Here is a 144,179-nt window from a genome sequence, read left to right on the forward strand (position 1 = left end):
TAATTTGAAAAGAAGATATTTACCCTTTTTGTTGTTATTTGTTACTATTTGTAAACTTCAAGTTATGTAAAAGTTTCCAAACATATTATTTGCCAATAGTTGTAATAATTGAGCAGGGATAATGAGCTCAATGGTAAAATGTTTAGTAGCTCATGTATGAGATTGCATTAACATTTCTTGCAAACGAGTGTGCTAAAGGTGTACTGTTGATTGATCGGCACCTGGTGGCCAAGCCAGTTGGACTCCCTTGATATCTAGGAAGCTAATTACCTGTCATTCAAACAAGAGGGATGGGACAACAATGGCAAGCTGTGAAAATAAAAAGTATTTTGGCTTTTGTGCAGGAATATGGATGTTAACAATGCAAACGGCAGTTATGAAAATGGGATTTACAACGGTTCAATGAGATAAGCAATGTATTCAGCTTTTAGATGAAGTGACAATACACACATTGTCTACTTGGGTTCAAATTAGACTGTAAACAAATGTAGTCATACCTCAAGGAAAGCTCTTTATTGTGTCTCTAACTGCTGTCATTTGTTAGCAGGTTATTCGTTCTAAGATAAGCTCTTTCTTTGTTCCAAGTTTGAATTCTGTCACGTGTCAACTTCTTTCTGCTGTGATACCATCCAGGTCAAACATGATAAAGCCTGATTTCATGTTACAGTAACCCCTTTTCACCTTTTTATCTCTCACCTCTTTTACTTTTCTTCGGAGTTGTTTATGACTCCTTTGCTCTTACTATCTTTCCTTCTCATCGTCGCTGCTTAACATCCAAATGATATAGCAGATGCATGATGCGTTGAGTTCAGGTCATCCCTTCATCATGTGTCCCGTCTTACTCACTCCTGTCTTTCCTATTAATACCAGGATGACTGAGGATACGTACGATACGCTGCGGTTATGGGCCATCATACTGATGTGTATACTCCGGCTCGCTATGATGAGACATCATTTGCAGGCCTACCTCAACCTGGCCCAGAAGGGTGTGGACCAGATGAAGAAGGAAGCGGGGCGGATAAGTACCGTTGACCTGCAGAAGATGGTGAATAAGATGATTATTTTTTTTATATATATATATTACCCTTCTTTAATTCTGCATCAATTTAGAAATACGAAATGATAAATGTATCCCATTTAACCCTTGGCATACTGTTGGAAGGGATTAAGAGGCAGAGCAGTGTTATGATTCAAAGTAAATGCTTAGATGGAGTCACTTTGCAGGTTTTCGCAGAGGTGGAGAAATTTAGCAGTAAGCCAATTTCCCTTTTTAAAAGCAAATATAGACACATTTAGGACCCTGTCTTTGTGAATTAAGGAACAGAGCACAAAACTCAGTCATCCATCTACAGGAAATGCATTATGCAGGAGGCATGCAGCCCACCTGTGGTGCACTTGGAAATTGGATACATTATCAGTGAGCGTGTTTGGGACTGGCATCAGTTGTGGCCAAACACATCAGTTCCTCCTATCATTCTCTTTTTAAATTTCCGACATGTACTGACCGTACACCGGCCAGTGCAGACGAGCATACCCTGTCTTACAACTCGTATTCGTGTTCACAATGTGCAAAGAGACAAATATTATTATACATTAAAGTCCAAATTAGAATATATGGCGCTGCAAATACAGGTGTGCTGTCAAGAGTGTCTGTTTAGTTAAATTTCATTTCTTGACTTAGTGAAAGAGTGGTGGTCTACAACAGACTGTGAGAGAAAATGTCTGGCAAAGTTTCTGTCATTTAAAAACGCCATTTTCCAATAAGATATAACATTATTAAAACTGATATTGGCCAGTAGGCCGAGATCCGTGTAATGCTGCATCCCTACATTTGATGACGTTTGAGGAGAAACAAAAAGCAGCTATGTGTTTGGTGTTAAACCTCCAGGTCTTGCACCGTACTTTGTTAAACAATATGTGTAAAACCCTATAGTAATGCTATTCTTCCTCTCTTATTTCACTCAGGTTGCACGTGTTTTTTACTACTTGTGTGTAATCGCCCTACAGTATGTGGCACCACTGGTGATGCTGCTGCACACAACTTTGCTGCTAAAAACCTTAGGTGAGTCATGCACTGCTTGATGATTTTCCGGTTTACAATATCTCTTTGCCTTTCCATAAATCCAAGCGGTTTTCCTCCATTGTCTTATTTATTACAGGTGGACACTCCTGGTGGGTCTCTCCTGAAGAAGACCTGCCTTGCGTCTATGAAATGAACTCTGACTCTGTGATGGGGGCGGCACCATTAGCAGCCCCAACACCCGCTTCAGTGGTAGAAACAGGAGCCCGGGCGTCAGTAGCCCAGCTGTCAGTGGCCCTGGGAGGCCTGCGGACTGTCTTCAGCCCCTTGCTTTTCCGGGGCCTCTTCTCCTTCTTTACTTGGTGGATTGCTGCATGCCTCTTCTCCACCTCACTCTTTGGCCTCTTTTACCATCAGTATCTCATGGCAGCATAGCATCACCAACCCCACAGTGGCAGCCAGACTCCCACAGGGCTGCTGCGTGTTCGGTCTGATCAGAAAGGACTGACTGGGGGCAACGGAGGCATATTGATGACTCTGCTCCACGACTCCTCCTTCCCTCCCTCTCTCCCTCCCTCCCTTCCTTAGACCAACTCGACAACGACTGACCATATCATCAGAGCTCCTGGTTCGACTTCCAGTGCTTCCTCCACAGATGAGTCTGTGAACTCTTGTCATTGTTTTTACTACAACGATCACTACCTTTTTTTTAATTTTAAAAAGCAGGATTTATAAAGCTTAATAACAGACTAAAGAAGAATATTATTCAGTGTCTGTGGTGTATTGGCAGAGTAATGCTAAATTGGTCTAGTTTGCTGTGTGAAATTTGGCTGATATGAGTTAAAATAATGTACCTCAGATGCTGATTGCAATTCATTTTACGTGTTGAAATGTGGTGTGGCAGTTCCACCAGTGTTAAGGGAAAGTTTAATTAATGTTGTTGTTCATATTTGTTTTTCACAACTGATCTCTTGTAACGAGTTTGATCCATCAACATCTTCAGAACCATGATGTCTTTTAACTTTGGAAAGTCCTAAATGCAGCCTCCTATAGCTTCGTGCATGTACTGAAGTGTGCAGAGTCGATTTCAGTCCGTTATCCTCCTATTTAAATCCTTTTATTTTCAGTGGTCACTGATGTTTCTTTAAGCTAGTATTGGCAAAGAATAACATCGCAGAGTTATCCAGGAACCACTACGGGAGGTATACTGCGTGACTTGGTGCAGTTTGGTTGGTACTAAGGCCTTGACGTTAGGAGTCATGCAACCATCTATATTCCAGTCTGTATCACAGTCCATGATGGGGCTAATTTTCCACAGTGATACATTGTAAAGAAGCTACATTTAGGTGAAAAAACATAATTGAATCTGGAGATGTCCTTGGAGGCTAATATGTGATTAGCCCAAAATCACCTTTTATGTTTTCCTCGTGTTTTCGTACATTTTGGGGAAACAAATAACTGACATATTTGTGTCCCATGTGCGTCTTTTGATCATTTGTTTTTAAGCAAAATTGCTTTGTTTGTTTACTCACATGTCTATAATCCATTGCCACGGACCACAGAAGTGTCTAAAATAGTCTTAAAAAGTCTCTGTCTGTAGGAGGAGGAAGAGGAGGAGGAGGAGGAGGGGGGAGGGGCAGCCTATTTCCAGAATGGCTGTCAGCTAAACGGGGTCTGAGGGTGGACAACTGAAGAAAAGCTGTACCTGAAGAGGAGATGTTAAACTCATGGGGAGACATCTCATTGACTTGAAGTTGATGTATGTAAATGTTTATTTGGCGTCGTGACCTCCCTGGTTTTAACTGAGCCATTTTAGAAGCTATGAGAGAATTTGAAGCTCTTTTTTTCTGAGCAGCAGAGATGATTTAAAGGGAGGACAGCACTGAGGGCTCAGTCAAGATATGTGCTTGTGTCTGTGTGTCTGTCTGCATGTATAGGATCTCTGCTGTAGGTCAGCTGTAATCCGAAAGGGCATTGTGATCAAGAGGAGATGATGTCACCTACTGTTGATAAGCTACTGCCTTTTATGTTCTGCTTTCTTTCTTTTTTACTTTTACCCATCCATTGCTTTTTAACTCATCTGAGAACAAACATTTTGTTATAGTTTTTTCTAATGGATCAAATTGTGAATTTGTAAAAGTTTAAATTTTTAAAATGGTGCCAATTGAGTCTGTTTCCCTGTCCCAATGGCTATAGATTTGGTGTCTGCTAGTGTTTGGAACTATAACTGGACTACATCTCTGTGGCCTTCTTTTTTCTGTAATTCCATCTTCATAAGGAGGGAGTCCCAAGCCCTGGTTCACAACAAGACTTAAAGGAATGAACTGTCTTTGCATACTGTTATACTGCATACTCTTTGGTGGGTAAATGTATGCACAGTCATTGTGCTATACACCGGGCCAATATGATTGTCCAGTCCATTCAGGAATGTAGGGTACGTGGTGCCAGGTAGATTACAGAATACACAATCTTGTGTTTCTCTGGCGTTTTTATTTCATTATTATATTATAGAGCTGTACTTGGGGTACTACAAAATCAAACCGCATCATATCACATTTTTTAGCTCCTGATGTCGAAAGTCTTAGCTTCGGTTTTGTCTGTTTTTAAATGATGGGGAATATGCACATAATGAATGTATCTATCCTGCCTAATTTCTAAATTGTTTTCATGAGAATGATTTGTATGGTGAGTTAATTTAACACCCCCTGCCCTTCCTGAACCCTTTACTTGTCTACTACCATCTGTAAAATGTACCTTTCAAACTAAATCTAATTTGTCCTAATGACTGTTTGTATTGATCAATTTATCTTTGTTTTTGTATTTATAACACATGTCGAGGCCTGTAAGCATTTCTAATTTTAACAGCAAACACTTTATTTTGTTATTGGAAAGTGTGATGGCTTAAATCAGTTTTGAAGACGTGTTTGACAAATCATTTACAGATTAACCTTTTTTAATGGTCTGGTCCGTTAAGAAGTAGCTGGGATACTTTCAGAATTCAGTGACCTGATGAGGCAATGTTTCTTCTTTGTTACCACTGAAAGTGTTTATTATTCATTGTTGAGTTCACAAAGTAAATCACATTGTTCTTTCATGTATTTATTTCTGCTTTAGATTTTGTCTTAAATAAATTATGTTCTTTACTATGTCCTTTTTTTGTTTTATCTTTTGCCCTCACTTCATATATGGCCTTAGCAGTATCACAACAGGGAGATGGTAAATTCAAAGCAAATATCTAAGCAGTTGTTTTAAGTGTTAAAGGAACCGCTTATAATTGGGTCAGCTTATAGTGTAAAGAGGTCTCGGATGGATTTATTGTCAAAGTCTGTAAATACGGCAGAGAAACCGGAGTTTGGATATTTAATATATCCATATTCACTTGAATTTGTCAATAAAGTCAATAAATTGAAAAAAAAATGACAGCAAGTCAGTTTTCCCATTGAAGTTTGATGATATACTCTGGCCCATACAATAAATGACTAACATCTTCAGGAGGATGCCTCACCAAAGACTGGTAAATGTCCTCTTGTTGACTCTCATTCTCTCCTTTCCTCCAAATCATGCCAACAGGATGAAAAGTCCTTGAAATGTGGTTTAAAACAAAGAGCTAATTATTCGGCATGTTGTGTGTTGCAAAGTTGTTCACTTTTCTTTTTCTTTTCTTTTTTAGCTCGTTCTGTGCTTTAAAAAAAGATCTAACAGGAAAATAACAGTTTTTTTTTCTTTACAGGAATAATAAAAATATGACTGATTCTTTACAGAGTCAGAATGCAGAAAACTGTTCAATAGCTTGAATAAAGTGAAGTTTTATATGTAAATCTTTTTGGGTGTTCAAGGTCTCGGGCAAGATTTAAAATGGTGTCTTTTTTACTGGACTTAATGGTCTTTGAATGACTGAGTGCTCAATAATACTGTAATTGTGTTTCAGCATCAGTCTACTTATGAAACATGTCCTTGTGCCACTTGGCATTGATTTAGGCAGTCAGCAGCCATCGATTTGCTTTAGTTTGGCTTCTCTATTCTAGTGGGAAGGTTAGTGGAATAGATAGAGGAATGAAACGACAAACGCTCCCAAACTACTCTTAATATTTACAATCGGCATTCTCTGGGAATAACATTGAGCCATTTAATACAGGCCTTGAGTGCCATTGTCCATATGAGCGGGAAAACTAGGCCAATGCATTCATTCAAAGGTAGACAGATCAATAAGACAGCTTCCAAAACAAACCAGTGGAGAGGCTCCTTTATTCCTCCTGAGTGGGGCCTATTCACCAAGGTCCCTTCTCCGTAGAGTGGCGTGGAGCTCTGCTTCAGGAAGGGGAGCAAAGACCCCCACCCTTCCATCCCCAACACAGCCGAAGAACTGAGAAGCTTCTGGAGGGGTGACGCTATAATAGTGGGCTTTCCGTGTGACACGGAGGTGATTCCCCCCCCCCATGTTGAGTGTGAGAAGCAGCGGCTATACTTCATGATTGACCAGACCGTGAATCGTGAATGGCCTAAAAGAGAACACTTTACATTGCTTGAACTCCTCTGACCTGTTTTTACTTTTGTTGAAACTTTCTTTACAATAATACCTCCAAATTATGACAAATGAAAAAACAGACAAGGTCACCTGCTGAATTGAGTGCCAACTGCAGATTGGTTGACTGAGATTAGCATTTAGCATTCACCGTAAACGTAATGCATGCAATTATCATTGTCTTTTCAACAGCTGAGAAGGTAGCGCAAAACATTTAAGCATCTTTAGCTACGGCAAGCAAATGGGATTTAGAAAAACTTGACATTTTAGAAAAAAGGAGAAATAGTCATAGCGTTTATTTAGCAGAAATTGTCTAAGCAATTCCACAAAGCAGCACACAACACAAAAAAGAGAGAGATGTAATGACACAATTAAAGATTGAAACAATTTAATGGAAAGTGCAGTTTATTGACAGGTAGTAAATACACTAACAATTCACAACTCAGCTGCGTTTGAGTAATGCTCTGAGAAATCAAGACACATTAAAAATGTATTGAGTTATGGTACTGAGAAGGCCATGTTCAATGATGAACAGTAAAGAATTATACACAGAAAATACAAGTTGGGATTTGGTTTGAATCATGTCAGATAAATACACAGGGTCAAGTGTATCATCCAGTGATATATAATATGAATCTGGGTTTCTTTGTATCAGTTGACAAGGAGCATACCATTCATACACAACAACATAATAGAAAGCCTAGATACACAGGCGACATTGCATTGTGCATTGTGGAGGACCAATCTTATTTTTTACTTTTGTCCATGTTATCCCACTGACACACACACTGATCTAACCCATTCATAATTCACATCCACACATATGGGAAATATTGTTCATCTATAAAGCTGTCTGTGTATCATGACCTAATTAAGTTCAACGTGCACCAGTTATCAGAGCAAAGCAGGGGAAAAGAAACCGAGACTCTCACCAAGCAACGCACATTTAAATCTTGTCATGGTTAAAATTTGAGGTCCACTTCCTCGTGCTAGAAATTTGAAATGGCTGACTGCCCTCGCGGTAATCACCACTGCTCTTACATTAATTCATCTCCAGATGAACATTGTTCCTTTGGGGTTTCCATGCTTCATCAGCAGCCCTCTAATAGACACTATACCACAGACACATTGCTACAGTATAGCTACTTCAACAGTGTGTGTGTGTGTGTGTGTGTGTGTGTGTGTGTGTCAAGGTATTAAGCACTTAAATGAATTGCTTCTCTTTGACGCTTAATGCAAACCAACAGTGACATTTCCTCCGTTTCTTTTAAATTCAATATAAATTATATTTAGTTTTATTATTCCTAATACATCTTGGGCCTTTTTTTTTTATAATATTGTGAATTAAAGTGAAATGTATTGGTATGAGAGTGCAGCTTATCATTCTCTAAAGCATCACACAGTAAACATAAGTGCATTCAGAAACACTGGCCACTTACAGTTTTAGATCAGCCTTTTCTTACAGGGAGCCAGTATCACTTATCTTATATATTGTATCATTAAGAAGCATTTACCTTTACACTGCTCTAGAGAGGAATATAGTCACCCACCAAGACGAGACAAGTGAATTTCGTGTTCTCTGTCTTTAATATATCATCCGTGATTTACTAGAAAAACTGTGCTTAACTGTTCAACAAATTGATGGCACATTCAAAATTAATTAGCCAAAGCAGCAATAAGGCTTTAGGTCTCTCATGGCGAAAAAGCAGCACATTAAGCTCACAGAAACCTAATACATTTTTCAAGGAATCAACATGAATTAATTAATGACTTATTTATTTTTATATATAACTCTTGCCGTGTCCTATTTCTCTTGATGAAAATCCTACTGTAGATGCCTCCTTCACAATAACAACTAACAGAAGGGACTGCCCCCTAGTGCCACCAACTGAGTGTGACAGTGTATGGAGGGGGATGGGGGGAGAGCATGCTTGCTTTGAGCATTAGCAAAAAGCCAGCTTTTCAGTGCCTTCCGATCAGAGAGCACCTTGGTAACGCGTTCACACATCCAGTGGAACTAAGTGGCGAATGCAAATGCTCCATGATCAAGGTTTCTCCTTGGCAATGGTGCAGCACTTGTTTCTCTCCTTTCATGTCCGAATGATGATGGTGATAATAAGAGGGGAGGACAGGCCTCAGATGGAGCCAAAGGGGGAACGAGCATCGATGAGATCTTAGATATGGAATGCTGCATCATTTGATATTAGTGCCATTCATGGAGCAGTTTGATTGACAGTGTTAATTAGAAAAATTGTGAGAAATGCACCATTTGTTATGTTTGAATTGCTGACGCTTTGATACACTTTGGTGAATGTGGTGCTTAAACTAGGACAAAGGAGCAGCAGCCTACATCACATTTTCTCTCCTTTCTATTCCAAAGAAAGAATTAAAACAGTAACCAACACATTTCTATAATTGCTGCCTTTGTGGTTCTGTGCTTTAGCAAATTCACCTAAACACACACAGACACACACACACACACACAAATATCCACATGAGTACACACACACTCACAACTGAAACCTAGATAATTTTGCTTCAGGGATCCTGTTGTTCTGCGTGCCTCAAGTCCCGCAGACTTAATTTTCAGCGTTATATTTGATTAGACTGATGATGCACATTGCATTCACAGAGCACTTCAACCTCCAGGTCCTCCCATACATTGCTGTAAAGCCAGTCCATGTTCCTAATTAATACAATGTGACTCTGTGCTGTTTTCAGGAAATGTAACACTGATTGGAATGAAGGCGACAAATTCTGAACATTACTCTGGATAAAGGGAGACATTTATGTCAATTAGCTTGTACCTTAAATACCATGAATTGTGTCTGCATGATTGTGAATAGTTTCTTTATGCAGTGTTTAGTGACCATTCCAACAATAATATCGTATCTGACCATATCTGGGGTTTGTTTGTTCACATTAATTGTTTACACTGTGATCCCCATTACACTGGATTTGTCTTTGTGACGAGAAAAAGGCATTCATTAAAACGGTATTTTCTGCAGTGCAGCAGTGTTTCTCCCACTGTATGCCTTTAAAACAAAATTCAGAAGTGTGCATTGTATATTTTCTGAGATATAAGATAAAAAAAAAATCAAAATAAGCAACTGTTGTCATATTGTAATAGAAAGACAAATTTAGAAATTGAATAACTATGAATAATTGTACTTGAGGTAATTTCCATAAAATCAGTAGTTTTGTCAATCCTTCAACCCAAATTTAAAACGTGCCCTCGTTCAGAGAGTTCATCTACCGTTTGATCCTGTTTGTCTTGGAGAAGGTCACATATTGACACCACGCTGGTTCAAGCGACCCCCTGACCTCTCGCTGTGATGCCAGCCACCGAGGAGGGCAACAGGTCACTGGAGTCATTTAAAGGAGTCCCGAGGGGAAACTGGCCCCTGGACACTCGGGCCCCCAGCTTCTCTTGGTGAAGAAACACACACGTACTGTAGCTTCAGTCTCTTCACTGTCTGCTGGGGAGACATAGAAGTGAAGGTTAAAAGAGAAATAGCTATTTGAGACTGAGACATGGAATTCATATTTATGCTGCATATGCATCAAAAGTGGATGTTTTTGCAAAATCATTTGTGTTTGTCTGCATGTTTTAAAAAAAAAGCCAGCTCACTCAGGAGACTATGAAGGACAAAAACTGAAAAAGCTAACTTTTATTTCACAGTGCAATATTTCACTCAAGAACATGAAAAAGGAGCAGCTATAGAAACACTTCCATCATTCTTTTTCATCATTAGCAATTTGTTTCTAATGAAAGACTGAGCATTATATATCCCTTTTAGCACATTAGGGGGGAGAATATAACATAAAAATGCTCAATTCCTTTTCAAGGTATTTCTTTTATTCTTCCTACAAAAAGACTTTTATCTGGTAGGGGTGAATGCATATTAAGCAAGAAAAGCAACTATCATTCATCTTCTACAATGCATAGCTGTAAATTATGGCATTATCTCTGCTGGCATAGAGGGAAGCAGTGGAGGTGGAAAGAAGGGCTGAGGTGGAGATGAGGGAGAGTTGTGAAAATAAAGAAAACACACACACACATTTCAGCCTGTGAGAAAGATTATGCTTGGCCTTATCCAGTAGGGCCTGTCAGATTTATTTCCAACATCAAGGGACTCTCCAACTGTCTCCAACCCCATCCATCAGTGCCCTGTCTGGGTTTCTGTGTGGTCAGAGTCCTGGATGGAGGCTAGGAGTGGAGAGCTAAAGGAGGCAGGAGGAGGTGTGTGCGTGTGTGTTGGAGAGGGGGGTATCTAAAACTGGAGTGGTTGCCAGGGCACACAGGCCCGTGGCATTCTCCACCGTCTGGCATCCCAGGGTGCAATGGCAGCACTAGTCCTCGATAAGTCACTAGTGGAGGTGAAAAGCACTGTCACAGAGATGAAAGGGGGCTTCCCCCCACCCTCTGATCTGTGAGAGAAAAATGAAAAAGACAGACAAATATGGGGAGAGGGAGAGCGCTAGTGAGATTTTTAGAGAGTGTAAAATCGCTCTCACTGTATTTCATGTCAATATGTCTCACATTTGAAATCCTTATTATAGATTGGGTGTGGAAAAAGGGATGCTCTTTCATTGTTCAGGGACATGTCCCCTCACTCACACACACACACACACACACACACACACACACACACACACACACACAAACACACACGCACACACACACACACACACCATTCCCCTCGCCCGGGTGTCTGTGCCACACCACCCACCCCTGTCGTTCTGCACGATGTAACCTAGCAACTATTTAATTAAAATAGCATCAGCAAGGATAGAGGCTTTTTTCCCTCCCTTGCAAGAATTTCCTCCAATCTCAGTGCTTTTCAGCACACCATGAATCAAAACTGACGTTACACATGCCACTATATTGTACACCTCACATTCCCTTCTTTGTTTCAACATTTGGTTATTTCAACAAAAGTCCTATAGCTTGCATCATTGACACCTGACTGGTAGAATGTACCTGATGTTATATATCTGGTGTGGTGGCCCTATATCTACTGTATGCTTTAACTGGCCAGAGATTTAATGCAGGACATTATTATGCCACAGAGTTGTACAAGCAAGGCCATCACCTCTCTGTCCTTCAGAGTAGTCTATCAGGAATAATAGAATGCCCCCTCTTCGAGCCCTTCTCCTCCTCCTCATCATGCGCTCAGCCCCCCCCCCCGTGCCTCCTTTTCTCTTTGTATGCCAAATCACAGCACCCTCTGTTTCGACCTAAAAAGAGGCGCCTCTTACCATGCTCTACATGTGTGCCAAGCTCGGGCAATGCAGAGCAATTAGAGGAAATGTGAAGCAGCTCCACATGTCAGCGTACATCGGACTCACTGTCACTCAAACCACATCCATGACTCCTCTGCTCTGAGAAACAAACAATGGAGCGATATTCTGGTTCAGGGCTGTCAAAACAGAAGGCCTGATCTCTATTTCATTCTCCCTTTCTCCCTGTCTTTTTTTCTCTTGTGCTCTTCCTGCCACTAATGGATACCCTGATGTGTCACAGAGCAGTGAAGTTATCTGTCCTTTCTTGATTTTCTGTAATGTAACGTTCTGTAAAGTACAGGTGCATCAGAAGGATACACATAACTCTTTTCACTTGCTCTTGATAGGAGGACCTCTGTCATTACTTGAGAAGCAATGCAGTGAAAGCCATAGTAAATGGCTTTAATGATCCTCCCTCCAAATGGTTACATTATAGGGTTGACCTCCACTTCAGGTACATTCATGCTTTCGAACAAAAATTACATATTTCTACCTTTTATCTCCCTCTTTACCTTTTTTCTCACGCACACTATTTCCATTTCTGCAGAACCGCAAAACCACTCCAGACACTGTAATTCAAACACAGACTATTTAGACCACTGAAAGAGGAAAAAGTTAAGAAATGTAAAAGCATAAAATCACATATGCACTTCTACCTAATAGTCGCTGAGAAAATCACTTTTAACCAGATTTAAGGTGGTGCTGGCATTGGACCATTTAGCATGATCTCTTTAACAAAAAGTATCAATGGAGGAAAATCCTCTTAACTTGAAGACTATATTCAGATTTAGCATGTGTCTGACTGACTTGAATTGAACTGGAGGCTAAACAGATGTGGATTTGTTCATTCGCTTCACATTCTAATTTTAGGTTTTGAGATTTTTTTTGTACCTTTGTGTAGAACAACTTTACTTATATTAAACAATTCAAGTGCTTCGTTTTGTACAGAAAACTGGCAAAACGCTGTAAACATAATGTTGAATAAATCAGCCTTTGGACAGAGATGATAAAGGAAGTAATTATGTTGTTAAATGGACTGCACTTATATAGGCTAGCACTTTTCTACCTCAACTGACAAAGCGCTTAACAATTTACTCCTCATTCACACACAGCAATGGCGACGGAGCTGCTAGACGCTGACCTGCCCATCAGGTGCAGTGTCTTCTTGCCCAAGACATGTGGACAGAAGGATTTAGAGATCAAACCATCAACCCTGTGATTAGTGGACGACCCGCTCTACGTCCTGAGCCACAGCTGCCACATACATGTTGCAGTGATAATGTTTTAATCTCCAAGGGCAAATGTAAAATATTCCCTCATTTTCATGAATGTATACATGCAGTATGCATCTCTTGGATTAATTCTGTAATCATGTGAATTCAACACTGCCTATAGCCCACATAGCCTATGTAAATCTTTGAGAGTGTATGTTCACACAGTGATTTGCATAATGGCACATGATTTTGACAGGCAGGACGAGAGAGGGACCCCTTGACATTTTTATAATGGCACTTTACAGGGTGGACAAGGTTGGGGGGTATGATGGGATATGGGCGGCATCCTGGTGGAACAAAACAGAAGGACCTCCAGTCTATGTAGCATTCATGAAGCGAGATAGCGACCTACAGTATTTTCTGTTATTCAGTACACTGTATTGTGCACGGAAGTAACTGCCTTGAAAATGGACAGAACAGAAATGCAAAAAGGAAGTTGCCACTGGTAATTGAAGGATGTTAATATTCTACTATTCAAAATAATGTTTTGACTTGGTTGTAGCCTTTGTGTAAAAGATAAGACCTTAAACTATTAAAACTCAAAGTGGCTGTTGAAAATTGTACATAAATTGATTGATGGGGAAAAGTGGAGCACATTTCATTAGTGTATCACGTCTATACTGGGTCACATCCTCTGAGATATTCATGCTTATGCTCGAGAAAATAATTTCAATTCTTCAAAGATGACAATTTCACATTTATGGCCTTGTAGTAATTCTTTCACAGGCCATAACCTCACAGCATTTAACCTAATTTATCTCAGCCCCCATTGTGGAAATTATTTTTCATACAAACCTCTACTTATGGATTTTCCTCCTGGGTTACATCAGTCAAATTGAATCGAGCAAACATGTCCCTTGTCAATACCGATAAGATTGATAGAGTCCCAAATCACAGAGTGAGGCATGTATGGCCGACACAGAGGTCTGTGGGAGAGGCCAGCGGCAAATTAAAAGGTCACGGACTTCGCTGGCATTCCCTTTGCCCTGACACACGCCCCTACGTATGTCTGAGTGACACGTGCAACAATGGAATTTTTTCATCTACGCAAACAGCTCAGAACAATGCAGTCTATGGCCATCCACAAGTCCCCCATCTATCCGTCCGTGGGAACGGCGGGTAGACAGAAAGGGTTGTCTGGAGTGAGGCCCTTACCAGATCTCCAAGGATAATTTTTTGTCATATAGTCTGGGACATGACAGACACAAGAGCACTGATGAACAGCAGTCAATGTGATGGAGCTAGTCGTGAGAAAGTAAATCAGACAGGATTATTTCCACCCTGCAATGATCAAGATAGTGCAGGTTGCAGCTTAGGAAGTCAAATAGATTCTATGCATTAATAAATAATACTAAAATGGATGTATTACAGTCCTTGATTGGTTTTAATTAATGATAAAATATACAGAATCTGCACACTTATTTGGTTTATAGCCAATGCAGTCGGAAGTAGCCCCTAAAATATGATATTATACATTATTAGAGAGCAGTAAGATGATGTTAGAGGCAGACTCAAGTCAGAGTCTCGACTTCAGGTAATTCCTGACAAATTATGTCTACGCTCCTCCTCAATGCATCTGCTGTATTCTGCACTCTTGAGCCCCAATTTTTAAACCTGGTCGCACATCCGTCTCACTCCATGCCTCAAATCCCTCTCATCCTGACACGCATGCACACACTCACACGTACACAGAGACCTCATTAAAATGCATAGAACCCTCACTTACACGCACACCCCTGCTGCATGCATTAATTAGCACGCTGGTAACAAGCTAGCCTCTCCATTCACACCCTGAGCCTCTTTCATTAGCATGATAGTGGCGAGCAGCGGCCAGGGGCCCATAGGCTGCAAGGTTCTCTCCTCAGGGCCCCTGATTAAAGGGAGAACCCCTAGGACTCAAAGCTCTCCATTCCTTTCATCATTGCACCCATGCGTCTCTCAGATGATCCCCCGACCGTAAACTGTCAAGTATACCTGTTTCTATGGGCCAGACCCCCTTTCCATCTCTTTGACTCTCCTCTCCATCTTTCCACACTCCATCCTAGCTCAACTCAACCTGACCCACTCCAGTCTACTTTCTTCCATCTCAATCTAATTGTCACTGTCTGCTCTCTCCAGACCCTTATGGGCTTCTCATTTTTTCTGACTAATACATGTATGCAAAAGGGGGAGGCCTGGCCTTCTCTTTGCGCATAGATGCAGATCACACAGGCGTACTATTTCAGGTTCACAATGGCAGCCCCAGGTGACCCAGAGAAGGGTGTTCATGTTATAAAGGCTTATCCTTATTTCTCACACATATAGAAACCACCTTTCCCCTTCTCAGCAGTAAGAGATCCGGACAGCCTTACACCTGACGTACAGGGCAGCTATCATCTCCAGGCCTCGCCCATCAGGGTATCCCCCCATCCGGCCTGGATTTCAAGGCAAAATGTCTCATTAGCTGTGGTCCTTGAAAGAGGGGCACTCAATTTCAAATTCAGTTACACATTCCCTTTGAATGGAACTAGGAGGCAAAGGAGAAGAGAGAGGGAGTGGAAGAAGAGAAAGATGGTGGGATGGGAGATGGTCTCAGTCGAAGGCTGAGACCTTGGACCCAGAGGGAGGGAGAGCAGAGAGGGGAATGAGGTCTGCTGAGGCAGCCATAATTTCATGCCATCATTACCTCTATGTGCTGGAGATTTATGCTAATGCCGTTTCAGGGAAGAAGTGCTGGACAAAATGGGTTTAGAGGGTCAAAAGAGAGCTGTGTAGTTGCTTGGCCACGGCACAGGCCTGATTTTTTCTCCAGCACTGAACATGCATGTCAGTATCTGGTTTTCAATTTGTTCAATTTGTATTGTAGATTATTTGGATTTCCACACTAACTCACAGTTGATTTAGGATGTTTGTATTTTTGCTGTCCTTTGGTATATTAAATGATAACCTGGTGTATTATGCAAGGTTGTTTTGTGGGGGCACTGGGTGCTCCTATCTCTCATGTCTTAAAAATAGAGAATGGCTGCATTCCGTGAGACACAGTTACCTGAGCTGGTCCCTGACATCCATTTTGTAACCCCCATATCACTGCATTTCTCAAGCCAGTCAAAACTCCATCATAGCTTCACACCAGTCTAGACTGAGGTGAAAATCACATTTGGCTCAAGCGGGTGATCCTGTTCTCTTCCTCTGCAGAGCTGAGAGCCCACATGGATGTCTTGCTAAGCTTTATGGTGGACAAGGACTGCTGTGGGCTGAGCGGTGTAAGATTCGTGATCTGGACCCTGTACCGCTCCCGGATAGCCTCCTGGAGCTCAAGAATGCTGGTCCGAGAACCCTGCGGCGTGGCAGCCACATACAGCACTGTCACTCAGTAATCATGGTTGTATGGCAGCGGCTACATGCAGCAGCGGGCGGGCTGACTTTCTCCTAACGAGGAACTGTCTCACAGAGAGACAGGTCAGGGGTGTGAGCGCCAGGCAGATATCATAACATAACACATCACACACAGATGAAGAAAATGTCGTCGCCTGCCCCTCCAGCTAGAGCGGAACTAATAATTAGGATTAGTTGATGTTACAAAAAGCAGGCAGGGGTGCTGGCATCCTGCAGGGTTTCATAGTTAATGATCAACACCTAACAGCACAGAGGTTGCAGTACAATAACGAGGGAATCGATCGGCGCTGACCTTTCAGTAAGCCCTTGTTCTGACCTATCGATTATGACACCTATTGATCTACCTTTCTGCTGCAACTCTGGACATCAGAGATGAGATCTGTGGTTGAAGCTTGCACCGTGGTGAGATGGAAGAGTGTGGATGGATAGTAATCATCAAGACCACCTGTCACTCCTCCAGCCTTCCTCGACAACCTCATCAGAACTCTCAATATACACCGCAGGAGGTCAGGCCATGGTAATAATAAACCAGTTGAAAGGATAAGGACACAGACAGAAAGGAAATGGGCTATGACAGGTTTCACAGCAAATGGTAAAAGCCCCAGTGACAATATCGGGTGAATTCAATTCCACCATCTTATTAATTCAGAGAATCAGCAACGCCTTGACAGCACTGCGTGATTATATAATATCGATCATGTAAAAGGGTAAAGGCATTTCTGCCATAAACTCAATCCTGGGGAAACACAATGATGAGTAATACAGTTGCTGAGCAAATGTCAGTTCCAAACTTTCTGCTTCAAATAGTAGAAAGCATTTCTGGGTATTAATCACATTACAGCAAACACTGGCGTTTAGCAGCCTGACCATGTAATTTCCTTTTTTTAATTTCATTTGATTCAAACAAGATAAGCGATGCAAGGAAGTCCAGAGTTTCTCAGAATAGGGTGCTCATAAACATATAAGTGTCAGTTAGGGAGGATGGGATTATTCCACTGATGCAGCCCCTTGGGATTTAGGCCAAAGTAATGGGCACATTTTCACATAACAATCTTGCTTGTGTAGCTTTAGTTTTTTTATCAGAAAATTTGCTTCAACTATTTTAAGGACAGAGATAAAGCTTGGATAACTTCCCTTGATGTTTATTTCAAGAGATGTGATTTATATGCACCTACTGTATAAAGCTATTCATGTCAGACTGTTTCCTTGAATTCATTTGTCAAATGAAATTTGATTGCCTGTCATGGAGCCTGAATTGAGCACTATTCACTCCATTTCTCAATCAATGCATGGCATTTGGATTCACTATAAGCATGTTTTACTTACTATATTTCGTAGCTTCCATAGTGAAGTGCCAATCAAGATGAGTCTATACATTAAGATGATGATTTTCAGGCAATGGAGTGCTCTTCACCTCCAGACACTGATACAAATTTGTGAAAGTGTGCATACTTTCATATAATGGCTGTCAAAAGTCAATTTCTCCCTCCTTAAGCCATCTCTCATTGCTGCAAATTGAACTGTGCCACACAGAGTGTAGAAAGAGTCGCACACAAATGGTGAAAGCTTGGAGGAAACTGTGCTGAAGCAGCACCAGGCAGCTGCTGTCTGTTAGCAGTACAGGAGGGTGAGCACTTGTGCCCTACGGCACACTGCAGGGGCTAAAACGTTCCTCCACATCTACGCAGGCAGCTAAGAGACTGGAGGCATACATGGGATTAATCCTGTGCTATTGCCCTAGGCAGTCACCAGGAGAGGCCCTCACACATAACAGTAAAACCACACACAGCCACATGCATGCTCACAAATACACACCAAATGTTAATGTTGTGTGCTTACTGTATATTCCATTTCTCTGAAACACACACACACACACACACACACACACACACACACACACACACACACACACACACAACTAAGATGCAACATGAGGAAATATCCAAATTCTGGTTTCTTTTGGTCGTTTATGAAAAACGTAATATTGCTCTCTTTTCCTGAGGCAGCCAGCAGGTTACTCTCAGAGGAAGCAATCAGTTTTAAAGAGGTTTATCTTTATCTGAGGAACAGTTGATGCAAAGTGCAAACTGTCATTTAAATATGGTTAAAACTAAATGATCAAGTGTCAAATTAGGAAGAGTTACTGTTTCTGCAATGCAAAAAAAAAAAATGTTTCCTCTCTGTGTTGCAGAGCCCGAGGTGACATCTCTCCCTCGTTTACCATTCAGACAAACACTGAAGACACACATAAACACACACACACACACACACACACACACAGCAGGATCTCTGTGGTGAGCAGATGAAAGTCTTCCCTGCACTCTTCTTGGCATTGTGCAGTAGGACCCAGGGGGTGTTCTCAACAGTCTGGTACATATACAACACTCCACAGACAAACACACACACACACACACACAACCCACACACACACACACAGTAATGTGTGTTGCATATTCAAGTGCAGGAAAACTCACTCGGTAAGTACTGAAAGGTCACATAAGGGCAAGAATGCACTCCAGTTACTAGCTCAGTCTAGAGAGGAAATTCAAATTCCAAATGTATTTTAAACATACCCGTTTTGTAAGTAACTGTTCCCAGCGGACCATAAGATTAAAATCTAGTGTAAAGTTGAAATTTTGTGGCTGCGATTTGAAATCAATCCCCATTCAGGTTTAGGTTACTTTATGCTTCACCTCACGCCTTTTGATGTGTTCTTATCCAAAGCTCAAAGAGAGATATAAAGAGAAATGTCAGAAACATTTCTCTTACTCTTTCAACTCTTGTGCCCATTAACAGTTAGTGGTTGGAGTAATTGTGATTTGTATGTAACCCCAAATCTGTTTAATGAGAGCAATGATCCATAGAGGGAGCACAGGTAAAGTGCTTTTAACGAGAGGGTCCTTATTTTACCAGCCGGAGAGGAGCAGAGAGGAGCGGAGCTGCTATTTCACATTCGGCTTCAAAGCAGCGCTTCAAATTGTGCAGACGAGACTTCATTTCCTCTTATCTGCCAGTGTATAGGTCCTCCAGAGTGAGAGTGCAAAGAGTGAAAATGTGAGGGAATGGTGGGTGAAGATGTATAGAGCACACAGCACCACAGACAGACAGGAAGACTCAAATTAGCTGACAGGAGGAGGAGAAATGGAGGAAGTTGTTAGACATTACAGCTACGCGCTCTGGAGTGTTGGCTCTGTAGTGTTGGCTCTGTAGTTATGTCCTCCTCAAGACAGACCTCGAAACATACTTTACAGGGAGCGATAGTCCACAATATGAATTTCACAAGGACTCTGCTTGCACTAGTACTGCATAGACTCAATATGATAACTGCCTTGGATCAGGGCTCTATACTTTGAGTTTTTCAGGTGTTCTTAGGGTCCCATGTTTATTGGATATTTTGAAGCCAAAGGTCAAGGAGGGGTGCTATCATCGAGCTGAAGTACATGTGAAGTCAAATACAAAGCAAAAGGGAAAAAGGCATTTATATAATTGCCAGTCTAAAAGTCAAAAGCATTACAATTTATAGTTTTATTAAAAATGTACAACATTGTGCTTATAAAATGCCTTTACTAAAGCAAACACACTGTATTAAAGTTTAGCTAAGCTCTTATCTGCTCATACTGGTGTCATGTAGGTATTGTTGACATTTGCTAAACTTCATTTATGCTCAACCCATTCCTCAATTTACTGACAAATATGTCTGATCTTGTGGGTGACATTATAGTAAATGGTTAAAAAAAAGGTAAAAAGGTGATTTAGTGGCATCAAAGTCACACATTGGGAGATTAGTTTTTACTTTACAGGCTGATTTTCCTTACTGCAAAAGCTAGTTTGACCCCAGTTCTAACAAAGTATTGACATACACTGCTAAGAAAACACTCCTGTTAAGCTTTGATTATACAATGTGATGTGTAACTGTAGCTGCTGAAACTAAAATCCCATCTTACAGTAACATGTCATTTTTAAATACATTTTGAGCAGCTTTACAATAAATGGCAGATATGTTCTTCAGTATGCTCTCTGTGTCTATTGTTTGCATTGTATGCAGGAATGAGACGTGTGTTTAGTGTTTTGCAAATCACTGTATTGTTTTGCACAATGTGTGAGGCTGACATTGTGCTTATAGAGGTGCACATCTGGGCCAATGTTTTACTCCTTGATTGTAAGGTTTTGATAATTGTGTAATACTTTTGATTGCAGTGTGTAAGCAATCGGCAAACACTGTAATATGATCTGTGCACTGCATACTTCAGGTGATTATTACAAACAACTAATGTGATTTAGTAATGAATGTGGTTTTTAACACAACATGAAAGAATAAGTAGTGACCACTGAAAAGTTTAAATATATATAATATATAATATTATCCAACAACCGATTACAATGTTAGATCTGTAATGGTATAACATCTCCGTCGGTGAAGATCCTCGGATTGTGTGCGTGTGTTTGTGTGTATGTGTATGTGTGTGTGTGTGTGTGTGTGTGTGTGTGTGTGTGTGTGTTTAAGAGAAAGCATGTTCATGTGCAAATGTGCTTCACTGTACAATGTACCTTTGTGTTTCTGACTTTTGCAAAAGGAACTAGCAATCTAGATGCTTTATAAGCAAGGCACATACAAATAATTGATATTTTGTCAGTAACATCCTTGCCTAAATCTCATGGTGTTCTATTACATTCCATTGGTGATAAAAAGGTGATTTAGTGGCATTAAAGTCACACATTGGGAGATTAGTTTTCACTTTACCAGCTGATTTTCCTTACTGCAAAAGCTAGTTTGACTGCTAAGAAAACACTCCTGTTAAGCTTTGATTATACAATGTGATGTGTAACTGGTGATTAAAGCGACTGTAGCTGCTGAAACTAAAATCCCATCTTAACATGTCGCTCTGTGTCTATTGTTCGCATTGTATGCAGGAATGACTTCATGACACACAAGGTAATTTACTATTGCTGCCATGTCAAATGTACCATAAATACAACCCACATTGGAAATTCGATTGAAGTTAGCCTCTTGGTCATAACTACAGTACAATTAGGCCTGGTGAATTTTGTGGCCATCATGCAGTATCGTCAAAAATCTTCAGTTAAAGACACACTAAAGAAAATCAACACCAAAAAATAGGCAAAGTCTACTGACAACAAACAAATAGATGTGAATGCTGCATCAACCTAACATATAAAGAGTTGTCTCCCTTTGAATGAAAAGCTTAAAGCTACACCAGCAGAAAAACACATCAACCAACAGCTGTGCCCTCTTCTATAAACAGGATAATAGAGAGAAGGAAAACTGACAACCTTAGACATTAGAAGACCCAGCCTGAGTTTCCCTTTTTTCTGCTGCTGGTGTTATGTTTATATGGTTCATAATCAATGCACAATGGTACAGTTTAACATTGTCATGTTCTGACAGCTATAGCCTGCATACTGTAGCCTTGACCACCTAATTAGCAAAGCCTAATTATTGAGCACAATCGACAGTCATCTTCTCAAATAACCAAATAACAAATTCCGGATTCCTACCTCACAATCAAACGTGTTACCTTTGTCTGCGAACACAAACACAATATGCCTGTTTTATCTTTCCCCATCACTGAATTCTGGTTTCTACAGTGGCTTCAGATCAGTTTTAATGCCGTAATCCCAGTACAGTGTTATCCCAAATTAGTTGACTTTGCTAGAAATTTGCGTGGAAACCATTAAATTTGTACACAAGGTGAAACTTAACAGTTCAAGTTGTATTAACAGAGCAGTAAGTTGATGCAGTAGACAAATAAAGTTTACATTAGCAGTCATTACTAAAAATCATTAGTAAACATAAATAATTTTTTTTTTAAGTCATGTTGTCTAAAGTAAGCATGTTAAGTCAAAGCTATAGTGTGTAACTTTTTGATATTAATGAACGCCTGTTACATTTATTGTACATTGACATTCAATTGCCAAATGATTTGCTACAAAGCTAATTAAGACTATCAGCTCCACACAACTCTCTCAGTATGGCTGTGTTCAGAAACTGGTGTCGTCCAGCGACTTTCGCATGCAAAAAATGGAGTGAAGATAATGTCCTCTTCTGAAGAGTCTATCATGTTTTTCTTAATCCTCCATTTCCTCCTTGGCTACTAGCAACTGCGTGGAGGAGGGGTGGGGGTGGTGCGCGATCACCGAAGGCTTGTATCATGTGGACGCACCGACAGTGTTAGAATTCCTCATGGGGGAGACAGAAACTACGCACTATAGCTTTAAACATGCAACGAAATATAAGAAATAAAAAACATTAGGCTTCGTATCACTATTACAGAAATATCATATAAATGTTTATTTTCCTTTTTCACAGTAAGACTTTAAAAAAAAGTATTAATTACATGTGTTCCAATAAAGCAGGGAGACTAAAAATACACATAAAACATTGTACATTTTCAATGTATTGTTCTGCATGGTGAGTTTCATTTAAGAAACAGAGTTCCTTGTTTCCAATCTGTGTGTGTAATTAAACAATTTCTTGCTGCCCAGAAGTCATCAGTCCCCACCCGGGTCTCGGTCATGGTGCAAAAATAAATGTAAATGAACATGAACACTAAATCAACCATAAAAAACTAGAACCCAGATAACACAAATGCACACCCAAAACATTAACAGAACATTATTAAAACACACTTTAACTAGGACATAAACCGTTCAGAACATACTTTGTTTTCCCATGAGCCTTTGCATCGCTTCAGCGCAGAACAGTTCAAATTACCCTGCCCCTCCCATACCGAAACTTAACATCCTTGGTTATCTCTGCTTAATATGATATTTGCACTGCATTCTTAAGGTGATTATTACAAACAACTAATGTGTTTTAGTAATGGATATGTTTTTTAACAAAACATGAAAGAATAAGTAGTGACCACTAAAAAGTTTAATTACAACTAAATCTGGGTTTACAGTGTAAATGATGACAAATATAATAATACGTTCCAGTCACATGGCTTGGCATGATATAATATTATCCAACAACCCATTTCAATGTTAGAGTTGTAATGGTATAATATCTCAATCAGTGAAGATCCTCAGATGGAGGCATAAAACATGCAATGTGAACTATTATATGGGCTAGCATAATTCAGTTAAAGTGAGTACATAATTCAACTGTCAATATTGAGCTTTGTGTGTGTGTGTGTGTGTGTGTGTGTGTGTGTGTGTGTGTGTGTGTGTGTGTGTGTGTGTGTGTGTGTGCTTGTTTAACTATATTGGTGGGGTCCAAAAACCGGGAGTCCAGTATACTTGTGGGGTCCCAACAGCTTTGTGGGGCCAAAATGCTGGACCCCACAAATTTAAAGACTTGTTTTTAGGATTAGGGCTATAATAGGTTACAGTTAGAGTTAGGGTAAGGGTTAAGGTTAGGCATTTAGTTGTGATGGTTAAGGTTAGGGTAAGGGGCTAGGGAATGCATTATGTCAATGATGGGTCCCCACAAAGATAGTGCCACAAACCTATGTGTGTGTGTGTGTGTGTGTGTGTGTGTGTGTGTGTGTGTGTGTGTGTGTGTGTGTGTGTGTGTGTGTGTGTGTGTGTGTGTGTGTGTGTGTGTGTGTGCTTGTTTAACTATATTCGTGGGGTCCAAAAACTAGGAGTCCAGTATACTATACGACAGCTTTGTGGGGCCAAAATGCTGGACCCCACAACTTTAAAGGGCTGTTTGAGGGTTAAGACTTGTTTGTAGGATTATGGATATAATTAGGTTACGGTTAGAGTTAGGGTAAGGGTTAAGGTTAGGCATTTAGTTGTGATGGTTAAGGTTAGGAGAAGGGGCTAGGGAATGCATTATGTCAATGACTGGTCCCCACAAAGATAGTGTGTGTGTGTGTGTGTGTGTGTGTGTGTGTGTGTGTGTGTGTGTGTGTGTGTGTGTGTGTGTGTGTGTGTGTGTGTGTGTGTGTGTGTGTGTGTGTGTGTGTGTGTGTGTTTAAGAGAAAGCATGTTCATGTGCAAATGTGCTTCAATGTACCTTTGCGTTTCTGACTTCGGCAAAAGGAACTACATCGGTGCAATCTAGATGCTTTATAAGCAAGGCACATAAAAAAAAAATGTATTTTGTCAGTAACATCCTTGCCTAAATCTCCTGGTGTTCCATTACCCAGTGATAGAAATCCAAGTGCAGAACTACAGCTAACTTGACTGCCCCCCCCCCCCACCCCCCACATCCATACAACAAAGCATCTTGGACTAGAGAAATACTGCTGGAAACCTTTGAGGTTGGATTGAATGAATGAAAAAAGAGAAAATGTCACCAATTCCATCTTCGAAGATTTCAGATAGAGAGTCTGACAATGAAAGTACATCAAAGGGAAATGCAGACCCCACAGTCTTCAAAAGGCACAGTGAGCTGCACATTCAGGGTTATTAAATAGTTGAATATTGACAGGGTTTTTCCTATTTGAGGTGAACGACACCTCAGCTATCTCCACAGATCCAACAGGACCGGGGAGATGTCGAGCCGAGCGCTCTCCCACCTCCCAGCCATTCAAAGCAGCCTTAATTGACAGGCGAAACCCTATGACGACTATTTTTTTCCTCCTCTCACCTCCTCTCTGCTAACTTTGCCCACTGGACCGAGCTGTTGCTGAGCCAATCAGGGGAGGTTTTGTTTGCTGAACTCCGATACGTCCTTCAGCACTTTGGCCCCATTCATCTCACCAAACAATCCCCCTAAGAATTTAACTGGTGGGCAAACACACAGCACATGGGTAATGATGGGGGCACCTTGGCTGTCTCTGTGAATATTTACCATCAAAGGAGGGGCATGCATATAAATCTATGCCTGCACTCCCAAGTTTAGGTTCAGGCTTTGGGAGTGCAGGAGGCGAAAAGAGAGAAAGACAGCAAGTAAATAGTCCTCAGATGTTACAGCCTATGGTAAGTGATAGCGCCTTAAACCTATGGAATATAGAAAATTAGCTTGCTATGTAACTCGGCAGGCACGCAGAGGTTGTTTAAAATGTCAGATCCATGAATAAATACATTTGAAAATAAAATGGCACCCTCCCATGCGTCAGGGCAATTTGACAAGAGATGTGTGAAAATGCTGTAGTGCATCCAAAGCACCTAGCACTTCTTTCTTTTTTTTTCAGATCCAAAGGTTTTGTGCCCTCTTAACGCAATGAAATTGAAACAAAGTTTGGTTTTGAGTTTTGTAAAAAGTTGTGACCTTTTCCACAATATTCTATTCTCTTGTTTAACACCTGATAAACCACCCCTATTCCGTTGTTCAACACCTGATAAACTCAATTCGTAAGGGCCAGGAAACAATTCTGCTGAAGAGAGAAGAAAGAAAATAGCTGCAATCAGCCACTAGATTGCAATGTTTTGTCTGTGTTTTGGAAGAGTGGAGAGATTCTATCAGGCTAGTTGTTGTGGCTGATATGCTACTGGTAATACGTTCAGCCCAGGTAAACTTCCAATGGGATGAATAGACATTTTATATAAACTTTCATATATAACACTTAAGAGCTGGCATGGTCTATTGCAGACAAACAAACCGTGCTTCTCCATTTTTTTCCAGGTGTAAAAATTCCCATCTCTGCCAATGTGTTTCTTTTTTTCCCCTCTATCCTTGAGCAGATTGTAGCTTTATAATAACTTTGTGTTACGGAGAGAAAAAAAAACTGAATTAAATGCAGTTAATGAATAAGAAATGATTAACAGGAAATCATTTAATAATTTCTTAAAGAAGAGAGAACAAATCAAAGTTCAGGTGTGCAGATTTTATTTTTATTTATTGTATTCCCCAGGGATGACTTCAAAACATTTAAAGATGTGAGAGGGACAGAGTGAATCGTAATGCATAAAACAAAATGGCTGCCATTCGTCACAACACACGCAAGCTGCACCAAGAGAAGGAAAACCGGCACAGATCCTCTCTGTGCACTGTACACCACGGACCATTTCTCCCTCAAGATCCTCTGCTGCTTCTATCTTTACTCTCCACAGGAACAGCGCTGGTCCATGTGTGTGCGTCCGGGTGGAGGAGGTCTTTCTCATCGTCTCTCAAAGCTAGCGAGCCCGCACCCCTCTCAGATCAACAAAGCCTTAGTCACACATTACTGTACACGTCTATTCCACTGCAAAACCAGACTCCTGAAAACCTGTCAGAGACCCGGAAGATACGAGCAGGGGAACATTAAAAAAGGATGACCTTATTATAAGTAGGAACGTCGGTTATATTTTTTATGGCATGTAGACAGAGAAAAGGTGATAATGGCAGGATGATATGTTTTATTTATTCATTTTGCCAATGTCTATTTATTATTCAATAGCTCAGTGCGTTAGCTTCAAATGACATCCTAGGACTACAAGAGGCAAAATGTAAATGAACATCTACTTAGTGAGTAAAGCATAAGGAAGAAGGAATGTGTGTGTTAATATTGCAGGATCATGCTGTGATATGAATACACATATTTACATATTTACTACATGTAACAAAATCAAACAAAGTAGGATTGTAAATGAATTATAATCAGATTATTGCACAAGATTTTAAAAGGGTTTTGTCTCTGCTTTACACGCAATTTGCAGTAGCGATAGAAACACCTGTGATCGCTCCAAAAACCCAACTAGTGATTAAACCAGTTAATAAATCATGTTTTTCATGTCACAAAAGTCACAAAATGCAAATATTGTATCCTGTGACCTCTGAAATTAGTTCTCACACACAGAATGTTAATCCAATTTATTATTCAAGATATTTTACTTCAACTTTTTTTGCGTTCTACTTACATTACGTTGTTATTCATTTGGAAATAATCAGCAATTATGTGACAATCCTGACTACACGTCAACGGCATACCATATTTTGTGATCACACACCTTGGTGTATTTTCTATAACACTGGTTGCTGCTCTTACCCTGCTAAAATTACCATGACATTATTTGACTTCCCTATCCATTATCAAAATTAATTATTAATAAAACCGGAGATAGGAATTTAAAGCCAACATGTAAAATAATAATTTTGATACTCACACAAACCTGCACAGGTGTGTAGTCAGTCACACCCTCTCTCTCACACACACACACACACACACACACACACACACACACACACACACACACACACTGACAGACAAAGCCCTTTGTACTGTCTGCACACCAGCACTCCTCCAGGGGCCAATACTGTGCTCCAAAGCCCTTTAGAGGGGCAGCAAGCCGGAAAATGACCCCATGCTGTCCCCGCTCGCCTCAGCCCCGCCTGGTTACGCCCGTTTCCCAGGGACCCGCTGAGGGTCCAATGCCCCTAGGCCTCCCTCTCACGCCACACTACCTCCCAGGGCCAAACGTTAACGGGGGCTCCTTGCCACGGACAATGGGAGCCTGGAAACGTGGGAAAGAAATGTCACAAGGCTCTCTGACAACCAAGGTTCGACCCCCTGACCCCCAGGGCTGGTCCCACTGGGCCTCTTTATGTAAACACAGGGTGTCCAAACAAAAGTAAACCCTGTGTTAATCAGATTCATAACCCATGTGAGAAGATGTATAGAAGTTAAGGTGTGGAATATTTACGTTTGGACTGCAGCGTATCCATTGGACTGAAGAAATTATTGATATATGTATGTATCTTTTTCTTGCATTTTTATATATTTCTATGGGAATAACTGCTACTGATAAACTTTATCATTTGGATCAATTATTCAAGATTATTAAAAAATATATATAAATTCATACAGTTGACCAATAATGGCTTAAATACTTTGTCTCTCTAATCTGTCCGTCTTTAATGGAGTCATTAACAGGGTGAGGACAAAGACTGGACGTCTGCTGTTTGAACTCCTCATCGCCTTGTAAACAGTCCTGGTCCTTTAACCTCCGACCTCCCGGCAGTGTCTCCTCTCTATCCGTCCAGTGCCTCTCTCCATATGGGAGATGCAGGTCAAATGAGGATAGGATGGGGGGCACTGGATGGACACAGACAGCAATGGTAGGGGGCAATTTGTTGAGGAGTGGGGGGTGAACGAGGGAGTGATAGGCACTAAGCAACACTCGACTTAACCAAGACTTGGCTTTGATAATTTTTTTTCTGGGATTAATGTGTGATTGGTGAGAGGCATGTTTGGGTTCGTACTGTTTTAGCTTCTTTTTTTTTTTTTGAGCTGCTATTTTTCATTGGTTTGAGTAAATTATTACATATTGCTTAAATTGTAGTATCAAATTTATGTTGCGCCTTCAAAAATAGCCAAATATAATTTGCATGCTCTCCTGGTTTTTCTCAACAACGAGGTGTTGAGCAAACTATGTGTTAAAAAATGGTGTTATAGCAGAAATAAATACACACACATCTTACCAAGGGATGCCTTTAAATTACTTGAACAACCACTTGAGCTCCCAATAAACTGGGCCTCGTGTCAGTTTACTTCTTCACGGATCACATAATTATAGTGACGGGCAGTGAGGCAGCTGGTCATCCTGTGTACAAACAATGGGCCTAATCTGTTTGCTCAAGGCCCTTGACAATGTCCCATTGATGACCTCATTGGTACAAGAGCACATGTGTGGGTCAGACCACTGTGGTCACAAGAGGTCAAAGTTTGCGAACCAAACACCACGACCTCATTCCCAGGAGACTCTTGCTGAAGGATTCCTGTGCTAGTTAGTGGACATCATTAAGGACTTAGGGTGGACAAGTGAAGGATTAATGACCCTTGACATGATGAGTTACTAACCTTGTGGTCAGAGTTATGACCAAAAAGCAAGAAAAGTACACATTCAGTTTTAATGCAGAGGAAGAATAAGACCACATTGTAGTCATTGAATTCCCAGTCCAACACCTGTCCTGATAAAGCCCCATGATAGCAAGCATTATAGTTTGAAAGGGGGAAAAAAAATACATTGGAAGTCATTAATAATGCAGAACTGTGAGTGGGAAACGATAATTAACTCTTCGGATGGGGTCTAGAGGGACAGTCTTTGAGGATTGCATTTTCCAGCGTTGATCTCAAGGTTAACTATTCAGCATGGAAATAAGGGGCCAAAGGTGCAGCTTTCCCTGACCATGAGCTTCATCCAGAATTACCATGTTAATATGTGGTTTGTATCCATATGAGCATTTGCATGGTAGTTTTCATATGAATTAGAACTGACTTGGTTGGGCTCTATTATCCATCCAAAAGCATCATAACCCCAACATTGTGCGCAACAACTTACTCGCTGTCCTTCCCCACCTTATCCCAGCCTCCTATTTCTCCATCGCCTCCTCATCATCGCCATCATCACCACCACCATGACTGCATACAAACTCACAGGACTGTGCTATTTACATGAGTATAGATGAGATGCTGCATTGTCCCATGTCTCCTTGTAACCCCCATGATCATAAATCTGCCAGCATGGCCTGTGATCGTTTACTAGCACTTTACATGAAGATCACTCTCACAAACAACGCCCTTCAGCCAGTAATCAAAGCCAAGCGTCAAAGTTGAAGATCAATGTCAGGTTACGAGATTCGTGACAGGGACTGCTTGTATGTATATGACCCCATATGTAAGGAAGATCTCAATGGGATGTGAATGGCGAACAACGGGAGATACAGGATGATCCATTACGACGGGTGACATTTTGCTCAATATGTCACCAAAATAATGAATATTAACTGAACTTTGGGCCTTTAAACAGATCTGCCCATCAAACGGCCAAGAAAAAGCAAAACTATCGTTGAGCATGAAAGTTCATTCTTGACCTCGAAAAGCTTCTTCTTCGTATTATTCTTTGTCCAGATAATTATATTATGTAAAAGATGTCAAGTTTTCAAAATCTACTTATCTATAACAAAATGGGTGTCCAGAACTTGATACTTATAGATCTTTTTTTAAGCCACAGGCCAACTGAAATAAACTGAATCCCCAAATTGGGATATGCTTTCAGCTAGTAGCTGAGGTGAAAGGTTAAATGACTGAGGTCAGAGAGTCTTGAACCTCTGTCTAGGGACCTCTCAGATCAATGAAAGGGTGTTGAACATGTGTACTCATAATGGGGGATTGATTAGAGGAAGGACAAGTGTCAGAGGGGTTGATTGGTCTGTGGTCAGCGTTACCGAGAATTATTCTGTTATATCTGTTATCCAAAACAAAAACGTGAATAAGTATGTAATATTATAAAAGCATACAAAGTGGATATTTTGGTTTTGAATGCTAGAAGACATGTTCGCATAAAAAGGACATTCTTCATTGAGAAGCGGACACTCCGGAAAAACCAGCAAGTTCTCTAAATGAAACGATGAAAAATACATCATACGTTTGTAACTGTGATACATACAAGCGTTTTCTGATCTGACAGGATGTCTTCTAGAACTACAACCTTACAAATCCATTGTATGATATGATAAGACTTTGGTTAAGATTTGGTTAGGTTTAGGCACAAAGACCACTTGGTTAACTTTACGGAAAGATCTCAGTTTGGGTTAAATAAGTTCTTAGTTAAGGTTAGGGAAACATTGTGGTGTGGGTTAAAATTACGTAAGTCTGTAGAGGTGGGGGACCATGGTTACAATAATAACCACTTGGATAAGGTTAGTGAACGATTGTGGTCATGATTTGAAAAAGACAACATTGACTAGCGATTTGAAACGGGAAATTAATCGCAGTCTTCCCTGTTACAGTCAGATTTTTCCATCCACCCAGAACACCTCCCTCCACTGATTCCTCGTTATAACATAACTTGAACGTAAACAAATGTCGTTTAAGGGCCCTTGCCGAAAACGACTGATCTTGATCTCGTTTTCTTGGGAAAAAACCCAACTGAAATAAAAAACAAACCTAACATTTATTACAGCGATACCTGTCGACTTCTTCTGCCTTCTTAAAACCTTGAATGCCTGGTGTTTACCTGATGCTGTGACCAGACTCAGCCCTGGCTGGGCCAAGGCAGGTGCCAGCTCAGATCAGCACCCCACTCTCTGGCCTGGGCCACAGATTAAAACATCTCTCCCTTTTGCCCACTTTCATCTACGGCCAAATGTCTAGCCAAGCATACCTTATGCCTCCTCACCCCTGCCTCCTCTTATCCTCTTCCTCCTGCCTATGCTTTCTGTCTCATGCAGGGGGCCGAGAGTGGCATGCAGGGACAACCCTGAGACCTTAAAAAGAAGAAGAAGAAGAAGAAGAAGAAGAAGAAGAAGAAGAAGAAGAAGAAGAAGAAGAAACAGGAGGGGAAGGACATTGAGGGGTGGGGATGGTGAGGAAGAAAGGAGACGAGGAGAAAAAGAGAAACGCACATTGTACTTTTCAAATGGATGGGAAATGATTCGCTGGGATTTGCTGACAATTATACGGTGGGGTTTAATCAATTCGGACCATTCACAGCGTGGAGAGGGCTGATCCCCCAGTACAAAGGAACAGACCGTGGGAGGGCGGTACCTGAGAAAGCGCCGGCCTGGTGTAAGTAACATGAGGCAACACTCCCCTCCCCACACATTGCACCGCAGCATATGGCCCCTCTCTGAACTTATTAGCTGGCGGATTAAGGCCAATCGCAGAGACCCAATGGCCTGTGGCTGCCTCCGTCGCACCCTCCCTCGTCCCTCTTCACCACCAGGAATGAGGCTGACTGACAAGGGGCATTGTGTTGGGCACCTAGATCGCCACACCCCTCACTTACCCTGTCATGCGGTGCAGTTTGATGAGGTTATTTGGTAGAGAGAGCAGGATCTGACCATTAACCTTACAGCCACACAACCCACTGTACATGCGCTTAGATAATTACTGCGTGTTATATCAGAACAGCTCCCTTCAAACATGTCTACATTCTAATTTTTCATAAGATAATTTTAGCCTTGTCCCTTGACCACTATGTTAATACTACCTGCAAATTAGCAAACTGCTCGGCTATGGAGTGGATTAAAAGCACCTGAATGTGAACACGCAGATTAGCCCTGTAGATATGAGGTCTAATTAGCATCTTATTGCAACTCGACATGCAAGCTCAACATGAGTGCAGACACGCTGAGAGAAAAGGCTCCATTGGCCAGGGGTTGATTATAGGTCCATTATGCACACAGTACTTAGTGATGGGCTGAGAGTAGGAATTAAGAGCTTGACGGCTACTGCGAGGGGACCTAGGCTGAAGTACAGGGGTGTTAGCAGTCAACAGGGTCTCAGGTCTACAGGAGGCCAAGACTGGGGGAGGCTATACAGTTGTCTCTGGCCTTCCTGAGTATTCATGGAGAGAGATTTGACAAGACGAGTAGCCCCCTATTTAAGCCCTCATTTGATCTGGCAAGCGGCAGGTGATCCTCTGCCTCTTTTTGTGTCAGACCACAGGGGTCTGTCGACCCCTCATGACCTGTCTTACCTGGAGCCCTTCAGGACACCTCATTTAGCGAGGAAGAGAGAAGATAATTCAGTAGTGGGTACCACCCATCGTGGAGCTCCACCTGGCCACAGGGTTGCAGGGTCAGCTCCACACTGAGACAGCGGGGGTGCTCGAGGCCCGCTTTGCTAATCCCCTCATATACTGGGAACTCTTGGAGGACCCGAAGGCCAGAGAAGCCATCTTCCTGGTTCTTTTAGACAGGATTAGAAGCCCAGCAGGGGTTGGTCTTCAGGGGCGAGGCCTCACGCTTGGAGATCATGAAGGCATTTCTGAGAAGGGCAGAAGAAGAAGGGCCCAGCTTTGCTCTGCTTCCCTCTTCAGACCATCTGTGACCTATGACCTCATATTGATAGCGCACATCCACAACTTATCCTGACAAGCGCGACGCAGGACATTTTAGTGGAGGTACAGAGTTGGCAATATGCAATATCGTCTATTGTGGAAAGCCTCTTCTCCGTTTTATGGTTCCCACCCTCCAAGTGAGTGCCTGTTTGTTTGTTTGTTTGCTTTCAAGAAGGAGTTCTCGTTAGGCGAGAGCCGAGCAGTTGATCTTTAATGAGAGGGGAAATCCTCTCCCCCTTCTCCCTTCAGGATGGTTCACTATACTTTATCTTGAACCCCCCCCCCTCCTTGCTAGCTTTCATGTATGTCTCGTCATTCTGGGGTGAGTGACTGCTCCTCAGAGAGACTGTGTCTTTGAGAACCAGTGATTAATGCTCTTTGAGGATGGGGGGGTGATACTGCACCTCACCTTCTTTACATACAAAGTAAAGTGCCCTCCTTTTTCCTACACAAACAGTGACGCCACAGAGGAAGAGTTGGTAAGAGAAACACACACACAGGCTGCCTGCACACAGATGTCCTAATAGTCAAATCTTTTTCTCCAACCACCTCTACCCAATCAGCGCTTCGGCACTTTGTAGCTCACCACACTCTCTCACCTCCGAAAACACCCCAGAAGCCTGGCCTCTCTCGTCAAAAGCTTTTCTCACAATAAAATTAGCCACCGTATGGGCAAGATCAACTATTTTTAAGAGTGAATGACAAATACGGAAATAGAGATGAACATGGATGTTCAGTGGAATCAAAAAAGTCAATCAAAAATACAAACCCATGAACAAAAACAAAAAAAAACACGTACACATGATTGCATTTGGATTACATTTGATTTCTTTCATTTACTGAATGCCAATGATCGCCACACTAAATGCTTGTAATGCTCAAGAGCATTAAGCAGAGGCTATTAGATAACCATAGTAATAAAACCAAATAGCATCAGCGCAAGGGCAACTGTTAACATTTCAGATTAGCTCCATGCTGAACCTCGGGGTTCATTTGGCTGCATTTGCTTCCATTATCGACTGAATAAGCAGATCCGGCTGGCAGAGATCCATTTCTCTCCACACACTGTACCACTCCGCCTGAGCCCACTCAAATCACGTTAGCTAGTCAAATCAGGTTAGCTCCTCTTAAGCGTCAAACGTACTTTTAATTCAAAGCATCACTTCATCGACACCAGACTTGTTGGCATGCCAGAGCCTGAGTTGTCAGTGCCTCTGCACTGATCCACATCCACTGGGGTCAGACAGATCAGGATATTGAGCCAGTCTGTGCAAGTGTGTGTGTGTGTGTGTGTGTGTGTGTGTGTGTGTGTGTGTGTGTGTGTGTGTGTGTGTGTGTGTGTGTGTGTGTGTGTGTGTGTGTGACTATGAGGTATTTTAGGGTTGGATGAGAAGAGTTACTGACAATCTGGCAGTCCCTCACACTGACATGTGTGTTTGATGGTACACACAGCCAGTCGTCGGACTCACTGACCCAGTGCTGACACAGAGGGTCGAGTATGAGACAACGTGCTGCGGAGGCCCACAGTTTGTTGAGGGTGGGTTAGTGGGGGCAAGGACGAGGCTGGGGGGTTGGCGCTGAGGACAGGGGTTGTGTCGAGATTTCCAGTCCTCGTGGTTGTAGGTCATGGAAATACACCCACCAAGTTGTTTTTTTGTTCCACCATCTTGATTTCACAGAAATCAGAACAATGCAATCATTTTTCCATGTTTTTAAATAAACACGCATGGGAAACAACACATTTCACGTTTCTCCAAAAATGCCAAATCTAGATATAGCGAATGTCTTTTTGGACAATACAGAATCTTTTTTTTTTTTTTTTATATCAAAACTGACTTATCCATGCACTTTGTGATTCTTGTGGTCATTCATTTCTGACCCACTGCAAATCCTCATGAAAAGCCGAGTTGTAGGCAGCAGTAACACTGTGTCCTATCTATAATAAATCATCAGGTTGAATGCAGAACAGCAGCGCTACACAGAAACAATATTTCACAGCCTTTCACTCCGAGGGCTTGGTGTAGACATTGCTAGAATCCAACTACGAACCTAGCTTTATCACAGACCCCTGCTCTTATCCCACTCACTGCCTGCCAGGTACGGTTAATGTCCATTTCTATAAGCAAAAAGATTCCAAGGAGCAAAGAGATGTAAAAGGTACAAATGAAAGAGAGAATGACTCCCTGTCAAAAGTTGAAATTTCTCTTTTCATGCGCCTGAGGCTACACTTGCATCATGTAAGACTAAATAAGACTCCCTGACCATATATGTAATAAAATCACAGGGGATAGGCTGAGCTGCAAATGCTTTAAGTTACAAGAATAAAACAAAAAACTCTTCTAACTGTATTTACAACACACATTGCACTGTGTGCTTTTCCACCATATTTGAAGTATTTGTTTCATGATTGCTAAAGAATCTCTAATGATTTCACTGTCTTAGATATTTTACTAATATTTCACTAATGTATTTTTATTTTTTTTTACCGTACCAGTTTTTTCATTCTGCAGTGGCAATTTGATGCATACACATGGAACAATTATGCACTTGAAAATAACTGAGACTGCAGGTCGTTCTGACTCATACATATATACAGTATATGCCGCGAGGTGGAGTCAGGTAGCCTGATTGTCTGAGGCTAATAACAGTAGAGTGGGAGGAAGGGGTGCACAGAGGAGAAGTTAAAAAGGCTATGAGGCTTACAGTGGGTGTAGGCGGACGTCTGGGGCTAAACGCGTGTGCTGTATGTGTGTTTGGTGAGGGCACAGTGAAAGTGTAGGCACAGTGTGGTACGCTAACCCTATTCTGATAAATGTGTGGGATGTGAGGATCGTTGTGGAGCCCCAGAGCCAATCTGCCCAAGACCCTCACTGTAGCCTGAGGGCCTCCTCAGTGCCTCCCTCTACCTGCCTGTCTCTATTTTCCACTCTCCTGCTATTCAAACACTCCAGGATGGACTGAATAAAAAGGCTTTCTTGTTGTTTCAAGTGTGCGAATTTGTCAATTTTTTTTGTAGGAAATTTCACAGTTTGCAAATTGTAAAATGTTTCAACCAAATGACTGGTAATTGGCCCTGACTTGAAATATTAAACAATTAATAAAAGATTTGATCTTATGTTGCTTTGACTAACTACAGGCAAAACATCTCCAAATCAAATTCACACCCAACTAACTATTCTTGAAAAGGTAAACCAAGTCCAAACATTTTTAATGAGAGTTTTCCTAGCCATTATTACAATTCTTCTTCCGACAAGTCCATCATCAAGAGCGGCCCACATTAAGGCAAACGCACAATGCCCTCCTCTGTTGAAACTGAGAATTAGCTGCTTCGTTACAGCACAGCGAGAAGCCTCGCGACCATCACTCTGCAGCAACACTGTAATAACTGCGCTGTGCATCAACAAATAGACATTACAAAATGTGAGAAATATAGATGACACAAACACTTTGTAAATGTAATTTTTTTTTGCATTTGAACTGATGAGTGGTGCAATATACAGGGCTGGAATCAAATAAAGATTGTGAGAGAGGAAGAAGAGAGTGATGCAGAATCAGTGCGTGTGATGGAGCTGAGCAGCAGACAGAATAAGGTGGTTTTGATCAGGAGTTTCTCTGGGATAATTGTCAGGATCTGCTGTTTGGGAGATGACTGACAAAAGGAAAAATATGACAGTGGAATTTGTTGAGGAAACATGAAAATGTGTCACACATCCGTCAAAAAAAGAAATGCAATATTTATGGATTCTTGAAGAACCTCTCTCTCTCCACACACACACAAACACACACGTGAACAGACACACACACACACGCAAATTGTTAAAGTCTTCTCAGCGTCTTCTCTACGAATCATTTCGCATGTCGTCATGCGTCTCTCTAACGTAAAAGGATTAACATGCAAAAAAGGCTGTTTACATAACAATGACAAGAGTGTTTAAAAATCCACACTTCAAAACATCATTATGATAAGCATGTAAAAGTTTTAACAGAGCCTCAAGCATATGTGGGAGACCATTTTTATTCTTTTACTACTGGTAATGTTATTGATGATTAAAAAATTACAAGTACAGTACAAACACTTCAAATAATGTGTATTTCAATTCATATACATACAAATCTTTTTTTCCTTGATTAATTGTTCTCTTCTTTTTTATTATCAGAGTATATGTATATATAAAATTTAATTTAACCAATAATTTTATTTAACTGATTTGATATACGCTATTATTTTTATTCTGTTATTATTGTGTTTTTTTAGATATAATCTAATAAGCATATTTGTTTTGAAATTTTAGGTCGAGACTGTTTACACATTACACACAAACAAGCACTTGCACAACTAAACAGACCCACACGCTGTCATTGCTAATTGAAATAGAAAAAAAGAAAAAAAGAAAGAAAGAAAGAAAGAAAGAAAGAAAGAAAGAAAGAAAGAAAAGAATGCTTTTTTTTTCTTTTTTAGAGACCCCGTTGATTAATTAGAACTATCTGTCTGAAGACCTCCTGGTTAGACAACCTGTCCTCCCTCACCTCTCGTTTTCTCTAACACACACACACACACACACACACACACACACACACACACACACACACACACACACACACACACACACACACACACACACACACACACACACACACACACACACACACACACACACACACACACACATTCAGTCACAAAACACTCACACACCTACTAAGAAAACAAAACCCCACTAATCATCTGAAGCCTGTGCTTTGTAGGTGGGGCCCAGTCATTATCAGGCCTCAGCAGTGCAGGTTTTTGTTGGTTTTAGCTCTGCATCCTCAATCAATCGCTAACAGGAAGAACTTTAATCAGGGTTTTAATGCAGCTGTACAAGAGGTGGGCCGGCCCATTGTCTGGGTCTGAAAAGGTTGATCGGAGGGGAGTCCTCTCGCGTTTCTTTGCATTCACCTGCCGGGCCTTATTGGGTCTCTTTCTGAAAGAAAAGGACAAGGGAAATGAATAAAGAACACAGTGTGTCCGCTCAACCAGCCTATGGGTTAATCAAGGAGCTACTTGTCATCTCCACAGAGCCTCACAGTTCTGTCTGTTAAGCTCTCCCCTTCTCTTTCCCATGCCAATTCAGACACACTGAGGAGCTGGGACAAGACGAACAACAGCGGGCCATAACACAAGCATGAGCTAATGATATGCTACTCTGCAATCAATGTACGAAGGAGGAGGGAGTGGGGGGTTGCTGGGAAAGGGGAAAGGGGAAGGAAAGAGAGGAACAACTTTATGAATCACAGAGAAATGCAATTTTAAGAGTCTGAATATACAGTACGTGGAAAAAAGAATTACATGAAACCTAAAATAGATTCAAAAATATTGTACTGGAAAATGCGTTGGTTTTTTTGTTTAATACAAACACTAGCTACATACAAACACGCAGCAGGCCTACTCAAACTGCAGTGGAGGCTCAATTATGAAAACACTAATGCAACACACACACGCACACACACACACACACACACTTGTTTTGTTACTTGGATATTTTTCTTTGCATTTTGGTATTTTGGTAATTATTGCTCACACCTTAGCCATGCACATACACACATCTGAGCAGGAAAACAATTCAAAGACCTCCTTCAGAGATGTAAACCATGCACAACTTGCTAAGGTGACGTAAGTTTAGCCCTCACCAAGACCCTGGATTTCTAGAAAAAACTAAAAGGAATTATATTACAATTTTATCAAGACATTGCTATTTGCAAAGATGCAGTGGGGCAACATTTGCTCAGTTTCAAAGCATTTTAAATGAGGCTCTTTCCCCATCTAGTGAAAAGAGAGGGTAATTCCCATCATCCCCACAAGTGTGTTTGTGTGTGTGTGTGCTGTGCGCGCGTGCGTGCGTGTGTGTTCGGTGTTTCTCTTAAATGAACATCTAAAGACTCCCAAGAAGCAGAATTAAAAGAGGAAATGAAAGTGTTAACATAATTAAAATAAAATAATTGGAGATAAAGTAAAAGGGGAAAAAAAATGATTTGTACTGTTATCATCATATTAATTATATATTTGCTCTGCTTAATTTTCCTCACACAAAGACCACAAGAGGGCATTATTTAATCAGGGCACTGTCTAAATCTATTGCAGATTACACTGAAGTTGAAAAAATACATAAAACTTAAATTCAGATAAAGACAACAGACATACACTGTGTTTCAGTGTTTCTAATGACATGACATAATTTGCCCCATTATTATTATTATTATTATTATTATTAAGTGTATTATGTTTAAATTACCATTAAAAATTGTAACACATTTCAAAGTAACTTGAAATGCTTTTTCACAAAAGCATTTGTGAATATGAATTCAGAATTATAATTACAAAGTCTCCTTTGATGCCAAAAATGATGCCATGCCAGTCAGCCTTTGAAAATAATGGCAATCATTTTCAACAATTAAATCAATCAATTTCAATATTTTCAATCAATGTATTCCAATATTTTCTATTGCTACAGGCCTACATTTGATGAGATGAGATTGAGATGAGCAAAGGCTCAAATCAACATTTTGTATCAACATGTTTTCTGTTAAAAGTTCAACCTGACATTTATGACAATACCAGGATAAAACGCATGCAATTTGTGGTGCACAGAGGGTGCTTTGGAATTATGAGTGTACTTTAAACGTCAGATTTGTCAGACAATGTAGGCTGGTGACTAATGGCTGATCCACCTGACAAGGCTTTTTGTTGAAGTCCACAGGAAGTCTACAGGAGGCCTTCAGTGCTCTGAAAAAGGGATTGATGCACTTATAAGAATGCTCTTTAACAAAAGGGATGACGGCAATTAGGAAAACAGAAGAGAGGAGGGTGCCAGTGATTGTAGTAGGAGCACTTCAACAGCCAAAACCCAGCTTTCACACTGTCAATTAGAGAAGCAATGAAGAGCGTCAGAAAATATACCTTCTGGTGATTCATATTTTTGTTTTTATGAAATCTCTGTGGTTATAGTTACAGAAAATACGAATAGAAATATTAGTCATTTAAAAATGGATTTGTATCATTATTGTGCAAAAATGTATGCTATTTATATTAAAGAACCATGAGAAAGACATACATTGGCATTTCTTTCTCCTTTGGCTGTTGTTATATCTGTCTGTCATTATATTTGGTTTTATTTCCGGGAATAAACGAGGCATGCAAACCGTGAATCTGTCTGAGTAGAAAATTGAAAATGCCCTCGTGTTTAATTCATAATGACTGCGTTTAGACTCACTTGAGCTTGCTTAATTAACACCATTCTAAATGAGAAGAATACGCTGTATGCACATGCCGGTTTAATTTTCTTCCCTTCCGCTTTTAGAAGCTACATTTAAAAGCTTATTTGGGCTGATTTGCAGTGTTTGAGTGCTGATGTTCACAGGCACTCACTGCAGAAGGTCAGCAATTCACCTGTAAGTCGAGAAATTACCCTGCCTAATTTTTACCGTCCTTCAGGTGCAGCCTGACAGCGTCCTTTGCATTTTAATGCAGACAACCTGATTATTAAATCTTAGAGGGCTTTTTTTTTTTTTTGTCTGAAATAAATGGCTTGGGTTGCCGGGCAACCTGACTTGATCAAACATGGTCCCCCTCCCCCATTTTCGGGCTCATAATTCTCCATCTGTATTCAGGCATCTAGTTCTTAATTAGATTAAGATGCAAAACCCCCTGTGAGCAAATTCACATAGATGTATGTATCTCATACACCCGCTTTAGTGATGTACACACACATTTAAAAATGTAGCTATCGGGGAAAGTGCAAATTTTTGGGGAGGTATCTAATTTTTTATGTAATTGATGTATGTTTGTAAAGAAGAATGCATCTATTTTAAATGTAGCATTCAAACCAAAATGTTAAATTTATTGAGACATTAGGGATTACAATTGTGAACGTTTACCCTATCTCAGAAATTAAATATATTAAATTAAGTATATATATATAAATATATATAATAGATAAATAAATGTAATATTTTTTAAAAGGAAAGAAAAATGCCTCACAATTACACAATATACAGCCCACATAGTAGACACATCCATGCTCAAATACACACATACACTCCAGCTCTTTGGGAAGAAAAAGAGAACAGTGCCAACAGACTTATACATTACTCTGCAGCACACTATACATGCATCCATTTCACCCAAATGGCCCGGCTATTTGGAAAGGTGAGGACATTGCACGTTGATATAAAGGGTCATTTGGAGGACTTGCTGGATCTTTGTACGGTGAAGGATTGGACTTTCAAAAGAATGGCTGCACTTTAACATCACTCCATCTGCCCTTCTCTGCATTTCACTCAAAGCTACGGTGCTCAGAATGATTTTTCACTCCCCGGTGATTTAAATCCTGGCAGCCATTCACAAATGAACACTGAAGTTACTTTGTTTTCTAAATAAAACATTTCCATCTAAACTCACTGAGGGACCAAACCTGAAACACTTTTGCAGTGCTTGTCTTCAAGGTAAAGTTAAATGCATCATTAAATTACACTCAATTCTCACTGGTCCTACTGTGGAGGAAGAAGTTGTATGCATATAGCAAACCAAGGCCAGTTGGATTTGCCATAAAGAGCATGCCATTTTTGCTCTCCCTGGAGCCATGGCTTTGATTGAATCCTGAAATGAGTTGAAATGTCACAAATCCCTACCAATATGCTAGAAATGAAAATTGGCCTTGGGGTTTTAAGGTTCCCATTAAGGGCATGCTTAACACAGTCTGTTAAGTGCGGTTGGATTGCATCAAAAATACAACATCATTACGTGTCTCTGCGCACTCAAGCAAAATGTCCCTAAAATTCCTCGATGCTGAGGAAGTCTCTCTGAGGAAGTGCAATAGAGGTCAGGATCAGGCCTCCACAGGACTGAAGCCAGAGAAAAGCCAAGGGGCAGCTGGGTCCGAATTAAACCTGGCAACATTTGAGCAAAACAGGAGCAATTATGATGTCAAACTGGCACCAAAAAAAAGCTAGGTAAATCCTGTATTTCCCTGCAGAATGTTTGAGATATGAAAAAAAAAAAAAAAAAAAAAAAAATATGAAATCACGTTCAAACTGGAGTGCAGAAGCACTGATGTCTGAACACTAACATGTAAAACTGGCTTTTCATCACAATCTTCCTTTATATATACACCACAGTACATCTGGCTGCTTTTATGTCAAATTATATATGATACCATCTGCAATGTCTTGTTTTATTAGAAATAATAAACTCTTCCTCTACATCAGGATCTGCTTTCAGGTTGGTAATGCCTGTCTTGCTCTGAATACACTGATTTGATACAACCATCCTCCTTCGTCTCTACTCCTCATCGCTCAGGTAGCTGTGTTTTCAGGAAACAGGGAAATGACTCTCCTCGCTGCTTAGTATTCACGTCACGTAAAGTGGGTCTGTGTTCCTCATTTAGTTCTGTACTGTACAGCTGGGGAGCTGTCCGGCGTGCGGCGGCAGTATGCAAATGACTCCGGATTTGAATGGAGATGGAGGTAGACACAAAGCTCAATTAGAGACAGAGAGGGAGAGAGAGATGGTGGGGGAGCTTTGAGTGTCTGGAGGGGAGGGGGAGGGGGGAAAAAAACATTGGCTGCTTAATGCCAACCTGAGGAAACCAATGTACGGACACATTCAAACACAAAGGCACACACACTGATGTGAATGCACTTAAATAGCCAAGCAGATTTGTACATTCTTCAGACAGGCAGCGGTTCTCTGACGGGCTCAGACAGCTCAGCTCTGTCATGTGTTTCGGTCACACCAATCACACAGAATATCCCACATCGTCCATATCACACATGTCATCAAAACAAAACAAAAAGGTATCAGGCAAGCACAGGTGCACCTCCTCTTTTGTTTAAAGCCCATGCGCAAAAAAGTAGGTATAAAAGGGGATGGTGGCCATTTTGTTCGTGGGTGTTAGCCGATGCCCAGTAAGCAGTACATATCACCTGACCCAGCGCCTGCATGACTGTCCTTGGAGGAGTCTCTGACATCAGCACTGCCACTCCTGGTTGCCACGGCAACTGCAGCGCAATGGGGGGAGGGGGGGGGGGAGGGCGTTGGTGCTGGATAGAGGGCAGAATAATTAATATGCACATATAGGGAGTTTGAATCAGGATTTAATTGTATTTGTTGGTGTGTGAAGCTGAAATGGATGGAACGCTACAGCAAAAACGGGGAATATCAGAGAAGGGGGAAAAGAGATTAAGCGAGCTCACTGGTCAGATAAATCATTTGCATCGTTGTCAAGGTTATTTTCAAATGATTTCCTTTCATACAAGAAAGTAACTTCAGAGATGAGACGGTGGGGAGGTGGGCTACTGGGTGGGGATTATCTTCCTCCTCTTCCTCCACAACATTATCATCATCATGAATAGTTTACAAAGCCAAGGTGATGCTTCGCCCAGCATAAATCCGTCAGTCAACGGCTGACTTTGTGTCCATGAATTGCAATAATTTCAGCATGCCCGGAAAGGTTTTCACATGCAGCTGAGAAATAAGAGACAGGAGTGCAGACTTGACTCTGGCTGGATGAGACTAACTTGATCAGGGAGGCTCAGAGATCATTCAGCTGATCTGGTGATGCCACCAAATCACTCTGATTTTCCATTAAACACTGCCTGTCAGATTATATAGGGACAACCTTTTTTTTTCACAGACATACTCACTCACGCCTGACCTAACATTTTGTCTCGCTCTCTTCCAAACCACAGCTCTCACACACACTCACTGCGATACACACAGAGAGTTTAACTTGCTGCCTCGGTTTCAATATAGCATCCAAGCATTTCTTCTGTAAATAAAGAGACTGCAAGCTGCATGGATTAACTGACAGAAAATTCAAACATCAATGTAACAAAATACATATGTTTTAAGATATTCTAACACAAGATAACAAAAAAAGAAAAGACAAAAATGTGTCATCTACACCAGCACACTGCGGAATTATGCGAAATAGCAGAAGGAAAAGTGTTTGGTTATACTGACAACTCAGACGTATATGCACACAGTCGCTCACGCACACACGCAATCATATACACACGGGCGCACATACAGTAGGCTACACGTTGCAATGGTCTCATCAATAATGCATCGGCACTTCATGTTTATGCAATTGACAGGGCAAGACCGAGCGATGGATACTGTAGATGTAAACCTGGCGCACACTGAACGTAGGCTGTAGCGTTTTACATCCTATCACAGACAGAGCTCAGACATTAAAGTTCAAATCGTTTCCGCCTGTAGAGAAAGAGATTAAGATAATAAAACAGTCCTCAGCACATACCTGTTAAAGCATTATTTCTTTGATTCTGGTTTATGCAGGCTTGAAGGGCTTCACGATAACACCGCACTAAGGAAATAAAACTGTAGCTGTGGTGATATGCAAATTAACGGCTCCCGCTGAATGCAAGGGCATTTATTATTCATAAATTACTCATGTTTATGCAAATTACGGTATACGGAAACACAGGTGGGGGTTGAGTGGCTCCACCTAAACATACTGTGATTCAATTTCTGTTAGGCTATGCTCTTCATTTAAAATGAGCCAAATCCAAGAATTTGACCAACATTGGTCATGAAGCAACTATTCTGAAGTTTCAAACAGGTATTGAGTGAGGAAGTGGAGGGAACTGTGCAAATCAAAGCAGGCTTGGGTGAAATCCTGATAACTGGTTGGCTAATGTATGGACAAATAGTCTTACACACCATGTAATTATATGGTGTGTAAGACTATTATATATAGGGCCTTGTGGATTAACCTCATTTATCTATCTATTTCATTTTATTTTTCAAGAGCAGGTTGGTTGTCTAATGTTTCTCCAGATGTGGGACACCCAGATGGAGTCCTTTGCATAAGTGGTGTAATTTTTTGTCAAAAATGCAAAGTTAAATGTTTTTAATCAAAATGCTTTGATAAAAAAAATTAAAAGAAATAGATAGCCTAAGCTAACTTTAGTATTAAGTAGGCCTTTGTAACGTATAGATTACAATAGTGTTGGAGCCAGATACCTTTGCATTTATTTTTTAAATGAATGCAATCCCAAACCTATACATTTGTGTGTGTGTGTGTGTGTGTGTGTGTGTGTGTGTGTGTGTGTGTGTGTGTGAGTGAGAAGCCTATACTGATAAATACATTTCTTGTGCGTACTGTATCCTAATTTACGGTACTAGCGCGTCATCAAAACGGGACAACATTGACGCAAGAGAGTGGCGACGCGCATCAGTTTTATTATTGCTGGTGTATGTTTTCGTATTTTTTTTTCCATTTTAAGTTTCACGAGGAATTGAAGAGGCGGTTTTGTACACAGCAGACTACTGCTTCATTACACCATCGTCGTCGTCGACGGTATCCGGTTTTTTTTTTGGGACTAGCGTACATTTAGACACGTATAAAGTGAATTAATGCTAGTGCAAAGTTGTTCCACTGTGAGCAACAACTCTTAGCGTTACTGTCGCTGTTGCTGTTCCTTCGCCCTGCAGCCATGTTCCACAACAGCTCACAAGGGAAATACTGGATCTTTAAAAGTGACAACGAAGTGGAGCAGAAGCGATACAAGGCCAACCAGAAATTCCGTAACAAGATACTAGAAAGTGGGAAGGTAAGTCAAGTTAGTAACGTTACGTTACACACACAAAAAAAAAACAACAGCAAACGATACGAGAACAAAAGTCCAATGTGTGACCGTTCCCTTCACCTCCTCCCGCCTCTCCGTCTGGCTCAGCCTGGGGTGAGCGAGTCCAAGTTCCTGGAGCGTCATGAGGAAGACGTTTTATTCCGACACTATGAGAAGAGGATGCTGGACTTCTGCAATGCTTTCAAGCCTACAATGCCCAAGTCTGTTGTGGTATGTGTGTGCTTTCTTTACATCTGTATGGGAACAATATATTTATATAATAATAATAATAATAATATATATATATATATATATATATATATATATATATATATATATATATATATATATATATATTACTGCCGGAAGTTATCTGACCCGTGTGTGTGTCTCACCTGTGCAGGGAACAGCTATCATGTACTTCAGAAGATTCTACCTGAACAACTCCATTATGGAGTACCACCCTAGGATTATCATGTGAGTACACATATGTTTGAGGGGGGATAAAATAAGCAGGCATTTCCAAAGCTTAAAAGAACAATTAGTCCTAGCTTTAGATAGTAGTGGTAGGATCCAGTTATTGAATCAACACATGAATTAATAAATTAACTCCATTTGTGTGTTCCAAATGCTGGGAGCAATATTATTTGGAGCAGATGTATACGTAATATTACCAACATATCTGTGCTTTTTGTTATCATCCGTAGTTTTAAAAATGGTGTGGACATGTGGCTTGCCAGTTCCCAATATGTTATCAGATCCTCTCAGCTGTAGCCTGGTTTCTGGACCTCTAAATGGCCGGCGCCCACATCTGCAATTTGATTCTAAACACGATGGCAGTGGCGTGTAATTAACTGGCAACTAGGGCTGAGGGGAAGAAAGAAAAAAGAAAAAAAGTACTGATCTATGTTGTCTGTATGTATGCAACCTATTTGAAACTCCCCTTCCTGTTTTCAGGCTGACATGTGCATACCTGTCCTGTAAAGTGGATGAGTTCAACGTGTCCAGCACCCAGTTTGTGGGCAACCTTGTGCAGGAGACCCCCGCAGGGCAGGAAAGGGTTCTGGAGCAGATCCTGGAGTATGAGCTGCTGCTGATCCAACAACTCAATTTTCACCTGGTGGTGCACAACCCCTACAGACCGATGGAGGGCCTGCTCATCGACCTCAAGGTAGGGCGATTTCTGGAGAGCTTCAAATATTATTCGTGTACTCATAAAATGTCATAACTAGCTAACTAAATAATAGGGGTGGGGGAGGGGGAAAAAACAATCGCACATCGTGTGTATCGAGAATTTTTTTTTTGCGACGTTTTTTTTTAATTGATTCTTTTCCCTTGAATCTGTATTTTTTATTTATTTATTTTTTAACAAGGATTTACCTTAATATTTTCTGTTCATACGGTACCTACGACGGCGACTACATCATATCCGTTTCCAGCTAAACAGAGCGAAAGCAGAAAATGCAGAAACGTCCATGTTACGTACTGCTATACAAATGAAATAAATGTCAGACTGACTGACGTGATGTGCATTCTTTTTGGAAAACTAGTTTTCTAGAAATGTCTCATGATATATTGTCTCTACAAGTGTGTTATTCAACTTTTGTTTTTGTTAAAGAAGGAAAAGGTCATATCCATAATACTATCGAATCGCAATACTTCTAGAATCACAAATGAAAATCGCAATACAAATCGAATCGGCACCCCTTCATCGTGAAAGAATTGAATCGGGACAAAAGCATATCATCCCATCCCTACTAAATAGTTGACATTTTTTGTCCTGTCTCAATGAACTATGTCCTTTTTTAAAAAAAATAAAAAAATAAAATACATTTCATCTCTCAGACAAGATACCCCACACTGGAGAACCCTGAGTCACTGAGGAAGAGTGCTGATGACTTTCTGACACAGGCGACCATGACAGACGCAGGACTGCTGTTCCCCCCCTCTCAGATCGCTCTAACAGCTATACTGAACAGCGCCTCGAGAGCCGGTCTCAGCATGGAGAGGTGGGTCTATAGACGTGCTCCGGTTCAAACAAGGAACATTGCTAAGTGTGAATTTTGATGAGTAGATTTTGATTCACTGCATGACATTTCCTTAAATACTCAGCTGCCCATCATTTACTCATTTGTTTGTATTGCCATTAAAGGGAAAGGTGCGACCAGAATAAAAAAAACAAAAACCCTTCAACTGAAATGTCACTCAAGAAGAACTGTTAGCGTGCGAATGAAAAATGATGCTTCTGTTGGTTGTTTCCCACGCCTAGCTACCTGACTGAATGTCTGGGACTGAAAGAGGACAAAGAGACTCTGTCAAAGATGTACGACTCAATGAGACGTAAGTAAACTGCACCTCCAGTGTGACGCCACGAGATGGCGATGTTGAGTCAATCTTAGAAAGATGCAAAGGGCAAGTCTTATCTGACATTTTAAGTAAATGTTTTCTCTGTTCATCCAGGGATGAAAACCCTCTTAAAGAAGTATGAACTTCCCAAACCAGAGGAGGTGAACGCTTGCAAAAAGAAGTTGGAGAGGATTCATGCTGAATTTGCCAGTTCGAGCAAGTAAGGAGATTAAGTCAGATACTACAATATATTGTCCCACTATACACTACCGATAGCCGCTTTCCGACCAAGTAGTTACAGGAACGTAGTTATAGGAAAAGTCCACTTCTAAGCAGATCTACTAACTACTCTCCCCCAAAACTGTTTTTTTCCATTTGCATTCACACTGGCCAAGTGGCCATAGGGACTATAGGAGGGGTAAGGGAGTGATGCAAGCACGGCAACGGTCTTTGTAGCGTTAAAATCAGAAAACAAATACACCAAAAAAAGTATGAACTAAATACTAAATCTAATGTGTATATAGCATATTTGTCATAATTTAGGACGAATATGCCACAAAGTGCCACTTCTTCCATTCATGGCGCTTCTCAACTCCGAAAACTTTGAAGCAAATTGTCAATTCAGCATAAATATTCGCAAGAATGCCTATATTCGGAATCTACAGTTCATTTCTCGCGTAAAAACGTTGTCAGAAGTGAATTTAGTGATGAATAATATGGCGAAAATAGTTAAAATTGTCCCGTTGTTGGTCTGTCTGTACTGGAAACCCGACCCTCTCCATGCTAAAAAGGTAACAGCGAAACCGACCCTGCCCTGAAGTAGGAGCTGAAAGAGTTACAGGAACTGCAGCCAGAGGGACTTAAAAATCCCCAAATCGGTCCAGTCGGAACACGAGAAAAAAACAAAGAGTTCTAGGAATTTTATGTTCTAGGAACTGCAAAAATCCCTCCGGTCGGAAAGCGGCTATTATAAAAGTCAGAATGTGTGACTTTATTGTGGAGAAAATGGAATGTCTTATCTAGTCCTTTTTATATTGAGACAGAACTAGTATAGTGTAAATTTTGACACATTTTTAGTTTCAGCAGTTAATGTTACAATACCTATGTGTGTCTGTGTGTGTGTGTGTGTGTGTGTGTGTGTGTCATCGCCACTTCTATCGCCCACACCCCAAGTAAGCGACTCAAGTTTTCCGTTGTCATACATAGCAACAGTCTTTATTTTTAGCCAGGTTGTCGTATCTAAGATGCAAAAGGTTCAAGGTTCAGTATAAGGTAGAAAAATAAAAAGGAACACATCATCAGTTGTATGAAATACAGAAAGCAAGTACAACAGCACGCCACATTCCTCCCTACATCACCCATACCATGTAGCACAGCTGATCGTGGTATCGCTGATGAGGAGACGTTTAGGCTCATTCGGCATCACGTATCGGTCGCCAGCGGTCTGTTAACACTTGGTGAGGTCGGTGAGGTCCGTGGTATCTTTTTAAGTGCAACTACAGTAAACAGTTTGGTAAACTCTTGAGCTATGACAGGCACAGATTCAGACTCTGCAGCTGCTCCAATCGTCAGGAGGCACACAGGGCCGGCCCCTTATGACTTTGAAGTTGAGAAATCTGTGCGTGGCATGCCTTCTCAGGATGAGTCTATATGAAAATAGTCGGTGCAGAGGTGTACTCAAACGCCACCTGTGATGGCAGGACAGCAAGAGAGACTGCAAATGCAATGAAAGCTTTTGTTCACACCCCCAAGGCTCATGGATGTGGATGGGGTGCGCAGGTGATGTTGGTTAGAGCAGCATATATGTAGGCCCACACGCTACTGTATAGCAGGATCCATTCAGGGTTAACACATGCACAGGACAGGTTACAGAGATCTCCTACACACTCTTAGACTATCTTCCAGCTCTGTTCAGCTAGATCATACACAAAACACCTTTTTTTTTTTTTTTTTACTTCAATACAAGCCTAAGTATATAATATCAACAAACAAAGCATTATATAAAAATGTAACAAGTGGTTCCAGTGCTGCGTGGTAGTTTATGCACAAAGACGGTGGAAGTCATTAGTGGTTTAAAGGATGAGCTCGTAATAAAACCAGGTGAAGTTGCCGCGCGGACGGTGTGTAGAAAGGGGAGTTAAGGCTTGTGTCATCTTGGAGAGAGGTGCTGTGTTTAAAATTCCCTGATGACGGCAGAAAACGCTACTTCAGTACTTTGGATTGCGTCCCCGGTAATCCTCGCAAAAGGTTTTGTCCAAGGAAAGGAGCGGCCGATCAGGGTGCCACATTTGTCCGGTTGTCATCGTCAATCACCGATCGTAACCAGTCAAACTGAGGGAGTGGCAGGCATACCGGGGTAAAAGAAGGGCAGACATGTCTGCAGCAGACTGTATCTCAGGTCCATCTTCATAGAAATCATCCTCTTCAAGGTCTTACGCGACAAGGCTTCTTATCAAGTTTTTTATCAGTTCAACACACGGTCTGTGTCTGAAATATTTTGGGGCTTTGGAAGGACAGTTTTCAGATATGCAGCATGTGGTTTCCCATGGAGAACAGCCATATTGTGTTTGAACTGTCAGGAATCTAGGCCACATGCTTATAAATACAAACTGACTCAAGTCTTCGGTCGGGCACCTCATGGGATGAGGCCTCACTTTGGCTGGCTGGCTGTGCGGTCTGACTACCACACTTTGATTCTCGGGTAAGGGTGTGTGGTGGTGGTGGTGGTGGTGGTGGGGGACGATCTGTAAAACTCACATTACCTGGATGGCAGCAGCCAGTGACATGATGGTGCACTCTGTCCTGTAAGATAAAGTGGACATGTTTGTAAAAGGCACAAGCTTGGAGAATCACTTAACTTAAAATGCTAGGTGTGTATGTTTTTTTTATATATATATATTTTAATTCTCACACATGGCATGAACTAGTCTAAATGAAGTTGCATAACGATTGAAAATGAAGACATGGGAAACTACAACTACTATTGGTGATCATGAAGGTGTAATATAAAACTAGATTCCACATTATCTATATACTACCTTAATGAGTGTTAAATGGACTTGAAGGGGTTGAACAGAATGAACAATGTTCACCAACAGTTACGGCTTGCAAAGAGAAGTTCCGATTCAGTTATCCTAAACTTGCCGTTTTGTTACACGGTGACTGAACTGCTCTTCGTAAAATTACTTTTGTATTGCAGCAAACGAAAGAGAGGATATGAAGAAGACGGTCATGTAGCAAAAGAACCGCGTTTAACAGAAGAGGTGAGACAGTATTTTGCATTACACACTGACATTCTGACAGACTTAGTTCAAATACATCATTCTTGTAAAATCCTTCTGAAATTAACTTTTTTTTTTTTTTTCATTGCAGGAATGGACTGATGAAGACCTGGCATGAGCATTTACCCCAAAATGGTTTTGGATTTAAAGTTTGAAGTTAATTTCAATATTAAACTGTCAAGGTTGGATGACCAAGCCATTATGTAAAGCACAATGGAGTGTCATAGACAGTTACACAGTTGCATATGTGTACATGTTATATTTACTTTCTACGGGATATTGTAGAAACTCGAGTTTGCTTTTGTCCTGCAGTAAGAATAAATATATTTTTCTACATTTTTGTCTTGCTCTTTCTGCAGTTAATAAATGTAACAAAGCCACATGATACTGTGTGCATACATTTCTCCACCTTTGTCAGGGGACAATGAATGACTCAATCTACTTTACAAAAACTGTTTAATAAGTGCATGCATGTCTGATACAGTCCGTACTATTGAAATTTTTTTTACTGCTGTAAACAATTTCATTTTACTTGGTTTCTCTGATTATGTGTCTTGTCTGGCATTGAGAAGTTTCAAAAAAGACTTAACCAAATAATCAAAAAAAATAGCTGATACAATCGGGAAAAAAAAAAAAAAAATGCAGCTCATCTCACTTATATACTCATGATTCCAGCAAGAGAATTTATTAATATAAAATAACCATATTTTTCTGAAAGACTTTGTTCCAATCTAGAAAACAAAGAACAAAACAAATAGACAGAAAAGCTTTGTGGATATTGTCACAACCAGAAATGCTAGTTTTAGCAATTTGTGGATATTGTCACAACCGTAAAATAAATCAGTCAATTACAGTATAAAAAGCATTATCGCTCATAATCCAGTTACAAGAAAAGGTCACTGCGAGAACTAGCTTTTTCAGGTCAGTTTCCTCATATTGAAAAGGGAGGGGGGGGTGGGGGGAATACACTTTGGCAACCTGTGCTATCAAAACACATCGTGAGAAGAAAGAAACTCTTGAAATCTTAATATTTGGCCCTCGTGATGAAGGGAATGAAATGTACCCATGTCAGATTTGTGAACACAGTTCATAAGGGGGAATCTGCTTCCTGTGCATACAGTGGTCAGTCACTGGTGCAAGTTGGTTCTCTATTTGTGTTTTTAAGTACTGTGTTGGTTGTTGTACTCAGCAGCGGTTGTTGCATAGCTCTCTGGTGGTGAACGGGACAAGATGGTGGGTGGGTGGGGATGGGCGGGACTACTGGAGGAAGACGTGATGAAGGGGTTGCCATGGTGATGAGGGTAGAGCATGCTAGGTCTCCTCTGCGCTGCACTCCGGTGGAGGATGGGAAGATGGGAGGAGAGGACGAGTGCAGTACTACCTGTTGCTGTTGGACATGGCATACTGAGCCTGCTTCTGCTGGAGCAGCTCTGTGATGGCCAGCAGCTTTTTCAACACATGCTGCAGAGAGGAAACAGGAATTAGATAAATCCTCTGAAACAGGACGCCATAAATTGTCCTGTGCGTGCACAGCAGTGCATCTCATCAGTCTCTGACCTGCTGTGCTCCCCTCTCGTTGCTCAGCGTCCGGAGCTCGTCCGAGTGCGTGGCACAGACCTCATGCAGCGCAGCCAGGTCCCGGGACAGGTCCGTCCTAAAGTGCTCTGTGGCTTCAGGGAGGTCAGGGACGTTCTACAAAACACAGTGGACACGTTTCTAAGCTTGTGAAGTTTAGTCGGCAGTCAGGGTCGGCAAGGAAGAATAGGACACTTCTGATGATTTGATCGGAAGGCAAAGAATGTTACTCACCCCCAATTCATCCAGAAACATGATCATCCTGTGTTTGTTGTTTTTGATGAAAGGGTTCACCCCCTCCATATAGGGCTCCTGTTTGAGGATAGAACAACTCTTTGTAGAATGAGTTTATCATAACTTACAGCAGACATAACAAATACCATTGCAAATGACTCCACTGATGTATAGCCGCTGTCAAAACCAACATTCCTACTCAACTGCATGCTATTGTTTCAAGTACATCATCCTCACCTTAGCACCGAATTCAACCAGGTTGGCCAGGTTCTGGACAGACTTAGCCACCAGTGTGAGGGTCCTGCCTGCTGCTGAAGATGGAGGGTCTGCAAGAAGAGAGGGTAGTATGAAACACACATTCTAACATTGTCACATGGCAAATAGGGGGATTTTGTGTGTTTTTCAACAGATGCTTACCAGCAATGATGTTAAACAATCTGGGGTTGAGGATGGCAGGACAGATGAGTCTTAGAAAGACGAAGCCACTGGAAGAAGAATAGATGGAAGTAAGTTGGACTGAATAAGAACTAACGCTAAATAACGTGCTAAAATTAAAGTTGTAATTCTAATGGGCAGTTAACACAGACAAAAAAGTTACGTTGACAGCTTTTCAACTCTCAAAAGACGTGTGTCCAACATTGAGAATTTGCGTTTCTTTACCTTACAACTCTGGTTCGCATGGTGGTGTTGGTGGGCCATTTCTGCTGCACAGACTTCTGCAGACAGCCATAGATGAACCTCAATGTCCTGGATGGGTCATCATCACAGAGAGACAATGGGTTTATTAGACCTTTGGCTTTGTATTTCTGCTTGAACAGCCAGTTCTGAGTGATCTACCCAGGACACAGAACAACACCGTGTGTGAGTGTATGTGGGTTTGCTCTTACGGCGGTAGGATCTCGGCAGCCATGAAGATCTTCTCCACCAGCTCGGACAGGATGTTGAGGAGATGAGCAAGGTTCAGGTTCACATCCTCATTCTTTTCCAGTTTGGAAGGGTTCAGCTTAAAAGCAAAAGATAGAGAGAGACAGAAGCAGGGGGGAAACAGAAAAACAAATGACGATTAATTAAGAGGAGTTCATTCAAATTCACAATACATGATTGTGAAACATGAACTAAAAAAATAAATTCATCCCATTCTACAGTAATGTTGATACATTGTGTGCGTTGGGTAGATGTGGATCAGCCACTGGTAAATGTTTTTCTGAGTTTGTCTTATTTTTAACACAAGAGAAGTTAAGAAAAACACAAAAGCTTATGCGCTGGCTAAAAATGCATATCGATGGGTGTATGAGCTCTCTAAAGGCGCTGACACACCAACCCGATTATCGGCAGTCGGACAGTCTGGCGAGGTCGGTGACTCGAGTCGGTTCGGTGTGTTCCGTGCCGTCGTCAGTCGGAGGAGCCGTCGGTGTTCATTTTGGCCGATTTGACTTGTCGGACTCAATGACCAATCTGATTGGTGGAGTGCTAGCCCTTGACTAGCGAATCAGTGCACGAGAAAACCGGAGCTGACAACGCCAGTATCTTCTTATTACTAGCCATCGTATTTTCTTCCGTTCAGCGAGTAATGACAACAAAGATCCTTCTTGACTACTATTAACACACTGATGAAAACGATGACTGCCTACAGTGTGCTCTGTGTTTACTAGGTCTAGGGAGATGTTCCGTCATTTCCGGTGTCGTTTCGGTGTGTTCCGAGGCACTTTTTTTGACCTTGGGGAGCCGACTGATCAGTCCGACTGCCTTTTTTACCATCGGGTTGGTGTGTCAGAGCCTTATGAACTGCAGAGTGTTTTAAATAATAGTGATTTTGACTAAGGCTCACAGAGCGGCCTCGGCCTCAGCCTGGTTGATGCTGTGTCACTTTATGTTTTTCGGCCAGGCTTGCAGAGCGACTGCACCGATAGGATACATAAATACCATGTGCTTTTTAACCGTGTACCACAGATACTAGCAGCGGAAAATAGGTTAGAGACTTGTATTGCTGTGTGTAAGAGAGAAAAACCCTGTGTAGGTCTTTACCTCGCAGGACTGTTTGCTCTCCATGATCCTGAGGATGGTGTCTTTGAGAGCATGGTGGACAAACGGTGTGGCTGTGGCCTTCATGTACTGCTCCATCAGCGTGCTGGCCAGTGTGGTCGCTCTGAACAATGTTGTGGCTTCGTCTGGTAGCAGTGCACAAGCAGAGAAGGTTATGCAAGTGTACGCGCACATGGGTGTACATGTTTCTGGCTGAAGCGTCTCAACGAACAACCAAAACATTAAAGCTGAACGCCTGTAAAACACTGCAGACTGAGGTGTTGCTATGCAAAAGGATTCAAGGTTTTAGCACCAAGTTACATTACATTTTACTCAACATTAATATACTGTGGGTTCCTTGGGTAAAATGTGTGCAGATCCATTATTTCAGCAATGCTTGTTTTTACATCACTTTTTTTTGTTATTATTGCTTGCTTTCTCACCCTCCATGTTAATCTCTCTGTCGTTGAGTGTCCTGAGTAGAGGGGCTTCAGCCTTCTCGTGCCTGAAGATCCGCAGAAGAAGTCTTGCCAATAAGGTGCGGTCCTGACCACACACATGGGCCAGACCGTAGATGACGTGGAACTCTTTCTGCAAGATCATCTGCAGGGGACACACGACAATGATATCATTGTCATTTTAAGTGAATAACAGAGCAGCAGACAGTTAATGGAAATTGCAATCAAAAAACCCTTTTCGGCCGATCAGACCTCTTTGAACTCGCTGTACTCCTCTTCGGGCATGATCTTCTCCATGGAGTAGCGGGCACGTACACGTAAAGAGCCCGGCTCGATGCCCTTCAGAGGCACGTGGGAGCTGAGGGGGAACCACTCATCAATCATCTGGCCCTTCTGCAGACGATTCAGCTGGCAACGCATGAACACTGCGAGGGAGAGAGATTGAGGCGTGAAAAGGTGGGAGAGATGTCAGTTGTGAAATGAAACAAAAGGAGATAAGGTGAATGCAGAGACCTACAGAGATTACATTTGTTTTAAAATGTGCAAATGTACTTACAGATGTCACTTTCTTTGCTCTTTTTTGTTTTGTTGCTCAGGCTGATTTCAAATCTGTTGATTTCACTCGACAAGTCACTGAAACAAAAGATAAATATATTCTATCACTCTGTAAACCAGTAGAGATAGGTTGCTGGAAATGTGAGTTGGATAACAAAGTGAGAAAGAGCAGTGGAAGAATCCAAGATAGGACAATATTCACATTCAAATATGTGATAGACTCACTCAAAGATAAACTCCTCTGTGAAGACTGGGTTCTGCCCCTCCCTAGGGTGTGTTTTAGCCACCTGGACGCTGTTCAGGTAGATGTTACAGTAGGGGTTGGTGAAATACTTCACTGGCAGCTTGTGGGCCTCCTCCACATACAGCACCAGGCTGCTCACCTGAGAGAAAAAATAAATAAATAAAGGATTAAGCATGCAAGACATACGCAGCAGATAGCATTCATACATATGGATGGGTTGTAATAATTGCTGAGCATATTCAATAATATTCTGAACTAAAAATGTATACAATAAATCGAAAACAGTTAATGAACACAACAAAGGCAAAATCTTAAGAGTTGTTAATCTGCACTTCTTCTACAGCATTTCCAGCCATTACCATCCACTCCTGATGATCCTCTACAGAGAATCTGATCTTTCCCGTTCACAATCTGTCTGTCTTGTCTCACAGAGAAAATAAAACATGCATACAGATATATATTCTTTGCCTAAGAATTGCTAATAGTTACTCATTTGTTCATAATCCAGCTATAGACTAAATGAACTTAAAATAAACCTTATTGTCTTGACATGCCATTTGGGAGTGTGACCTTGTTTACCCATGTTTGAAAGAAAAAAGTACTAGAATACAAAGGCAAGTGGTTAGGTTCGACGGTACCTTTATCACCAAGATTATGTCTATTTGGGGACCAAACAGAAATGCCCAATATTTCAAAGTATGACTCCACAGCGATAAAGGTTGGGGTGGTCACGGCTGCCCGAATTATTCTCAGATTATGGAAAAGTAGATCACCCCCGGATATTAAAAAGTAGATGGAATTTATGTTTGAAAGTATCGTATGAATACATGTTAGCTAGGGTCAAGTGATGATGGAAATTTTAAGAGGGCATGGGACAGTGTTTTTGCTTAGGGCACCTCTGAGACAGGGTAATGCCTTGGTTGTACAGTTCTAACTGGTAGAGGTTTATTTTGGAATTTCTAAATATGTTCATGTATCATAGGCCTTTGTACATCTGGTAACCAAATGTAAGGATGCTGTCGGTTTACCGTATGTATACCTAAGTAAATAAAAACTTTAATGACAAAAAAAAAGTAAAACAAACGTATTTAAGGGATTGCTAGGCATGAAGCCTTCAAAAAATTGAGTTGAGCCAAGTCGTGTGGGAAAGGTGTAATTATGCAGTAAAATGATTGACTTATCTTACAACGGCAGTACAATTAACTTGCTCAATGTGTCACAAGCCAGCCATGATATGCCAAGTAGTTTTAATAAATGCATTTAGCCGCTTCAGACCTTTCAAACTATTTAAAGGCTTTCTAATCATGTGGCTTCCCTATCACAGTTATAATCAACTTTGATTCATTCTGAATGTCAAATGTTAAACTTACTAATTGCTGGTGGTCTTACGCCTGAGCGATAAAAACATTTTTACTGGCTTGTTGGATATGATCCATCTACTGCTTTACTTTGTCTACATGACCACACGCTGATGGAATACGTACCTGTCGAAGCCTTTTGTTGGAGGTCGGCTGAGTGGTTTTCCTTAAGTTACTGCAGAAAGTTTGAAGGCATTTCATCCAATCCTGCAAATACAGACACTGTCAAAAACCCTTGTAAAACATGGTTGTCATGGGCTCTCTCTCCTTAACAACTCATAACACTAGAAACTGTTCACACAGTTTGTACTTGATTATAAAAAAAATGACATCAATCACATACAAAGGTCCTGATAACCACTGTAACTAACTATGTAGTAGTCCTCTGTATCAGAAAGTATAAGAAACAGTTTGGGCTGGAAATGTATTTCTTTTTTTAAACAACAGGAGTAGTTCACAGTGTTGAGAGTCATCCTCAAGACAGAACACAGACTTTTTGGAGCATCTTGACTAAATAGATGTGCATGTGCTTCTACTGTTTGACGAGACAGTTATCAGTGGCAGGGCGGTGCTGAACCTCTTATTACCTGTGCCTGCTCTGGAGCCTCCCCCGCAAAGTAGAATATGTACTGTTCCTCACTAAAGTGCTGGACCACAATCTGGAAACAGTGTGGCCTGAAAAAGTAAAATAGACAAGAAGATGTCAAATTACTTTGTACTGTGTGATACATCATTTTAAAGAAATTGCCTTCATGTGGTGTCTGGGTGACTGATCATTCAGAGCTGAGTGACAGTACTTCCTGCCAACTTTACTGAATTAGACCAAGAGCAATTTTTCGACATCTCACCTGCCAAACAGACTGTCATGCACACCATACACGGAGCACACGCTTAGGTCAATCAGCCCTTTGGGTTTGGTGGCCCTTTTCTCGCTCTCAAAGTAGATGAGCTGGGCATCGTTACCCTCCAGGATGAAGTAAAGGTTCTTCCATCGTTTGCCTTTGCCTAAAGGCGAGAGGAACCACAGAAATGTTTATTGTAATGGTAGATCCTGACTGACATGACAACAAGACAAGACCGAGATAGTATTAATCATGGTATTACATGGGGGCTACTGCATGTCCTTATTAAAATGATATACAATGCCGATGTTACATATATACCTTTGTTGAACTGGAGGTAGCCTTTCTTGACAATGTTTTTGTAGAAAGCATCTTTTGTTTTCCGTCTGATAGTGTTATAAATTTCTCTCCCATCCACTGTGTCAGTAAGAACTTGTTCCTGGTGCTGTAGTGAATATAAAAACAAAATCAATCATTGACACAACCATCAAATCAACTCCATTCAAAGGGCCAGCTTACATTAAATATTTTCTTTTAAATGAAGTGCTATATCTATTGCCCCAGAGAGATGTTCTGCAAAATATTCTCTTCAGAATTCAGCATTTACTGTTTGTCCAAAGTGGTATGCGCTGACCTCAATATTTGTATATTTTGCATGGCAGTAAGGGTATATTCAATATGAGTATTTAAATCTTATCCAACCCCTTAAATTGTTAAATGCCATCCCATTAAGGCTCAATAATGCTAATATACATTTGTACGTACCTGCACTGAAACCGGCTCTTTCAGGTTGTAGCCCTCGACAATCTGCTCTTTCTTGTAATGGTCGATAATGTCATCAACACTGCCAGCGAGGGAGTGAGAGCAAACAAAATGCAGCACGTTAACTGCAAGTCCAAATACACAGTACACGCTGGCTACGACTTAAAAAATGCTATAATTAGCATATCATTTATCTTGATATTATTCTGTTATAACGACCGCTGAAGGCAGGCACATTGACAGACATACCTGTTGTAGTACCTCCCCCCCATCATGTACTGATTTGTCGGGGTGGGGGAGATCTTAAACCTTTGGATGTTTTCATTGGTGCGAAAAAAGAGGGAGTAGTCCCCAGGTGTGTTGTCTGATGGTCGGACTAGAAAACCGCACACCTGGCCAACTATGAAATGAGAGGCGGCAAAACAATCAGAGCGAGGGAGAAAGACAGAGGTTTTAGTGTATGCTCAGCATTGTATTTTGATAAATGGAGTTCACAACTCATTTCTGACAAATACAATGCACAATAACGTCACAAGTGATTAATAATGTTCGCCTAATGAAAGGCAAAGAGGAATGGTACCTGTCATCAGCAGGTTGTAGGCCTCTTGCTTGGTGATCTTTCCGTGATACCAGCTGTTCAGGAGATCGAACAAGAGAACAGGAGAAAGAGACACAGGCAATAAAATTAGCTCAATCATCAAAATGCAGATGTTCAGTAGAACCTACTGCAAGCACATCTCTAAACAATACTCATCTGAATAAAATGACTATCAAATGTTTTCAAAATGAACTACCAGGTTCTACAAACATATTAAATGTGACCTTTTATTATCTATGTATTGTCCAAAGAAACCCTTAGGTGTGACCATCATTTAATGAATAATTTCTATCCTCTCACAGGGTCATCTAGCATACTAAAGGTTGTTTTTTAGGTAGTCACTAACTCAGTCAAAATTAAAGACTTGCCAAAGCTGAAGGACATGTTAGGTGAGGAGACAAGAATAATTAATACTGTGTATAATGTGCTGTCATGCTATTCATAAGGACATAGGAAACAAGGTTGTATGAATAGAGGCAAACAAAGAGGCAGAAATAACAGGGTAGATATTATTCTGTAAGGATATTTTGTCTAAAAGTATAAACAAAGCAACCACTTTTACAAAATAAAGTTGACTAATAAGTCGCTGCATCATAGAGAATCGAATATAATGGGAAACGTACGCATGTAAACCTTTACATCCTGCTTTGGAATTGTACAAACTGATCAGATATTGGACAATAAGCGAGTTCAGTGCAACAGAACTTACGCTTTTCCCTCATGTGGATCCTCCTCCCGCCCCTGAAAAATATCAGAAACAGAAATCTGTTAAGAAACTAACTCTAATGGACCAATGACTGAAGTCTTTGTTACGTCTATGGACTGCTATGCCATATATTCACATGTCAAATCACTACCCTGGGTGCTATGCTAATGCCACTTTGGTATGATATATATTGTAGTCACATCACATTGGTTTCTTTTGATGCCACTATTAATTTCGTCTTTAATTGTCTTTGAAGTTTTGATATACATCTTCTAAAAAAACGGATAGAGCCTTCGCATCTTGTGCTGTACTTACCACCTCCTCCACCAGATCCTCCACAATGAGGCCCTGCTCCTCTGTGCGTACATTGGTCACCCACATCCAGCCATCATCCAGTTCATTGTGAACAATAAACATGTCCCCTTTCAGGAAGCTGAATATACAAGTTAGTCAAAAAAGGGCATTAAGAGAAATCCATAACAGTGTGACATTGTGCATATTGGATGAAAAAGGTAAAACAATTAAATAAATAAAAGACGTGTGAAACCCACTGTAAACTGCTATACATATGACACCATATTTCTCTATAGCACTTTTGCTAAGTCAAAGCATTCTCATCTAGATGATGTAAAAAAATAAACTGTCAATTTATTTAGTGACTATTGTAATACCAGAGCATTACCAGCAGGTGTCTCCTCTGACTCATAACATTTGAGGTAAATATCGCATGTCTATCCACTCCTTTAAGCCAGTGGCTCCCTGGCAGACTCAGGGTTGAGGTTGACTTCAGACAGATGTTTATCAGATTTAGGAAATCAGGGATAGTTGGGATCATCAGTAAGTTTGCCTACTGCAGCTTAATGACAGGGACAAGACTGTTTTTCATTAACAAGTGAGATGATGTGCTTTCCAGCCTGCTGTGAGGTGGAAGAGCAGGCTTGTGAAATGGCCAAAAATCAAAGGGAGCAATACAATCAAATACTATATTTTTAAGCCCAGGAAATCATCAGGGCTTGTCTGTGTCTCAAAGATTACGGAGTAGAAAGCAGCTGGTTGGATAGGAAAATGGTATAACACAAGGAAAGTTTCTTTTGTACAGTTACACACAGATACGTACCTGATCTCATCAGTATCTGGCACTTTGGTGTATGGAAGTATGGCCCTGACTCTCCTCCTGTCTTCTACAGGCTGTGGAAACATGCACACGAAGTATAAAACCGTTATTTTTAGCCTTGACCTTCCAAAACCACATCCATGTTAAATCTCCTAATTATTGCACAAAATCAAGTATTCTCCTACAACGCCCTCTGGGAGATATCACACTCCACTACAAAAGCTAATTAGCATTAGTTTAAACTTTGCCTAAAACAGTTCTGAATACTGCCTGAAGGCAAAAAAACAAAAAAAATAGGGAAAAGGAAGACGTAATAAAATATGCCCTTGTACATTGAGCAAGTGGCTGAATAAAGAACTCGAGGTTGACTTCAAGTTAACTTGACATGGTAGATTTTTTTTATCTTTAACCCGTCAAACATTAAATCAGGTACTTTTACTTAACGTTTCAGGAGATTAGGTTTCGTTTTGCATACCTTACTGTTGATTCTCACCGTTTTTGCACGCATTTGACATGTTTAAAAAGTTCTGAATTTAGTTTTTCTAGATCTCTGGGGAAAATTCTTCCTTTGCCATTACAAACAGCATAAGAGACAAATTCACTAAGTCAGGGTGATCCATTTCTGAAAACAAGAAGCTGCCAATTACATTTAGATCAAAATGCTACTATAAAGCTATAAAAATGTCTATTTTCAAAGATGCAAACCACAGTAATGGTTCATCCAACAGGAAAAAAAAAAAAAGAAGATGCCTCGCCCTTACATTATGTATAGTCTTTAAAATGAAACAAAAAGAGAATTTTTAATATTGCACAATTTCAGCTCAAATATGACACCCTTAACCTACTGGGAGTACCTTATCTTATTTAGACAAGGTGCATTTTGCAATATTTATTTAAAAAGAAAATAAAACTACAGGGGGAAAAAAGCAAATCAAGTAATGTCATATCACACAAGCAATTAAAGCAGTTTAGAATTGCGTAAAATTGCAGGGGAGTGCTGCAAAATTTCAAATATGCTAGAATTTAAAATGTAGTATCTACTTTGTACTCCCAGCCATGGAGTCAGTCTCACCTCTGGGGGTGCCACTGGCGATAGCAGTTTCTCTCCTTTTAGCAGGCAAGACACATAGCTGTAGTAACCAATCAGGTCTGATAGAGAAGAGAACCGCCGCCCACCAATGTAATAGTCCCCACACATGGCGATTATCCTGGTGAGAGAAAACACAACAATGATAAAAGACAGCGCCATTATTTTTAAATACTGTCTAATTGCTGGGCAGTGAAGGAAATAGAAAACGTTCAACTTTGATTCATTTGACAATGAAATGATCTACTGTATCTGCACTGCGTCAACACTGTTTTTCATCAGTGCTTCTACACTGCAGATGACACACAGCACATATAAACTAAGATATAAAATAAGACTAAGCAGCTGTCCCACAATCCTTAAATGCCAGAAAATAGTAAATAAATATCTAAAGACGATTTCAGACAGCGAGAGACCGAGAGAGACATGCTATTTGCATTGTGGGACTAAAAATCACTACAGAGAAATGAATACAATGGTATGCTAAAAGTATTGCTCCAAACCATATCACATTGCAGAGCCACTAATCCTAATTCTCTGCTCATCAGTTGAATGGATCTCTGATGACGGTTTATAATAAATGTACTTGTGCAATTACTTATTTGATCTGTGCACAATCTAAAGTCATCAACCGAATCAATTGAAGTGTAGGTGTCACGCAATTAACCTCATGTTCATGATTCCCTCACAAAAGGGCTCCTTCCTTCCAGCATCAATGACATCATGGGTCTAAACCAATGTGAGTGAAGGGGATGATGTCATTGTTACTTAATTAGAGAAGTGCATTTTCTGGAGAGAAAAGAAATGTCCAACAATTTCTCAAGAGCACAAACCTTTTTGCTTTCTAAAGACTAAAATTAGGACTAACAGGTCAAACATGAGCATTAGAGTAGTAGCGGAAAATACTATAACATTTTATTAAATTTTATTAAAAAAACAAGCTTTAGAAAGAGAAACATTTGAGAGAAATATACGCTTATGCATTGAGGGGCAGTATGATGAAAACAGGTGTTTCAATGACCACAATCAGCACAATGGCCTGGACAGATATGCACTGATAGATGGACTTTCATCACACTCCCACATTATGTCTTCAAGCACTTACAGTTAGTATTAAATATACAACAGGGAATGCAGAAACCTGGGTGCCACCTGTAAATGCAAAATGTTATTCTCAGTAGCATGCTTATTGATCATTAATAAATACTTCCACTTTATCACATCCCATCTTCAAGTGAGTCACTCTAAATTAGCAAAAAAACTAAGAAGATGTCACATTATTTGGCCTTGATCAGAAAGAGAAGCATATGTGTGAGCTGCAAGATAAATGTACCCTCATACTGATGATAACCTATCCTTTGAATATTGACCTATTGTAAGGCCTAATCTGTTTTGTTTTATTGACTATAAGGTTGGTAAATACCCAAGGTATTGTTGCTAGACGGTGTGGTTATCTTTATTCTTTTACCTCAGGTCCACCCACACACAAAGGTTTTCTGCGTCACACATACACGCATACACTCAGAGAGTCATTGGTTTCACCAGACATCTAAGCGTGCAAGTTGATACGCATTATGTCTACGTGCTGTTTGTTTTAATGACTGTAACACAAATAGGCTGATGTGGTCTACGATGGCATGGCATAGCACCGGAAACCCCGTCCAACCTAAATACTCTCCTTTCATTATCGGCTCATCTCTGAGGTTGATCTTTCACTTTAGTGTTTGTGGCTCTCTGCCCTTTTGGTTAGCAGGTAATGAATAACTTCTGTAGTTCCCCTATCCTTATCTGCTACTTTAGGGTGGCATGCTGCCTGCTTATTGTGAGATGCCAGGTTTTGTTCTATTTCACCTACTAAAAAGGGCTCTATAGAGAATAGAGGTGCAACAGTTCATGTTGGACCAAACTATTCCACCCACATAGCTCTCTCAGTTGTACAATGTTAGCAATACCATGCTAGACAGGTTAGCTAACTCTACGTGGCTTCTAGAATTGGTATGGTAAACACAAATGGCACATCAAATTACTGTCCCATTTCATGTAAATCCCATGTTTGGGACTGTTTTGGCTTCCCAGTAAATTTTAGCGATGGATAAAAAAATAGTTCATTGGACACACGTGTGTATGTATCAGCAAGTCAAGTCAGGTAAGGTTACATCTCTTAAACTAGCTACTTCAAACATGCTAAATAATTTGCAAGGACACTGCCTGAATGTGTCAATACAAAAACCTCCTTTTCCCTAAGGCATTTAAGTAGGCTCTTGTTGTAGATTCAGACTGTGCCTATTACTGAGATTAAGTTATTTCTGCCTGTCGCATGTACTCTGTCTTACCTGAAATGGTTGACCACGTTGGTCACACTGAGGAAAGACAGGACAAAGGAACCGGGCCGGCGGTCACTCTCCCTGATGAGGTAGCTGCCAGGGTTCCGGGCCTGACGCAGCCGCTCCTCAGCAATGGTTCGGTCTAGTTTGCCATGGTACCACCTGAGACAGACAAATATAAATAATTTGATTATTATTTACACATTTCTGTTAGGCAGTAAATGCACCATAAATTCAACTGCTTGATTGGTTGAATTTAGTGGCAGGTTGTGCTGGGCAAAATGGCTGAAAATGTTTATACAAAACATTCCATATCATGCTATAACAATATACAACAATACACTAGTGGTACACTATATGAAATTTCTGTTAAACGTTACATTTATCAAAATAAAAAAAAACGCTTACAACTAATACAAGAATTAGAAAAAAAAGAAAGAAATTGAGTCTAATAATACATAATACCTTCAAGAGGATTAAATAACACTTTAAGGACACAGTGCTTCTCTTATCAAGACATATTTCTAATGATATAGCCTAGAACATTCGTTTGAGTTCTTCACAGTCCAGTTTTATGAAATAATCATTAATAAAAAGTTGTTTAAGACGGCAATCACAAATCTGAATCTCAAAATCTGAATCATAATAGAGATCTCAAGCACAGGTTGTCTGATGTCATGTGTTCTACATTTCCACTTTACCCTTGAGAGCAAAGTGCTTCTTTTCATTTCAAAAAAAGTTCTGTAAACTTGGTGAGGGAAACACTCAAACAATCAAAAACATGTTGATAGACTAATTGAAAATGAAATCAATATTAGATATGAAGCTCTAAGGAATTTTACTAACTTCTTTCAGGAAGAGTACCACCCAGACAGAATCAGCAGGTCATGTATTCTTAAACAAAGTGGAAGTCCAAAAGCTTTTATTTTTGAGTTTTCAGCACACCATTAAAGGCTTGCTGCTCTCTGAATTAAACAGAAGCCTCAGGAACAACACTGGTTAAAATTTCAGCAGGTGAGGCTGAACTTTACTGGGCCTTGCCAGCTGGGGTAAAAAATTAACACGCTTTTCCAAATTTAGGCCACTGGTGCCTATTGAAGCGGAAGGCAGTGACTGCAAAAAACATCCAGCGGTGAAAAGATGAATGAGGTGCTGCAGTAGCTTTTTTTTTTTATAGGAGACCTAAAGGGCTCCCATCTGGTTTAGGTGAATAGAGGTCTCTACTTATACAGAAAACGTGGTGAAGTCTGCTACCATGGAGTAAGCTGGAGAAGGCTTGTAGAAGAGGAGGGGAGAGTTAAGTGTCTCTGAGGGGGCTTTGGGTGATAAGAGAATTGAAGAGGGTGATTGAGAGCCGTCGGAGAGTAGGGCCAAGCAGTCCGTAAAAAGTTGGGGAAGCTGGGGGAAATAACGCTGGAGGAGAATGGAACATTGAAGAGGGAAAGGTCTATGAGATAAAATAAGAATGGCAGAAAGCAGAGCTGGGCACACCATCCTACAAGCCAAACATGCTAGGTTCCAATAATTACAGAATCATTTCATTTAAGTGGTTTATGCCCCCACCAACATGTACACATGACCCATTATACCCTGTATATAATGACATTAAAAGCCAAATAAAAGACATGTGATACAAACTCCTACTGCCACTAATCCTAAACCAGGCCAAGAAAGACCTGAGGTCTCAAAACCAAATTACCCAAACCACAACGTCTACAAAAACATTCTAATTCAACATTCAAATAGCCACAATACATGAAAAACAGCGCGAGGACCACTTACTGTTTCCATTGCTTTAAGCCATTCTAAAACAACCAAACAGAGGGAGCAGCTAGTGTCGGGCCTGCAACTGGGAGACTGGCAAGGCACAAGACTGTATGGATCATGATGGACAGGAAGATGCTGGTTTGTAACCAGGGTCTCTCCTTTCGGTCTGCTCTGTATACCAACTGCAAAACCAACTTCTGACTTACTAGAACTAATTCAAGACATTTTTAGAGTGTGTGGTATATTTGACAGGCACACCCTCCTTAGATCACCAGTAAAAATCCAAAAAGAAAAAAAAAACCTCATGAAAAAAAACTAGGAACTATTAACCCTTTATTCTTGAAATGCATTAAGAAGCAAACTTGACTGAGTCACATTTTAGATATGATATATGACTGAAATAGCATTGGCTTGATACGATCATATGAACTGCTTAACCGAACATTTTTTAATCATCATTCTGCTAATTAACTTTAAAGAAGAAGAAAAAAAACATGTCGCTCTGCACCATCCAGACAACAACATCATCATGTCGTGGAGAGGCTGATTCTACATTTGTTGAGCTGTTGTACTCATGTGTCACTGTCATTGGCACAGCTGTTTCAGAGTGATGAGAACAGTGATGTGAATGGCTAAGTATTTATTAATCAGCACAACCTCCAATCTAAATTCACCTTCAAGCGCCTTTGCACTGCTGCAAATACATGAACCAAAATAGCAAGTGCGTGGGTATCATTGTGGTGCTTCGATAGGGAACTCTGGGGCCCTGTGATAGCATACACCAAAATAACAGAGCAAACAAACGTTCAAATCTTTTTCTATATAAAAACAGGCACCTATCAACAACCAACAGCACCCACAAATAACAACACATGTAAGGGACACACTTGGGTTTTTATATTATGTGTGTGTGTGTGTGTGTGTGTGTGTGTGTGTGTGTGTGTGTGTGTGTGTGTGTGTGTGTGTGTGTATATACACACATATATACAAGCAAATGTGCAAACTACAATTTCCATGTGTTTTTGATTACATTTGTTATGTGTCACCTTGGGCCTTAGGTATCACACAGCAGTTACAGTAGACATGTTGTTATGGCTGTAATTGTTGAACATTTATATATTGTCACGATTTGTCAATTCAAATTCATCCAGGTTTGCATGTCTGCATTAGGCAGCCCAATGAAACCATTAACAATGGTGGAACCAAGCCTAACTCCAGTAAAACTGTGGCTCAGTCTATGGTTTTTTGACAATTAGATAGGCCACTTGACAGTTCTTCAGCTATAGTCATGCACTTGTATAGAAGGGGGCTATGCTAATACAGCAAAATGTTCAAACTGATAAACTCCCCGAGGCTGTGCATTGTGCTGTCCGACAGCCTGTTGCTGCTGGTTAGGCTGTGGCACGCACGTCCAAGAACTGCATCAGCTAGCCTATTTTGGGCTGTTTAAAGTTGCAGACAAAAATAATGTATGCTTCCTATATAAAAAAAAAAAAAAAAAAGAGACATCCACCACACAGTCCAACCAAGTCACACCAAGTGTAACATCTGTGTGTTAACTTTAGTACAGGAAGGTTTAAACTACAAGACTGTAAGGTGTGACATTTCTGACGGTTATTGCATCAACCCTGTCACTTTAATACTTTTAGTGCATTTCTATTTTTGGATTCTGATTCTGCAAGCTGTTATTACTCGTCTTCCCACGCACCAAATGCAAATGTCTAAAGTAGGGATGTTAACGATTAACCCACAATAAGAATTTTGACATATTAATTCATTAAAAAAAAAAATATATTGTTAAGACACATTTTTTGCATTGTAAAATAAAAAATAGGGTTATTTATTTAATCCATTTATAAACTGCTAGTTAACCAAGTAGCATTTTAAGCTCTTTTTTTCTGCTAAGTTCGTGGCTCTCTGATTGACGGCGCTCCCAGCTAATAGCTACATGCAAATTCCACTATGGTATATCAATGAGGACTGGCGGGTTAAATCAGCCGTACTACACACAGAGTATGCCAAACACATGCCACTATCAATGGAGGACTGGCGGGGTAAATCGGCCATCCTACACACATATTATGCCAGGCACCTCGCAGGTGGATGCACTGGAGACGGGCTCAGATATGCTCTGTGGACAGCTGCGGACTTGTGTCGACGGCACGAACGCAAGCAGTTTTAGGAAAGTGGCTGCATGTCTCCACAACAATGCACCGAACACTGTGGCTGCGTGACCAGTACAAATCCCCGGCTGTCCATGGATGGCAGAAAGTATGTCCGAGCGTCCAGGACGGGTTAACTGGGACTGGTTTAACAAGGGTCACCATCGGTCAGAAATAAATTCAAAATTAGCATCCCTGGTCTAATTAATAGCTAAATGTTAATCATAAAGATTAGGCTAGTAAAAAGGGAAAAGAAATTAAAAGATCACTACTGACATAATTCTATAAAACCAAGCAGAGCACCAGTAACCAGTATCAAGTTATCTAGCAAGCACACGCTGGCTCTCTAGATGAGCAGCCGAGCCGCAACTGACCGAGCCGCGCTGCGATATACGGTATGTCCAGCGCGTTGTTTTGTTGCCGGCGGTTGTGAACATTACTCCGGCCGAACTGCGCTCTGCTGAGCCTGGTTCCCTGCTTCTCCTGCCCGGGCGACATCGCCTAAAAACTACCACAAGGTGTGACTGCTACACGAAAAAAAAGGGGACACGCCGAATCTCCACATGAGCCACAGCCGCACCGCACCTGATTGAACTCTGCTGCAATATGCGTTGCAGGTTGTGTTTAAAAAAAAAAAAAAAAAAGATTACAAAAAAAAAAAAAAACTTCACTACTAGGCGCTTCACCTATGCCGTATGGTAAAACCACCTGTGACTGCACAGTACATTTTCTGCTTTCAAATGTTCAGTTAAAGTAAAAAGAGAGGCATTATCAGCACAATGTACTTTTACATACTGGATTACGTACTAGATTTTTATCTAGTACTAATACTGGATAGTTTAATGATTATATTTAACGGTGATATTTTGTGAATACATTCTGAATCTGCAACATTCTGTCAGGTACATGTAGTAGTACGCGTTTTTTTACTCTGAAGTACAAGTACACAGTAAGTCAGTAGGCCTACAGTTGTGTTAGGGTCCTTCTGCAAGTTATTTCACAGTACAATGGTTCTGGAGAAAGCTGCAAGCAGCAATACAGGAGGCCAAGAAATCAGCCCATTCCAAAACAGGCATGTTTGGAAAAGGCACTGCACTAGTACATCTAAATAGGTGTTAAAGTGCCCATATTATGCTCATTTCAGGTTCATAATTGTATTTTGAGGTTGTACCAGAATAGGTTTACATGGTTTCATTTTCCAAAAACACCATATTTTTGTTGTACTGCACATTGCTGCAGATCCTCTTTTCACCCTGTGTGTTCAGGTCTCTGTTTTAGCTACAGAGTGAGGCATCGCACTTCTATTCCATCTTTGCGCTAGCGCTAGCATGCTACGGTTAGCCACCTCGTCTCGGCTACTGACCTAGAAAGCCCTGCGGCATTTTGAACCGCTCACCTGGAGACTGAAGGCAGAAGACATTCAGAAACCCGTATCTCACTCAAAACAGCATGGACGTTGTTGTTTTTTCCAAGTTTGTATGTGTGTGGAAGCACCAGAGACACAAAATAACACCCCAAATTCCAGAAAAATTGTATTCTTTTCATAATATGGGCACTTTAATAGTATTGGTGGCATATGAGTTTTTAACTAGGTACAGTTGATAGAATGGGGACTCGCTGACCTCTGTACACAAGTCAATAATACTATTACAGCAGAAGACTCTCCATTTGGATTGTTTTTCCACCATAGAAATTCGAAGCCACAAATTCCAAGTGTGGATGAAAAAGGATATTTGTTTGCATTGTGCATTTAAGCTAGCACCCAATACAAAACATTTCAGTGCAGGATGCAGGGGAGCTTCACTGTTGGTGTTTTGTGGAGCTCAGCAACAGGTGAGTTTTCAAAATATTGTTAAATGGCAAAGACAATATATTTGTTTGGCAGACATGTGACAATATGATCCTTAAATTATTGAATCCTGCTCGTACTCTATGCATGAAATATACAGAGAGTGAAATACAGACCCTTTTATATGGGTTGTTGAATCAAGCAGGTGGCGCACAAACTGCATAACCCAGTCTTGATTATCAGTATTCAGCACAAAACAAACTTTCTACTGGTTTGCTTTGCTGTACTTTTGTTTTGTCTTGCTGTTAATCGCACCAGAAAAACACATTTTATAGCTATGGTGTTCCTCTTTTACTTTACCGCTGTACAGTGTGTTTTCTGCGTTGCAGCCCAACCATGTGGATTTGTTGTTGTACAGTGACTTGAGGTCATCTGCATTATTTACGCAGCCTGGTTGATTTCATTTACTGTACACACCTTTGTCTGCACCTTAGGGAGAGTCAGAACAAAATCTGGTATTTTACATTTTGTGAAACGTTAGATGCTTTGCACTGTAAAACTCACCTATTTATAGATTTGGAAACAGAAATTTAGATCAACTTTTACAGCAGTTTTTCATATATGAGCAATAATATGAAATTATATATGAGCAATAATACTAAATTCTTAAATTGCACTGTCCATGATGACATGCAATGTGACATGTGAGTGAGAAAACCAGGCAGAAAGGGTGTTATGATAAACAGGAGCTGAGCATAAGCCATTAAAGCAGTGACTGGATACAGTGCTACTATCAGCTTGAGGAATGTCCTGTCATGTCAGTACATGAACAGCGAGTAGTACATTGACGTCCTGGTTCTCTCCTCTATGCATTTTTTTCCAGTTTGGGAGGGTTCGCGGGGGGGAAGGTTCCGAATCTCAGGAGGGTGCCATATTTGTTAAAGGCAAAATATTTGTCAAACCATTCTGAATTAAGTATTGTGTTGCTGCGGAGGCGTTTCGCCATATCTGTGATAAAATAAATAAATCACACTTCATTTTTTAAATCTTGTGTGTGTGTCTATGTATGTGTATTATTGCATTTTGAGAGGCTTCACTGCAGTGCTTGTCACATAAGTGTAAAGGAGCTGAAAAAGATTTGTAATGTAATGTTGTAATTTCTTTTAGCCCTACCTAACTACCTGTTAATGACACCATCACGCCAAAATTAAAATTGCTGAGTGTGAGTGAGACAAAGGAAGTCAACAACAATGCCATCCTTCACCACTCCAATGCCCACATCCTGAACCTCACTTCACACAACACACCCATTTAGTCAGTTCATTATGAGACAAGCGCCAAAGACAATCCTTTCAGCTGTTCCTGTGAGCATACAGGTTACTAGGTTAAGTTATATGCATAGTTCAGCTACTTGTGTCATGCTGTCACGAACAATATTGCTGCGCGTGCACACTGCTGAAATTGAACATGCCCAAGCCTAGAGAGCTTGGGCAAGATGCCAAAATATAGGGCTTAGGCTCAAGCAAGCATAGCAGCATGATTTATTGTGTATACAATCTTTCTGGCTATATTTTAAGGCTGAATGCCTTAAAAATATTGCATCGCAAAAGCTCTGACAAGACAGGATTGACATAGGCTACGGTTTGTAGAGCCTGTAGTGTTGAGCCAAATAAACCTTCACTGTGGTTTTCTCACAGTTTATAGCTTTTGATTTGGATTGAACAACCTATGGTGTACACAGAGTGAACAGTGTAGTTTTGTTCTTCCAACTGACGATGAGATATTTAAGTTACAGAATCAATCTACAGTTGTCTGAGAAACACAAAGATGACCAAAGTGAATACTTAGCAGAATAGAATATAATACTTTTCCTGAGAAAGAAAGAAGCACTATTCCCACAAATGAATAAAGTATACTCTAGTTGGATAAATATGTATATATTTATTTTTTTAGAAAATTTGAATGAGGTTGTTTTATTTAAAGATAAATTATATGGAACACAACTAGCCTAATTTGTGCTGTAACTGCAGTGACTAATATGTGAAGGCATAACATGCATGTATGTAATTAATGTTTTAATGAAATAGGCAACAGCTGCTGCATACATTAATGTTTAATACAGCAATATAAATAAACTCTCAGCTAAACAGCATACGCTGCCCACATTGCTTGGGCCATAATTGTGTACCCAACTCATGATTAGGGTGTTTTAGACAGCACTTAAAGACAGCAATACCCACATAAGCATGTTGTATACTCCCCATAGGAGGAATTACGCAATGACTTAAATGGATAAATGGATTAAGAAATTGGATAACATCATTCAACATTTTAATTCACTGGGGAAAAGTGTGTCATCCCAAGGTGGAATCATTGCTAAAAATAGTACAGACGTTTAAGCAATGACAAGCTATGGTTTGAATAGGACACCAAGTCTTTGGAAATGTTTGTTCTCAAAATGAGGACACTGCATACTTTACTGACCAAAATCATTCAAGCGTAACTATTTTTAAAAAGTAATAATAACCAGGGTATATTTGGTAGGACTTTACCATTTAATAAGCCTAGGTTACAGGTAGGGATGGACTGATTATCGGGCCGTTTTTTGCTGTTTGCAGATTATCTGTATCTGTGTTTTATTTGCCTGATAACCGATAAAGTTAATTAACTAAAAAGTGCGCTACTTTGGCTCCGCTACAGCTCTGTGTCTGTCCCTCTGCTTCGGTTTCACTCACCACTGAGTCTGACTTAATGTCCTGCCCACAACACTATTTGACTATCTTTAAAGGAATACGCCACCATTTGTTGAAATAGGGCTTATCACGGTCTACCCTGGCTGTAGATAGGTGGGCCAATGCATTTTTTTGTCTCTGTGCAAGTAATTAGGTTGTTTTTTTGTCTTTTGTTGGCTCACAACATGCTAACCGGCAACATAGGATTCCATTCACTATGCTAAGCTAACAAGCAGCGGCGATGCCGGTGTTGCACCAGACTAAGGCTATGTTTAGACGGAAACGATCTGTAGAGAAAACGCAAAAGTGGCGTTGCGTTCTCACTTTTTATTCCGCGTTTAGACGAGAGTTTTGGGGGGGCAATCTGCGTGCATATGGTGATGCAAAAGTGTGTGAAATTCGATGTAGTATGCACGCCAGGTGGCTAGGTGGCACTGCCACACCACCAAGTCAGCGTGCCTGCGTAGAACCTTCCTTCTACTTCTCTCCTTAGTAGCGCGAAACCAAAACATGTCGAAGCGAACAACAAAAGCTGACTATTTTGTCTGGACAGACGAGGAGGTGGAGTTTCATGTTTGTCTGATGATGACCGGCACAAGCCACAGCACAGGACCCAAGGGAGCACTACCAATACCCTGAGCCTCGCGGCCCTTCAGCCGCTGCTTGAGAGCGAGAGGCAGCGGGCAGAGGAGGCTGAAGCGCTCTCTCTCTCTCTCTCTCTCTCTCTCTCTCTCTCTCTAATAGTCTATACATATCATCATCGAACTATAACAACCTTATCCACATTGTCGAAATCATTTAAATATTGAGCTATTACATTGAAATTATTTTAGATAACAGAAGCCTATAATTTCTGTAGCCTACTCTGTAACAACAGACTACCTGGACGCCTTTTTCTCGTCTCTCTCCACACCTCTGTCTTCAGACTTTTGCGTTTATACCCTTTAGATGGTAACGCGAGCGTTTTTAAGATTTCCACTCTGGAGGGTGGTTTCAATTTGTATTGTGTTTTTAAGGCCCAAAAACGCCGTCGCCGTATAAACGAAAGGCACATCCGATAAAATATTTTTTCGTTTTCACCCGCGAGCGTCACCGTGTAAACAGGGCCTAAAACAATGCAAGCACAAAAAATGCGTTGGCCCACCTATCTACAGCTAGGGGAGACCGTGATGAGCCCTATTTCAACAAACGGTGGCGTATCCCTTTAACTGTGTATTATGTTAAAATATTCTAATTTATTAGATAGTTAGTTGTGTTGGAGTTTGTAACATTCCAAAATCTTAATTTTGACTGAAAGATTTTCATTTCCACTGTAAATGCATATTGGTTCCAAATATCGGTTATCTGTATCGGCTTTGAAAAGCCAGTATCGGTCGATCCTTAGTTAATGTATTACTGAAGCAGCTGTGCATTATGCATTTTTGAAACTACTGTAAATACAAGTTTTAATGGCGATTTCAGGTAAACAAAGATTCTACTATTTGTGCCCCTTCACTTTATGTACAGCTTTATTGTTACCACATTCTAGAAAAATCTGACACCGTTTTCTTTCTGTTTGCTGGAGCTTTGTCTCCAGGGGCAATTAGACTAACAGGACAGACACAGATTGCTGTGACTTGAGTGAGTTAGACCTTTTCTCTCAGTCAGTCTGTCTCTCATTAAGCTCTTTTGTGAACTCTTTCGCTCCAGCTCATGTCTCTCTTCTTCTGTCTTGATGGATGCAGCTGAACTCAAACATCTCCACAGACATACTGTCAGCCCTCATAAGTATCAAAATGAATGAAACATTACATTACTGTCTATTAGCAATGCACCTCAGTGAAGCTGCAGTCTTTCTATAGGGGGGTACTGAGTACATGTTTTCTACACACAAATGTAATGCCCAGTAAACACTGCACTAACATTTTTCAATAGAGACAACCTAATTGAGTATATTACTCAATTAGGTTGTCTTGACCTCACGCATTACCATGTAGTTACACATACGTGTACACGTACTATGACCTTTCCTGACTTCCATGTGTCAGGTCTGTGAAATATGTGATTAGACAAAACTGGCACAGTATACCATTGTATTATAAGTGTTTGTCTATCCAGTAAACACTTTTCCAAGCAAAACATTAAGGACACAAAAATATCTATGGTCAGTCCCCTGCATAATAAACGAATAAACTGCACACACACATAATCACTGATTTTCCGTTTTAACAAACAATGTTTTTGACAACTACAATGAAATTGGAATTCTAAAACAAAAACAAAAAAACAGTTGACAAACAGGAGTTGTCAGCTGTCTCTACGAGCCCATTGCTGGGGAGGCGAGGTTAGAGTTTCAGGGTTATTTGATGCCCCACTTACGCCGAGTTCGCCCTCTGCTGCATCTCCCTCCTGTGTCCCGTAGTTTCACAAGGTGCACCGACTCCACTGATACTGCTGCTGGCCAGGCAAAAACTGTGAGCTCCGAGGTGGAAAGCAGAGCAAAGGTAGCTCTAAATCCATACAAGGCATGATGATGTGACCCTGCTGCTGGCCCGATACAGTCATCTCCAGTCACTAGAGTCAATGAGCAACATCCATGGAGGTAAGATGAACAGAGTCAGAGATGCAGACTGACACCCTACATGCATTTAGCTGTGCTAACTAATCCGAGGAAAATTGGAGTACCACGTCTGGTTCCATTATCCTTTAGACGCTGTTCTGATGAAGTTGATCTTTCAGAAACTGAGGCAAATTAGTCCTGTCGTCTTTGCTCCCACTTTATCCTGCTCTGACTTTCTCTTACTCTTACCCTCCCCTCTTTCTCTCTCATAAAGTCACGCATGATGAGCATGCTGCCTATTGGTTTTTGAAGCAGTGGGACAGCAAGGGTAGGCAGTGGCATCTAACTGTATGAATATGCATTGATGTGCTGCCCATGAACATTCAAATACACAGACGCACAGACTTTTCCTTGCCTTAGAGAGTACTTTACACCTGAACTTGGTTAACCATGCTTAAAGATTAAACACACAATGACATAAACCTCCCTCAAAATTTCAAACTGGTTTCAATCCCACACCGAGCATCATTTCAGTAAAGGAACAAACGCGAGCTTTTAATGTAAACACTGTATGGGTTTACGCACTAACCAACCAGCCAAACAACTATTACATACATTGTTAACCCTTAAACATTTACTCATATTTGTGTGCTCAAGTTTTCACAATGGAAAAAGGTGAAGCTGTGGAGGCCTGACAGCAGCTGTGAATTGATTTTCTTTTGCTTTGCACATGATGGACTGCCACAGCTTGTTACCTATGGTGATGGCATGAGAATGGCAGCACAGGGGCAGACTTAAAATGTACAGATGGAGAGATGGGAAAGGCCCATCCATACATCTTCAGCCTTGCTCAGCCTGAATGATAACAAACCATCATCGTTGTAATGCCTAGCCAGACACACAGGGACCAAGGCCGACATCTCGGCTTTCCTGCTGTGAATCAGCCTCCCTGAAATAACATCATTACATCAGTGATAATAGGCTTCACTGTCAACTACCCATACAATATTCCTCCTGTGCTTCCGATTTCTACAAACGGGGGCGTCCAGTTAAGAACATTCTCTTACTACAGAATTTAAGCCATCATTTCTTGTCAAACTTAATGTTGAGTAACTTATACAAACATCCACAAGACAAACACAGGATCTCAATAAAAACGGAAATGTGCAACACTAGCGTTCAGTTACGTAGCTGCTCTTTTGTACAATACAATGTACAATGTACAGTAGCAATGCAATGACAACACTGTTAAAAGAAACACCTTTATCATAGGAAAGCATGTAATCTGGTACTTAAAATTAACCTGGCACTGTAAAATGTTCTATGCAAATGACCCAACTTATTATTCAGCAACTAACTAATGTGAATAGTCATTCAAATCTTGGTATTGTCAAACACAACTGAAATGCTTCTGAGGATCCTGTTAAGGCCACAATGAGTGGCTCAAAAGTCTTGAAAACAGGATGTAGGAGAGAAAAGGCAGGGCAATGTGGGTATTAGAAGGGCATGACAGGACATTGCATAACACATTGAAAATGCATGGAAACCATAGGATTTGCCTTATCAATGCACAGCAAAGAGCTTACACTAATAAAAGTGGGACTGGTATTTTTAATCAATGGGTCTAGTAAACCACCCCTAAAGCATGTGCATCCTTCGCTATAAGGACTGGAAGACTGAGGAGCAGTTGTGCGACAAGATGCTTACACAGTTCCATATAAGCTGCAGTAGTCTCTGTAACTTTCCAGCGAGGAGTATTACAGTCATTTCAAAAATCTACGGCAGGAAATTATAGGCTTAATACTAATTGCTGGGCTCACCATTCATCAAAACTGTGTAATGACTGATACAATCCCATTAATAAGACCATGCTTTGTTATAAAGTGCTGTAACATTTTGGCTAGTGAGAACAATCTCCATTAGGGAATAACCTTGTTAAGCTATGTGACATGATCCTTCTGCCATTTCAGAAATCCACTGTCTCTGCCTCCCTACACAAAGGGCAATTAGGTAGTGTGGGTACTCACTTAACCATCAGTGACAAATATGTTTCCACAGCCAACAGCTAAACTCTTTCACAAAGACACTGATCTTCAAATCCAACCTTTCCCCTTTTTCTCCTTCCTCCTACCACCACCTCCTCGGGGAAACCCTTTAGGATTCAAAATCCTCGCTAATCTTCGTGGAAACTCAAAATCCACCACTCATTTCCCAACGTGCTGTTTGTTTAAGCTCATGCCCTGGGCCGGAGGTTTCTAATTGCAACAGGAACGCGCAATGTTAGAGCCACCTGACGTCTTCACTCTTGCCTCTTTGTTAAGCTATCATCAGTGTGAAATTATTATTACATTGCTGCGGTCATTGTTTATGAATGACACACTGTTGTACAGAGGTGTGAATGAATGTGGCTGCTGTTTGCCTACCTCTCACGCTCACGAACATTTTCACTCTGCCGCACTCTGCAAATGTGCCAAGTTTAGCTTTCACACTCACTGTGCAACACACAGTGGGACCACTTCCAACGGTGTGGAAGTTTTCCACCATCACTCTTCCAACATGCACTTTGCAGGCTGCTAACATAACTCAAAGGAATACAAGATCAGTCATAGAGCCCGATTACAGAAGGCATTCACAGATAGCTACACAGCTGAAGGGACAGGGTGAAATTCAGAAGCATTCAGGGTAGTGAGCTGTGAATGTAACACCCATTGCTGCCAATGTTAGATTTGCCACTGGCATATGCTTTTAGGGGCACAATGAAAGAAAAGTGCAAACAAAGGCTGTATGCCTAGCTCTTACGACAGCCTGGCTGCCTTGCTTATATTGCCAATGGCAGGTTCTCATGATGAGCACATATACATTCTGCTATTTACCTTAATGTTTTTTTTTCCACCAGATGTTTGCCATGTCCATGTCACTGATAAAAGTAAACTAGGAAATTCCAAAAGAGCAGATTTTTTGTCACTATCCTTCTGCGAATCTACTAATCATCGTAGGCCTCATTTTGACAAAAGCATACACTTCACAACACCAATAAGGAAATTGCAAGCAAATAATAACCAGAAACTTTAAAGAAATGCGGTCCAGCTTTCCAGGGTATTCACCACTACAAGCAATTCACCAAAACCACAAACCCAATATAGAGGAACGGCTTGTGTTGCGCATGTGCCTTGCACAACTTGGGTTGAGTAAGCAATCTCAGAGTAGGCAAGAGTGAGAAGATTCATTTTGACTCTCACAAGCGGGTAAAGTTATGTGTGTTAGTGAATGTGGCAGATAAATATTTGACTACAAGACTCTCATTGTGAAACAAGCAAGACCAAAGAGAATCAATGCCATTCATGCACAAGTGACAACTGTTCCACTGCCTCGCTGGCATCCCTGCAAGTTGATAAACTGGAATCCAAGTGCAAAAACATGAAGAAGTCTGTATTCCCTTGGCAAAATTATTTCTTCCACAGTAGTACTATATGTAAGAACTTGGAATCAACTGCTGTCAATTCCATTTAGGGTTAATTATCAGTACAAGCAAGACTGGTGAAATGCTGGCCTTCTCCTTCCTCTGTATTTTGACAGGGATATATAGGATGGCTTCTAAAATAAGAGCTGATTCCACACTCCAGGGCCAGACACTTCCATATCTTACAGTATGAGGGCCAGAAATACCAAAGCTCAGCAGTTCTCTAATGAGACTGTAACAAATGGGAGGGCCGTATTTAGGTTATTACAACACAACCACACATTTGCACAAGTGCATGCCTGATAAATTCATAAAAATGCCTATAAATGTATCCCACCCATCCATTATCTGTAAATGCTTATCCTTTACAGGGTCACGGAGCCAATCCCAGCTGACATTGGGCAAGAAAAAATGCACATAATAAGTTATGCAACTCTAAAATACTATACAGAGGATGCATTTTCCATGCTGCAATTAAAAAAGGTTAACATATAGGCTACTCTGTAATGCTTGTGTTACTTAAACCACAAACATAATATCATATTTCTCACACATGTCAAAGGACTGTACATTTTTTCTCCACACCCATCTCTATTTACCATGTAGCAGAATAGAACACAATACTTCAATGAAAATAATTGGCCTACTATTGCAGTGGCATAATAACAGGTGTTTTATGGGGTAGCACCAACCACAAGCCAGCCAAAAAAGAATTGATAACTTACTCTATATTACAAATGTAAATGGGGTAAATTGCTGGTTAATTAATCATAAATAAGCATTGATTAATTAAGAATATAAAGGATTAACAAAGTTGCCTGGGCAGGATTTGTGCCTCCCCTGAATACTAAGTCTATCTATGCAGGTGTTCCCAGCACCTTGACTCAAGCTGAACTCCATAAAGTTCTGAGCAGATCAGAGCCTATGATGCAGGTATGACACAACTGGTTTTTGATACAACAGAAAACGCACATAAAGATGTTGCTTGTGTCATGCACTGACCTCACTCAGACTGAAGTACGCGCTTGTCACCTGTAACTCTTCATCTAACCAGTTCACTTAAGCTGCTTCCTCTCATTTTCCCTTCATGGTAAAACTAATCTGCTGATTCCACCCCCCCTCCCCCATGAAACAAATCAGACGATTTCTTTATGGTAAAAAGACTGCACAAGTAATCTGTATTTGGTGGATATACTCACTATTATTTAACAATAACCAGGAAGATTTAAGGAGAATGCATAACCATTTCACTTTTATACCTGATACAGGACTTGTGAGTAGCACAAGTCACTATTGAACCTGCAGCAGTAAACAAATCAAATTCAGACCTGTGTCAAGTTGTATGATAGCCGGAAGGAAATGAACCCAGCAAAAGTACAGGATGCTTGAAAAAAAATGATTTCTAGGTGTCAATAAACAAGACTTCATTTTTACTGACAGTATACTTACTGGTTCGTGGGCGGTGCAGAGAGGGGGAACACCACCTCTTCTTCCTCGATTTCCGGACCATCCTGCATGTCGCTTTCATCCATAGTGCCACCGAGCACCCCGCCGCCTGGAGGGGGAGGAGGAGGTGGTGGCAGTGGGGGGAAGTCAGTGGGCCCATCCGGGCCTGTTGATGTGGGTGAAATCCGACTAGCTGGACCCTCCGAAGTGGGAGAGCAGTAAATGCCGCCCACGGTCCCTGAGCTTGTTCCTTGGAAAACTGAATGTCCACCTCCTGCTCCGCCACTCCCTGTTGCGGAAAGCACTGGTCCGGTCATATCCCCACTAGACATGGGGTAGGTGATACTCATTTCGGGAAGTGAGTCTGGAAAGGTGTTTGAAAGTTGGCGGAGGGTTGGTGCTGGTCCTTGTCCCACATCAGGGACTCGCACTCTGTTCGGCTTGGGATAGTAGGGGAAAGGGGCTGTCTCCGGGCCTCCTCCGCCTGCCACCCCTGTCCCTGTCGTGACCGAGCCCGTATCCTCACTGCTGACCTCCGTAGCCATCATATTAGGACAATATGTAGAGGGGGAAAAGTCCAGAAGGGAACCTGCCCTTCCCCTCTGTTCTTACAATACTCCTTCAGTGTTTGGGCTCTGGGGAAACAACACCAAAAGTTTCTCAAAAACGCGTTTAGCTAGCCAGCTAACGTTAGCCGACAAGCTAACTTAGCTCACTTGGCCGCACTAGCGGGCGTTAGCTTTACCTCGCATTCGCTCGCTGCAAGAAAGCCACGCTAACGCTAGCGGGATGGCTAGCAGCGTCGAGACACTTGATGAGTTCTTGCTCGCTATGTCTTCATTGTTTCCTGAGTTTAAAGTTCACACCGAAACGATAGCTTGAAACAAACATTTAAAATGATTAAAACAGAATATCAATTCACCAATATTTCCTGTTATTTTGTTCAGACTTCACCCTCGGCACCAGGCAGACCACTTGTCGGGGAGTGTTGTTTTATTGTCACTGTTGTGTGTAACCCCCGTATTTTTTCCAGTGTTGTTGTTTTCTTTCCTTCTGAGTTTCCAGCCGTGTCGTGTAGAGTCCACAAACGACCAAGCCTTATCTCTTAAATCCCCGGAACGGTATGTTGTTCTGTGCGAACTATCATGTCGTAAAGCAAGGTAAATTATTCTTGCGTATACAAGCTAAGTTCGGCTTTATTTCTAGGTTTCAGGGCTGGTGGCTTGCCCGCCGCTGCCTGCGCTGCTCTTTCTCCCCTCCCTCTCCTACTCCTCTCCAGTCACAGAGCAGACACAGCCAAGTGAACACAGAGCGGCACTGGTTCAATCCATGACATCTTCAATCAGTGCCCTAAAAAAATTGGACTAAATGTATCCTAATTGATATTAAGATATATTAAATGTGACCCCCATTAAGGTATATGAAATATGATGGTGTCCCAATTGTTTAAAACACAGCTTCCTAATTATTTTTTTTCAGAGAGTCAGTAGGTAGAAAACAGACCTGGAGCTGATTGGCTTTCAGACAAGCAGCACAGACGCTTGTCAAACCTTGCTTCTGGACTACTTGCATATTTTCCATTTGTCTGTATATTATATTATGTTGAACTAGGCTACCCTAATACTCACAGTACATTTGGACACCTTTGATCAGTTGTTTTGAGGCAATCAAACATACTGTCACTCTTTTTGGTTGTCTGATAAGTAATGTGTAGCCTATATCATGAACAGAAAATAGGAACTGATAAAAATAATTAGACTACCGTAACGGGATTGCAATCTTACAATCTCTTAATGATTGTTCCCCTTTCTCTGCTTAAATTCAAGGATTCTTCCTTTTGGATGATGTACATAAAGCTTTGTTCATTTTAGCTAGATTGAGTATTCCATTTTAATTTAACTAATTTGGCCTCTGTATTCTGTTAGACTGGCATACAGAGTGGCTTCATTAAATGCATTCAGAAAGTATAAGGACAGTGGTAGCTTTTCAATTGTTTGGAGTGCTACCTTTGTATTGGGAGAACACTGTGACTGTATCTATTTGTATACATAGTTGTCCAGTTTTAAGACAGTGTAGCAAGACAATGTTCCTTAATATGTAGGCAAGGCAACCAAGGTTTTTATTTATTTATTTATTTTAGGCAAATGCTTTACTGACCAAGTCCGATAATGTCCACAATACAACTGAAGATCAGACACAAAATACCCAATGAGACGAGCAAGGAGTGGCTGCAGTGCAGGCCTGGCAGGAAAGATGACAAATGTCTGCTGATGTCTGTTTATAGTAGACTTGGTTTTAGCGACCACTGTTACATATTTCACCAAAAGTGGACACGCAATCGTGTGATTTGTACTGATGAGCTGGTGCACATAAACATACATACAATCAGGGCTTTTTGGAAGCTTGTCAAGTGGTGTCTCTTAGGCACGTTTAAAGGTTTTCATATTTTATTTATATATTATAAATACAATTTCCACACAACATATTTCCTTTAGAGCACAGTTTAATAACGGCATCTAGAAACATCTATATTCGCACACCTGCTCTTGATTTGAAAGCTCCAGTAAGTCAGCCATGGGCTAAACCTGATAGAGATTGTCTCCAACTGTTGGTCTATACTCCCCATCTCCAGTCATGACCTCAGTGCAGCTGCCATCACCATTCCATCCTCCACACTGATCTGTCTACTCTCTGTCTAAGTCTTTTTCTCAAATTATGAACCCTCATCCTTCTGTTCTCTCTCTTTTCTTGTACTGTGATTGGACACTCCTTTCAAGACGGATTGATAGGTTTTTAAAGCTCACATGACGAACGGCTCCCGCATGTGCATGACAGAGGACACCTTGCATTCCCGTGGGTCACTCAGGGAGCTGATGCCTATGTTCTCCGCTACAGCACATGCTTCCTTTAAGTCCTGTGACACAGAAGTCAGTGAACTGTGAAATCTAAAGGCTAACATTGACTTGACATGAAACCACAAAAGCTACTCCACTTAAAACGCAGAAATACTCTGTTGTAAACACACAAACAAACATGCACCACTAGCTGTAGTCATACACTCAAGCATGCTCATTAAGCACGTAGGCACTCCAGTGTGAGTGGGCTCTTGATGTGGCCTGGTCGCAAGCCCCTGCATTTACTGTATGGCCATGCCTTATAGGCTTCATTGCTGCTAGGTCCAGTGGTCCCCTGTCCTTATTTGGCTTTATAGGGTGGTGTAATGGAGGACTGGGATCATCCTCTGTCTCTGTGAGGCAGTGTGACTGTGTTCTGTTGATCCTACTAGACTAGGCGTAATGAGATTGCAGACAGGATGTGGCTAATCGCCTTTCCCTGGCAGAGATGAGTGGAGAGGTTCAGCTTCATACCTGCTGAGAGGTGGAGTAACCATTCTCTACTATGTTTGACTTCAACCCCTGATCTGACATGTGCGGGTAGGAAAAAAAGAGACTTCATGTACCTGTAGAGGTTAAATAACCGAGTCCAAAATCTAACCTCAAGAGTTCAACCCATTTGTGCGTGTATTCTGTGACTTTGTCTGTATCACCGTCATGTCTTTGTCTTCATCTCTGAATTTCTGTATGTGTGTTATGGGAGGGAGGTCCAGGGCTTCTGCCAAGGGGAGGAAGAGAGTGAAGGAGAACGGCAGGCCAGCCTGGCGGTTCTTCTCTGTTTCACCATAACTGCGTTGTCAGATTTGAGGATGGGCACTGATTTGAGTATCACGGGAGCCTGACTGACTGGGTGTCGAGTGAGGGCCCTCATCCATATTAATTGTCATATTATCATAACGCTTCATTGCCCTCAAAGGCAGCACATGGGAAGACCTCCGCCCTCCTACGCCTTTGAAGACAATGACGTTGTTTTGCATTCATTGACGCGTTGCTTGTGATTTGAGGCAGCAGCATCATGTCTTTTAATGTAATTAAAAAATATGCTCCCTTGCTTACATTAAATGTGAATGAATTATCTATTGCAAGTGGTCATTGGTTCCTGATTGTTTTAGTTTGAGTAACAATATATTTTCTGTCCTCATTGCCATTTATGACATAAAGAAGTGTTGTGTGTCAACCATTTTTTATCCTATGTGGTTCGGTGTGTTGGTTAGAGTCAGATATTAGATATAAACTGTAACTTGGCAGTGAGAGTAACAGGCAATACATACACATAGACTTCTTTTCTCAGTCTCATTTTCTGTCAACCTTCTCACATACAGACCACACACACATGCACCTTCTGTAGCAAAATCTTCATAATGTGTGTCATCTCAATAACCCCTTAGTGTCTCATTTAAGTGCTAAAGTGGTGAGTGTACACATATGTTCCAAGTTCCTGGGTCAGCGCACAAACCCGCTTGCCTTCTCTTCCTCAACTCAAGAAGACTATACGGGGACTTGTGTGAATAAATCACCAGATTAATATAAAAGTTTAAAAAAGGGAGTGAGTGACACATGGATGGATAGCGTGATTAAAGGTCCTCGGGAGTAGCGGGCTTGGTTTTCCAACATTACTTTCATAGGATTTATGAAACCTTCCCATGCCACATCCAATGTCAGCTGTATACTTAAAGTTTAATGTCATATGTGAATTTGAATATCTAGATGCAACATGAAACCTTAACCTCATAAAAAAATAGCTCCAGTGAGCTTGTTTCTGAGAATATGTCTTAGAGCGTGCACATACATTAGCTCACATTAAAATCTACTTTAATAATCTATAAATTGTCTTTGGGAATATATGTTTTGTATAATTTATCCTTGGCATTTAAGTTTCATGTTATCAGTGCACAAAGATATTTTTGGCTTTAACTTTTTGTTGCTAGTTCCAGTTTTGTATATTTTTTTTTTTTCTGTGACATTTCATCTAGTCTCCTTATATGCTAACAAGCCACATGACTTCAGTTCCTCCTTCGCACAAGATGGGTATTATGCTGCAGGAGGCAGCAGGTCCGTCTGTTGCTGAACAGATCTGGTGTGTGTGTATGTATGAGGTGACATTTCATTGAGTGTTGTGGTGAATGTAAAGCAAATGTAAAAAAATAAAATAAAATAAAGAGTGTGAAAGAGAGAGAAGTATGAGGCCTTCTCCACATTTGTGTTTGTGTGTGCAGCACACTCTTGCATTTGTTTCCCTGCCTGCACACTTGTCTTGTGATATTCTAATTGGTGCTGGATGAGACTTCCGCTGGCATTGCCTCAATATTTGCCCGCCCGGCTTCCGTGTGTCAGTGAGTTACTAATGTGTTGAGCAGACTATGGAACAGTCTGCTGATCTACACCTCCTGCAGTCCCCAAAGGGAATTGGAGAAGGCAGATGGGGAGGCCACTGTGGTCCTTTATAAGTGGGTAACTGCAGGTTCTGTATGTGTGGTGTGTGTGCGCACACAATTAATGCATCGACTTAATCACAAAACAGTGTGAAATGACACAAAAGAGAGACTTTCCTTCTTTATAGATGAATACTACAGATGACAGAGTCCTTACAAATGAATGGTTTACTGTTTTCTACAACAATAGACACCAGAAGCTTTGACTCTTTGCTTTTCGTTTCTTCCTGACCCTCACAGTGGCAGCCAGACACACTCTGAACAGAAAAGCTATCCTACTTTCGCTGTGGTGTAGGGGGCTGTTTTTCACTTTCTTTTTTCAGAGGGCAAGCGGGGGAGTTTGCAGCTGCCACTCGAACGCACATATGGGCAGAGCGGTGGTGAGATGGGGGCGGGGGACAGAGAGCACATGGCCCCCTCAGTCACACTTTTAGAGAGGGATGGCGATAGAAAATGGGCGGCTCTCTGCATGCACAACATTTTAATTTTTGATCTAACTTTGACAGAAGAGACAGAGTATGAGAAGCATTTCAAATGCTACTTGATCATTTCTGGACAATCAACACTGGTGCTATTGCACTATTGTCATTATCTCATATTTACTGACACTTACACCAGCGTCTGCAATTACTTCTAAATATTCTTCTAAAAAACAACAACTTATCACGTCACAAGAGAGCTCTGTTGCACCAAGGTTTGGTGTTAAATGTTTGGTGAAACATGTGGTCACAGTTTTGTTTCTTGCCGAAATAAATGTTAACACTCTTGTACACATACAGAACAAAGCTGCAACAAAGAAATGAATGTTGTCTATTTCTCTGTCCCTCTCTTTTACACACACACACACACACACACACACACACACACACACACACACACACACACACACACACACACACACACACACACACAATCACACACACACACACACACAAAGATATTAACAGACATTCAGAGACACATTTCTGTACTCTTTTCGAAATATGTTATGTGAATGCTAACAGCTGGATTGGAGAACAATATAATTTAATTCGGCCCCACTGCCACCCTCATCACATTTTGTGTTTCTGTATGTTTGGGAGTTGGAGGAGTAATAACAACTGGGACATATCAGTTCTTGTTTTAGCAAAGATCACAAGTCATCTGCGATTCATTTATGTATTTAGACCTGATTATTTCATAATTTTACATGCTGTATCTACATTATAATTGTTTATGTAAATGCACTTGCATGCCACTGCTTTGCTTATTAGACTATTGCTGCAACATGTTTGACATTATAGATGTAAATTCAGGAACAATTGAAATTATTTGTAAATGTCTTCTAAATGTGATGCCTGCATCTACATTTTGCATTGTAGTGCTTTGTCATATTGTTTGTAAAGATGCTTGTCCAGATGGGCCCTGGAGGGAATTAAGAGCACTCAAGCACGCGTAGAATGACAACTGATACTCCACAGAAAGACTACTATTACAACTAATGGACTGCATCAATAAGAGAAGCTGCATTCAGCTTGGGGGTCTAACATTTTACAGATTTAAGTTAATAAGCCTAATTTACTTGGCACCCATTCAGATATATAAAGCTCACAACTTCCTATTTTATATGACAAGCCAATAGCACTTGTTCTGCAGAATTAATATTTGCAACAAAAAAAGGTCCCTGAATATAAAAGGGGGAAAGTGAAGGATGAAGACCTTCCACGATATTAAAATGCACTGTGTGGCTCAGCGCCCATGTTTGAGGTTGATGATCAGATGATATCACCCTGGCACCAATGGTCTGGGCGGTTCCTTTTCCCGTCTAGGGTTGCCATGAGAGATGGACAGCAGCTCCCCGAGGGCCAATGAAAGAGGTTGTTATTAGAGGCACTTCCTGTAAAAAGTTACTTACAAATATCAAACTCATAAAACACATAAGTGTGTGGCAGGGTGTGTGTGTGTGTGTGTGTGTGTGTGTGTGTGTGTGTGTGTGTGTGTGTGAGAGAGAAGAGAGAGAGGACAAAAATGGTCTTATTCAGCAAATATTCATTACACAAGTTTGTAATAATCCTCAGACAAATCATCGTGAACATAGAACATGCATAGTACAGTACAAAAACCTACTGCATATTGATACATATGCAGGAAATTCATCATAAATAAAAATTTAACATCCATGCTTGTGACCTCAAAACCCATTTGTCAAATGATATCACTTCACTGAAACAGGAAGTGTATTGCCCACAGCTATGGGTTTGCTGCATCAGGTAATGAGTCACAGCCTATATGATGTTATCCCATCCATCCGGACATGCAGGCTGACACCAGAAGCTCACTGCCCAACCTATTTGAGCAACAGCTGAGACATCACACACCACACTGTCCACTGAATGCATGACATCATCTTCACTCCGGTGTTTTATATTTATAAGTAAGGGATTAACGTCTCTCTGGCTAAATTAAGACTGCTCTTGTGCTCTTTTAGCTATTTCTCTCCTTTCTTGTCAGTCTCATTACAACCTCCTAAGATAATTTCTGTTATTCCTGTTTGCTGTTTTCTACTCTTGTCTCTATCTCCTACTTCTTCTTCAACAAAAAATGTTTTCCTCTACTCTCTCATCTCTCTCTCTCTCTCTCTCTCTCTCTCCCTCTGCGTGTCCTTTCCTCCCTTCCTCACCTCCCTCCAGCCCCTCAGGCCACGGAATGTGCGTTGCAATCTGCAGCCCCAGTGCTCTGCTGTCTCCCCAGGCCTCCCCATCACCCTGTACCCTCCCCTTGTGCTTTTAGGCCCCTCTGTTTAATTCATGAGCTTCCTGTGGCTCCTGTCATGTCTCATCGGGGCCACAGGAAGGCACAGTGTAAATAATGGAGCATCCCCAAAGACATGTTCAATGCTGACTGTCACAGTAGCGCACCATGTGCTCCCATGGAGAAGACAGGACAACAGTCTGTGTTTATGTGTCTCTCTAACACATATGCCATGCTCATAACATTATCTTTACACATATGGTGAACACAAAGTGTAGTTACAGCAGGGCTGCTGGCACACGTAAGCACATACTGTGTTGATGTGCCACATTTCACCTCTCAGATATTTTGTACTTTGCAGAATGTACACAAATAAATATTCAAACAAATGAAAATGCCTCATGGACAGGTTTCAACATTGCACAATACATTTTTTTACTTCAAATTTCAAATAAATAACTTTTTTTTAAATTACTTTTTGTGTATTCAAACTACACTTGTTTTATTTCAGTAGTCTACATCATACACCATAAAACAAGCTGAGGCTCATTTATCAAATGAGCATAGCATTCTCCCACTGCGAGAATGCTATGCTAATCTTTACCATTGATCACCTCTGGGGTTTTATTGGCATTATTCACAGCAGAGGTAGTTTCGAAGCAACATCCCATCTTCTGTGGAATCCTTCCTTAAACCCCATAACAGGATGCTCAGATCAATACTGTTGAGACAAAATGAGAAATTAGGGCAGTAGTAAGGAGGCAAGGCCCTCACTTAATTCTCACAGGGCAAAGTCTTTAAAATGATCTGCTTGTTAAGCATAGCTGAGCAATTCCTCAAACACAACAAAGATCCCTTTGTCCTACTCAAATATCTACCCTCAGGATATTTGTTCTGCGTACATCAATAAAGAATGGATCAGGACAGGGGACTGAGCCTGGATAGGATTGTAAAGCTCCAGGCTCAAAACATAGTGTCCTTGTAATTTGCCTTCTTCTCTTTGCAAAATCACTTACCCTGCAGGATTTCTCCATTATCAATTTTCAGGGCATCAGTCATGTTTATGGCACTATAAATTGGGCAAACAAGCCGGTAATGTAAATGGGGCTCAATGTTGTGATGGACAGATAGAGACTGAGTTGGCTGTGGAATAAAATAAACAGATTTTGCCTTGAATCCAAGCTGAAGGCCTGTTTTTCTCTGCGATGCAGCAAACTATTTTTCATATGTGCAGGGGGTGACTGTTTTCTACTTACCGTAAAGTACACATTTGGAGAGATGTGTGTATTTGCAGGTGTACAGTATGGGCTTTGGTCATATTCACCCAGTGAGGCTGTCTCGCTCATTAGAGGCAGCCCTGCAAATCTGGGTCACCATTATATATGGGTTATATAAAAATGTAGTTAAATAAAGTACATTACTTTCATGGAGGTATAACAGTGAATGAGAACAGCCTGTGCTCATACATGCCATAATATGACCCCATCGGAGGTCATGAATGCAATGGCTGCATCCTTACAGTTATGTCTCCCCACAGAGCTGAAATTATATCAGAATTAAGTGTCATGTTTGTGTGTGCACAAAATGGATGTGTTTCGATATGTGTCAGGTACAGAGACAGTGAGACAAAGATGTAAATGTCACGGCAGTTGATCACATCAACATAGGAAATCTCTTGGGGGTAACAACCTGGCAACACACCATGTCCTTATTGATCTGTGCTATGTTCAGCAAATCTGCTACTTAGGCTGACTGTGTTTTACTCGTACCTGTATAACCCCACACTGAGGTTCTTGGCTCAGGTATGTTGTTTAATTCTGCTTGATCTGGCTCCCTGTGGCCATTGATGCAGCCTATTTGTTAATGGAATGTGTGTGTGTGTGTGTGTGTGTGTGTGTGTGTTTGTGTGTGTGTGTGTGTGTGTGTGTGTGTGTGTGTGTGTGTGTGGGTGTGTGGGTGTGTGTGTAAACACTTCTCATTCATCCCTGGTGTTCTATTTGGGATCCAAGACAACCAAGGGGGTGAGCGAGCATCCGGAAAGCGTACCTCCTACGGGGAGATTCTGAGGCTAACAAGCCATGACCTTCAATTCCATTGACTCCCATTCATTTTAGCGTCACTTTGACATCGAATAACTTTACATCTGAAGCGTTTAAAACTCTATTTGTCCATTGTTTATTTCTAAAGAAACACGATAATGTATAAAAGGCTCCGTTACCTTGTACCTCACGCTATGGCCCCGTAGCGTACATTTTTGTAAAAATAGGCTAACGATTGTGTTATAACTATGCAACTTTCTGTCGCACTGTAGAGAAATTACCGTATAGTCAGGAGAAGCTTGCAGGTAATCTGACTTACCTTAGCTGTTTAAGTTTAATTACTAATGTTAACTAGCATTTTAGTTAGCAATAATTAGCATGTGCCTATGTTATGTCCTTACATCTATTGGGTATGAATTCATATCACAAGTTCTTGAATATCATTTTAGATAACTTCTTAATATTATACATTAATGCATTACGCAACTTAATATGGCGCACTGTTTTAAAATAAATAAATATTATGCAAAATGACATAATAATTAATCAGAAAACCAAACGTTGCTCCTGCTCCTACGCTCATGGACAGCTCCTACTCATGCTCTCCATCTCTGCAAGATTTGGAATGATTGAGATTTCTCTTGGCACAGCTACCAGAAGACCTACAAATTCCAGACAGGTTGCTCACGTCACATCTACGTCGTCCAGCTCAGTTAGAGGCTGCGCAGTAACGCTCAGCCCTCACCGGAAAAGTGCTTCTAATTGACTTCACTGGTCTCCGTCGAAGTCTATGGCGTAGCTGTGTCCATTTATTTGACTGTCTATGGAGGCACCAGGCATTCTTTATTGTAACAGCTCAACAGTTTTCTTTCACCTTGATATGAGAATAGCTTAATACATTAATTTGAACTGATAAAAAAAACTAAGAAAATGGAAAATATATTTATTCATACATGGTCCATTTACCAACATATGAACTTGAAATATTTCCTTAGGCTACTCTGTTTATTAATGTAATTTCCATATTTCCAAAAGCCAAGTTTGTGGCAAAGGGAAAGGTTACACTTCAATACCTTTCTACATATTGAGTTATGAAGCCAAGAGAAAAGAACACACAAGGGTTAAAGTTTTTAGCAAATAAGTATGGTATCTAGTGATTTAGAAGACATTGACCCTCATTTATCAACCTAACGTAGAAACCAGCGCAGATATGAGCGCAGAAATCGTCTTACGACAGGCTTCACGTGTGATTCATGAAACGTTCGTATCACACCAATCAGAGCGTAAGAATGCCTACCTATATATAATAAACACACGGTAGCGGAGTTTATGAAGTGTCTTTTATTTTACTCGTGTTTTTTTTCATGAGTCAGAACTAGGCAACAGCCCCCTGTGCTGGACCACCACCCCGACCCGGTCTCCTGACAGCAGAGGGGCTGGAAAAACAAGCCGAAATAACTCGGTCAATGGCAGAAATAAATCGTTCACGACAGAGAAATGAAAACCTGAATAATAAATAAAAATGTTGTGCATCGTCATGTTTCCTGAATTGAATATCATTGCCAAACATAACACTAGGCCTATAGGCTACCTTTTAAAAGTGAGGAATAATATCCTGTCTTCTTGGTATAGCCCCCAGTTGGGTCTGTGCTGGACACTGCTCTCTGGGCATCGGGTCATCTGGCTCCATCGCTACATTTATGGCACCCTGTTTTCCTGCGAGATGTTGTGCAGAACACCACAGGCTAAAACAATGTTGCAGACTTTTTCTGACGTGTATAGGGTCCCCCCCGCTGATGCAAGCCATCTGCCCTTAAACAATCCGATGGAGCGCTCCACCATGGTTGTACCTGCTCATAGAGGTCTTCTAAAAGAGCCAGATCTGCCATTGCTGATAAGTGATCGACTGATGACTTCTCCTTCTCCTGTTAAACTGAGTATATGCTGCACCGCAAGGTCACACTTGCGTACACGAGTTTAGACCAGACGTGAGATTTTATCGCAGCCTACGCTCACGTTCAAATTGATAAATGCCGAGCTTTGCGTAGGAATCGGCGTACGCCCGTCCTACGCCTGTTTTAGGTCGTACGCACGTTTCATAAATGAGGGCCAATGTGTGTAAGTAAAATAAAATAAAATAAACATTTCCCTCGTGAAATATTGCCCATTTGCTGCCTTATATTAACTAAAGCTGCAGTGGCAGGAAATTGGAGGAGGGCACTGTATGAGATGTAGTTTACACAGTTGGTTGTGATATTATGACAGTTGCTGTTAGTAATAAACTCACACACTGACTTTCCAATCTGGCATCAACATTTTGTTTGATCACTTGAGCTGTGGTGGGCTATATCAAAAACAAAATATACCACTCTGGTTTACTTGCAAAGCTCTTTATAGCATTCAGTGGCTCGATAACAGGCAAATTATCCTGCTGAAAAAAAAGTACATTCAAGCATGAATAATGCAAAACAAATTTAGATTATGGAATAGATTGCATTATAAATCAGCAGAGTGCTTGGAGGCAAGAGGTGAGGGTCTGCTATCTACTTGGCATAATCCGCTCCCTGGAATGGATGTCATAAAACGTGCGTTACTTACAATGTGATGAAGTTGGGTCTCAGAAGAGCAGCTCCCATGGGCTGTCTAGAGTAACACAGTAGGAGGCTTTGTTTTGTGTTAAGTGGAAGAGCGATGGTGGATTAGACACTATCGTGAAAAATAAGGGCAATGCAGGTGGGGAAATCTAGGACAAGCCATTAGATGAGGAAGGATATTCATCTTCAGTGCCATGGGTTCCAGCAGAAGCAGGCTGGAAATATCATATCATCTTTCTTCCTTCTTTCTGCTGTTCTGTTTCTCTTGCCAATTGCCAATATTTGCTTCTCTGACCCAAATAATAGAAATTTACTTCCTTTCATTCAAGATTGGACAGGTTTATAGTCTCAAATGTGAGTACAAAAACACAAAAGCGTTTTTCATCAAAGGCGGCAGGTGAACTGCTAGCCTCTGTGGCACTCATTGTAATGATCCTGATGCGGCTGTTTAGACAGATGGAAAACACCTGCAGCAAGGAACTTGCATTTTCACCAGTGGCAATTTTCTCTGGTTCTTTCTAAAACAGGAGCAGGCATAGTTTTTCCATCAAGGGCGACTCTTGCTCTGCAATTAATTAAAGAGTACTTTATTCCCCGCTTTTACTAGCTAATGTTCTTACCACCCCTCACAAAGACATGAACTTTCTGTAAACACACACTAACAGTCTCTGAACTCCAGCTGCAGAGCTGTGCTTCCTCAGCTAATTTAATGGGAGTATAGAATATGTCCCAGCACCTTTGATTTAAGTATTGTAGTGCTGCATTTTTTCATTTATTGAAAAGATAGTTGTTCTTCTGGCACACCTTGGGATTTAAAAAATAATGGTTCAAGACAAAGCAAAGAACCCATCCCTGTAGACTTTAGCGGTGTGTTTTTGTGCATGATTGAATAGGAGTTCTTAATGTTCCTCTTGGCTTTTTGTCTTCAAAAGCGGATGAAGGGTTGCTGCCGGATCAGCAGGTATGGTTTTATCATTGCTGGCTAGACAGGAACTATTTTTACCCTTCTTCCCTTCACCATCCAAAACACTGCAAAAATGCCCCGGAGACAATGGCTGCAGCAGTACAGTGAGTGAAGTAGTTTTTTTGCTGTTTACTGTTCACTTTCTATGACAATGGCAGTTGAATGAATTCATAATCCAGGGCTGCATGATACAGTTTTCTGTCAGAGTTGTACTGCAATTATGGCATGGGCTTTTAGAATTGATGTTAGAAGTTCAAATGTGTTTGTGACCGTGTGTGTTAACTGCTAATGAGACTGAATGTAAGTGACGGATGCCCATCTGTGAAAAAAGGTCACATGGAGAAGCCCTGGGAGGAGATGACTGCTGTGGCCTTCTGCTCTGCACGTGCAAACTGTGTGCAAGATAGATAGATAGATAGATAGATAGATAGATAGATAGATAGATAGATAGATAGATAGATAGATAGATAGATAGATTTCTGAATTCATTGTGTTCTGTTTGTCGCCAATCCAGACTCTCCATATTCTTGTACTTTTTTCCATGTGCCTCTTAATTTTTCTGTCTTTGTTTTTGTTTTTACTTTCCTTCACAGACCTCCCCGAGGCCAGTAGCATCCAAAAGCCTCTTTATGAGGACCTAATGAGAACTAAAGCCCTGCATTCAGTCGTGGTGCCTCTGGGCCCTGTTGCATTTCTGAGCTTTCATGTCCCATCCCATTCAGAGGGGTTGACGAAAAAAGCAAACAGCAGGCTATTCTTAGGAGGACAGGGCACGGCCTGATGTAAAGAGAGAGACATGCTGGTTCTGCTATTCACCAACACTAGTACATTATTTTGATAGTATATAGGCTATTATATATTAGTTATAAGTAGATGAGTAGATATATACAGTAAGTTGAACTTTAATCGTATTTACACGATTCCTTTACCAGCCCAGAAGCACTTTTTAAAAACAGCGCTGCTTAATTATTTAAATGAATTGAAGTTAAGTTGAAGTATCAATTTCAAGAAAGCTGGCAGAAAGATAATGTTGTGACTTTCTGTTCTTCTTCTGAGTCCAGTCAGTCAGAGGAAAAGTGTGGGTAAAGCCCCCTCTCCTGGCCAGATCCTGCAACCCTAAAACAAGCGCTGTTTTGTCTGATTTAACTGGGGGGAATACACAATTTACCATTTATCTGCAAAATCCAAATGAACATATTAAAAAAGTAATTGTAGCTAATGACAGATAATGCACAGAACACCTTGTGTTGATATATCTCTTACATTAGATGCAATGTGATGCATCTTTTAAATGAAATATCTACAGGATGTAGGATGTTGTGTGACTTTTGCTTCACAATGCCCATTTTCATAAGACTCCTCCTGGAGTGACAACAATGCCAACAGTCAGTCACAGTGCGTCTGTGTGAGGCTTCCACATGGCGGAGATCCAGCACACACAGACACTGCCATGTGTTCTGGTGGTTTGACACAGAGATGGGAACAGTTGTCAGAGAGGGCCCCTGTTGTTGTCAAAGCAAACGGGGATGGTACACAGAATCACATGTTTTGATATGTCTTCTGTATCCACAGCCAGCAACATCATCGCACCATTTTTAGACAGACCAGTAGGTGGCACTGTAACATCAAAGCTGAAGCAAGTGTCCTTATACTGCTATATGAAATACATCACCATTATGAGAAATGTCAGCCACGCGTATCATCACAAATTGGGGAACAGATTGGTGGGAATGAAAGCTGTATGTTAATAGGAGATGATAACATAAGAAAATGCAGAATCTCAGGATAAATTCATCCTGAGGAGTATAGATTTAGATTTACTCCAGCCTGCGGCCCTTTGCTGCATGTCGTTCCCCCTCTCACTCCCCTTTCAAGTCCAAGCTATCCTGTACAAATAATAATCTTCAATAATCCAAAATCTTCAATCCCAAAAAATAATCTTAAAAAAAAAACAAAAAAAAAAAACACAATGACCATCCCTGTCCTTAAACAAACTATGTGGAATATCCAGGAACTGAATTATGAATTGAATATAATTACTATTATACGGGAACAACTGATTCGCAATAAAAGCAAATATGCAGCTCCACAAGTTAAACTCAGGAGTGTTGTTCTTATAGCTTGGGAACAATGAGAAGTAAAGGACAGAAATTACGACCTCTCTGTTTGGCTCACACTGCCATGAGTTCCCCATTGCCTGCTTCGTGCAGCTGTAAATAAAGGTAATTGTGCAAAAGCTTAATTAAATGACATAAATCCTGTTTACGATGTCTGGGTTTTACTGAGCCACTGAATCGTAGGGGGAAGGAGGGCTGCAGTGTTTGTGTGTGTGTGTTTGTGTGTACACTTTCTCTCTTTTCCTACCCCGACACAGTGACACTCCCTCCACCCCACTGCCCGCTACGTGCTTTCCCTTTTCCTCACACACACACACACACACACACACACACACACACACACACACACACACACACACACACACACACACACACACACACACACACACACACACACACACACACACACACAATGTATGCAAAACACAAACTTCCCCTCTCTGTGTAGACATGAGGTACAGCTTTATTGTGGCTCTTGCTAGCGTCACTTTCTGTGAAACTCTGGACACTGAGCAATAATTCATCTCTTTCAATAGAGCTGAGTGTGGGGGGGGGCAAAGGTGTGGTTGTCTGACTGGCACTCTGGTATTCCACACCACAGACAATGCAGACGGCTCGGCCCAGTGTCCATGACCCTGAGCCCTGATGAGAGGATATTTAATGAGCATAGGAAGCGAAGGGAGCAGACAGACAAGGACGTCCCCAATTTAAAGAACAGGCAAATATATTCATAGAAAGTCAAATAGAGTTCAAACCGTTGGCATAAAACTCAAATAATGCAAAGGCAGGGGGACATTGTCTATGCGGGACATTTTGTCCCTCAATCAGCTCACATTTGTCTTAACGTAGAATATGTAGTGGCTTTGTGTATACACCACCAACAGAACCTGCCTCCATATCTCTGTCTCAGCAGTTTCATCCAGCGAGCACAATCTGCTATGATTGATTGATATTAGATTGAAATGACTGGCTGTTGTTTCAGCACCATTGACTTCAGCGAGAGTTGCAGCCGAAGATTACAACACTGATTGCATTTCAATTTTTAATGGAAAGTGCCCAGAATACCCAAAGTTCTTTGCTGGTGAGTTCACGCAGAGTGTTTTGCGCCATTAGCGACCCTCAGAAAGACAAATTGGTTGCATTACCAGCTGCCTAATGTTCATTTATTATTTGTAATAATAAAGTGGCATGTGTTTGTGCTCTCCTGAAATTGATTATGTTGTACAGCACACCGTTCGTGGAGGATGATGTTTTTTTTGCAAGCTCATAAGTCATTTGAGTCTTTGTGGCAGTTATTAATAGCTCTGTGTGATGAGCTGCCACTAAATCAACTGGGCCTGATCCTGTTGGATTCAGTGGAACATGCAGTAAGACATGATCCCACTGTATGTGCCCTAATGGCACGCGGCCCAGTCTACTGTGGACCATTAGACCCAGATTCAGTGCGTAACTGATAGGGATTCCCCACATATTGAATGGGTGTGCATGGCAGGGATGATGATGGTTAGAGATGATGCATTGGGAGCAAACAGGTGAGGGGTGGTGCAGTGTCTAGTAGAAATGGATGAACTGATTCATCCAGACTGCATCAATTCATCAAACATCCATGAGTGGGAAGGATGGTGAAAAAAGTGTGGGGAAAAAAGTAATGAAAATCAAAATAACATGGGTGGCATGCTGCCAGTGCTACAGATAAAATTGAGAAAGGAAAGATGGGAAAGTGTCACCTGAAAAGACTGTTGGTTACCAGGGATATGCAGCAACATTGTTGTTATATTGTGCTCAACCCACAGCAAAAGAGCTCTGTTATAAGCACACATGACAGAGTTGGCTGTTAGAAATTACAGGTGGAAGTGAATGAAATCCAGAGAAAGATCTAAATCCTTTCTACAGTAAAGTAACAGATGAATTATTCACTATCAGAAATGGTACTGTTTCCACCAATAGGCTACATCTGCAGCTTTCTATCCGACAGACTTTAGTGAAGCAGCCCATAATTGCTCAGGGCATGAAGTAGTACTTAAAGCCCAGAACGATGTAGATCAGAGTGCAGTGCACACCACAGTGACAGGCACCACCAGTAACTAGTCCATCATGCTAACCTCTTTACTGTAGCGGATGGAAAAGTTAAGGGCCCATAATGCTGCAACACTGCTTGCACATCATTGCAGGCTATATCCCACATGTACCGTTTGGCAAAAAAAAAAATGTGCGGAGAACAGCTTTTGAATCAAAGGGAGCAGAATTACACCACTGGTTAGAATTTAATGAAAGCATATAAAGAGGAAATCTCAGTATGAAAGATCTCAAGAAACTGCTAGCTGGGAGAAAGTTGCAGCTAAAAGCAGTGGTAGGAAGATTTTTTGTATCCAGCTGGAACAAATCTTTGAACGGATCTGAGTATTTGCCATTCACTCTGGTTAGTTTTAAATTGTGTGGTAAATGAATAATCAGCAGAGCTCTAAGACTGAGAGATCCAACACCAACAAACAAGTAAGTACAGAGCTCCAGGACAGCTCAGGCCTCCATCCTTCCAGCCTTATCTTTTCTCAGCAGTATGTTGGAAGACTCCTTCTCTGTACCAAAAGTGAAAACCCCAATATAAAGCACCCCCCTCCCACCCCACCCCTGGTGGATTATTACTGTATGTGGCTATTCTCTCAAAGGTCAAGAGAAGCGATTTGTCTCCCCACCGCTCTATACTGTCTTTCACTCTAAATCCCAGTGGTGTCTGGGAGGAGATGATAGAGCTGTCTGTTTCTTCCCCTCAATCCCCCCCCCACCCCCCACCCCCCCTCCATTTCTTCCTCAATCGGTCATTCCCTCAATCAATCAATCAATCAATTAATCAATCAATCAATCGACAAGCATTGTGTGGCATCATTTAATGTTTCAGTCTTGGCTACAATCACACATGCTTAATAAACCTTTTTTTTTGCTAATCTAATTTAGTGTCTCTCCTTCATTGAGAAACATTGGCATACTAACATGTATGCATTATGTTCTCACCATATCAAAAGCAGGTCTTTTTTCCACTCATTATTTAATGTATTCGGTTCCCAGGTCCCCACATCTTGATTTTCTCCTCTTGCAGCTGGTTGTGCAGATTTGATTCTGCATTTCCAGACTTCCCAAACTCCCTGTTGCTTATTCTCTCTGCATCATTCACAGATGGCTGCTGAGCAGGCTCCAGGGACACTAGGCTTGCACGGACTGATTGGCTGGATACTCAGCTATAATATTTACAAAACCCAACAGACTCCCCATTGTTTAGTTTGTTCTAAGTCTTGTGTCTGTGTCCTCATCCTCACTCTCAGATGATGTTTTATCCATGTTTTTGTTGTGAGCATGACTGTAAAGGATAAAGTGTTATACTGTAGTTTTTGTAAGTAGTGTTTAACAAATATTTAACTCTCACTTTTACATACTGTAATTGCCTTAAATAACCCCAGGTTTGGACTGGGGAGGGCCAACTCATTTTTTTTTTTTTTTTACATTTAAGTGTCTGAATGAATGGAATAAATCAAACCTGTTCCATGTGAGTAACTCATTAAAAAAGCAGTCAGAGGTTAAATAGAGTGATGGAGGGTAAAGTTTAATTAGACCGTCTTTTCTTGCTCTGTAAAGCAGGCCATTCACCTTAACTTTAGCAGACCTATTTGGGATCTTACTAAGGAAAACGAATGAATGAACCATAGAAACGTTTAAGCATTAAATGTGGGGTGAGAACACAAAACCAATTTAGTAACAAAACAAAGAAAAGAATCCCCCACATTTCCTTTGCCAGTATATACTTCTGCTATAACCAGGATTCCATTAAGCTAAAAATACAAACGTTTTAATTTTACAATGCAGTGAGGTATTCGACAACAGGGCGTGTAAGTAGAGATATTAGCTAGGTGCCCATTTCACACTGCTGAACAACACATGCTGAAAATGCAATTAACTTCTTAGAAAAGACATTCAGAACAAAGACACTTGAGAACAAACCCACATTTAAAGTCAAAGAACTAAGCTTCATTGTGTTACCAGACTTTGAAGGTAGGTGAAATTCAATTTCAAACTCTGAAAGACCATAGCTGCATCGAATTAAACTTACATACTTTGTCCAATTTTATTCCTGTGAAGATTACACCGAAGTAATGAAATATTATGATATAGCCATGGGGGAAGCTTTTCAAGGATAGATGAACATTTATTCAGAATAAGGGCACTCTATGATATGATGGCATTGCATCAAGATAATACTGCTGAGAATGCCTTCTGTTAGAGCTTATAATGATAAGTTAGATATCCACTGGAAATGATGAAACAACAGTGAAATTCTGGTAATGTCAGGCTAAAGTTCTGCGAGGAATTGTTTTTATTATTATTAAGCAAATACTATCGCTAACATTCATGAATCACCTTATTACCTGTACTTTCTAAGGTTATCATTACTTAAATTCTTGGAAATATACTGTATATATTTTTACTTCTTTGTTTTGAATATCTTTCTTTTCTCTACTTTTGAAATGCACCATTCAAGAAAGCTCTGGAGTCTCAGAGCCCCCAGGAGCCAAAGGGCTACATGTTCTATTCAGAGTTACTTTTTTTTTTTTTTTCAAAGTTTGTAAAGAAGTCTGCCTGTCGTCAGTTTGGATTCATAAACCAAAGTGTGAAAGATGTAACGCAGATAGCGGGATGCAGGGTGTGAGAGAGAGAGAGAGAGAGAGACAGAGAGAGAGAGAGAAAAAAGCCAGCAGACGGGAATATTTCTCAGCTCGCTGAGGCAAAACTGCCATCAGCGTCTGTGTATGAATTTAGGAACAGTGGATGTGCTTGAGCATCGTCCATGGCTGCTTGTCAGAGTTTTTTTCAGTCCCAATGAGGTGTGTATATGTACTATATTTTGGCGACATCTATCAATCTTTTTTTTGCAAGTTTAGAAATTTCCTTTGCGGACTCTAGAGTCACTGGCTTCCTGGGTAGAGTCAAGTGAGTGATGCGTTTTTATTGTGTATCCATGTGGGTGCTCTGACATAGAAAGAGCCACATGTCACATCAGAAAGCCATTCCCTTCATGTCCTACTGCTCTGGACTGAGCCGAGATAAAATGCTGCTGACATATTTTGTTGTGTAACAAACACTGAACTATGATTCTTGACAAAACTGGAAATGTGGAATGACATTTATGTGAAGACTACGCACAAATACTCATTCTACCGAGGGAGCGTAACCTGCAGTGAACTTATCTAGCTTTGGGTGTCGTGAAAGTTTTGTTGGAGCACACAGCTTTGAAGTGGTCTGATCGTTCCCATTACAGATTCAGCAAATGTTTTTGTTCAGTCAGCTTCCTCATTTGCCATGCAAGCTGAGCTGTCAGGGGGGGCCGCAATCTTTCCCTCAGTCCTTATCGTGCTTCCTCTCATCCATCCCTTCTCCTTCGCCTCGCTTTCCCCTAAGTGGCCACCCACCCCTGCCATGACTTTGCTCACCAAATTAACTGGGGCACCTACTGTGATTGGACCAGCCAGTGGAAAGTCAACTTTAACCTCTCTTATTAATTGGATGTATTGGCCTCTCCTATCAGAATGAAGAGGCTATGGAGCAGTGGGGTTTTGTTGGTGCACACACACACACACACACACACACACACACACACACACACACACACACACACACACACACACACACACACACACACACACACACACACATTAAAATCAGCAGGTAACTATTTAATCACTGAAGAGGCTTTTTATTCTGTATCTTATGTCTTTGTAATTGAATAGAGGAATAGCATAACAGTAATTATCACTTGGTTAGCCTGCAAGGTAAAGGATCTAACAAGATGAAAATCTTAAGAAACTCTGGAGTGGTCTATATCCTTTTGAAAAAGTGAAACGTAATTAAGTTTGTATAACTTTGAGAACTTACTGTAAAAAGTTTTGCTCTTCACCAAACAGAACTTTGAGAACAGCTCATCATTAACAGCAGATCTGAGGGACATCTGCTGGGTTGTTTCATGCTGAAAGTACCATAGGAATTACATGTCATGCAGTGGTGCATTCAAAATAGCATCTAATTTGTACAACAAATATTTGTGCCTCTTTAGGATCCCCCCCATAAAAGACTAAAATGGGTGTTTGATCCTTTTGTGGTTGTAATATTGAGTTAGTCTAGTGAGGCTTTGTGTCTGAGGTCCTGGGCGCCATGTGGTTCAGCGGGGCTTTGAAAAGCACCATTCACAAACCCAACTGAACACAGGCCAACCCCGAATAGCGCCTGCTCATTTCATCAAAACATCTGTGGCATCCAAAGAACATCCTGGAAGAGACTGGTCTGTAGAGAAATGCACCATTCGGAGCGCCCCGTGCCTTTCTCTGCCCCAGTTCTCCCCTCGATGTCTCTGCGAGGCACAAGCCTTTCATTCATATTTCCCCTGCACAGTCAGTTCTGCCTTTGTGGCTTGTCTTGTATCTCTGTTGGTGCTCTGTTCCCACGTTCAAAGGAAACAATTATTGTTGCATCCTGCCCATTGAACAAACACTCTGACAAAAAGTATGTGCGATCAAACTGTGTTTGTATGGATTCTTACTGTGCCATTCTGAGCTTCATATAATGAGTTTGACCTGCCCTCAGTTACTTATCATTAATTTAAATGTGGGACAATCAAAGGACACAACTATGAGAAGTAAAAACAGCTGAAAAGTTGTTTTAAACTATAAAGAGTGGTGTTTCCAGCAGAGTCATTTTCTCATCATGCGGCAGTTGTAACTTTGGCACTGCAAGTATTTCAAGTCTCCCAGGAATTCATTACATGTTAAACCCTGATAGTTTGTTTTTGTCCAGATGGGGGAGCTATCATGCTACCTTGCAACAGCACAATAGTGCACCACTGTACAGCCTCTCTACGTCTGTACCTCTGCATCTCTGTTGTAGGAGACTACTGCAGAACTACATCGTGCAAATAAGGTAAACAGAGTTGCAAAAACTATAAAAAATGCTGACTCTCAGACTTCAGGACAGTGTTTGTGCCCAATGGGGAACAATTGCAGAGATACGGTTCCTGTACGTGCAGCTTCTTCGCCCATTTCTGTACTATATATATCCATCGATATCTCTGTTGTCTGTCTTCAATCCAGCTGTCTGTGCAGTAAATAAAAAAATGAACTATTCTCCATATATATATTTATGAAATGAAAACTATGGAGACATGATGGCCTGCATATTTGGCACAGATTATAGGGAGAACTGCTGATTGCAAAACAGCTGCATTTAGTCTTCTTAGTCTTTAATCTATGCAACTAAATGTATGATAGATGTACTTTCTAAAATTGAGTTTGGCTGTAGCTTTCAGAGAAATATGACAGATGTTGTGTGTTTGGACTCGTGTGCTGTGTTTGTGCAAATACTGTATGCATATTTCAGCAGTGTTTCTGTGGATGTACTTGAACAATGTTTGTGCATCTGTTTCGGGGCTTATGTGTGTGCAAATGTAGCTTTGTGGCGGATGCCTTTTAGTTTGTGAAATGCCGTGGGTTGAATATCTCCAGTGAAAGTAACAAGGGAGGGAGACCACTGGAGAGCAACAGACACAGCTTCTGGCCCTGAAAAGGTTCAAATATTTTCTCTCTATCCGTGGGAGGAAAGAAACCCATGGCAGAGAAAACAACAACAAATGATCAAATGCGCCCTCCTTTTTTTCTGCCATCCCTCTCACTTTCCATCTCTAGTAGTCTCACATTGTCAGACCTTATTCCCACACAGCGTTTGCACTGTTCCGTCGCAGCAGAAAGCATCTCTGGAGAAGCTTCATTAGAGAAAAAGATATCTTCCACGGTTAGTTTTTTCTTCTTCTATGTAGATCACATTGAACCCAACCAACCCAGTCTTGTTTAGACTGAGGGGGTTTGTTACAGTGAATAAGCCTGCTGGCATGTATGTAGCATCTACTGTATGTGGTTGATCTGTACTGCTATACAGCCATAGAAAAATGTGATGGGTATAACAAGCTAAACACCAAATTATTATGTTTTTGTAAAGTAGCAGTGGAAAAAAATAAAATATGCTGCTGGCTAATTTAAATTGCTGCCTTAGAATAGTCAGTTGTTACAATGAATGAAATACAAAATTGAAGGACTTTTATTCAAATCTAATTTAAATCACTTGTGTTCTGGAAAGGAGACAGTAGCAAGCTCCAAACAAATGATCTCAAAACCTCTTGATTTAGCTGGGCATTTAATATGCCAAAAAGTATTTTATAACAGCCAGGTGGTGAAATGGAAGATATAAATATGTGCTTTTCATTGAGAGGGAAGAGAGCTAAATTCAAAATGCACTGTATATTGTATGAAGTAAGAGAGTAAAATGCACACCCATCCACACGCGACCCTTCAGAGGCATTAACATAAGGCTTGATGTGGAAGAGCGTGGACTGAAGTGGGCATGATTATTTCAAATGAAAACTTTTTCACCCAGAATCTTGCTGCTATTAACTCTGGCAGTGTGTAGTGTTACATTATTGAACTGAAGACCGCTCAGGGTTCTAAAGTGAGCTTGAGGGGATGTAGAGATTATGCCAGTTTTGGATCTCGCCCGGGGCCCCTGCCAGGTCTGTGCACCCGTTATTTTCATATCAAACTAAAAATAAAAAATAAAAACTTAAAGTGACATATGACATACTTTTCCCCTTTGGCTGCGCGACGTCTTTGTGATCTGCCACTGTTACAAAGAGGGCAGGTTTCCTTGAGGTGGTTGAGTGCATGTATTTTTCTCTAAGTAAATGTATTGCAACATTAATGAATGATAAAGGCTGCAGAGTGCAATCTGTGCTGTAAGGCTCAATTGTCTCTATAAGAATGTGTGCCTGTGACTCTGTGGCTTTTTGATGTACTCAGTTTTGTTAGACATGGTGGGACTGTTTTTCCTCTCTTACCCTTATTGCAGACTCGTTTGTTAAATGCCATCAAACGTTAAAAACTCCCGTGCACTTTTTTTCTCGGTGAGAAAGAAGCGCACATACACACATATGAGTCGACTCGGTACCCTGCGAGCATTCGTCTCCTATGAACAGCCATCCCCTGGAGGTTCTGGACTAATTGTGTAGAGTTCCTGGCTGAGGCACTCTGAGGAAGTGGGAAGTGCATGTACACTTCATCTTCCTGCACTGACAGTTCTGCACTTCTCCACAAGTCAGCATCTTTGAGGTGGAGCATGGTAAACAGAGAAGGTAGGGAAGGTAGGGCTTAGCAGAAAACTTGGGAGTTCAGCGAGTCCTTGAAAACTTTATTGACTGACTCCGCAGTGTCAGGGCGTTGTTCAGCGACTGGAGACAGCTGCTTTCACCTCTTATTGTCGTCATTTTGATATGATGGGCGGGCCATATCTAGAGCGTCTCTGCGTTTGGATGTAATGCATTGATTGGTTGGTACAATGAAATGCTATCATGCAAGATATTTACAACAAAGTGCTGATTAGAGCTCATCCAACTCACCCAGAGGGGTTATTTAGTCTGTATTTTAGTATTTGTCAGGCACCCACTCTCATTCAGAGTATGTAAATGTTTATAGAACCGTCAATCACTAATGAGTCCGCTCACACAACTAACAGTTACGAATGAAATTGTTTGACTATAATATTGAGGCTGGATATGAAATGTGTAACTGAGAACATTCAATAAAAGCTCGAGTCTTTCTATTAGATAGCTGTTCATGCTTTACACCAAGCTAAGCCCACTATCTTCTCCTCTGAAGTGCAAATTAGTCTATAATTAGATTCCACACGTGAGATGCAGAAAAGTCTATTATTGAACGGTCTACAGAGGCTGCAGTGAATGGCCACAAATACTGCAAACAAGGTGATTTACATATCTGCAAGAACAGAATGTATATGAATAGATAAGTATGTTGGATAAAAGGGAAAATAAAAAGCTGTGATGCTGCAACTGAGGCATTAAGTATATATACAGTAAAGGCCTTCACCGCAGTAATTGTAGGTAAGATATTCATTTTATTAGCATGCATGGTGTTAAACGATCACTGAGTGTTGATAAGCTTGTATGGAATTGATGTTTAATGACTTCAATTGGTTTTAATTAGTGCCTGTGCGCAAGGGAATGGAAAGCATTTGGAACGACAATTACAGTAATGAATTTACCAGGTATTGGCTATAATGAAGGTGTAAACTCTGGCAAACACTGCACACAAAAACCGCAGACACACAAAATAGCACTCCCTCTCCCTAATTCAATTCAATCAGGAGAGACTTCATTTAAGAGTGAAAGTTTAATGAACATGGTGCAAAATAGGTTGATATGTTAGAGTCTTTGGCGATCGGACTCCATTGCAATGTTAAATTAAAAGGTGTATAGAGGCTGTGGATATATAGGTATGTCTCCCCGATGGAGTCTAAACACTGGTGGAGGTGATGAAGGGATTAAGGAAGCCTGAAGATCTGGATGGATATGAATGTGAAGTGGGGCGTCTGATGGAGGAACCCTTGGTGCTGGGAATGATGAGAACTGGAGGTGAATGAGGTGGAGGAGGGTTGCATCGATTTAGCCTGAAATGACATCTGACAGCAGCAGAGAGTAGAACAGATTTAAAGTTTGAATGCAACAATGCAATAGCTCATGGAGATTGTGGCAAATCTGGTTGCTTTAACTGAAAGAGTAAACGCCCGCATTCAGCTGATGACAATGCAGCTGATTAGGTTGGGAGAGAGAGAAATGCAAAGCATAGAAGTCTTCCTGAAAGAATTTACGCCGAGCTTCATTTGCCCCCACACACTTACATACAAAATGCAGCGTGACAAACTCCTGCAAGAGACTTGGCATGCTGGGTGCGTAATCCTCCCCCCCTCTGCTTCCTTCCTGCAGCCGCTCAAAGTTCCACGCAGTGGAGATATGGCAAGCCCATCTGAAATGTGTGATGTAGACTATTGTGGGCACCATAGGACCCCTCATGCAACATGCCGTGTGCAAGCACACCCTTATGTACTTTTCATAAGTCGCCAGTACTGCGCTGCAGCGTGGTCTTTGTCCAGATAAACACCATTGTGTCTAATTGGTTCTCTCTGCTGAAGTCTGGCATCAACTAGGATTCTTAAAAGCCCCGGTTAGCAGCATAATGGCAGAGAATAGATCAAACATTTATGACAAAAAAAAAAGTACCCACTGCTTAGTGCATGTTTTTCGTTTTACTGTGGGACGCCCAGATAATGGGACCTGATCTCTCAAAGTGTCAATATCAGTCTAAAACGTGCACTCTCAGGGGGAGCATGCATGTCTCTTTATTATCTCTCTTTTTCTGCTAAAGGGTCCAAATGTTGACATTCCTACATTAGCACTGAGTGCTGAAGTGTACTGTAGTACCCAACTGAACCATTTGCAAAATATACAGTAGCTGCTGGCTGTTTTGTTTAGTCAGTGTCATACTGACAAGAGTTTAGAGCACAAAAGTGGAGCTGTCAAATGTCTACGTGGAACCAAACTTTCAGGACAAAATCTGTTTTTCAAGAATAAAAACATCTGGCCACAACTTTCTGCTGGAGTCTTTTAATTAACATACCGGATGCGAGAAATGATTATGACTTTTTACAGCCACCTTTCAAGCCTATGTGGGCGAGCGTTTGATACTCAAAAGATAGACTCGTTTGGATGGAATATCACTTCAATGAGGCTAGTGATCTTTGAGACACACTCAAAAGTGTAACCATGAAATGTGGCTTGTGTCGGGAGCTGAAGGACATCAACTAAAGCGGGATTACATTTTGAAACCGTGATGGTTCATTAAATACTGATAAAAGACCATTCTGAGAAAGGTTTGTTGTTTAAGGCTGAGCAATTTCCTCGGTAAACAGAAAAGCTAGAGATATCACCGAGGAGAATGACATTTGCATGCATTACGCAGTGTTGACGTTTTAAAATTCACTGCCTTCTTAAAAGAAATGTATGGTAATGACACTCCACCTGACCTCCCGTCAAGAGATGCATTACCACCTCAAGGTGCATGTAAACAGAAAAAGTGCTGATCAGACTATTACTTTAGTGTGTCTGTCTATGCAGGGTTTAATTGTGTGCTTTGGTAAGAAACAGTTGGGAGATTTAAAAACATGCTGTTAGTGTGCAGTTTAGTATGCTGTGATATAATAACAGGGTATATCAGGGTGTCATGTTTATGTATTGAGCAGTGTTTCTGACCTGAAAAGCCTCTCTCCCTACCTTTGAGCTACTAACAAAAGGTCAACCTATTCTAAGTGAGGACAATACAACACTCCTGTGAAATATCGGCTCCCACTTGTTGACCCCATTAAATGTCTGATAACTTTATCACCACTTAGCATGAGCTGCACGACCTGAATGCTCTTCCATCCAGGAAGCCCAGAGGCACTCGCAGTATAACATCATTACAAATGCACGAGAACACAAAAAAAACACCTGACAGCTTTACACGTTGCTGTGAGTTGTGTGTGTGTGTGTGAAATCAGGGGGTTACAAAGGGTATGTCAGGTTGTTTCTCGTGCTTACAGCTTGTCCCCGTATGTCTCTGCCTATATCTTTAGGCGAACCCAGGCACCTCTTTGATATACAGCAAATGAAAAACTAACCTTAGCCAATTTCTAAAAATGACTTCAGGCATAAGGTAGATGTGAATAAAGGTGCATAGAAAACCTCTTAACTTTTACATTCCCCTCTCCCACCAACAAAGCAGTAACACCTCCCTTTTTAAGACATTGTACTTGGATAATTATAGCCAGAAGAATAGGGTTAATTGAACTGAAAAGGGTTATTCAGTAGTTCCCCTGAAGAGCTAAGCTATAGAGCGGGGGAACAATATCTAACAGAAGAGCTGCAAGAGCAGGAGGACCGGACTCTTCAATGCAAGCCCTCTCAAACCAATTTGAATTTCTACTTAATTCGTTCGCTTTAAGTTGCTGAAGACAAAGAGTTTAAATTTACAAAGTTATGGGTTCTCTGTTAAATTTTACAATATGTTGTCTTTACGCCAACAGGCTACATATTTTATGAATCTTAAGGGATCTAAAAAGATGCTCATCTACTTTAATATCTGACCTGGACATATTACTCCCTGCAATGTGTATTTAACAAATCAAAAAGGTAGTAACTAGTAATCAGGTTTAAAAGGTCAATATTCTATACCTAAATATTTTATATAATAAACATGTTCTTAAGCATGTTACAATAAATCAAGCATGTTGGGTAGCTAAAATGAGACTAGAGCAAGCTTGATTACATAAATAAAATAATGAAATCATTAACAAAAATGTCAACAGCTAGCCATGTATATACTACTTTTACTCTCTGTAATGTACATATAATAGCTTTTACACAGAAAACAGATACCAGAATTGCAAAAAAAAAAAAAAAAGACTAAAAGAAGACTTCTTTGTTTTAGTTGAGGAAACTTTATTTACAAAGAAAATTAAGAGATTCCCATTCATCTACATGGATAACACTCGATGGATAAATATGTTCCAGCTGACGACCTGCAGGGAGAACAAGAAAAAAGGACAAAAGGGGATAAGATGACTTGCATACACCTGATGACAGAAAAGCAATTTCTAAGTCAACACCAGTAAAGATAAATGTGACAACAACTCTGACCTACACCCACATGATGCACATCAATGTCTGCAATAAACTGTCACATTAACTTGCTAAAGTGCAAGCTTATCTAAACAGAGCATCGATATCAACCCACATGACATTCGTTGCCATCACTCTCAGACATACAGGTAATTTATATAAGATATGCGGCTGAGCAAAAGGGTAAAGAGGCACAATGAAGGACTGTCATTGTCTTTGGTCACTATTCAAACCAAGGCTGAAGTAAATGCCACATCACCATGACATTTTAATGAAAACAGATATGCTAGATAAACAGTTTATAGTCACAGTCATAATTACCTTGAAGGCTGAGTAATGGTCCATTTTACTTCTTCAGGATCTGGTGTCTGACGACAATGAAGGGGAATGCGAAGCCACTGCCAAAGAACACCACCATCATGCCGAGCAGACGCCACTTGTTCTCCACGGAAAACGGCAGGTTCTGTAAAAAGACGAGTATTACGACTTAGGGAAATCTCCAAGAATAGTAATGCAACTCTTTTGCATTACATTATTCCTTATTAAACATTACCGTTTTTGACTACATATTGTTCTTATAAAGCACTTGATTTTCACATGTAATACACATTTAAATCCATACCTGGCAATGAACAGGTTATTTTACAGTTTAGTCATACATTATTAGTAGGATATGCAGTATATATACAAAGTGCTGCATAATACATCCAGGTATAGAGGGCAGCAAGAAATTAATGGCAGGACTTAGGGTAAAAATGTTATAAATTAGAGTTAAATTGATTTATTACCAAATAAGTCAAGTAAGACAGATGTTTTACACCAACCATTGTAGGTGATTAGGAGTCTCTGGGTGTGCATTTTTAGTGTGTGCATTTTAACAGCTCAAATTTAAATTAGGAAAACTGAAGCCAATTAGGAATATTTACAAAACAACTTAAACATGATCAATGGGCCAAGAACGCCAACTCTGAACTCTAATGTGAGTCCCTGTGTGCCTTGTATTTTAAAACTGTAAAAATGAATTGTAAAATATGAATCAAGCAGTTCACATCAAAAATACACTTGGCTATAAACTGAAGTAGCTCCTTGTATAATGCAACCAGGGCCCAAAGTAACAGTATTCAACACCAAACTACTTCGTTAGATGCATTTATCAATGTGGAGTACTAAAATACACATTGAACGGATTAAACTGCTAGATTTATGTGAACTAATTTAGTGATGTCCGCTATTTCTTTCATCAGAGGCAGCTACAGCATCAATAAACATTATTCTATATTTAATTCTAGAATATGCTAAATTGCCACAGGCGGTCTACTCTCGGCAATACCAAAACGTGAAGAGCACCTTCCTCCAGGTTGGCTTGTTGTTAGCATCCAGCTGTGACCTTTCAGCAATTAGCCGGAAGTAACGTTACTGAACAACTTCGTTCATATATTAACATTCGCATTACTGTAAGCGTTTGTGGGTTTACTTTCGTCTTGCCAAGATACATGCATCTTATTAAATGCAGGCAAGCACTGTAGAAAGCTTTAACTGACTTATTCTGGGTGCTAAAGGGCTTGCTAACTTGGTAGCATTGATGGAATTAGCTAATAGTTACCGTTTTAGCCACGAAGCTAATGCTAGCCAACAGGTCGCCTTCCCAGGGCTTCCTCAACAAATCAACACTTGCTGTCATAAGGCTGTCGTCGTCTTTAAAATGTTTGGTTACATTGTAAAGTAGAAAATACACATGCATATGGCTAGTTTTGCTAGCATTGCTATAACGCTGGTGTGACCTCCAAGGCCAGCTAACGTTAGGATGTGGATACAGACAAGGCCGGATACAGATAATATCCCATTTAAAACAATAACGTTAATGCTGCTTTTAGGAGATAATCTCACCTGTCCTGGTCCTTCACCATAGTGTGAAGAACGAACAGCAGACGTTGTGAATCGCCTTACAGCTTGTCCCAGCATGATTACAGTCTGGTGTCTTCTCTGCCTTAGTACAGCGTTGTTATGTACGACCTTCTTGTTCCTGTGAGCGGTAGAGCAGCGGCGCAAAGGGTTATGGGAAATGACGCCAAAGCGTGTGGGAAATGTAGTTAAAATACCGGAGAAGACTTTAGGTGGACGTCTACCGAATCTCTGTTAACATATTTAGATATAAACTCCATGGTCCATATAGCTCTGCCTATAATAATACTTATCTTTATGATGAAAACAAATTGTGATGGCTATAACATCGCCTTCTCTGTCACTATCTGTTATGCCAGTTTAAATGGTTGTTAATCACCTCCTTTTTGGTGGATTTTCTTAGCACTTTTCAAGGTTTTTGGTGCTCAAGTGATTTATAGGTATTCCTTTTTTTCCATAAAATGTTTTGTATGGATTTTATGATTATTTCTCTAAATATTATGTCTTTAAATGTCAGAGGTATTAGGGATATTACTAAGAGGAAAGCAATCTTTCTTTTGTGCAAGAGAACTGAGGCTGTTTTTATTTTACTTCAGGAAACACATTCTTGTGAATCAGATGCCAAATTCTGGAAGACTCAATGGGGTAATTTAGCTCATTTTTGCCATGGTACTAATTATTCAGCAGGGGTTTTAATTTTATTACATAAATTTAAAGGGGACATTCTTGAAACGGTTTCTTCTCAAGATGGTAGATGGATTACACTGATAATTAAACTAGACAATGCTATCTTTATTGTTTGTAATATATATGGGTTTAATTCCCACGCTTCTAACAAGGTCTTATTTAATGAAATAGCATCCAAATTGAAAGATCTGAATATTAAGTACCAGGGTTCTTATAATTCTTTGTGGAGACTTTAATGAATGTCCTGATGACGAGATAGATAGAGACCCCACTAGGCTTAGAGATCGCAGACCAGCTTGAGTCGTCAAGAGCACTTGCAACCTGTCGGTTCTTGCTCCAACCTTTCCTTCACTGTGCGATGCGCACTCCTTCAATCCCAAACCGACTTCACTTGGTATAACAGAAGACTTACTTTAAAATCTAGAATTTATATTTTTTTTTATTTTTGTTTGTCATCTATCCTTTCAATTTGTGAAAAGAAGTTAATCATCTTGCCCCCCATTAACTGACCAAAACAATATAAACAAATTAAGTGATACTATTAGATCCTACTTGTTCCTCAGGTTTTCGAGGGTATTGGAAATTTAACAACTCTCTTTTGAAGGATGATTCCTTTAATGACTCTATCAAAAAACTAGCAGAAGAATTCCTCAATTACGGCCTAAACGACAACTACAGGATAAAATGAGAACTCTTTAAATACAAAGTCAGATGTGTTGCTATTAAAAGAAGTAAGGAACTAAAAAAAGAAAAAAGTAAGGTGGAAGCTGAATTGATGCACAAACTTGACCTTTTACTGACAAAAGTAAACATTAATTTGGAAGAAGAACTCGAAATAAGGAAAATCCAGCTACAGCTGGACCAAATTTATTTAGACTTGGCAAAAGGAGCGTCCATTAGGTGAAGAGCCAAATGGCTTGAAGAAGGGGAAAAGAACACCAGTTACTAGTTTGCTCTTGAGAAAAGAAATTTTAAAAGAAAATCTTTATCTGCCCTTAATATTGACGGAGTTCCTTCTAAAGATCCAAAGCTAATTTCTAATTTTGTCACCAAATTTTATAGGAATTTATATGAATCACAATTTAATACAAGTGATTGTGCAAATTTCCTGAATAATGTTCAAGCTACCATCCCTTCAATTGATGAGGAGTTTAAATCACTGTGAATCTGACCTGTCAGTCAATGAAATTAAAGATTAAAAGGGCAAATCTCCAGGAATCAACGGCCTATCTGTTGAATTTTATATACACTTTTGGGAACACTTTCATAACTCTTTAATATGTGTGTACAAAGAATGCATCAGTCAAGGGGAGATGACAGCTACAATAAAGCAAGGCATTATATCTCTTGTCCCCAAACCTGACAAAGACCCTCTATTAATTGATAATTGGCGTCCTACTTTTTTAACAATAGATTATAAGATATTGGCTTTAGCTTAGTCGAACAGATTGAAGAAAGGACTTACTTACATACAGGGCCACGAACGGATCAGCCCCAGCTTATATCCAGGACATGGTCAAACCATACACCCCTACCCTCTCACTTCGCTCTACATCAGCCAAACTGCTTGCTGCCCCCTCACAGCGAGGGAGAACTAATCACTCTACAAAATCCCGACTGTTCACTGTCGGGGCTCCCAAATGGTGGAACGAGCTCCCCATCGACATCAGGATGGCCGAAAGCCTACACATCTTCTACCGAAGGCTACAAACACATCTCTTCCGACTACACCTCGGATAAAAAAAAACAAAAAAAGCTAATTTAAAGCTAATGTACTTGCACTTACTACTTGTTGTCTGGAGTTTGAACCTTCACAGTTGAAAGCACTTAATTGTAAGTCGCTTTGGATAAAAGCGTCAGCTAAATGACATGTAATGTAACATGTAAAACAAAGGGCTTATAGTTGAAACTCAAACAGGATTTATGAAAAATCGACATATTAGTTGTAATATCAGACTCGTATTAGATTTGTTGGATTATGCAGATGCAGTTAAGTCTGAGGCACTTATTTTGTTTCTAGACTTTTTTAAGGCCTTTGACACAATTGAACACTAATGTCTTTTACAGTCCCTTAAAGCGTTTGGATTTGGTAATAATTTTGTAGACATTGTCAGTATGTTCTATAAATATATTAATAGCTCAGTTATAATTAATCTCAAAACCTATAAAAGATTTAAAATTAATAGAGGGGTAAGGCGGGGGTGCCCTATCTCGCCCTTCTTATTTATTTTAGTCACCGAATTATTGTTGCTTAAAATTATATCTGACAGAAATTTTGATGGACTCTCAATATTTGGTAATTATACAAATGTCCCAATCGGCAGATGACACTACGATCTTTTTAAAAGACAAGAACCAGTTATGTAACTCTATTCACTTGATAGACCAATTTTCCAAGGCTTCAGGTTTAAGATTGAATATGTCCAAATGTGAAATCTTATCTCTACATGGTTGTGATGATTGTGTAATTGGAAATATCCCAGTTAAGGATTCTGTTAAGTATCTGGGGATATTTATAACCTAGAAATCGTATTGCTAGACAACATCTACATTTTTCAAGTAGACTAAAGAAAACAAAAAATATGTTTAACATCTGGCTTCAAAGGGATTTGTCTATTTTGGGCAGAGTTCTCCTCTCTAAAGCAGAGGGCCTATCTCGTTTTGTGTATCAATCCTTATCCTTATTTGTAAATGATTCAACAACCACTGACGTAAATCAAGTTTTTCTGTATTTTATTTGGAAAAATAAGTCACACAAGCAAAAGAAAAATGTACTTTCCAGTAGTAAAGCAGAAGGAGGTCTTGAAGTCCTAGATTTCAGTGACACTGTGAACACCTTTAAAGTAAATTGGTTAAAAAGATGTCTTAAAAACCCTGAGTCATTTTGGTATTTTATCCCAAATTACATTTTTAACAAAATTGAAGGTCTTTCCTTTATTTTAAAATGTAATGTTCTGCCAAATAAAATGCCAATTCCAAAAATTCCATCAGCAAGCCTTTCTAGCTTGGAAGCTAGGCTTTGTCCACAATTTTTCACTGCAAAAGACTTTCCTATGGAACAATTGTAACATACTCATTAGGAACAAATCCTTATTTTTTCCTAATTGGTTCCAAAGAGATTTAAATCACATTCTTAATCTTTTCAATGAATCTGGTGATATGCTATCCTATGAACAGTTTATGAATGTACACAGTTTTCCAATTCCTTTCAGAGAATTTAATTATTAAACTTGTGCAATCCCAAATGGTTTAATTCTACTTATAAAAAATCACTTAACCTATGATGCACACATTATATCACAGCCTTTACTATCATTGGATGGAATTGAAGTAACGCACATAAAGTGTAACAATAAGCATATTCACCAAATTTTTCAGAGAAAGAATACAGTTGTGCCAAGGGGCAAGTTTGTGTGGAGATAAAAAATTGAGAACATAAATTGGAGAAAGGCTTGCCTTCTACCGTATAAGTACTGTGTTTCTATCAAAGCTAAGGACGTACTGTACACCTCAACATTTTACATAACATATACCACCAACTTTATCTACTCCTTTAACCTTAAACATATCATCTGTTTCTACGATAATTCAGGAAATGGTGCTCTTGAGTATCTAATTAATTTCATTATTCTGTATGCAAAATTCTATATTCACAAGCAGAAATTTTCTAACTCATCTCCTAATTTTGTATCTTTTCTCATAGAATTTAAATCTCTACTGAAGTCACTTAGAACATTGGATAACAAAAAAAGTATTAAAATTGTGGAAACTGTAGAGCTTTTTTTCCCTGAAACCTCTGACTAACTGTAAATGTATGTCTTCTTGTAGTTTTTGTTTTGTTTGTAATGTCTCTGTTATTTCTCGTTTGTATTGCCTAGTGAAAATATCCTTATTCCCTTTAAAAATAGCCTACAATGATAAATTGAGCTCTAGCATTAAATCTATTTTTTTGACTCGCCTGGGGGCAGTGGTGTAGTAGGCTACATGATATGCAGGTGTACAGAGTATAGCCACTAGAAAAGGTCAAGGATTTCCATATACCCACTTACAAAAGAGCAAGGATAACGTTACGTAACAATGATTGTTTTGTGAGAGAACTTTCACACTTATGTTCATAAATTCACCCCGTCTGTGTTGCGAGTTGCCTAGGAACAACAACACAGTTGCTTGGCGGTCATTCTCTGCGCACATTTGAAATTAACTAATGTGAATCACTGAAGCAGCCTAGATATATGAAACAAAAGCAAATTTAAACTACACTCTTTCAGTGTTTTGGTAAGCCCCTAAAGCTACTGCCACTTCGAGTGACACTGCAGCAGATGTTAAAGGAGAATTCCGGTCGATTTCAACACATAGCTCTGTTGTTTGTAAATTTGGAGTGCTGTCAGTAGCGAGAAAAATGAAAACAATCGGTGTTGCCTAAACCGTGTTATCTTCCTGATACATTTTGCACCCGGAGGCTAAAACAGGGCAAGTTTTAAACGTGCTTTAAGCCTCTTAATATGTTGCAAATGTCATTACAAGTGATTACCGATGTGAAGTGATTCCTTCCGAGTGAACACAGTGAATCTGACTGCAGTAGATGTGAAAGAAATGCATAAAAGTTGTGCTAATTCAGCTCTGTTTAGTTCCGGTATTGAGACGGCAAGACGAGTGCTTCGGGGCCGTCTACAAATTACAACACCGACAAGAGATACAAAAATATTTTCAAAAATAGACATATGCTTGTTTTTTAAAAGTAAGTGCTGTAGTACAACTAGCAGGAGACAAGTTATAATTGAGTTTGGAGACACTACCTTATTTAATCATTAAATTAATGAATATTTTTGTTGTATCTCTTTTCGGTGTTGTAGTTTGTGGACGGTCCCTAAATCTTGCCATTTTTAGATTAGATTAGAGTCGACTTTATTGTCATTGCGCAGAGTACAAGTACAAAGACAGCGAAATGCAGTTTGCGTCCAACCAGAAGTGCAAAAATAAAAAGCAGAAAAGTGCAATGCGATATACAAGTATAGACAGGTAGTGCATAGGCAGGACAAGAAATATATTGTTGTAAGAGCAGAATAAATATGGCTATGTAATATGAACAATGTATGAACAACATGTACAGATATGTGCAATGTAGTAGCACTGACATTATACTAGTAGTAAGAATAATATAGATATAGATATATGCAGTATATCAACAGAATATATATAAAAAGAAATACAGAATAAATATGGATATATTGAATGAACCATATAGATAGATCTGTACAGTATGTGCAGCTATGTGCAGTGTGGTAACATTATAAGAGTAGTAAGAATAAGTTTATGTATGAAGAGCAGTAGAATATGGCGGTGTAATTATAGTATGTACATCTGTAAATAAATAAATAGAACAGTATGGGTGGGGTAGGGCAGTGCAAATTGTCTGGGGGGGGTTAGTAGGTTAAAGGTACAATATGTAACATTTCTGCTTTAAAATGTCTAAAAGCGACCATACCTATGTTATATATTTTTATGAGTTGTGTTCTTACACTATCCCAAATGTTTCCACCAAATGTCAAACCCAGAGAAATCTGTTATTTTATTTTTAGACACGGGACGTTTCCTTAACGGTAGGTTTCCACACAGCGAAATTTCGCTTTGCTCTCATTGAGGTTGAATGGAGACGAAATTCGCCTTGATTGAGCGAGATGAGAGCGAATCGCCGAGGGGAGCGAAATAAAGTTGACGAAAGTTTAACTTTATTCAAATGAGGACCACTCGAGTACCAATCAGTTCCGCGTGTTTGTGTTTGGAGGCGGGAATTACAAAAAAAGTCTGACAAAGATGGCGGAGGTTATCAGCGCCGTATCATGAAAATTTTGATGTGATTAAAATGTTTCTACACGAACATTGGTACTTCTATCAACACGAATTGTGTTTTATATGACACATGAACTTAGTTAGGGCACATACACCACTAAATAGATCACTGTATACAGTATGTTAGTTTAAACACTCAAACTTTTCAGCTAGCCGACTAAGGCTAATCGCTAGCATGTTCGGACATTGGATTTCATTGTAGCCTAGCCAGGCAGCTAGCTAGCTAGGCTGTTTGATTACATTTTTGTTGGCGAACATTGACGCTTGTAGCAACACGGATTGTTGTTTATATGTCACACGAACTTAAACAGGGCGAACACACACCACCAAATAGACCACTGTAGATAGTTTCATTCAGCTAGCCGACAGGTCAACCGCTAGCATGTCTGGACATTGCATTTCATTGTAAGCATAGCAAGGCAGCTAGGCTACATAGCCAGGTTACCAGAGCATTTATGAGCTAACATTTTACCGATGGTTTGCTGCTGTGCATTTTTACCGCCCTATCTTCTGACAGCCCGGGACATTTAAAAAAAATGTTGCGGTCTTGCGTGTAGTTTTCGCGACCACGCCCCCGAAGCAAACTTTTGCTGGCCGAAATTCACGAGGTGTTTCGCTGTGTGTTAGTTGCCCGTCAGTGGCGTCATATAACCTTTCACTGTCTAGTTACTCTAACTTCTGTCAGAACACTGGCACCAAGATGATACGTTCAGGAGTAATTGTAAATAATACAATGTCACAGAAAAAAAATACTTGTAACCGTAATACTGCTTTTCTTTTGCCATACAGCATCATTTTGTGATTAATTACATCCCACCTTTTATCACAGTAATACAACAGAGACCTTATTTTTTTGAAAGTTCAATATCGATACCAGCTTAACGTTACAATGTGCTGGTTGACAAGTAGCTAACGTTGATGCTAATGCTTTGTGGGTAACATTATGAGGTTACAACATCAACACGCTAATAAAGTTATTTTTAGTAGAATTCTCGTTTACCACAGTTAACAGGACGCAAGCGAACGGAAATATCTCCGTTTTTTCAATAGTAACGTACGTTAGCGTGTATGAAGACGAGACTGCTAATTTTATTAGCCAGCTAGCACCCCCGCCGTCTGTCTACCTCGCGCCCGCGAGAGACTCAGTCGGGATGACAGCTGACAACAGCCCTGGGACATATAGCTAGCTAGTTACCATTAGCCCCCAGTCAGCTATCAGCCAGCTACTTTCATTACAGCAACCCCCCGGCCAGAACGTATCTCCAGTGCCTGGTGCTTACGACACTAACGGCAGTTTAATTAAATGTCAGGAAACAGACCGTATCAGACCCAGCACTGAGTCACAACAGCGGCCATCCATAGCGTTAGCTACATCTCCGTAGCGCTACCGGTGTATGTGCCGAAAATCTCCTCCCTGCCGAATTTCTCCCCCCTTCGCGTTTAGCTGTCTTTACGGTTAGCTAAATTAACCTGACAAAAGGTGGGTTAAGCACCAAAACGAAAAGTTAAGATTACTGAAAAGTGAAGGGGAGATAATCGGAGATAATTCCGGGCAGCTGGGAGATGTTCTGCTGCTGCACAACAGGCATCGAACGTCCTCGCTGTCGCGGAGATTCCCCCGGCAATCCCCACCCACACCCGTCTCTCAGCCTCGTTTAGTAGCTAGGTAGCGTTACAATAAACCCAGTCCGCCCCGGTGTTGAAACCATCCAAAAGGTGACATTGATATGTGAAATATTTTGTGTTTTAGCTGCTGGCTACTGTTAGCTTGCTGGCTCACTAGCTAACTGGTCAGCTACAAATAAAAATCTAATCAAGAAAAACGTAATTATGATGGCGAAACTGCAGCTATTTTATTAGAATAACATGAATAAACGTAACGTGAATAAACTTGAATGGGTAAACTCGTCCGTGAACTGATGCATTCTAACCGGCAGCGAAGGTGTTTAACACTAAAAACTCCCATAATTCCACGCAACCGTCCGGGGATACCATCAGGACCAGCAGCCTTGTGTGCATTAATCCTGCTCCGTGCCACACACACGTCGGTGGTGGAGAGTGTAATAAGGGGCTGGTGATCTGCAGAGACCACAGCCTTGATGGCCACCTCTTTGTTGTCCTCTCGAAGCGGCCAAAGAAGTGGTTCAGCTCATCAGGCAAGGAGGTGTCGGTGACAGGTAGGGTGGAGTTGGTAGCTTTGTAGTCTGTGATGGCCTGGATGCATTGCCACATGCGTCATGGGTCAGAGTTGTTCCTGAAGTGATCCTCAATCCTTAGCTTGTGGTTGTGCTTAGCTTTTTTGATGCCCCTATTCAGGTTAGCCCTGGATGAGTTATAGGCTTGAGCATCATCTGATCTGAATGCAATGTTGCGTGCCTTCAGCAGGAGTCTGACCTCACTGTTCATCCATGGCTTCTGATTAGGGAAAGTGGTAATCCGTTTGAGGGTGGTGACACTGTTGATGTGAGAGTTGATACAGTCCAGAATGGAGGAGGCATATGAGTCAATGTCCGTGTGGGAGTCATGGGTGGCCTGAGTTGCGAACACTCTCAATTCAGTGTTACCAAAACACTGCTGAAGTGCAGAGCCAGCTCTCTCTGGCCACACTTTGACCATCCTTACTATTGGTTTTACACGTTTGATGAGTGCTAAATACTTGGGCAGTAGAAACAAAGAGAGGTGGTCTGAGTGGCCTAGATGGGGGAGGGGATCAGCTTTGTATGCATCAGCTGCATTAGTGAAAACTTGGTCTAAAATCTTTTCTCCTCTTGTGGGGCATGATACATTTTTATGGAATTTAGGCAGTACAGTCTTTAAATTTGAGTGGTTGAAGTCACCCGCGACAATGTAGGCTGCCTCAGGGTGCAGAGTTTGTTGTTTACTAATAGCAGAATGCAGTTCTCTCATGGCAATCCGACCAGACGGCCGACCGTCGACAGAAAAGCCAGTCGAAATGATCAGAATCAGAATCTCTCTTCATTTCAGCTCAACAAAGGTCAGTTTAAAAGATTTTCGTCAGATTTTGAGAGACTCTAGTCACGCTCATTCCGCTCGCCATTTCCGGGTGAGTCCTGACTGCCCTGCCACCGACTGAACATCTCAGGTCGGCGAAAAATGAATGCCGACAGCCCCCCAGACTGACGACGGCATGGGACACACCGAACAGATTCGAGTCACTGACCTCGCTAGACTGTCCAACGGCCGATTTTCAGCCCTGTGTGTCCCGGCCTTTAGCGTTAGCATCAGATGGGCAGATAGAAAGGTCTACACTTAACCATGATATACTAAGGTTAGCTGAGCAGTGACTCTCTGTGATAGTGATGTCCGTGCACCACGTTTTGTAAATGCACAAACCTCCACCTCTGGTTTTGCCAGAGTCAACAGCTGTTCTGTCCACACGGAGGAGGCAGCGTCCAGCTAGCTTGATAGCGCTGTTGGGTATTCCGCTGTTAAGCCAAGTTTCTGTGAAAATCCTGATGTTGCAGTACATAATCATTATGTGTGTGGTGATCCGCAGCCACAGTTCATCCATTTTGTTCGCCAGCGAGGGAACACTGGCGCGGAAAAGGCTTGGAATAGCGAGTCGATGTGGAGTTAGCTTTAGCCTCGCTTCAATTCCACCGCGAGACCCTCTGCGGTGGCGTTTGTGCGTCCGTCTGAAGAGCCCTACAGTCGCTGTGGGGATATCCGGATGTGTCGTTGGTTTAGCGATCTCTGGAAGTATGCTAATAATGATGTCAGAATTGCAGGAACCGATCTCCAAAAGTTTCTGTCGGGTGTACGATATGTACGCTAAACTGTTTTTACCGAAAATACTTGAGATAAACAAGCATATTACTACTAATTTGCAGAATCTGGAGCAACACAGGGCATCACGAAGCTTTGCCATGCCGCCATCTTGGTCATCATCAACATCTCAACACAGGAACTAAACAGAGCTGAATTAGCACAACTTTTATGCATTTCTTTCAAATCTACTGCAGTCAGATTCACTGTGTTCACTCAGAAGGAATCACGTCACATGGGTAGGCACTTGTAATGGCATTTCGAACATGTTAAGAGGCTAAAAGCACGTTTAAAACTTGCCCTGTTTCAGCCTCCTGGGTGCAAACTGTAGCAGGAGGATAACGCGATGTAGGCAACACTGATTGTTTTTGTTTTTCTCGCTACTGACAGCACTCCAAATTTACAAAAAACAGAGAGTGTTGAAATCGACCTGAATTCTCCTTTAACATTACAGAAACTACAGAAAATGAGCCAGATGAGGTTGATGCTTTACGCGGTTGTGTTACAAAAAAACTATGGGGTTGTCGCTCTGGGACGGGCGAGTCTAATGCTCGGAAGGAAAAAATGACAGTATACTCACTACAAAAAACTAGGCTACACCACTGCCTGTGTGTGAATGTGTCATTGTGGGCTTAGAGTAAAAATAATAATAATAATAATGTTTGATAAGCTATCTGCATTTGCAGCCTTTGTCACGAATATATTACTGCTATGGTAAAATACTACCTAGAGCAGACTCATGACTGATGGTGTGACCCTCCCTAAGCACTGCTGCTGCTATGATTTATGCTCATGTGTGCAAAATGTACGTTATACCAATGCTACTTTTAGAGGATGTTTGGATTATTATTGTGTGATGCACATTACTGTTTGTTCAGAATTTGTGTAGATGAATACCCAGTTAATAGGTTTCAATGTCATAAGAAAAAAAAAAATTTAAAAGAAGCCTCAAGCTAAAACTAGACATATGTTACAAATTCCCTATTAAGTGATCTGTGTGTGTATGTGTGCATGGATTTATTTGACAGTCTACGCCTGCTCTTCAGCTGACTTGTTTCTCATTTGTCATTTTAAAAGAGCCCACATCATCTCACTGTCATGTATTCATTTCAAAATAATGTACGTATAATTTCCTCGTTGTGTCTGTTTGCATCCACAGAGATTCTTTCTGTGAAATGTGAGGAATTAAGTACACGTCTCTTGTATTCTCCTGGGTCAAAGAAGAGTTTAATCAAACTGCCTGTTAAATGTTTTGACCTCTATCACTCATCAAATCCGAAGTGTAAACACTGGTTTGGCATTTAGTGTTGTTGAATGCCTTTTGTCTAATGTTTTCATAAATGAATTCACAGATGTCAACGTGACACATTTGCACAGCGTCATCACAATACGAGTGCCATATGGATTTTTCTAAATGGATTTCAAAGGCAGTATGAACACACCTTAGGCTACATCTTACTTGGAAATGAGAGTGATGATTTTGGTTAGGAAAGCTTATTGACTGACAACATGAGCATGCTATCTCTCTGCCTGAAGCGGTTCTGCAGTTGACCTGAAGGAGAAGCCGTTGGAAAGAGCAGCAGGGCTCACTTAAAGCATCATTTCGGCAAATTGCTGTTTTTACACTTTACACTTCACATGATCAAGAAGGATAAATCACAACATGTTCTCCGTGTTCCAAATTGTTTTCTTCAAGGTTTTCTTGATATGTTGCAGTTTCACACAAACACATTATTTACTTATAGCGCCAAAATCTAAATACTAGAAATTCTGATGTTTGAAAGCAAGTGGGACTAACAGGGATGTAATGAGAAGAAAAGAAACAGAAAGTTCCCTTCAACTAATTCTCAAAAAATGAGCTACAGACTATTTAGGCTATATGAATCATTTTAATATTTTCCACATCTGATGGCCTGAAAACATTTTCAGAATACAATTTATTGCAGAAAGATGAGTGAAATGGTCTCTGTTATTATGAATGAGCTGCAAAATACATGATTCGTCTTGAAGCATTTTACAATAGTTGTTCACTTAATTAAATCCTTTGAGTTCACTCACTTCTTGAAGTCCACCTTGGGAATACTTTTAGTATATTGTGTGTTAGGCCTATTATGGTACAGTAATATAGGTAGTGAGGTAGATTCGGATAGCCTAGGCCGCATACACATTTCCTTTGGTAAAACCGCTCTGAGGATGCGCTTGTTGCGCTAACTAGGATAGGATCTGTAACGTTGCATGACGACCTTATGTTTTGATCCGACAGCTGTTTAGAGACCCCTGGATTAATGGCCATCTTAAAATGAAAACATGGATTTCAACTTCTGAAACCGAGACGGCACTGCACCTCTTCTCTTTTATAGCCTGATTGAATAACGTTACACAGTCAATGGCAACACATGTCAGAATTCAACACTTCTGCTTTACCATTCACAATAAAAAGCTTTATGGCCTATGAATATTTCACTGAGAGGTTACACAATAAAAGACATTACAATAATAATTATATTTTCCACACGTGGCATATCAATACATTACTGTCATAAAACAACTAACCAAGTCTTGCCTTAATGTAGCAATAGCGCCGCTTCTTTTTAGCGTTGTAAGCATCAATTATCTCTTCTGCTTAGACTTTTTCTGTAATGTCACTCTCCACATGTAGCAGCCTCAGTTTTGACAAATATAATTTACAGCATTGTCATCAATATATTTTATGTAGCCTGATTATTTTTTAGTCCACTCCCGAATCACCCATTCCCCCTTTCTTGATACTGCCTTTGAGTTCCATGACAACCAAACCTAACAGACAAACACAGAGCAGTCACAGTGCTTCAGAGGCGCATTCAAACGATGTAAATAAACACTATAACGACAAAAGTATTAGGGTAATACAGGGAATGCACGGGGGTTTGTATGCTTTAGCTTTAGCGTAGTGGTGTGCACAATACTGTAACAGCTGACAGGACGCCGTTGTGCTCTGCGCTGAAGCACTGCAAAGGCACATGGGACTTTGTTTTGAACGGTTCCTTACTTCGTCAAAGTATGTTTTAATGATGTTCTGTTAAAGCTACATTGTGTAAGAATGTCTCCCATCTAGTGGTGAAATTGTATATGACAACCAACTGAATATTACTTTCTAGCCATTCCGAGCGCATTTCAACTCCTACGGTGGCCAAACCCGAAATTAGCTCTTAGTATCTCCATTGTTTACACGCAGCTGTTCCAGCCACCCCAATTGGTCTTGTTGCTTTGCCTGTCGCGTTGTCGTTTTAATTCTCTTTTTTTCCGCTTCCCTGGCGGGTAATCTCCCCGTCATTCGTCACGGTGCCACTGAGTTTAAAAGCGCAAAAAGCGGAGGTATGTCCCTCTTTGGCTAATGTATTTTAAAGATGGAGGCGCTACATGGCGACTCGCTCGTATGTATTCTGAATGATTCTAAATGGCAGATTCTACACTTACGAGAATACTTTGATTAGTTGGTGGAAGTAATTACACATGAATGAGCACATATTTGTGAAAGAACAAAGTTTTTTTTGCTAAGAATCAACTAAAAAAATTACACAATGTAGGTTTAATGTTTTGGGTGTGCATTTATTTTACCTGGGTTTTAGTGTTGTGGGTTTGATTCAGTGTTCAGGTTTATCTACATGTATTGGTGTAACTGTGACCGAGACTTGGGTGGGGATTGCTTCTGGGCAGTGAGGGTGCATTCAGTCAATGTCTTTGAGTAATATGGGAATTAACCCGCAGATTTTCACAATACGGTGCTAAGTATAGCTGACTGTCCATATTTGCATAATGGAGTATTTGGGTACATTACCCGCCACCCCTGAGTGCCACACTTAGTAATTGCAGTAGATCATGTCCCAGTACAAAGTGAATGTTTTTCCAGGGTTGTCAGCTAATAAAATGCCGTTCTCCTGACATGTCGGGGGGAGCGCTGGCATTGTCTGCTGTGATGCGAATAGCCGTGGCAAGCTGGTTACCCCTCGTCATGGCTGCCACATCCATCAACGCAGGGTCATCACCTGGCCTGCTGCCATGTGTCTGCTCTTTCATTGCCAGCACAATCTTTTAAAAACGGATGAAGGATTGGGAATCACACCACAAACAATGTCATCAGACCCTACTATAAATATTGATCTTATTACTTGTCATACAAGGTTGGCAGCACAGTCCTGAAATCCATCCTGCTTCATGTTCTCTCAGGCACTGTGGTTGTCCACTGTTTGTTATTTTTGTTGACTGTCCTAATTTCTAGCTATTGACTTTCCCTGGCTCATGAGCAAATAGGTTTTTACCCAGAGTGCTCTGTCAATAGCCATGTGAAATCCACCGCGTGAAAAAGAGTGCAAACATGCTGCGTACACAAATACACAAAGCTGTCATCTTATATAATATCCCCCCCATTCTCATTTAAGTCCGCCAATTAGCATTCAGTGCAACCCAGGCTCAGTCATATCTGTAAACAAACCTTTAATCAACCATGTACATGACTGTGCATAATAATATAGCAGGCTGTGTGCATAATTACAATACATGGTAACACTATCACTAGCTTGATATATAGTTATTACAAACATAATGTGGCTACATACAATAAATATCTGACTGTAAGATGACTGCAGTTTTTTTGTAATTAAATGGTATTTGCAGTTATCAACCAATCTGCTACAGTATATGATGAATAGCAGGCGAGACTGCCAAGGTAAACAGCATCCCTCTCTCTGTCTAGATTTGCAATAATGTTCCACAAAGGAGTGGAGAGGTAATGGATAATGTTAATCAATGAGGACAGTTCATTTTGGCAGCAGCACTTTTGAATTTAAGGCGTCTTGCAGCATTGCCGCTGACAAGAGCTGATTTTCACAATTACAGTTGTGGAATGTTAGAGAGGATAGTGAAAATGGTACGTGGGCTGAGACGTGATTTCTTTCTGTTTCCATGGGCAGCGACAAAAGAGAGTGCCACATCAGGTGTTTGTATTTCTCAGTTTGGACTGGATGGCTTCATCTATTCTTTGAGGAGACTGATCGGTATTTCCTACACACATACAGTAAATGCACACACACACACACACACACACACACACACACACACACACACACACACACACACACACACACACACACACACACACACACACAGACAAAAAGACGCATGCAACCTCCAGCTAAGTCTCTAGGGGAGTTCATAACATGCACATAGTAGCATGATTTGACATTAATCTTTAAAGTGGATTAAGGAGAAATTGCATGGGCTTGCAGCTGACCCAGCCCTCTTGGGATGACTGACCTATGCCCTTGTACAGTCAGGGTAAGGCCTTTTAAATAACGAGCATCCTTACCTGTGTTCATGGAACATCTGCGTTCCTCCAAAGCAAAGTTGTTTTAATGCACTCCAGTGTCACGAATGGGCTTTCACTCTCTTCAACATTGCCGTTCCTCTAAGATAAAATGGAAATGATGATTGGATTCTACATTAAACCTGCCGGGCTGGAAAGAGAATTAGATAGAGAATTATTCTGGAGACCAGAGGTGAACATGAAAAATTTGAGTCATTCCTGTGTTTTTCCTGCCCCCAGCATGCACCAGTCCATTGGTGATGGTTATGTGAGGTGTAAAACACCCTCCTGCCTTTGTGTCAACTTCCATTTTTAACATATCTGCAATGTATTCACTGTTTCAATAGAAAATGATTCACATTGTACCTTTCACTGTTGTTATAACAGAATGCATATGGGTGAATTTACATATAAATATATCAATAATGGCAGGTTATTTAGTGTGTGTGTGTGTGTGTGATAAAAACAATGTTACTTTCATAATTTCTTTTTCAAAATATGAAGTAGGAATAACACTGCATTCCACATTCCAAAAAGTAATTCAACTAAAGGTGATTACATTGTTGACATATACAGTATAATTTCATAATATATAAATAGTATAATCAGTTCAATTTGTTTTTGTTTGTTTTTAAACATTGCCCAAATACGTAAGTTGTCAACCTGTTGAATTATACTTGGCAGTCAAACTTTTCCAGGTCAAGCAGAGAAACCAAAGTTTCCATTACATTCTGTTATGCTGGTTTCTGCTGAGATGACTGTGGGCTTTTTGAAATACATTTGTGCATGCATTGTAATGCAAAAGATTATTCTATTACACAGAAACTTTAAGCACAGTAAAAGTAAAGATACAAAAATGCTTTCTGTACAAGGTCAGTCTTTGCCGGTGTTTGGATGTAGTGTTATTCACAATTTTTTCATTTGGTCCACTTCTGCTTTTTTCTCACATTATTCCCCTGCACAGGTTTCTCATTGACTGTATTACTTGTATAAGCCCCTTTTCTATTTTACCTTTGAGGCATTGCAACAACTTCAAAAGGTGTGTTGGAAAAATCATTTAACTTTCATTCAGTTTAACAGAACTTTTGCGCCTCTGGCATTGATTTTTTTTTTTCGCTGGTGAGGAGTGAAAGTGAAAACCCAACTTTTGAGTTTTATGGCATAACAAATGATAATAGCTACAGTCTGACTCCAAAGTCTGACTCAAAAGTGACAACTGGACCAGAACACTTTGACTATATATATATATTTATATACTAACTTCTAATCATGACTGACACTGCATGGAAATAGTCATAGAACAACCCAACTGAATGTGTGCTCCCTCCCTTTCCTCTCATTTGTTTCTGTCTATATTATATCTGTGGTTGCGTGTTTGTATAACCTTCACGATTCATTTCATTAAACTCTACCAGTATTCATGATTGTGGAATATCTACCGTCCTTGGCAATCCCAGCAGTCTATTGAAGATGAGCTCCTGCTTTGCCACCCTGTCAACCATGAGACAGAGTGCTACAAAGCCACCTGTCAGCAGGCCGTTAAGCGAAGCTCCAGGCTGACCAAGGACTGACCGGGAGCATCTGTGCCACTGTTTGTGGCTAATACGCTAATGAGAGCTGTCAAGCTGTCGAATCCACTCCCGGTGCCCTCCGGCACTTACAATGGCACCTTCAATTTGGCTGTCTTGAGTGACATTAACAAACATGGCCACAAAGAGAACAGACGTGTGCCAGTGACGCCACGCACTGACATGTTCACAAATAAAAAAAACAGTCACACTCACATATACAGCCCTAAACACACATACAGAGGGAGGAAAAGAGAGGGACACAGAGATAGATTTGTTATGTTTAATAATGGAGTTTCCGCCTTCACTTCCATTTGTTAACTCCTGTTCCTCTGGCTGTCTGTAGAGGCCAGTGTTGCACAGTCCCCATGAAGTTTCGCTCTACTTCAACAAGCTCAAAAAGACCTAACAACACATTTAACCCAGAGCAAAACCCTAAAGAAAAAATAATTCATCCCCTGCTGTATTACTAAATTCACATGAGCATTCTTGATTGATGCCATGTGCAGAGCAGTGCAGCCCTTCACCACCTCATGAAAGGAGCAGTGCGCGCCAGTCAATGGCAGACAGTGTGTGTGTGTGTGTGTGTGCGTGTGTGTGAGTGAGAGAGGTCTTAAGGCGCTCCACCCTAAACCTGCCAGGCATCCATCAAACACACTATGCCTCCTCTTAGCTCAATTTCCCCTGCAGTATTCTGGGCTTTGACCTTGTTCCACAACAACATCTTCTGGCAAAAAAAAAAAAAAAAAAAAAATATATAAATACAAACACATGCAAAAAAAGAGAGAAAAATAATCGGTTGAAAAAACAGAGGTCCACTTTGGTAAAGCTGGCTGAAATGCTGCCGGCGCTCTCAGTAAACAGGCAATAAGTTGATCATGAAAGAACATCAGCACTATATGTGCACACAGAGGTGCTGGAACTACACTGTTGTGATTTTCCATTTTAGAAAAAAAGATATTGCTATTATATGTAAATGTGCTAGCCTTCTAATTGTTTTAACACATAAAAACAGTCAATTTGCATAGAAAGTATTTGCATACAAAAGAAGCATGTTCATAACACTGCGTCAGTCTGTTGTGTGAGACACCAACAATGAAACCAGGGTCTTAATGGGATTCACGCAGTTCCCTTGATGGACAACTCACACAATAATGAGGGACATCAAGGAAACACTTGTAATGTAATCTCAGTTTTTTAAGAGAGGACAATTTTCTACCATACAGTACATGAAAAAGTAAAGTATTACACGTGTTAGTATTTCATATACTGTACATGCAGATGATTTTCTCCCTACCATTACACTTGGACAGCCAATTTAATGCCAAAACAAAGTAATGTAATGATGATGCATGTAAAGAGGATACAACAGAAGTGAAAATGAAGAAGTGAAGATGCTGTCAAAACTGAGGTCAAATTTAGTTACATGCATCAGTCAACACGTTTAAATGTAGATTTCTCATGTGATGAACTTGAATATCAGGCTATTCCAGACATATTGTATGCCACTGTATACTGCTCACCTACAGTGTAGGTATAACATTGCAGTATAGAGACTTCCAGGATGTCACAGTATGTGCTAAGATTTTATAGTGTGAGTCATATGTTTATCAGCATTCCCGTATGTCAGGCAGTGATAAGAAGTCTTATGCATAATGTTTGTGCAGATGTGATGTGCACATAAAGTAGAGAACGGCATAATTGATGCATTTAAATTCTACCAAATGCTGCACATTTTATATGTGGTGAGTGTCATGCAGGAGATAATTTGTGCATTCAGAATAGCCATTATGTGCATGCATGTAAGCATATTTCTAGGTTAAAACATTTTTGCATGATTACATTATTTTCTAAACCAGTTTAGATGAAAAGTTAATTTGAGCATTTGTCTTTGTACAAACCTTTTTGTATAATCTTTATGATTATTACTGTAACTGTAATGCAGATACTTGAATTAGATACCACAGACATAATCTGCAGGGGTTTTGAAAAGCATATAGCTCATATTTTGCAGATTGATCATATGAATTAAACTGTTTGATGTTAGGTACTTAAATAAGTGGTTCACTGTTTTTCAACCCAGGCCTTGTGGAAAAAGTTGCTTCCCAAGAATGCAAGGTCACACACTCTACTTTGAACTTCAGTAGAAGATTTCTCTTCTGCACAGTGTATAACCTGGTAAAGTTGGACTATTAATGTTTCATGCATATACAGTATGTCCAACTTCCTGACTGCACACACTGATGGTAAACTTTGGACCCTAGCTTGATGCAAATATTATTCACCTTTCATGTACATCTTTGTAATCCGCACTTTAACACTCCCTACGTACACATTATTCCTTTGGGGATGGCCACATTCCCTTAGTATGTAAAATTATGCGATAATGGTTACACAATGCAAAGGCAAAAAACAAATGCAAAAATCTGCAGGATAAATGGAATGGAAGTGAGTCTATGCTCCAAGGACAACCAAATATCAACGTATACAGAAATATTAAAACTAGAAGACACATCTACTGATTGGAGTTTTCATGTCTAATTATGACATACCACGAGGAAAACAAAAAGTGAAAATAAAAGTGAATATATGGAATTCCTAGATAAACATTGATTCAAAAAGAATTGTCATCAACAAGCTGAGCGGTAACTAGAAGTCTAAGATGCCTGAAACCCTGCCAACCAAACCCCCTACCAGCATCACCCGGGGAGAGCAGGTGGGTGTTGTTGGAGTCGAATTCTCTGGATAGTTCCAGCCTGCCAGTAGCTGACAGATCCTTTTTTATTCTGCCAGAGATCAGACTCTTTATCTGGGCATGAGAAAGAGAAGCGAATGCTTGGTGAAAACACAGGTGGAACTGTCACACACCTGCTTTGGCACTGATTTTGATCCATTTGCCTTGTTTAGCTCGGTTTGGAACGGTCGGAGCACTTGACATATGGCGGAGACAGGTGCTTCAGAGACAACGCGGGTGAAAAGCATCTGCGCAGGGCTCCTCTTTGCCCCTCTAACGATGCTTGGTTGACATTCAAAATTCATTCATGAAATATATTAGCATCGTCTGTGCTTATGACTCATGAGCTGCTAACGGCGTAATGGATCTCACAAACCTAGTTAAGCTCCTAGTTCAGTTTCGATTTCACTCATGGACAATGAAAGTCAAAGTGGATCCTACATTTTCTCTGTAATACACATGTAAGCAGAGCCGGCAATTAAGCTCCTTTTGCTGCAATTTGTTAACAGCAATACTGACAAACATGAGAAAATAATAAAAAAATTCTCAGCAACATGCAAATTTAATTCTTGATCCATGTTTATCTGTTCAGTATAAAGGACAACAGCATACTTCAAAGCGGTCAGGATTGTTGTAATTAAAGCAGGCATATGATTCATTATTATGCTCATAAATCTCCTCTTGATTTCCCCTTGCTCAACATAAACTGGCACAGTCGTTGCTCCGTTCCTTCACTGGCAAATAACTGCTGGCTTGCAGTGAAATATCGAACCAAGGAGTAGCTATAGTAGAGTTTATTGTAATACTGTAATGAGGAGAATAATATGGATATTCATACAAGTGGATTTGCTGTTTCACCCTGTTGCCATTGTCTGAACTTGAGACTAGAGGTCAGTCTGTAGCTTTCGGGACACAAACTATTCATATACACCTAATCTCAGCTGGAAATGACAAGTGGGCTCCGACAAATCATGTTCAAAAGAATAGCAGCAATAGCACTTTTATAACCTATTCTCAGCCACAGGCATGTAAGTAAAGTAATGTTTAAAGTATAGTTGGTCAAAATTCTGTGTAATGCTGTCCAAGCACAATATCAAAGGTGAGCTAATAGCGTATTACATCTCTATATAATAGACATTATTGTAGTTACAAAGAAAAAATTTGGTCAGCATTCATTTTGGGATTTATGTCCATCTGCTACATACATTCCTCATTTTAAATGTTCATTCAGTGGTCCAGGTTTTTCTCCATCCTGGGTGTGATGGATTGTTGACCTTCATCAGTGACTTTCTGTCGGCAGCATCCATTCAGCGCAGGACAACTTTCCGAGAGGGGACAGGAGAGCACTGAGTCATTCAGCCAGTGTAAGCACTGCGTTGCTTGACTGGAAAAGACACAAATATTTGATGAGTCCCCCAGCTAGCACTGCATTAAAGATGCAGCACCGTGTCCGACACAAACTCTGAAGCAGCTTAAGGACCAGTTTACTCTGAGGTAACTGTGATCAGTGATCTCAAAAAGCTAAGATTTTGTGCAAACAATTCCTACTAGACCCAAGAGCCAGAACAGTGTGGCCCTTAACGATAGACAGCAGAAAGTTCAGGAAGTGGAACATTTCTGCAAATGGCACAAACATACATGGTTAATGTACAGTATAAATATATATATATATATATAGACATGTTAGGCCAAGCAATTATTTATTTGTTGTTAAAGGACACTTTTGAGTCAACAGGCCAAAGGCTATCTATGATTGCCTAAGCCAAGAAACAGGAAATATCACAGTCCTAATATCTGGCCTAACATAGCCTATATGAACAATAAAGGTTGATTAGTGAAGCATAAAATTGCGGCAGTCATGCAGTGACAATTTATTGGCTTCCTGATAGATATTTTACTCAGGGTGTGTAAAGTCACGCCATGCCTCCAATCACGCTCTGCTGTTCTCTGAGGACCAGCCACATGCCTCTATAGGTGACAAGTGTAATCACATTCATTGTCTGTCAGAATCCTGGCTTTGGGTCTGCAGCTGTAATGTGTCTGATATTAGTAGAGTAAAAAAAGGAAAGTAGAGAAATTACAATGGACCTTATTCAATTGTGTGCTGCAACTAATGGCATGTATACAGCATTTTATTGGTAGTTAGGGTTAAATCAGGCAATTGCATGGTGGTCTTACCACAGCCTACTGAACCAAAGCTGATATAATGAAGTGTGAAATAATTCAGATTAAGCATTTTAAAGGCATTTGAAGATGCTTTGGGGAAGCAGCTCTGCAAAAAGGAGTCAATCAAGACTGCAGCATTAGGATGAGGCAAAGTCCTTATCAGCAAACGGGGAGGAGAAAAAGGAGAATAGGAAGAAATTCACACGCTTATTCCAAACCTGTGCCGTATTTCATTTCACAAAATTATGCCCAACCATTTGCCTGCAGTTACTTTCATTGAAAATCCATCCCTGTGTTAATGGAATTATAAGATGTAGTGCACCTAATCAAATGGAATTGATTTAAGTTGCTTTTGGCCCAGGGCCCTAGCAGCTCAAGGGCTCTGCTTGTGTCTTCTCTTTCTCTGATGATCCCTGGCTTTAGGGAACAGACTTGATAGACTTGAGGAATATGTGCGTACCTGTATGTGTGTTAACAAGGTTTGTTAGCTATTTCTTTGCAGTGATGTGCTGCATGCTGTTGGCTTTGACTCTTTGATTTTAGTACAAACTGTGTTTGTGGATGCTGGGAGGTATGTTGGCGCAGTGGTGGAAAGAGTGAACAGAGATGTGCAGTACTAGGACACAGCTGAAATGGAAAGCAGGGCTGACGGATGGGTAAACGAGGCAGCCAATACTCGATGCAGATCAACCGTTATGTGTGTATTTATTCATAGTTTTCCTCTCAATACTGACACAAACAAAGAAGAAGAAATGAGACAGCCCTGCTAGCGGCTGTGAGGCTGTGCTTACATACAGTGTCAGCATACTAACTAATGCTCACACTGACAATGCTAACATGCTGTTACTCTGTTACTTAGTTTAGTGTGTTAGCATGCTAACTAACATTTGCTAATTAGCGCTTAACACAAAGTACAGCTGAGGCTGATTTGAAAGTCATTAGTTTTGCAGGTATTTAGTCATAAAACCAAAGTTTTGGACAATTTGACATCTTGATCTGATGGTGGCGCTATATGAAAAATAAAGGGATCACCAAAGTGACTGTAAATCATCCTGAGTTGTACATGAATGGCTGTGCCAAATTTCAATCCATCCAATACCTATTGGAACAAACTTAATGGTGAAGCGGAAAAGTCAGGAGGTCACGGAATTTATTAGGATTCATCGTCTTGAAACCATTAACATTAAAAAAGTTTGTGTCAATGCCATTCATCATTGTTGTGATATTTGACAGGATAAGTGAACATTTTAATATGCTAGTTGTGCTAGAGGCAAAGTCAAAGGATCACTAAAAATGATTAGGATTCATTGTCTGGGCACCATATCGATTTCCACAATAGTTGTCATTTCACTGAAAAACAAAAAATGTCAACCTGCTACTGTTGCTGATGCTGTACTCAGAAGATGATCAAAGTTAGTAGGCTCCATCCTCTGGAGACCATGAAAGTCTGTTAGAAATGTCATGCCCATCCATAGTTGATGAGATATTTCAGTCTGGACCAACGTGGTGGACGGAGGGACAAACTGACCAACATTGCCATCTCTAGAGCAGTGCTGCAAATGTGACTAAAAAACTGAGCAATAGTAAGCTTACATAGCAAGTGAAAGCAAGTCAACTGATGACTAATGTCCTTTTAGGGCTGCTCGTAAAAAAGTCACGGCCACGAAGCACTGCACACATTATCTTCTTAGCTTTGAAGAACTGTGGAGGGAATCAGTGCTGCGAGAGCAAGGTTTAATGATCAAACAGCCTTTTCTGAAACGGCAGCTTGCCAACTCTTTCACATGGGCTGCTCCTCTGAAAGAGAAGAAGATGTCCTTGTAAAAAAAAAAAAAGTAAACACGATTTTCAGTTAGAACCTCATTCAGCATGGACACACGAGAGTTGCAGAACTACCTCAAATCGGAATATGTGAATAAGTTGGTGTGAAAGTGGAGTTTAAAGGTCCAATGTGTAGGAATTTCTCCCATCTAGCGTCGAGATCACACATCGCAATCAACTCTCCCGCACCACGCAGTTCAAAGTACGTATTACAGCTATGGTAGCCTTCACGCTAAGCTGGTCTCTTGCTCTTTTCAATATCCTTTTTCTTTTTCTAGGTGAAGAAGAAGACTCCTGTTCCTGAAATTTGGATTTGGAATACGTGTGGTCCTCCATGTTTCCTTCTTCAAACTTGCCGGGGCCGGGAAGCTACGATACCCATTAGCAGCATTAACAGCACCTGCGAGTTTATTATGTGACAGCCAAAACGCGAAAGGCGGCGCAATATGTCTTATATGTCCCTTACCGGCTAACGTATTTCAAGATGGCGCATGAATATGGAGCGTCTACCCCAGTTCATACAAATGCAAATGTAAAATTTCAAGCCAAAAGGAATACTTGGAATTGATGGTGGAGGTAAATATTCATGAAAAAGGACAAGTTTGTGAACGGGCAACACAGATTTTAAGAATGAACACCTAAACACGTTACACACTGGACCTTTAAAAAAGCCAGACACAGACTGTGGATGGAGGAAGAGTTTTGCACATTAACAAAAGCTCATTCTAGTCTCTTCAGTGTTGATGAGGTGGAATCAGATAAAGCACAGACCTCACATGAAAGACACACCATCTTTCCTCTGCTCTCAGAAAGCGTGCCGGCAATTGTGTATGACAAATTGAGAGCATTTTGCTATGGCCTTTGCCAAGCTTGTGCAAAATTAGTTTTCCTGCCTCTTTCTCCTGTCTCCCTATCGTGGACACCCAAGTCTCCCATTTCCTGCATGCCTTGCAAACACAAAAGGAAAGTAGTGACATTTATTGGGCCTGGGTTTATTTGTATTCCATCTTTTCCTTCACTACATTTCGGCTTTTATAGGCTCACTCAGGCGAAACATTAAAGAAGCTCATTCTTTATTAATCCTCACAATGACAAGTCAAAGCTTCCGACACACTGACTTGCACTTTCTACTTTCAGAAATCAGGTTATTGGCATTATTTTTTAAACATCCCTTGGTTCTTGGTGTATATAAAGTTATGCACCATTCAGGCTTTTCATTTTGTTAAACAGGACAAATAAGTAGAATTACTGTGCATGAAGAGTTGACGTATTTTCCACATGAAATCTTTGATAACCTTGCTCCTTATAATGTTGCATAAGTGTCTGCACTCAGCTGCTGAGTGACTTGACCTTGTTATGTCGGCACTCTAAATCATCTTGTTTGCCTCATGTTTATACAAATTCATCAACATGGAATTCATTAACAGCAGAAGGACCAAGGCTAGAGCTTTTGCCCATTTTTAGCAGCATTTTATTTAAAGACAAAGAGCTGATCCAACACCAATTTAGTCACTTTGCATTTTGCAGCTGCCCTGGGCTCAGTTTTACAGTTCAACATATGTGCCTACCCTGAGGAGTGATAACCAGGCGTGGCAGACATCACAGCACTGATGTGCTGCGGGGCAAAACCAGTTGCGTTGTCTGACATGCATTTGATTAGACGTGAGGCCACATTCAGAACTAATGCAACACTTGATGTTGTCTTAGATTTAATGATCTTCCAAATCAATTCTCCCTTTGGCCTGTTTCTTATACACGTATGTATATATACACACTACTGGTCAAAAGTTTTAGACCAGGTTTTTATTGAAATTCATGCAGTTCAATGTCTTATTGTACTCTGAAATGAAAGAATAGAACAAATAAATAATTGAAGTTAAACAAGAAATCATGGAATCAATTTATAAACCAAAATGTATTCAAAATTTTTGACTCATCAAAGTAGCCCCCTTTGGCAGATATAACAGCACACTCGTGGCATTCTTTCTACAATGGAAATCAAATATTCTTCAGAAAATTCTTCCCAACTATGTTGCAGAAGTTCCCATAAATGTGTGGCACTTTTCTGTCCTGTTCATCCCAAACCAGCTCAATGGGGTTTAAGTCTGGTGACTGTGCTGGCCGCTCCATGTTTTTAATCTTACCATCTTGTTCTTTTTTGCTGAGGTAGTTCTGGCATAGCTTGGACTTATGTTTTGGGTCATTATCTTGCTGTAGGATGAACCCCTGACCAACTAGGCGCATACCAGAGGGTACTGCATGGTGCTGCAAAATGCTGTGGTAGCCGTTTTGGTTCAGGGTGCCTTTCACTCTGTACAAATCACCGACCCTGGATCCAGCAAAACAGCCCCAGACCATCACGTTCCTCCTCCATGTTTGACAGTTGATGTCACACACTGAGGAACCATCCTTTCGCCTACTCGACGGCGTACAAAAATCCTGCGACATGATCCGAAGATTTCAAATTTTGATTCATCAGTCCATAGCACCTTCTTCCAGTCTTCAGTAGTCTATTGACGATGTTTCTTGGCCCAGGCATGCCTCTTTTTCTTATTCTGACGTCTTAACAATGCCTTTCTTGCTGCAACTCGACCTATAAAACCTGCTGCTCAAAGTCTTCTCTTTAGTGTTGAAACTGAGACTTCTTATTACAACCACTATTAAGCTTTGCTTGAAGCTGTTGTCCTGTGAGCCGCCTATCACGCAAGCTATTGACTCTCAGAAACTTGTCTTCTGATTCTGTTGTGGCTTTGGGTCTGCCAGACCTCTTCCTGTCAGAGTTTCCCCCAGTTTCTAAGTGCCTTTTGATGGTGAAGAATACTGTACTCACTGACACCTTGACTTTCTTCGCAATTTCTCTGTAGGAAAGACCAACATTCTTAAGTGTTATGATGGTCTGTCTCTCTTCCATTGTTAATTGCCTTTTTCCCGCCATTTTTATGGCAACACACTACTTTCTGCAGTACAATACTGTTCAAATAATGCTCACGAGGGTACGGTACCACAGTGTGTTCCAACAATACTTTTATACAAACAGAGGGGGTTGTAAGTAATCCAGACAAGTTGGAACACCTGTGGGAATTGGTAGCAGCAACTTTCAAAGCTTGATCAACCTCCATTGCTGCGGTTAACCCATTTCTTGTTCCCTGAAAAAAGGCCTTTTTGTAAAATTCTGAAATGTACATTATTTTTCAGTTTTGGGTAATCTTACTTTTTTTTTAACCTCAGGCAGTTCACCACTTACCTTTGTAACATTTCAAGCTACTCATTGGACTTGAACTGCTAAAATTTCAATAAAAAACTAGAAAAATTGGGTGTTGTAGAACTTTTGGCCAGTAGTGTATATATATATATATATATATATATATATATATATATATATATATATATATATCCATCCATCCATCCATCCATCCATCGTCAACCACTTATCCCACGCAGGGTCGGGGGGCTGGAGCCAATCCCAGCATACGGCCGGGCGTAAAGGTGTACACCCTGGACAGGTCGCCAGTCCATCGCAGGGCCATATATATATATATATATATATATATATATATTTATTTTTTATTTTTTTTTTAGCTGATAGTTTGAAACTCAACTGTACTGTGTTGAATGTGTACATATATGTATATATATATATATATATATATATATATATATATATGTATATATATATATATATATATATATATATATATATATATATATATATAAATATATATATATATGTGCACGTTCAACACAGTTCACAGTTGAGTTTCAGAACATCAGCTGTGACCCGGGGTAATTATGGGATTTGGTGGTGCTGTTGGGTGCCATAACAAAATCAGAGTGCATCTTTAACCACATAGTTGAATTTAAATTAATACTACTGTATCTATGACCCATCCTAACATGCAGGGAGTATTTTTATATGCTATAATATATTGCTATAATGAAATAATTTAACTTTTTAAAGTTAAAACTAAATAATGGGATGCTCTACTGCTCCTCTTTGCTGGCTGAGGTTTGCTCCCGATAGGGTGAATTTAAAAACAGGAATTCTAACACTGCACTGTAATTACAAATGGTCCATTTTGGCGCCAGACTATCATGCTGTGGTGCTCACAGTGCCATGTTATGAGCACACCTATATGGCAGGTGCAATGTTTAGCTGTGTGTGTGTGTGTGTGTTTGTGTTTGTGTGTGTGTGTGTGTGTGTGTGTGTGTGTGTGTGTGTGTGCATGTGCATGTGCGTGCGTGTGTGTGTATGTGTGTGACCCTGTCTCCTTAAAAGTGGTGTGTAATGGCACAGGGGGAAAAATGATGACAAACACACTGTAAACATGTTCACCACAGTTTTACAGTATCTACAATATTTTTTTCATCTACAATCAGTGTTGTTAGAGCTGGAATAGTGTTGACACTGGTGAGCCACATGTTGCTGTGTGGCTGTGTGGTTGTAACACTGGCTGGTGACTAAGGACTTTAAGGAAATCAGAACCGAGGCTACATTTGGTCTTAAAGTGTGCTGAGGGAACACTAGGCAGGGGTGTTGTTATTACAAGGGAAATCAATACTCTTTTTTTTTTTATCTTAACTTGAGTTGAGGGAGCTGGAGTCTCTCAAAACAGCCTTTGTTTTTTGTGTAAATATGCATGTGCTGGGCAATCAGTTAATGCTTTGTCTAATGTCTGCCTCCAAATTTATTTGTTCCAGTCTTATCAAATAGCAGCCAAATTTAAATACTTGACTGTGAAGTTACTGACAGCTTCTGATGTACAAATCACAAACACTTCAATCGTCTTTGATTATTTTGGCTTCCCGCCTTTGTGATTGTCTGACCCGCCCTGATTTGTTTCACCTGTTCCTGAGTCGTCATGTCACCTTTCTCTTGTTTCTTCATTACCTCTTGTATTTAGTCTCTGTGTTTTCTTTGTCTGTCAGGTCATTGTATTGTTTAGGGTTGTTTGTGTGTGGAGTCTACCTGCGGTTTCTCTGTGTTCCAGTTTTTTCGGTGTTCCTGTTATTTTGCTTCCTCTGCATTCTGGAAGGATTTTGCCTGCTGTCCTTTGGTTGTATATCTTTTGATTGTTATTCAATCCTCTAGCTCAACACTGCCTGTCTGTATCTGCATTTGGGTCCGCAATTCTCTGAACCTTACGACAATGCTGAACGTGCGGCAGGGGGTAACACAAGGCAGATACAAGCTTCTAAAATAGGAACAAATTGGGACAAACATGGTGGTGTCGGGAAAGGTATGTGAGGAAGTTAAGAGAAAACACAAGAAAGGAAAAACCAAAACATTCTCTCTTCATGGACAAATAAACAAGAAGGAAGAGGACTTATGGCGATAACTTAGGGAGACAACATGGATAACATCAATAATGAAAATGCTCTTTAAACTGATAAGAGTTCATAAACAGTTGTTAGATTGTTGTGTATGGATACAAACACAGGGAAGGCACTGTGATAGCAAAATGCTCACAGCAACAACAACACTTTAAAGCCATTCAGGAAAGTTTCACTAATAAGCTCATGCCGTCAATGACTCTGCTACTTTTAATGTTTCAATAAAGTCCATCGATAATTCATTTAATACACCCAGAATGGGGTGTGGGGAGGGGGGGGGGGTTACTGTAGCCACTACTTTAAGACATAATGATGGATTATGACCAAACCAGACTGCATACGGAAGTGCACAATCAGCTAAACCTAAGCCAGAGGCTGCGATTTTCATAAATATGTATGGCATCTTACATATTGTTAGGAGCCCGCAGTGAATTACAGATCAGCATTATCAATTCAGAAATACATAATTCGGCCGAGGTACGTTTCAAAAGCGGCTTACAATGCATATGTGACAAAATAGTCTCAAAGAGCAGAAGAACCTTAAGTGCCTCACTTGACTTTCAGGTGCATACAAAATGAGTTCAAGTGACATTTTGTCCCAGTAGTTTCCACCTATCAAAGTAGAATTTAAAGAATCCTCCTCCAGGGAGACTTCATTACACCTTGATAAGAAACTTGCAGAAGAAAGTTTGCAAAGTCCAGACTTGATGGGGGGCATGGGGCAAGAACGCTGAAACAATATCTGCAGCAGTCCCTCTTACAATCTCGTTTTCCGTTTTCTGAAGCAATCACGGGCCAGCAGAGCACAACTGCTCCGCAATTAAGCTGTCTGTGATTTTTAATTAAAACTAAGAGGCGTGATCCGTCTGAAATTTTGTTTGCCTTTCAGGCAACACAAGTTATCATCTTCATAATGGATACGATTATAATGTATGAAAAACGATCACATTTCTATTCCCATTTTCAAATAACAAAGGGATGGCAGAGAGAGCCAAAATAAGTTCCCTTTTTCTTCTTCCTTGCAGTTTTCCGTCCAATTGTTACAATTAGGACAATAATTGTGATAGAGACATGAATTATTCAAAGGTGTAAAGCAGTTTCAACTGTACCCAGTAGGCACAATCAATACGCTGTCTGACGCCTTCACCAAAGCAAAGTCCATTACAAGTTCTAATGCATCTGAGTAGCTTCTGAACCAAAAAGCAATTTAATGCTGAAATCTCCGGGGACTACGCAGAAGAACTAGAGAGAGACAAATAAACAAAACCAGCACAGCAGCGAGCACACACAGCCCTGAGGGATACATGCCTTTACTGTACAAAACTGTTAACTCTGACTTTTTATTGACAACCTGAACATCAAAACTGGAGCTGCTTTTGAGGTCTCGTCACAGAATAAAAGAGTTGCTGGGACAGGAGACAAAATAGACACGAGAGTACAGACCCATGAATTCAGACACACCAAACTTGTTTTCTATAGTCCCTGGCAGAAAAAAACAAGCTATTAACTTTCATCCTGTATGCCTCTTCTTCAGTTTGCCTCATCTTTCATATTTAGTGGCGTCTTTATTTAGAAACTGTGGTGCTAATTTATGTGGAGAGGCTATTCGCGATGGGAAAATCCACTCGAAGAGCATTAAGAGGAGGAGGAAAACATAAAAAGGACATACCGTAATGCTGCTCCTAAAGACAACTGAGAAAGAAAAGAGATAACAAACTGCAGGTAGTAAAATATGCAGCCGAAAATGGTAATCGAGCAGCAGAAAGAAAGTTTGAAATGAGGGAGAAACTTGTGAGGGACTGGCGAAAAGGTGACTCTTATTGCAATGAAGAAAAAAAAGAAAGCTAATCGGCTAATCGTGGGCTGAAAGCAAGATGTCAAGAGTTGGAGGAATGAGTCGGGAGGGGCTTGTCAACGGTGAATTTACGTCTCCACGCCTTTTAATACATCCATAATCCACGCCCTGGTAGCTAGTTGTTCTGTGTGCTATTGTATAGTTCAATAACTTTTAATGTGTTACGTTAACATACCGGACACCTACCGTATTCAATAATTCTAATGCGACTTATACTCGGGAGCGACCTATAGTGCAGAAAATACGGTAGTTTGTCTTGTGTAGTAAAACTTAAACATACTGCTGCATCAGTAACTATTACCTCTACTTGCTTCTCAATTTAGGCTTTGGCAAATATGAATGTATTGCATTCATTAAAAAAAAAAAGTTTGTATCTAGCACTCGCAGGATTCACTATATGTAACGATCCAAGGATAAATGAAGGCTAAATAGCATATAGTAGCCTACACAGACAGCGGTTTAGTTTGATGAAATTCTTAGGCACTACATTGCCATCCCTCTTACAAATCCTCTCTTCTCCACAAAATGAAACTCAAACCTTTTTTTGTTTTTAGTTTTTTTTAACTCGATGGCCAATCTGCTCAGTCTGTTTTCCTCC

At 40.6% G+C, this 144,179-nt stretch overlaps 4 protein-coding genes across 5 annotated transcripts in view; 2 read left to right on the forward strand and 2 right to left on the reverse strand.

Moving 5' to 3' along the window:
- The window catches only part of tmem161b (transmembrane protein 161B), an 18,939-nt gene extending 13,771 nt beyond the window's left edge, over positions 1-5,168 (forward strand). Inside the window, exons 10-12 of the mRNA XM_039803345.1 lie at positions 871-1,045; positions 1,966-2,062; positions 2,160-5,168. Coding sequence (XP_039659279.1) covers positions 871-1,045; positions 1,966-2,062; positions 2,160-2,455 — 568 coding nt within the window. The 3' untranslated portion in view covers positions 2,456-5,168. The remainder of the gene's footprint in view (positions 1-870; positions 1,046-1,965; positions 2,063-2,159) is intronic.
- Positions 5,169-45,349: 40,181 nt separating this feature from the next.
- On the forward strand, positions 45,350-51,741 carry ccnh (cyclin H). The gene is made up of 9 exons (XM_039802922.1): positions 45,350-45,763; positions 45,887-46,009; positions 46,182-46,255; positions 46,736-46,949; positions 47,624-47,787; positions 48,048-48,118; positions 48,239-48,344; positions 51,324-51,387; positions 51,497-51,741. The coding sequence occupies exons 1-9, from the start codon at positions 45,647-45,649 to the stop codon at positions 51,521-51,523; spliced, it is 960 nt and encodes a 319-aa protein (XP_039658856.1). The 5' UTR covers positions 45,350-45,646; the 3' UTR covers positions 51,524-51,741.
- On the reverse strand, positions 49,311-82,455 carry LOC120560423 (ras GTPase-activating protein 1-like). Of its 2 annotated transcripts, none has more exons than XM_039802920.1 (26): positions 81,183-82,455; positions 65,294-65,446; positions 62,946-63,081; positions 61,877-61,947; positions 61,075-61,192; positions 60,763-60,794; positions 60,036-60,088; positions 59,705-59,855; positions 59,459-59,537; positions 59,015-59,138; positions 58,700-58,856; positions 58,439-58,526; positions 57,978-58,058; positions 56,475-56,632; positions 56,251-56,327; positions 55,947-56,119; positions 55,680-55,839; positions 55,240-55,382; positions 54,102-54,217; positions 53,875-53,961; positions 53,632-53,699; positions 53,452-53,540; positions 53,215-53,292; positions 52,963-53,097; positions 52,787-52,866; positions 49,311-50,926 (listed from the first exon to the last, which is right to left on the reverse strand). In XM_039802920.1, exons 1-26 carry the CDS (start codon positions 81,725-81,727, stop codon positions 50,878-50,880), a joined length of 3,201 nt encoding a protein of 1,066 aa, XP_039658854.1. In that variant the 5' UTR covers positions 81,728-82,455; the 3' UTR covers positions 49,311-50,877. The 2 variants fall into 2 exon arrangements, with proteins under 2 accessions (XP_039658854.1, XP_039658855.1); XM_039802921.1 differs by lacking the exon at positions 81,183-82,455 and adding an exon at positions 76,093-76,418.
- Positions 82,456-110,339: 27,884 nt separating this feature from the next.
- Positions 110,340-112,585, reverse strand: LOC120560425 (cytochrome c oxidase subunit 7C, mitochondrial). The gene is made up of 3 exons (XM_039802923.1): positions 112,428-112,585; positions 110,862-111,003; positions 110,340-110,440 (listed from the first exon to the last, which is right to left on the reverse strand). The coding sequence occupies exons 1-2, from the start codon at positions 112,500-112,502 to the stop codon at positions 110,887-110,889; spliced, it is 192 nt and encodes a 63-aa protein (XP_039658857.1). The 5' UTR covers positions 112,503-112,585; the 3' UTR covers positions 110,340-110,440; positions 110,862-110,886.
- Between the last annotated feature and the right edge of the window lie 31,594 nt (positions 112,586-144,179).

Source organism: Perca fluviatilis, chromosome 6 (genome assembly GCF_010015445.1).
Source record: "Perca fluviatilis chromosome 6, GENO_Pfluv_1.0, whole genome shotgun sequence".
NCBI lineage: Eukaryota > Metazoa > Chordata > Actinopteri > Perciformes > Percidae > Perca > Perca fluviatilis.

Coding starts and splice junctions, on each gene's coding strand:
- LOC120560425 (XM_039802923.1), bottom strand. CDS start 112,502: ATGCTGGGACAAGCTGTAAGGCGATTCACAACGTCTGCTGTTCGTTCT. Junction 111,004..112,427: donor ATGGTGAAGGACCAGGACAG/GTGAGATTATCT, acceptor GTCTTTTTACAG/AACCTGCCGTTTTCCGTGGA.
- ccnh (XM_039802922.1), top strand. CDS start 45,647: ATGTTCCACAACAGCTCACAAGGGAAATACTGGATCTTTAAAAGTGAC. Junction 47,788..48,047: donor GCCGGTCTCAGCATGGAGAG/GTGGGTCTATAG, acceptor TCCCACGCCTAG/CTACCTGACTGAATGTCTGG. Junction 48,119..48,238: donor GATGTACGACTCAATGAGAC/GTAAGTAAACTG, acceptor CTGTTCATCCAG/GGATGAAAACCCTCTTAAAG.
- LOC120560423 (XM_039802920.1), bottom strand. CDS start 81,727: ATGATGGCTACGGAGGTCAGCAGTGAGGATACGGGCTCGGTCACGACA. Junction 61,948..62,945: donor CGCCAGTGGCACCCCCAGAG/GTGAGACTGACT, acceptor ATGTTTCCACAG/CCTGTAGAAGACAGGAGGAG. Junction 53,098..53,214: donor TGTTTCTGGATGAATTGGGG/GTGAGTAACATT, acceptor TGTGTTTTGTAG/AACGTCCCTGACCTCCCTGA.